This window comes from Peromyscus eremicus, chromosome 7 (assembly GCF_949786415.1).
Source record: "Peromyscus eremicus chromosome 7, PerEre_H2_v1, whole genome shotgun sequence".
Classification (NCBI taxonomy): domain Eukaryota; kingdom Metazoa; phylum Chordata; class Mammalia; order Rodentia; family Cricetidae; genus Peromyscus; species Peromyscus eremicus.
In genome coordinates, this window is record NC_081422.1 from 117,783,119 (window position 1) to 117,927,297 (window position 144,179).

The 144,179-nt window shown below is 41.9% G+C and overlaps 4 protein-coding genes across 4 annotated transcripts; 2 read left to right on the forward strand and 2 right to left on the reverse strand.

Moving 5' to 3' along the window:
- The first annotated feature begins 12,675 nt into the window (after positions 1-12,675).
- Positions 12,676-13,994, forward strand: Ccr9 (C-C motif chemokine receptor 9). Its single transcript, XM_059267194.1, has one exon. It carries the CDS (start codon positions 12,676-12,678, stop codon positions 13,750-13,752), a length of 1,077 nt encoding a protein of 358 aa, XP_059123177.1. The 3' UTR covers positions 13,753-13,994.
- An 11,455-nt stretch (positions 13,995-25,449) lies between these two features.
- On the reverse strand, positions 25,450-102,826 carry Fyco1 (FYVE and coiled-coil domain autophagy adaptor 1). The gene is made up of 18 exons (XM_059269019.1): positions 102,697-102,826; positions 86,994-87,144; positions 84,162-84,268; positions 82,454-82,579; positions 76,794-76,900; positions 75,289-75,432; positions 72,673-72,763; positions 69,228-71,594; positions 65,024-65,116; positions 64,460-64,578; positions 61,121-61,288; positions 58,861-59,010; positions 58,047-58,258; positions 55,006-55,150; positions 38,141-38,236; positions 32,935-33,145; positions 30,014-30,123; positions 25,450-26,254 (listed from the first exon to the last, which is right to left on the reverse strand). The coding sequence occupies exons 2-18, from the start codon at positions 87,046-87,048 to the stop codon at positions 26,179-26,181; spliced, it is 4,377 nt and encodes a 1,458-aa protein (XP_059125002.1). The 5' UTR covers positions 87,049-87,144; positions 102,697-102,826; the 3' UTR covers positions 25,450-26,178.
- On the forward strand, positions 43,335-48,632 carry Cxcr6 (C-X-C motif chemokine receptor 6). Its single transcript, XM_059269020.1, has 2 exons — positions 43,335-43,415; positions 46,838-48,632. Exon 2 carries the CDS (start codon positions 46,838-46,840, stop codon positions 47,885-47,887), a length of 1,050 nt encoding a protein of 349 aa, XP_059125003.1. The 5' UTR covers positions 43,335-43,415; the 3' UTR covers positions 47,888-48,632.
- Positions 102,827-105,746: 2,920 nt separating the features above from the next.
- On the reverse strand, positions 105,747-113,628 carry Xcr1 (X-C motif chemokine receptor 1). The gene is made up of 2 exons (XM_059267195.1): positions 113,529-113,628; positions 105,747-107,345 (listed from the first exon to the last, which is right to left on the reverse strand). Exons 1-2 carry the CDS (start codon positions 113,548-113,550, stop codon positions 106,312-106,314), a joined length of 1,056 nt encoding a protein of 351 aa, XP_059123178.1. The 5' UTR covers positions 113,551-113,628; the 3' UTR covers positions 105,747-106,311.
- Positions 113,629-144,179: the final 30,551 nt, after the last annotated feature.

The following is a 144,179-nucleotide window of genomic DNA, read 5'->3' on the forward strand; positions in this document are numbered from 1 at the left end:
CTCAGTCCACAGGAAGAGGAAATTAGCCTTCTTGAATGAGCTGTGATCTGTATATTTTAAATATAAAAAAGGAGTTTTTAAAAATAATGACAACAGGGAATCTTCATGATAGCTGTGGCCCTTTGAGAAGATATCATCTGTGAGCATCTATAAAAAAATGTAATATTTCATGCTGAGACTTCTCAGAACTTCACCAAAACACCTGTGATTCATAAAGACACAACTGTCAATGTTAACGTATATGATGTGTAAAACCATGTGTTTAAGGTGTTCCTGATCCTTCATACTCTGTTCCTAGCTGCCCATCATATACACAGCTTTCTAAGGTAATACCACTTGCAGAATGCTCTGCCATGTTAGACATGTTAGGTATCTGCATTATCCCCTGCGGCAGCTACTAGTGCATGTGTTGAGTGTCACTGAGGAACTACTTCCCATTGTGGTTTCCATTTCAGTGGGAACATTTGGCCAGTAGCTATAGCTGAGCAACACAGTTTATCAAGGCCTCAAAGGACACATCTTGATGGATGGCACTGAGGTGGCACCTCACATAAACCTGTGCAGGAAGTTTTACCCAAGGAAATCTTATAAATGTATGCCTCTGGCCAGGACTCCTCATGTCTCTTGCCCCTGTATCAGGGGCCTAGAAAGACAATCTGCTTTTAGACTCTGTATACACATTGTCTACAATGAAGATAGTTTTCCTTAATCCCAGTGGTTCTCAGCTTTGCATTTCTGTCTGCAAATGATTGATGTGTGTCGCTGGAAGTTGCAGCAGGTGGCTCCCCCCACCCTTCTGGGTTACTCCACCAGTGACAACACAGGCAGAGTTGGCCTGGCTTCCTTTTTGGTGTTTTGTAGCGGATAGCTGCCTGCTCAGAACCCACAGAAGCCTACTCCTCATCCCAGACAGCTGCAGTGGCCCTCTCCAAACAGACCCAAACCCAGGCTCTGCACTTCCCCTCTTGGTGAGTAGCATTCTTCCCTGCCTCTATGCTCTGGCTGTCATCTGTGTACTTGGCTATACGCTGCCACTGAGGAATCTGCATCCCATGCTTGTACTTATTTGTTCAGATGTCATGTGCACCATGTCCTTTTCTATAAACTTCCATATGGTCAGGCTTCTTGTAGGGTGAGTCATGAGGCTCCTGCCTGACACAGTGTGAAGGTCAGGTTCAAGGCCATTGTTTGTGATTTGTACCTTGAAGGAGGGAGAAACAGTGTTGGGACAGGTAGCAAGAGGGTTTCCAGAAGTCTGAGAGGGGTGACACTCTTGGGTCTGAGTGCTCATGGAAAGACTTATACTGCAGAGAAAACTTGGAAACAAAACTTGATACTAAGAAGTGAGTAGTGCAGTGGACTATGGCTCATCAGACAATGAAGTACTCAGTTGTTTAACCCCATGTCATGACTGTGCTTAGTGCATGAAGGAAAGACTGACTAAAAACATACATATAAAACTATGTGTAGGGTGATCACCTTTTCACTGAGAGTGTGTGTGGTGTTAAAGAGAAAAGTGAGAAGATATACCTCAGAAATTTATCATCGGCTAAACTGAAAAGTATACTTGATTTTTTAATTTTTAAATCATTTATCTATAAGGTGTGTGTGTATTTGTGATTTTGGATCTTTTTTGTGCATTGTGAAAATATCCCTCTATGATCAGAAGGGAAGCCAAGTAATTTTAAATGATGCATCTATAGAAAATTGATGTGTCCTTTATTTTTCAGTACATTCACCTTCTTCGGTTTTAAAAAAAATTAAAGATTTATTTTACTTTTAATTATGCATGTGCACATGTGAGGAGAACAGGTGTTTGAAGCATTGGCAGTTGGTTGTGAGCCACCTGACATGGCTGGAATCCATACTCAGATCTCTACAAGAGCAGTATCTGTTCTTAACTGCTGAGCCATCTCTCCATGACCCCCACTCCTCTGTTCTTCAGTTCTTAATTAGCCTGCTCTATAGTCAGCCAACAGGTCAGGGCAGCTGTTGCTGAGCTGATCTGGACCTATAGCTCACCATCATCTGGTGGAATCTGTCTCTTTATTCTCTTTGCCAAACAATCCAAAATAATGGCCATTCCAGCACCTGGAGTTTCAGAGCCCTCTTCTTCCAATTTCTGTCTACTCTTGCTTATACTCTAGGCTTGTGCTTACAGGTCCCAGGAAAATGAGCTCCTGACCCAAGCTTGGTGAATGGGTCCTATGGTAGATGGCTTGGAGTCCCTGATCCAATGAAGGAAGGGAAAAAAAAGCAGAGCTGTATGAGTGCACACACACACACACACACACACACACACACACACACACACACGTAAGAGATGATTCAACTCATAAGTAGCAAATAGGACAAAGGTCAAAGTATAGACCTGGGGTCCTAACTACTGTGAACGGCAGTAGCATTGGATGGGGGAGGTGACAAGGCACCTCCATCTGATTTTTCTGTCAGTTCCTTAAGGAAAACAGAGAATAGGAAAATAATGGCAGAGTAAGCATGATTTCAGACTGGTCTACCTCACAGGCATTTTCTACTTCTGTAGAAAGAGAAGCTTTCCTCTGACTCCTGAACACTATGTTTACAAGTTTTATGTCTTAGTTGATTTTTCCTGCCACAGAGCAATATTCCTATGCCTTATCCCATGACTCTATGCCCTTTAAACCTCCAGGGTCAGCAAGAGTCACCTCCTCAGTGAAGCCCTCCTGGTGCTGAAACCAGAATTCCCTTTTTCTCATTCCCACAACCTCTCAGGACATTACTATTGTGTCATTTTCAGCCTTAACTTACCCACTGATCTTGAAAGTGGGCTTCTTGAGAGTGTGAATTATTGCACATCTTGCATATGCCCAGCTAATGTCCAGCACACCTGGCCCTTGACTGTGAGATGAAAGTGATCTCAGCTCTCACAAAGCTAATGTCTGAACAGAGTGTTTGCATAGCTTGCTACTTGATTGTCTCCTAAGCCCTGGGATCAGGTAGGACTGTCATTGCCCTCATTCCTCAGGTGAGGAATCCAGACTCGGCGAGGGCATGTCCCTTGTAGCCAAGCCCCAGTGGCAGAAAGGATAAACCAAAGGCACAGGAGCTATCATTTCTGGTCCAGTGCTCTCCCTGTTGTTCAGTCCACTGTGTAGACTCAGCTGCTAGAGTTTCCACAAGAATGCCATAAGGAGAGTGAAGACAGGTCAGTGGTGAGTTGAAGTCTTCTAACTCCCAGGAGACAGCTGAGTTCCTTCCGTCTCTTTTCCATGTGTTTTTGTTATATATGGGCTCTTCTTCTTCTTCTTCTTCTTCTTCTTCTTCTTCTTCTTCTTCTTCTTCTTCTTCTTCTTCTTCTTCTTGTTCTTCTTCTCCTCCTCCTCCTCCTCCTCCTCCTCCTCCTCCTCCTCCTCCTCCTTCCTTCTCAAGGCAAGAAGAAAATGAAAGCAGGCTCCAAGACTGGCTGTATAGTAATGCATTTGACAAGTATCTGGACAAAGATAAAAAAAAAATCAATTTAAAGCTCCAAGGCTGCCTGTGGTTTTCACGCATGACTTCAGGGTGGAGTGTGTGTTTGTTTTCTCCTTTGGTTCTCTCCAAATTTTCCATGTGCCAGAAGCAGATTTATAATGAAAGAAAAATTAACCTTCTTGAGAAGTTGGTGCAGGATTTCAGTCCCAAATGGCGGCCCCTGGGTGTGGACTGGCAGGCATGGCTCTTGCGGAACCGCTGCTTTCCACCACAGCTGGAGCAGGCTTGAAAGCAGGTGTCCTGAACAGAAGACCCATGACTGCTACTTCTTTTCCTTTCTTTCTCCATCTCCCGTTAAAAAAGCTAACAAGTTATTTTTTACGATAGCTTTTACAATTTCACACACTTGGTAAATATTCTAGTGTATCACAAAATTTAAAAGAAAAGAAAAAATCCAGTCTAATTTTTCACTAGTGATCATGGGTCAGGCTTTTGCAGGAGAGCTTCTGTTCCAACCAGCAGCAAAGGGTATGAGCTCTTGTATATATATTTTAAAAGATAATAAAGCAGTCTTGTACATTTTACATTTTAATCTAATTATTTTAATGGCCTCTTTTTTTTTTTAATTAACTTGAAGCATCTCTTCCTCTTTTTAACTGGCTATGTGTAGTTTTTGGAGTAGGCGGATCACAATGTGACCAGTTGCTGTATATTTGTTTCCAGACTTTTGTTCTGCAAGAAAATGTTCCAGCATTGAGAGAACAGGGCAGGTTCTCAGCAGAGCTCTGAGAACTCTTCATACAAAGACAAGTCAAGTGACATAAGCCACTAGTACTAGAAATATATATGGAATGATTTCTGACTCACGTCTCCAAGTCCGTCTCTGCTTCCCAAAGCCATTTGCTTAGTTAGGGGTACTTTTCATTTAGTGGGAAAGTAATTTTTAATCCCCCAAAGGTTTGTAGTTTGAATTTCCTATCTTAACAGGGGCTTAGTGATGTATTAATGACAACTGGGATATGACTGAACAGAAATCTATCAACCCCAAAGAGCCAATGACCCCAGAATAATTTAGAAATGCAACTTGGGGAGAATTTGTGGTTCTCAAACTTAGGAAGAAAAGAGAAGAGTATAATTTTTCTGAAGAAAAGGCATGTCCCATTTCTATTCATCCAGAAGTATTTAAAAGTAATTATAGCCAGGCGGTGGTGGCGCACGCCTTTAATCCCAGCACTCGGGAGGAAGAGCCAGGCGGATCTCTGTGAGTTCGAGGCCAGCCTGGGCTACCAAGTGAGTCCCAGGAAAGGCGCAAAGCTACACAGAGAAACCCTGTCTCGAAAAACCAAAAAAAAAAAAAAAAAAAAAAAGTAATTATAAACAGAAATTGGAAACAAGTTACCAGACTCCCAGAGGGAGTGTTTAAGTAACATATGGGCCAGCCTCCGTTAGAAGGTCGGGGAAGAATACTTAGTGATGGAGAAAATGCCATAATTTGTTTGATGTAAAAAAAGAGAAAAAATAGAAAGTGCATACATGCCTAGAAACAAGGGAGGAAAGTAAGACATTGATATCAGTTATTTGGAGATGTAAATGTTTTTTCTCTCAACTTTTGTATATTTGGCAATTATTTAAAAATTTTAAAAGATTTATCTTTTGGTGTGTTTGTATATGTGTGGGAGTATGTGCATGTGAGTGCAGATTCCTATGGAAGCCTGGAGCTGGAGTTATTAATGGTTGTGAGCTCCCTGATGTGGTGGTCGCTGGAAACTAAACTTGGGTCCTCTGTAAGAGCATTATACACTCTTAACTATTGAACTATTTCTCTAGCCCCATAAAATGTTTTTTTTTAAGTAAAAAAACAAAAACAAAAACTATGTTTAAAGACAATACAAGGATTTCCCCAGCTACCACCAGGTACAGTGAAATTCAGTGAGGCTGTGGCCAAGGCCACACTGACTCAGATTTAGCCCCAATCCAAGCTTCCTTCTGTCTTGGAATCAATGTCTAAGGCATTTTCCCCCTATATTTTTTGGGTAACTTTTTAAGATCTAATTTCAAACATACAGAAGACACAGAGGCTGTGTGTATTTATTTGTTTATCTTCAGTACATCTATCATTTACCTATGTAATAGAATTTTACTTTTTAGATATGGTTTTGCTATGTAGACTGAGCTTGTCTGGAACTCTTTTTTTTTTTTTTTTTTTTTTTGGTTTTTCGAGACAGGGTTTCTCTGTGTAGCTTTGCGCCTCTCCTGGAACTCACTTGGTAGCCCAGGCTGGCCTTGAACTCACGGAGATCCGCCTGGCTCTGCCTCCCGAGTGCTGGGATTAAAGGCGTGCGCCACCACCGCCCGGCTTGTCTGGAACTCTTAATTCTGTTCTTTTTCCCAAGTGCTGGGATTACAGTATGGCATCACCACACCCACCCTCTACTCTAATACTTCAAACCCTTGAGTTTGTGTGGCTCCCTCATTCCAAAGCACAGCACAAGGCGCTAAGGTGCTTGGGAGAGCTTCTGTAGGAAGGGCATGAAAGGGAGCTCTGGCAGCTTCTTGTGGGCTTATTGATAATGGAGATGACTGATTACTGAAAGAAAGAAAAACCCCACCTTATCTTCCTCTTTATTTTGAAACTTCTTTGAGTCTTAGTAACAATAGCCACAAACATGTAAAGTGAAGAACTTGTTCTTGTACACCTTCCTACCCCTGTGAAACTATCAAACATGTAAAGTGAAGAACTTGTTCTTGTACACCTTCCTACCCCTGTGAAACTATCAAAATCACAGGTCTCTCCCCTTCTCTCACTCAGACTTCCTCACTCACCTTTGCATCCAGACCGCCCTCTTCCTCGCCTCCACTGCCTCTTTCCAGGAAATCTCTGATCTGCCTTTGCTACTGGAGGCTAGTCTGCATTATCTTGAGTTTTATGTAAGTGAAAGCAAACAGTATATACTTTTCAATTCACCTTCCTTACTCAGCATAAAATTATTTTGGCCAGGCGGTGGTGACACATGCCTTTAATCCCAGCACTTGGGAGGCAGAGCCAGGTGGATCTCTGTGAGTTTGAGGCCAGCCTGGTCTATAGAGTGAGATTCAGGCACCAAAACTACACGGAGAAACCCTGTCTCAAAAAACCAAAAAAAAAAAAAAAAAAAAAAAAAAAAAAATTGAGACCAGTTTGTGTGAAGTGGCAATCCATTCCTTCTCCTGTCATGTGAACAGTTTGGCTGTCACCAACAAAGCTGGTGTGAAGATTCATGTGCAAGCTTCTGTGGGGACACAGGGTTGCATTTTTCCTATGTAATTACTTAGGCGTAGCATAGTTGGGTGTATGGTAAACATATGTTTTGACTTTTTCTGAAGCTGCACACTGTTCTCCAGTGGGCTGGGAGATGGCTCTGTTGTTAAAGTGCTTGCTGTACAAGCACGAGGACACATTTGGATTCTCAGCACCAATAGAAGTCAACTGTAGTGGTGACATCTACAACCCCAGCTCTGAGGAGGCATCCAGTATAGCTGAAACAGTGAGCCCCAGGCTTAGTGGGAGGTGTTGCCATAACGAAATAAAGCAAAACGAACAACAAACAAAAGGTAAAGAAAAAGGGTAGGTGCTAGAGAGATGGCTCAGCAGGTGAGAGTAGTGGTGGCTGCTCTTCCGAGGATTTAGGTCTGCCTCCCAGAACCCACGTGGTGGCTTACAAACATCCGTAACTCCAGCTCCAGGGGATCTGATGCCCCCTTCTGGCCTCATCTGGCACTAGGCCTGCTTCTGGTGCACAGTCATACATGCAGGCAAAACACCCATATGCATTAAAAAAAAAAAAGCTAGAGAGTGAAGACACCCGATGTTGATCTCTGGCCTTCCCAGGAACAGGTATTTACACACATATGCTTACACACACACACACACACACACACACACACACACACACACACACACACCCCAAACTGACAAACTGTTTTTTAGAATGGCTGCACCTTATTTTGTGTAGTGAAATCCATAGTACTTTGAGACAGGCAGAGTGAAAAGAAAAGCCACAGGAAAGGAGTCAGCAGAGCACACTGGATCTAGCACCAAGATGTGTGGTACTAATGGAGAGTCGAGGTGGAGCTGCTATCTATAAACTGCACAGACCCCTCCACAAAGGAGACCAACTCTGGTTACACAAATATGGGTTTCTCTCCCCAGCTGGGTGCCTTGGACACCCTTCTTCAGGGATCTCTGACCTGGTATTGCTAGCTCATGCCTAGGCAATATAATAAGGTAAGGGTGGGGAAGGGAGGAGCAGTTCCCAGACTCTACAGGAGTTGAGCCAGGAGGGAATGAACTACCAGGTAAGGATGGACTGGAGACTACCTAAGAGCCCCTGTGGTTTCCCATTCACACATACAAGTTTTGCTAGTTATCTAAGTTGAAAGAAATTAAGCATTAAACCCTGGAACTACAGAGTAAAGAAGTAAGCAGTAACTCTAGAACTGTTGCTTTCATTATGTATTTTCAATAATATTCTGATATGCTGCTCTAGTCTGAGAAGGGACATGAATTCTAATGCCTTTTTGTGACTTTTTTCACAAGCACAAACAAGTTTAATGTTGAATCTCCACCTTTGGTGTTTGGTTCCCAGAGTGCATTTGTAAGTCTGTCTTCTTCCTGACTTTTGCCCTTTCTTTCTAGAAGCTGGCTGGCATCTGACCCACCATGACACCCACAGAACTCACAGTGAGTATAGCCATGACCTCAGGTGCCTCAGAAACACCTACTCATACTTTTCAGTCTTCCCTGCATGGGGAAGGAATCCTGTGTGGTGCTCTAGGGTAAGATCTCTGTCAGCAGTGCCCATCACTATGTGGGGTATTCCTGGTCACATCCATCATTCTCTTTGTGGACGCAGAGTCAGCGTTGGGAGAGGCATGCTGTGAAGACATTAAATTTTAGATTTTATTAATAGCTGAGGGGTTTTGTGCTCTTTGACTAGGATGGGCTTTGTCCCATGTGTGTTCTGAAGCTCACACAAAAGAAAGCAAACGAGAACCTACTTGATTTGTTAATAGAAGCCCTGTGGTGGGTTCTCCTTCATTCATAAAATCACACAGCCCTTTCCAAAGCATACAAAGGTATTTCTCTGAGAGGCCAAGAACTGAACCAAGTTTAGCAGGTCAAATCATTATCTAGATTTAAAAAAATTAGCACAAAATGTAATTAAGTATAGGATGAATTAATTATAGAATCAAATCTATTCAAAGCACCTTATACAACATTTTTCTTCCATAAAGGGAAAATGTAAATTTTATATATAGATAATTGAAACCAAGCTTCCTTAGTGGGGCTAACAAATTTTCCTTCAAAATACCTTGTAGGTTTTCAAGGCTTACAGAATGGGGCAGGTGAATTAGGTTGTCAACAAAATTATCTATAACACACCAATATGTCCTTAGCATTGTCTGGGAATATTTATATGGTTGCACATATTGTTAATTTGATCCCAGTAAGGTGAGGAGGCAACCCTAATTTTAATCCTCAGTAGTAGAATTTGGCTCCTGGGCTCTGAGGCTGAGGGACCAATGCTGAGGAGGTTGCTTCTGATATATCCATCACTTGGTTTTCTCATTTGGGATTTTGGAAAATAGCAAAATCTATTGAAAAGGCAGCCCAGATAAAAGAAGTGCCTCTCCACAGTGATGACCCTCCATGGTTAGAGAAGTCCTGATGGACCACAGGAGCCAGGTGGATTTCACTGAGACTGGGGTTCCCACACTGAAATCCTGATCTTACCTCTCTGAGGACATTACCACTCAGGTGCCACATATGCTGCAAGCCCCTATTACTGACCAGCAAGCTGAGACTGAGAGTTGATGGAGGATTCGAGATCTCAAGCAAACTGGAGGAGCAGATGAGAGACGTAGGCATTTTAATCCTAGCCCAACAAAGGCCTGGCTCCCTATGCCTCTTCCGAACACGCTGTCCTCTTCAGGAGTGCTGGGGAAATCTGGATGGCCTAGAGACCCAGGTTGTTGGTCATTCCTCTTTGTATTCTAGCATCTGCAGGAGGCTTCCAGCTCTTTCTCTGTGTTTGCTCAGGGACCCACCTTTCCCATCTTACTCAACTTCATGGATCCTCCAGGGCACCAGTTCCTTCCCCATGCTTCTCACCAGAAACCAGACCACCTCTTGAGCTCATGTACCTTTCCTCCTTCTTCCTTCCTTCTTTTGACCCCTTACGCATTCTGCCATTAATATTTGCCTCTGTCCTGGGATACTGCATTTGTGAACCTGTGTGCCCTGGAGAAATTTCCTCCTCCATGGCCTATGTGGAGGGGTTTGCTATTTGCTTCCAAGCTTTGGGACAATTTAAGAGTCTAATAAAGCTATTTTAAAACACCAAAACAAACAAACAAACAAACAAAACCAAAACAAGTAAGAAAACTAAAATCCTAAACATCAAAACTCTACAAAAACATTTCACATCATTCTGTGTGGACTATCAACTATCCTTACTCATCTTCATAACTGACATTCTTCTAAAATGTTATCCTCCCACCTGCTCTCATAGTTTAATTTCATCCCCAAAGCTCTTCTTTCTCTCAAAGTCCACTCAGGAACTTCATCTGGCTTTCCCAGGGAGCTGAGATTTTTTACCTAGCCCCATGCCCAGTGTTGGCAAGGACATTTCTGGCACTAGAGACAGGTCCTTTTGATGCTCGGTTTTCAGATGACTGCATGGAGACAAGCCTTTAAATTTAAATTAAGAATTTGTGTCCCAGACATGGGGACCAGTATATATAAAACAGAGAGAGGAGCTTTGCTCAGCTTTTCACAAGGAGCTCTTAAGAGGACACCTATGAAGTTCTCCTGCTATTTCCTGCCAGCCAGGGTCCAAGTAAGTTGGACTTAGCAGTGTGAGCTTCATAATTCTGCATCAACCTCCTCTTATCAACTGCTTTTAATCAGCTGATTTAGTATGTCCTGGTATCTAATAAGAACCAAATATACATGTGTGCATATGTGTGCATGCACACATACACAGAGATTATTACTCCATATTCAAATATTCAAGGAAACATTGCTAAGGAAAAATTTAAAGGACATCTCAAGAGCCTTTTATTGTGCAATTAAAATGAAAAAAAAGTTCTGTAGGACTTTTTCAGAGATTAATTGGGATAATTGTGACTTTCAAAGATGAAAATGCAATATTCAGATTCTCCAATATTTAACAACTGCATAGTTTAGGAAAGGCTGATTGGCCATCAGAAGCATATGTGAGTTATACAGACAAAGGTAACACAGAAAGCAGAGGAATTTTACTATTCAATATGAGTATTTAAGTACATAAAACCCAATTGTACTTACATATTTACTAATATTAACTACCTAAAGCAAAACAAAACCCTCACAGAGATTATGTCTATTTCAATACAGACAAATGACTTGAAAAATTATTACACTTATCTCAAGGAAAAGGAATGCTGTGAGATTGTCCTCTCACAAGAGAAATGCAGAGAATGTCCCTCAGGGCAAGACACTGATGACTAAGAGTCTCTGTGAAATTATAAAGCCTAATGGGAGCCCCAAAGAGAGGCTGGTAGGAGGTGAGATCATGTGGGTGTGGAATGGAGGCTTCAACAATTCAACAGTTATCATGCTTTGGACCTGTCACTCTCCTATACCTGCTATCTGCCTGTCCAGATTTCATTCATCCCCCTCCTTTAGCAGTTGTACCTACAGGAAGTACAATGACACGTAAACATATATGTATAGATATGTTTATGCATGTGTACTTGTGTGCATGAGTGTGTAGATGTTCCTGTGGGCAGGAGGGTGGGCCTGTTTATGCATATGAGAGTGAGCAAGTACATGTGTGCCCCCTGTGTGTGACTGTGTGTGCCTGTCAGAACCAGTGCCTTGAGTGTGTGACCCTTGTGGTCACACAGGGGTCATGGATTTAAGAATGTCCAAACTTGGGGCTGGAGAGATGGTTCAGAGGTTAAGAGCACTGGCTGCTTAATCTTCCAGGGGTCCTGAGTTCATTTCCCAACAACCACATGGTGGTTCGCTAGCATCTATAATGAGCCATCTTATGGCATGCAGGCAGAACACTGTATACATAATAAATAATAAATAAATCTAAACAAACAAACAAAAGAATGTTCATACTTGACTTAATGCTCACTATCTTGAAATTTTTAATATTTTTTTTCAGCAAGGGTCCTTGGAAATTCTATAGCATTCACATTTATGTATGTAGTTGAGAGTGTCACCATGTGTATGTGCAAATGCATGTGTACAGGTAAGTGCTGTGTTGCATGTTTACTTCTGGGGCTGTCAGGAAACTCAGAGGTGCCATGACTCCAGTAGGTTTAAGAGCTCCTGGTGATTTTTATATTTGCAGATGTTGAACAGTTGGGGAAAAGGACTGTTACATGTCACAGTCACTCATACAGTTCAAGTAAGTGCCCATTTGTGGTCCCAAAGTTCTCTTTTCCATCATATCAGAATACTTGTCATCCACACTACAAGTGTTCATTTGCTTCTCTGTATCCTTCATTAATAAGTTAAGTTCTATGAAAGTAGAAACCAGACTCATTTACCTGGTATCTTTAGCAGTTAGCACAGTAACCAACTTAGAGATGGACAGTAAACATTTATTAAATAAACATTTTTTTCACTGGTAAATTTCTATTGTTTTAACAATATACCTTACACTGGTTTATATATAAAGAAATTCTTCAGTTTACAGTTTAGGAGGCTGGAGGTCTCCCAGATTGGGCAGCTTCATCTGGTCAACCTCTGGTGCAGGTCTCCTTGTTATATCACAGTATGGCAGAAGGCAACATAAAAAGAGGAATACACAGTCATATGGCAAGACAGGGAGTCAGAGAGATTCGAGGGCAAGGATCCCCCTCTTTTATGACAACCTGCTATTGCAGGAACTGGGGTCCAAAAAGAACTCATTAATGTCTTCCATGGTAGGGCCCCATTGCATAACCACCGGTAGGCCCCACCTCAAACCATGATAGTAGGTGATCAGTATTCCATAAACTGTACACACTCAAACCAAATGAAATCATAGCACAGTCTTCCTTTCAACACATACACTCTTTTTGCTTTATCACAGAGCTTTGGCACTTGGCATTGGATCAGGTTATTCTATACCATCAGATCAGACCACTCAAAAGTTATCCTTGATTGAGCACAATCTATATTCTTTACAGAGCCGTATTCCTGGTATGTTTGATGACTACAGCTATGACTCCACTGCTTCCACAGATGACTACATGAATTTCAACTTCAGTAGTAGCTTCTTCTGTAAGAAAAACAGTGTCAGGCAGTTTGCAAGCCATTTCCTTCCACCTCTGTACTGGCTTGTGTTCATTGTGGGTACCCTGGGCAATAGCCTGGTTATCCTTGTCTACTGGTATTGTACAAGAGTGAAGACCATGACTGACATGTTCCTTTTGAATTTGGCAATTGCTGATCTGCTCTTTCTTGCTACTCTTCCCTTTTGGGCTATTGCTGCTGCTGGCCAGTGGACATTCCAGACCTTCCTGTGCAAGGTTGTGAACAGCATGTACAAGATGAACTTCTACAGCTGTGTGCTACTCATCATGTGTATCAGTGTGGACAGATACATTGCCATTGTACAGGCCATGAAGGCTCAGATCTGGAGGCAGAAAAGGCTGCTGTACAGCAAGATGGTCTGTATTACTATCTGGGTGATGGCAGCTGTGCTCTGCACCCCAGAAATCCTGTACAGCCAAGTCAGTGGGGAATCTGGCATTGCCATCTGTACCATGGTCTACCCTAAGGATAAGAATGCCAAGCTGAAATCAGCTGTCTTGATCTTGAAGGTCACCTTGGGGTTTTTCCTTCCCTTTATGGTCATGGCCTTCTGCTACACTATCATCATTCATACCCTGGTACAGGCCAAGAAGTCATCCAAGCACAAAGCCCTAAAGGTGACCATCACTGTCCTCACTGTCTTCATTATGTCTCAGTTCCCCTACAACTCCATTCTTGTAGTGCAGGCTGTTGATGCCTACACCATGTTTATCTCCAATTGCACTATTTCCACCAATATTGACATCTGCTTCCAGGTCACTCAGACCATTGCATTCTTCCACAGTTGCCTGAACCCAGTTCTCTATGTTTTTGTGGGTGAGAGATTCCGCCGGGATCTCATGAAGACCCTGAAGAACTTGGGATGCATTAGCCAGGCCCAGTGGGTTTCATTCACAAGAAGAGAGGGTAGTTTGAAGCTTTCTTCCATGCTACTGGAGACAACTTCGGGGGCTCTCTCCCTCTGAAAGAACTTCTTACTGAGGCTGATGGTCCTTTTGGAAATAATGAGATACATAGACACAACATAGTCTCCTCACTGATAAGACTAAACAGAAAGCAAATAATAAGTAAATGAGAAAACAAACAAAAAAAATTGGATGAGCCTAAACAGCTTTATCAAACTCAGTCAGGATATGCCAAACAAAGTTTTCAAAACTGACCACACCAGAAGGGCACCAGCTGGTTTTTGGTTGTAGTAACTGCAATTCTTAGGAGGCTACTTGAGCAGCAGTGAGGGCACCCGAGCCATACACATTCCGACCATCAGTGCAGCTGGGTTCTTGAGTTTCTACAGTGCTCCACATTTCTGTTACTTCAGATCTGATGCTACTCCTCCCCAGAGGTGGCAGAGCATTGGCCACTGCCATAGTCCATAAAAGCAAGGCTTAGTGACATTTCCCACCTTGGGATATTTTCTCATTAGTCCCATTGGTGGGAAGATTGTGTTTGTGTATCTTATTACTTACAGATTTTTAAATCTAGAATACACCCAAATAATCTGAGGTTGAATACCCTTCTGATTTCCTTGGTCTCTTCTGGGCCAAGGAGAACCATTGTTCCTATTTTGGAGCCATTTGTAAGACAGGTTGGTTGGCCCATGCACAGCTGACCACATCACAACATCAACTGGAGTCTGTTGCTCTCAGCCTACTTCTGTGTCTTGCTGGAGATGCCATGTCCAAACCTAAGCTGCAGGCTCGATCTAGGAAGGGATCTAGCCTGTTCCCTGGTGTGATAAAGTGGCCCTCATAGACTAAGTCTGAGAATATATTTGGATGATGGGGACCTAGCATTGGCTCTGTTGGGACTTCTTCAGGGGAGAGGCACTTGCTGCAGGTTCTCCCATTTTCTCCTTGTCAGTGATATGCCCTTTCCTTCTGAGGCTTCCAGAAGGGTGTCTGCCTCCCTGCTGCCTTTCCTTACTCTGTAGCGCCAACAGCTTACAAAATTTTAACTTTAGAGAGATTAAGAAAAATATGTAATATAATTCACTTTCCACCTATGTTTTTAACTACTTGTCAAATTTCTCACATTGGAAAAAACCATTGCATATCCTGGAAAAGTGCTTTATAATGTATATTTTAAAATGTCTATCACTTGCCATTTGTTTATACCCTTTCTTAATATTATATTTGTGGGCAATTAAATATCAGACAGAAATACAGTAATTGTAAAGGGTAAGACTGTGGTAAACCTTTACTTGTTTGGATTGCCCATGTAACCAACTTTTACAACATAATGCAGAGCTATAATCTCAAGCTTTATATTCTTCTATACCCCTGACCTGAGTAATGCATGTATGATTGCATGTTTGCAATAATAATCATTTGCTGAAAACAACAAAAATAGAATATCCGCCATAAATTCTGAATACAACATATGGACTGTTAAACAATGATGTTTGCTGTATACTGTTTGTTATCTGGGTCAGTTGGAGTCTATGACTTCCCTTATAAAACTCTGTTATAGCTGGGCAGTGGTGGTGCATGCCTTTAATCCCAACTTGAGAGGCAAAGCCAGGCAGATCTCTGTGACTTTGAGGCCAGCCTTGTCTACAGAGTGAGATCCAGGATAGGCACCAAAACTACACAGAGAAACCCTGTCTCGAAAAAAACAAAACAAAACAAAACAAAAATAAATAAAATAAAATAAAATAAAATAAAATAAAATAAAATAAAACTCTGTTAAAAATTCCTGTAAAGTATCCCTCATTACTTCCCCAGATGATGCTTTCTGTGCTGTTTAATAAATACAGAGCAAAATCCTTTACTGGGGACAGACAGACACACCACACCACACACACACACACACACACACACACACACACATACACACACAGGGTGGGTGAGGGAGGGAGGTTCAAAAGATAGTCTTCAGGCAGGCACAGATTCAGACTCATATCAGGGACAGGAGCGAAGAGAAAGGGAGAACAAAGTAGAGAATTAAAATCTGAGCCTGCTCTTGGTAAAATGACACCAAGAGGAAGGGCTTTGATTTCTTTCCTTAATGCACTGAAACATTGGTGACTCCGAGTTTATTACAAATGCAATCAAACCAATGACACTGATGCATAATCAAAGAAGATTGTGGTTGGTTACGGTACATACAAATAAGACACAAGGCTGTGGAAAGAGCATGTAGACAAAACTAAGCCAGGAGTCTCAATTATTGTTGCACTAAATTTAGTGGCATAAACAACAGCCCTTTCCCTTTGCTGTTTTGTAGGTAAGGAATTTAGGAAAGGACTCACTTGCATAGATCTAGCTTGGGGTATCTCATGCAGCTACAGTCAAATAAAGGTTAGGGCTTTGGCCACTTGAGGCTTGAATGGGAGGGCCAATCTAAAGTCAAAGGGAAGAACCTCTTACGAAAAGTGGGTCAAGTAAAACCACATTATTGCCATGTTTCTTAAAAAAAATTATTAATTCTTTGGGAATTTCGTACAACATATTTTGATCACATCATCTCCACTCCTCCAACTCCTCCCAGATCCACTCCCACCTCTATACCCCCAGCTTCATACTGTCTTTTTAAAAAAATAAACCACGGAGTCCAACTTGTGCTGCCCGTTTGCTCTAGGTGTGGGGTCACCCACTCGAGCATTACTGACAACTAGGAGCCACATCCTTAAGGAAAACAGACTCTCCCTCCCCCAGAAGTCACCAATTGCCCATCTTCTTAGTTGGGGTGGGGTCCTAAGTCATGAATCCTTTCCCACTCTATGCTAGAATGTTGCTTGTTGATTCTGTGCAGGCCTTACGCAGACAATTACAGCTGCTATGAGTTCATGAGTGCACTGGTTCTGTCATATCCAGAAGACACTGTTTTGCTTTGGTCATCTGCAATCTCTGACTCTTACAGCCTTTCCTCTATATCTTCTGAGATGATCCCTGTGTGATATTGTGTCCCCCAACAGAACAGCCACTAGATAGACATAGAGGCCAGAAAATGGTGGCACACACACCTTTAATTCTAGCCTTCTGGAGGCAGAGATCCATCTGGATCTCTGTGAGTTCAAAGTCACACTGGAAACAACCAGGCATGGTGACACACACCTTTAATCCCAGCACTTGAGATCTCATGTCTTGCTTGGGAAAGACACATGCCTTTAATCTCAGGAAGTTATGGCAGGAAGCAGAAGACCAGGAACTAGAAGCTTTTAAGCTTTTAGGCTTTTAGCAGCAGTTCAGCTGAGATCCATTCAGTTGAGGACTCATGAGGCTTTCAGTCTGAGGAAACAAGATCAGCTGAGGAATTGGCAAGGTGAGGTTGGATATGGCTTGTTCTGTTTCTCTGATTTTTCAGCATTCACCCCAATATCTGGCTCCCATTTTTTTTTTATTAATAAGAACCTTTAAGATTCATGTTACATCCCTGAGCCTTGAGGGAGGGGGGTGATATAGATACCCCTTTTATGGTGGAGCACTCCACTGATACTCTGTATTTTGACCAGTCGTTTCTGCATTAACCACCATCCAATGCACAGAGAAATTTTTCTGATGAAGTCTGAGAGCTGCACTAGTCCATGGGTAGGGAGACATGAATTTAGAGGCCAGTTTGAAACTGTCCATTTAGCAGAATAATAGTGATAGGCTCACCCCTGAGGCCTGTGAGCTCCCAAAATATGGGTCCTTGGCCAGACTTACAGGACCAGACATATGCTTCTTCTTGTAAAGTGGGCCTTAAATCTAATCAGAAAGTAGTTGGTTACTCCCATAGTATTTGTGCTACTACTGCATTTACAGAAATATATTGTCATTATTGCAGTTCATAAGGTTCACAGATGGGTAAGACTTGATGGCTCTCTGTCCCTGGTTCCCCTCTCCTACTCTGCATAACCTCCAAAGAACCTTTCAATACTATGAGAAGTAATGGACATATTTTAAAATTATCACATGCTAACTTACTCACTGACTTCAATACTTGTGTTTCCCAATTGTTCATCCACTAATGCAAAGAAAGAGACAGAAGCAAGGAGAGGGGGCTAGTAGGTGTAGTTTTTTTTTAATAAAGTAATAATATCTGTCATATTTCAGCACAGAGTGGCTCAGTTACTTATCCCAAGACATAGTGAGTACCAGAAGATCAATTTATGCCTTTGTGATACTTGACCTTGTGGAGACTCTATTGCACTTTCTCTATCCTGGAAGAAGTGCTTTTAAAAAGCACTTAGCTCTTCTGGTCAGTTTACAGTATACCCATCAGTGGGGTGTAGCTCTCTTACTATACAGGCCCTGAGTCAGAAGAACAGGATGGCTCTATGTGGACTATTCCATAAGAAAGAGAGCAGGAACCTTACTGAATTTCTTCATGCTGTCAAGCTTGCTGAGTAAGTAACCCCCTTGGGAATGTAGAGACATTAATAGCTGGGTCTTGCATTTAAGTCCTTATTCCCTTTTGAACTGATTTTGTATATGTAAGAGATGATTTTTGCTGGTGGCCATGTCAGAGGAACAGCAGGTGGCAATTGAAGTTCAAGGTGTCAGCCCACCAGGAGGCAAATTCCTGATGGGTGACTCTTAGATAGGCAAGGTCCTGAGACTACAGACCCCAGAATGACTTTTGCTTCTGCTGTGCCTTTACATGTTTGCTGCTACCATTTTTTTCTGGTATCTGGCATGGTGTCAATGGGTGTGGGGAGATCCCCACTGCCTGTAATGTAGTGTCTTTATCTCAAGGAAATATCCCATTCTACTGGGCATTTTTACCTGTGAATTATTATGAAGATGATTTCTTCCTAAACTGTACTGTTTAACTGAAACAATGATTTTATACAATAATGTTAGTTTAAATGGGATTTTGATGATTGAGGAATCTTAATAAATATAGTAAGGGATTATGATAGAGGTTAGTTTAGTGGAAAAATTAGCATAGGTAAAGGTAGGGTAAAATGTTGGCCTTGCCTCTGATAAAGTGGAGGCTGCAGAGGATAAAAAATGAAACAAGAAAGTGTCACACAGCTAGAACACATGAGTTTCTACTGAGGAGCCATAAAGACTGTGGCTTAGGTTAATGATTAAGGAAAACAATTGAGTCCTAGTAGCCCAGCTAGTTCAAATTCTTTTTTTTTTTTTTTTTTTTTTTTTTGGTTTTTCGAGACAGGGTTTCTCTGTGTAGCTTTGCGCCTTTCCTGGAACTCACTTTGGAGACCAGGCTGGCCTTGAACTCACAGAGATCCGCCTGGCTCTGCCTCCCAAGTGCTGGGATTAAAGGCATGCGCCACCACCGCCCGGCTAGTTCAAATTCTTTTAATCTTAATGTTGGGTGGTGTATTCACAGGTTTCAGAGTGCACCATAGCTGAAACAAAGCTTTGAAAATAACTTAAAGTTAGATCAAGATGTTTTTGTCAAATAGCTGTGAGGTGAAAAACCCAAGAAGACAATCTAAAGCTTTAGAAAGGCATATAGTTGAATGAGGAACTCATTAAGGTCAGGGAACAAGAACAAAGCAGCCCGATTATTATTAGCTGATGTACCTTTCTTGCTAGGATTGGTTGATGACCAAAGGTGATGATTAATTCCTTCTGCCCTCAATCTTCTGATATAAAAAACAACTGATGAGTGGGTATGTCCCCTAAAGATTTAAAGTAGAGCTGACTGATTATTTTTCATGCATAAAAGTTTAGGTTTGTGATACCTTTAAAATTCCTTATAAGATTACCTTTTAAGATAAAAAATAAAGTGATTGGTTCTTTCTTTGCAACCACAAAACGCAGCACGCCAGTAAAAGAACTGGCTGAGAAGAATACCTTGCTTGCTTACACTGTTAATCTATAACAAGTTGCTTGGATATGAATGTACATGGGTTCTTGAGACAACTTGTTTTTCACCTGTAATATGTAAAATGTTTAATCATGTAAGGGATATACTTACATACTGTTTTTAAATTGTGTGCATTCTAACAATTCACTTGAAAAATTCAATGTAACCACACTGTAATTTTTATATTGCCTGAAAGATTTTGCTGGGGTATATAAGCTGTAAGGGAAAGAAAAAAGATACTTAGAGTTAGAAGGAAAACATCAAAAATAGTTAGAAGGAAAACATCAAGAATAAGAGAAGGCAATCACAAGGCAAATAAAGAATAGAGAATGCAAAAGAAGAATAAAGAAAAGTCTGAAGGAAACCATCAAGAGTGTGTGTGTGTGTCTTTTTCCCTTACCCCCTCAGATAAAAACATTGTAGTATGACGACTCTGAGGATTTCCTTTGAGCCCTATGTTGCTGGAGGCTGGCCCCTGGGCAGCAGCAGTTTTCCTTCTTCCACATGTCATTATCTAAGTTTCCTGGATATTTACAGATATTGTCCGTTCCTAAATTTGTATGCCCAGTTTACAGTTCAGAACAAATTTTGTTGAAAACCATTTGGATGTAAATACACTGGTTTATTTCTAGGTTCTCTACTCTGTGCCATTGTATCTATACTTTTTACATTAGTACCATGCTCTTGGATTACTATTTCTTTGTAGTACTTTTGTTTGTGTTTTGGTTAAGAGAGGATGTCTTGCTACGTTGTCTAGGTTGTTCCCAAACTCCTGGACTCAAGTGATCCTTCTGCCTTAGCTTCCTAAGTGGTTGGGTCTGCAGATATGCACAGAGTGAGCCCTGCTTGGAATAGGCTTTGAAGTTGGATAATGTGATGACTTCAGCTTTGTTCTGTATATTCTGCTGTGGACATATGCACTCTTTTGCAGTTCCATATACATTTAAGACTGCTTTCTGTTTTTATGAAGGAGTCATTGACACTGAGATTGGGATCATATTAATACTACAGATTACTTTGGGTAGTATCAACATTTCAACAATAGTCATTCTCCCAGTTTATGAACATTTACTTGTGCTCTCAATTTCTCCCATTAATATTTTTATTGTGAGAGCTTTTATCTGTTTGGTTAACTTTTATTACTAGGCTCTTTTGTTGGGTAATTAGTGTAAAAAGATTTACTTTCTTGATTTTCTTTTCAGATAATTCATTATTTGCATATAAAAATACTACTTTTTAAAGAGAGACAGGTTCTCAATATGTAGTCCTGGGTGGCCTTAAATTTATGGAGATCTACCTGCCTCTGCCTCCAGATTAAAGGGATTAAAGGCATGTGCTACTCCACCCAAAATACTAATTTTTATGTTGATTTAAGAAAATAATATAAAAATATACTTAAGGATCTGATTGTCTGTATGCATGTACATGTACCCTGTGTATGGTTTTCACGGAGGTCAGAAGAGGACCTTAGATTCCCTAGAACTGGATTTGTAGATAGTTGTGAGCCACCATATTGGTGCTGGAATTGAACATGTGTCCTCTGAAAGAGCAGCAAGTGCTTTTTACCATTGAGTCATCTCTCAAGTCCCATATGCTGATTAAAAAAAAAAAACCTGCAACTTTAACTGTTTAATATATTTGTTTTAATAGCCTAACTAGATATATATCTAATGGAGTTGAAATTACCATTTGAAAGAGTTATCTTCTCTTCTGTGTTTATTGAAGCAGGATTCATAATGGCTAAGATACATATTCAACCTAGGTATCCACAAACACATGCATGGATAGAGAAAATGTGGTAAATTTACATAATGAAATAAAAAGAGCTGTGGTTGTACTGGGTAGCTGTTCCAGCTTTGTCCTGGAAGTACTACCCCCATTGAGGCTTCCGGTAACTGTCACGCCTAAGAGGCAGGGCAGAGACAGGAGTGCTTAAGACCTGAGATCCAGAAGTGCTGGCTCTCTTGGTTCCTGGATCCTGGACGCTGGAGGCAGACCGAGCAGAGTTCTCCAGAGAACACTGCAGGACTGCGCTTCACCTTTCCTGGACCCTGTAACCTATCCCTTTACTTGTAAGTTACCCCACAAAATAAACCTCCCTTTTAACTCTGCGGAGTTGCCTTAATATTTCAACCAATATGTGGTAACTCGGATGAGTCTGTAGGACACTATGACAACTGAAAAGAACTAAACACAGAAAGACAACTACTGAATAATTTAATAGGCAAGACTCTGGCCACTGTAGTTATTCAGCTGTGTTGTGGGTAGGATGAGCATTTTGACCTGAACATCTCAGATACAGCATGCAAGACTGGGTGCCTTGTGTGGTCCATGTTCTAGTCCCCACCCCAGAGTCCAAGTCACTGTTCTATTAGCCAAGGAATGTCTCTGCTGTCTCATTTGAGACACCTATATAAACCTGCCTTCCACTTCACACAGTCACTACAGTTAGAGATGTGGTTTGAAGGCATCTTCAATGTAAGAGTCTTCAGTGAAGCTAGGTATGATGGTATATAACTACATCCCAGCACTTGGGAGTTTCAGGCAAGCTTTGGTTACACATTGAGACCCTGTCATCACACACAAACACACAAATGAGTAAGTGACAATACCATGCTCACTCTTCCTACAACTCTGCCCACAGTCTTTCTTCAGTTGTCTCCAGCAGAGTTGGTTGGCCAGTGTGATTGTTGAAAACCTTTTTGCTAACCTAAGGCATTGGGACTAACTAGGATCTTTGTTGGTGCAGTGTTTTTTTAGACCCTTTTTGGAGCTTATTGCTTCAGATGGTGGGGGATAATAAAGGTAAATGGGACAGAGTTCCTTGCCCTCAAGGGAGAACCAGAGAGTTATAGAAAACGTCAATGAGGGCTGGAGAGATGGCTCAGAGGTTAAGAACACTGACTGTTCTTCCAGAGGTCCCGAGTTCAATTCCCAGCAACCCATGGTGGCCCACAACCATCCATAATGAGATCTTGTGCCCTCTTCTGCAGACATACATACAAACAGAACACTGTATACATAATAAATAAATAAATCTTTAAAAAGAAAACATCAATGATTCAAGTAGCAGCCAGAGGAAATCTAGGGGAGGGGAAGATCAGAGGGAGGGACTGAGACAGGCACTTGACAGTGTTCTTTGAGGCATGGGATTCTCAAGAGATGGGGTCTCTGGTCATCTCAAGAGTTAAGGTGCTGAGCACCAGTTCAGGAACAGTGCAGGAGTGAGCAGCTCTCACTCTCTCGGCCTGTCTCTAGCCTCCTTGCTGTTGAGCAAATGTAGCACACACACTGGTGGGGGTGCTATTCTTTCTCTGCAAGGCATCAGTGCCACATGCTTACTGACAATAAGCTAAAAGCTATCCGTGGCCTTTTTTACTTCATTATTTTGGCAGGTTAAAAAGTTTGTTCTTTGAGTACTCTGATACCATTAGAGAGGAGCTGGAGCCATATGAATGGCAGAGGAGGGTAGGTGGAAGGAATTGCAGGTTTAGGCAGGTCTCAGTACCATTCCCAGAGAGGACTAGGGAGTATCAAATGCCAGAAGACATCTGCTACTTACACTCTCTTCTGCAGGGTCCTTGTGAGATGTTCTGCTTCCTGCTGGGTAGCTCTGTCACTCATTTTATGATTTATTCTTGTCAGAGGAATGAAAGACAATGTTACTCCAAAGGCCATAGTGTTTGCTTTATTTAAAACCTGAGGTTAAAAAACATTTCCAAATGGCATAGCAGATATTATTAAAGGAGTATATTCAATGATACCAAAGTCTCATCCCTTTGTGCAGATGAAGTGCTGGTGTTTGATGTGCTTCTGAGTAACTCTTTGGCAGATAAGAATAAAATGGGTTCCCTGACCCATTATCTCATAAGGCCACACAAAGTGAGGATTAATGAATTAAAGTGCACTCCAATTGTTAAGCCTTCCCAGAGAGGCTCAGTGTCACTGCAGTCACCAAAAGCAGAACACCTAGATTAAACACACATCAAAAAGCTCTAAAAACGCCCCTTGATCAGAGAGGTCTCCTGAAATTTAAAAAGTGCTTGAGAATGAAAAAGAAATTTTGAATTAACTTTCCTGTTTTGTTAGAAGATTTAGGTGAGATGAGAAAATTGTGCTAAGAGTCTACCAAGTAGTGTTTGTTTTTGTAAATGTGAACAGCATTCAATGGTCTTTGTATTGCATTCCCTGGTTCTGAGCACCAAAGATGGCTCCTCTCTGACTCCTTTTCCAAAATCTCTGAGCTAAGAATGTTTTCTCAGTATAAAGAATTCTCACAGATAGAACCACTGAGTCTGAGTTTAAAAACAAAACCCCATGAACATCAAACCATATCTGCAAGATTTCTTTTTGGGCCAGGAGTGGCTTGAGACCTGGGGAACAACTGAAACTGTTATTCAGAAATAACACCTTTATTTATATATGGCTCTTCACTTCTACTTCCCAAACCATATGGAGATTTTCAGTTCTAGATTTCTGCTTGAGAATCCCTTTGCCTTCTTGGTCCAGGGCTAGTTGGAATCCAGGGTGCTTATGTCAGCAATGCTCTCCAAGTCCACTCAGACATGGAGGGCCACTCTGTCTTAGACATGCTTCCCTGTATCTGGGTGGCTAGTTTATTTTTTGAGTGAAGTCTAGTAGTGGCTTCAGTGGCACTGGTAAACAGGCAGCTGGTAACACTAACATGACTGTTATGAGGGAGCTGAGTTATTAGAAAAAGGATGACCCAGGATCTCAAGGGTGTTTCCTTATGATTTTTAGTGTAATTAAGTCCAGCTGGGCTACCATCTTCCTCAGAGATCCTTCAATTGTCACTTGCATTTTAAAAAAGTTACTCTAATGACTAAACCTCATTAAAATTGGGAACTACTTAAAATAATAAAGCTATGTGTGAAAGGCACACTTACACAGGGCCAAATGTTCTCTGGTGACCTAGTGCTCAGGAGCATTAACAGTGAACTAATAGAGAATACAGTACAAAAATAAATATACTATCAAAGATAAAGAGTTTGTAAGCGTCTACTGGAGCACTAGGCAGTCGGCACTGAAGCCTCTCACCTCAGTTCTGACTTGGCTTCATAAGAGCCATGTGGGTCTCCTGGTAAGTGACAGAGGTTCAGGATAAACTCAGATGGAAGGCCTCAGGCCCCTTCCAGGCCACCAATACAACAGCAACTCAGTGAAGGGTGGCTCTTGATACAGATGGTGTCAGTGACACCAGCATAAGGCCATGAGCTTGGCCAGTGTCTCCAACAAACCCTGGAAAAGCCAAGTAATAAAAATGAGATCCTAGTTGGTGGCTGGATGCTATTGGCCTAGTGAACAAGCTGGCTTCAGTATTCCATCTGCAAGAGGGTAGAAGGTTCAAAGGCAAGACGATTTGGTCTTCAGCAATCTCAGGCCACATACAGACCTACAAGGACCCATGTCAATCTTCAAAGACTCGGCTGCATATGCTGGCCTCACATCAAAAAAAGTCGCCAACAAAGGTAAATTGGTAGTGGGAGTAAAAAAGGGCCACAGACAACAGAAAGCTATCTAAGCTATCTGTCCTAGAAAAGGAAAGAGTAAGCTGTCTGCAGTATCAGATATGAGATCATGAGCAGGATGTAGGCAAATGGGGAGGGAGTGACTAGCAGATGGAGGCCAAAAAGAAGTTATACCTTGTTCTTCTGCTACGTTGCTTCTTATGTTACCAAAGACTTTTTTTAGAAAGGTTCCAGGTATTGAAAGTGGTTCTTAACTGGCTCCACTCACTAGTAAACACCTGTCAGCAGGTGGGGCAGAAACTCTAGTGTATACAAAGATGGGCTATGGGCTGACACATGAGCTCTGAGGCCAACCTGAGTTCACTATAGGGAACTTGGCCCGTTTTTCTACTCCTGCCTTCAGGTAGTGGCTGCTCTTTCCTAGACCTCTAGTTGGTTCCTGTGTGTGTGTGTGTGTGTGTGTGTGTGTGTGTGTGTGTGTGTGAGAGAGAGAGAGAGAGAGAGAGAGAGAGAGAGAGAGAGAGAGAGAGAGAGAGAGAGAATTTAGAGCTGCTGAGTGGCCAGGCTGAGCAAAGGCCCAGAACAAAGGCTCAGAAAGACAGCACAGCTCAGGCCTCCCCAAAATTGCTGAGTGGGAGAAGCAGCCTCTACTTATGGATAAATTAAGGGAAAGGGGCATCTCTCACATGATGGCCCTATGGCCTCCTTCTCTCCTGGGACTACCAAAGGATTCACAAAGTGAATCTTGGCCTGAAAAATACCACAGCAGATTGTTACCAACTGTGATCCCAAGTGAGGCCAATGGTATCCCTAGAGTATAAACACTTGGCAAGGTGTCCCTTTGAGTGAGAAGATAGCTGAGTCTCATATCTGGCCCTCAGGAGCCCTGGGAACAGAGAGTGATGACTGCATGGAACCAAGTACCCTGTGAGACTTGGCAGAGCGGTTTCTGAGGTGCAGCCCAAGGCCTCTGCCAGAGCTGGTGAGCTGGGGTACAGCTGCTTTTCTTTCCTTTGTTTCTAATTTTTCAATTTTTAAAATTTTGTGTGTGTGTGTGAGTATATATGTTTAATGAGATGGGTGAGGAGTAGTAGTGTTTCCTGTGGATGTTGAAGAGCTATCAAAGTTCAGGTACTGATGTTATGGGAAATCGCTGCCATCGTAGATCACAGGCCGGTCAACAGTCAGGTGGTAAAACACCTTTTTGGAGATAAATCTGAAGAAACAAAAATGGAAAATGAAGGTGTTACTTTTAGTGAAGACCAAGGGTGGCAGCTGCTACTGTGGCCTCATGTCACTGATTGGGCTTGGCAGGATGTAGAAGCCGAAGTCTCCAGAGAAACAGCTTTTGGGAACTAGGCAACTCATGGACCGTTTTAGTGTTCCTTGGTTCCCTATCCCCATCTTCTGCCTGTCTAGTCTAGCAAAGTTCTCTCCCTTCAGGAGGTCCACGTACTGTCATTATGGGCTTCCTAGGGCTTGAGTGAAGAGTGGGGCTATAAGTCTTTGTCCTCCCTAGCTGCTCTGAGGTGCCAGTGGTCAGAACAGCATGGGAAGATGGACTGGGTGCCATAGGAGGTCACAGCAAAAGCCAAAATGTACGTCAAACCCACTGGATGTTTGTATCAGTTCTGATTTTCATATGCCATAGACAGAGATCATTCTCCAGAGCCTTATACTACTCCAGGTTTTCCAGGAGCCTTCTAGAGACTGCATGAGGCCTTTGTCACACCTCTCTCTGGACCCACAGCCAGGCTCAGTGATGCACTGATAGTTCTTAGGGACATTACAGAAAAAGAAATGGTTAACTAGAGCTACATCAGGAAGAACAGGGCTTGGCTACATAGGCACTGACCCTCTCCTAACCCTGTCCCCTACTGCTAGTGCTGCTCACCCAGATGAAGACTCCACAGACAGCTTCCTGGAAAGGCTGAGCATACTCTAAAGTCCTACAGATTTAGGCACAGTTCTATTACCCAGGGCAACACAGAACAAGTGGGAAGATTACTTCCAGCCTCTTGGGTTGTATACAACCCTATCCATAGGCCTGAGAGCTCAGGACCTGAGGAGCTGGGGTACAATATGAGAACACCTTTGCCTAGAGTATCCTATCAAGTCACTCTATTAAAAGCCAAATGACTATGAGGGATAAGGTAGTCATAGCCTAGACAGGTCTATTTCAAGAAAGGTGCTATGGGATAATGCATTTGTACACTGGTTTAATAAAATGCTGTTTGGCCAATGGGGAGGCAGAATAGGGTTAGGCAGGACATTCTAACTAGAGAGGAGGAAGGAGAAAGGCAGAAGAGAGGACACTGCCAACCGCTGCCATGAGAAGCAAGATGTAAAGATACCGGTAAGCCATGAGCCATATGAATTTATAGAAATGGGTTAATTTAAGATGTAAGATCTAGTTATCAAGAAGCCTGAGCCAGTAGGCCATACAGTTTGTAATTAATATAAGCCTCTGTGTGTTCATTTGGGTCTGAGCAGCTGCAGGACCATGAGGCACAGGAACTGGGCGGGCAAAGGAAAACTTTCAGTTACAAGCCCCTGTGAAGAAGCTATCTGGAAACCAGAAGCCATTCCTAGGGACAGATGTCTCGACTTGTGCACATGACAGATGCTGTCTGTATGGCTGCTCTGTCCTGTTCCCTTTTCTAGCCATCTGCTTACCATTCCTTTTTATATTCTCATGATGACTACTCCTGAGATCAGATCCCCTTGAGCCTTCAGCTGACCCTCAGTACTGCCTGAAGTAACTGAGGAGCTCAAGATGGCAAAGGTTGCTCCTGTGATATACAACATGGCTGTTGTGACATATTAGTTTAAGATGTGTTACATTCACTTATGTTTGTGGAATATTTGCCTAATAATGCAAAGATGTGTTTCATTCTTTTATGTTGCAATTGTTTAACTCTGTAAAGCTGTGTTACTTTGCTTGCCTAAAACACTTGATTGGTCTAATAAAGAGCTGAATGGCCAATAGCTAGTCAGGAGCGAGAAACAGGTGGAGCTGGCATGCAGAGAGAATAAACAGAAGGAGAACAGAAGAAGGAGGAGTGAAAAAAGGAAGAGAGGATAACGCCAGGGGCCAGCCACCCAGCCACACAGCAAGCACAGAGTAAGAAGGAAAGAAAGTTATATAGAATAAAGAAAGGTAAAAGCCCAGAGGCAAAATGTACTAAAAGAGAAACAGGATAATGCTGTGGGATGTTCTGTATGTCAAATGTGTTGCTGATTGGTCAATAAATAAATCACTGATTGGCCAGTGGCCAGGCAGGAAGTATAGGCGGGACAAGGAGGAGAGTAAAGCTGGGAAGTGGAAGGCTGAGTCAGAGAGACACTGCCAGCCACCACGATGACAAACAGCATGTGAAGATGCTGGTAAGCCACGAGCCACGTGGCAAGGTATAGATTTATGGAAATGGATTAATTTAAGCTATAAGAACAGTTAGCAAGAAGCCTGCCATGGTCATACAGTTTGTAAGCAATATAAGTCTCTGTGTTTACTTGGTTGGGTCTGATGGCTGTAGGACTGGCGGGTGACAAAGATTTGTCCTGACTGTGGGCAAGGCAGGAAAACTCTAGCTACAGGATAATTTAAGTTAGAAAAGCTGGCTAGAAATAAGCCAAGCTAAGGTTGGGCATTCTTAAGTAAGAATAAGTCTCCATGTACTTATTTGGGTGCTGGGTAGCAGGCCCCCAAAGAATTAAAAAAAAAATAAACCAGCTGTTATGTGATATTTTGTTTGTATTCTGACAAATAAAGCTAGCCTGGAGATCAGAGGGTGGAGCTAGCTACTAGTTAACCATAGAGGCCAGGTGGTAGAGGCTCACTCCTTTGATCCCAGCACCTGGAAGGCTCATGCCTTTGATCCCAGCATTTAGGAGGCTCATGCTTTTGATCCAAGTACTTGGGAGGCTCACGTCTTTAATCCTAGCACCTGGGAGGTGGAGATAGGAATATAAGGAGGGTAGAGACAGGCTCTCACCCCCTTTTTGGTCAGAGGATTCATAGAGGTAAGAATTCTCTAGTGGCTGCTACTCTGCTTCTCTGATCTTTCAGCATTTACCCCATATCTGACTCCTAGTTTTTATTGATAAGATCATGCTTCATCCAACGACACATGGCCTAGAGGTGTTGTCTTTTTTTTGTCTCATTTTTCACTCATGCACTCTTAGCCTTTCCTCTGGATTTATCAGGGTCCTTTTATGGCTTGGCAGTGGGAACTAACCTGAGAGAGGTGAGCACAACTGGGGTGAGTCTAGCCTAGAGCTGGGTGCCTGGTTCAGGTCTGCACCTCCCACCCCCCCTAGTTGGCCATATGACCTGGAGTGTCACTATTCCACACACCAGTCCTTAGCCCTGTAGAAAAGGAGGAAGTTGTATGGCAATAGTTGAGTGGTTTGTATATGGTAAGAACCTCTAAGTGTTGGCCTATGGCTGCAGTTTGAATGAGAAATGCCCCCCATAGGCTCACATATTTGAATACTTGGTCCCTGGTTGGTGGTGCTGTTTAGGGAGGTTGAGGAACTTTCAGGAAGTGAGGCTTTGCTGAAAGAAGTATGTCAGTGGGGTGAGTTTTGAGAATGTGTAGCCTTGCTCTACTTCCAGTTTGCTCTCTTTGTTTCCTGCATGTGAATAAAGATGTGATCTGTCAACTTCCTGTCCTGGCTGCCTGCTGCCATTATGGACTCTCCCTCTGAAACTAAAAGTCCAGTTAAATGCCTTCTTTCTTTAGTTGCCTTTAATCATGGTGTTTTATCCTGCAACAGGAAAGTAACTGACAGACCTGCTTTATAAAACTTACCATGAGCGGTGAAAACAGCAGGAGTCTAAATTATAGAATCACTAACAAAAAACTTTGACAACTAAGTCTTGATATTGAGTGTCTGCCTCAGTGCTAGAGAATAGGAGCAATGATGCATAGAGATAGGTAGACCCATGAGATGCCATGACTGAGGTACCTACCTGGAAAAGGTGTTGTCAAAGATAAGCAAGTAGATGCCAGGGGTTCGGACCTTTAGCTGGCCCCGGATACTCTCCTTGTGGGAATTGCACCGAGTGGTGGGAATGAGGACCTGGCAGGGAGAGCAATAAGAAGGTATCACAGAAGCTGAGGGCCTGTGAGTCTTCTATGCAAGCTGAATGAGGTCATAGCTGTAGAGGGCTGGGACTAAAACTTGGCCCCAGCAAGGATGGGGTGTCACCTATCCCACTCACTGTGGGGAGATGGTGGGTATGTGTTTCTTCCAGAATCATGAACCAGTCCCCAGCATCCCTGACCACACTAGTGCCAAGCTATTCCAGCATTTGGAGAAGTTGAGAACTTTCATGCTTTTAGGAAGACATTCTAAATGTCCATTTGACCAGTTGCCTTGTGTAGGTCCTAGTGCTGTCCTTAGGACACTGAGTCCTCTTTCCAATGATGACAGTCAGGCTCTCTATAAAGCTCCTGGGCTCACCCTCCTCCAGGAAAGACAGCCCCAAATCTACCCATGATCTCTCACATGGCATCACCACAGGCCCTTCTCTTGGATGGGTCCTGGCTGTTCCATGTGATTTTTATCTTTCCAAGCCCAATTCTTAGCCTCCTGTGTATTCTCTCAAAAATCACAAATTTATCCCCTAAGGGCAAATCTGGGCATACAGTTTATGGACCAGGGCTAGTCCTTGGATGGTCAACATCATCCCCATGGAGGCAAAGTCTTCTACCTGATTATCAGCTAAAGCACAGGCCTAAAACTTAAAACTGAAGTTATATGGGCTAGCAAAATGGCTTGGTAGGTAAAAGAGCTTGACTTACAAGTCTGACAACTTGGAAACCATGTAAAAAGGTGAAAGGAGGGAACTGACTCTATAAAGGTTTCTTCTGATCTCCATGTACAAGCCATGAATGCATTCCCCCTCCCCCTCAATAATGAAGTGAAACAAAACAAAACTGAAGATGTGACAGGAACAGATGACCAGCAGTCTAGTTTGTTTCCTTCCTTCTTTCTTCCATCTTAGAGGGTGTCTCCCTCAGTGCCCTACACTGTTCACTTAGCAAAGCCTACACATAAAGTGTTATACAGACCATCAGCTCTATATAGACCACTTTGAGCTCCTAATATTGGCAAATGACATCAGAAGTGGCTATTTTTATTCACCCCTTTTACTCTACAATAAGACAGTCTCACTCAGTGTGGCCTTCACTATAGACACAGGGGTCCCTTTCCAGTTGTACCTATAATGCCTACCTACCCACATTGTGATTTCTAGCTGGAATCATAGGTGTTTATTTTTTCAGGTCTCTCTCTGTTTATACCTTAAAATGCTTCAAGAACAGATCTGGGTGTCATCCTATATATCTTTGTCCCTAGTAGACTCTACAGAATGTGGGACATAGCAAGAGCTCAACTATTAGTTGTCCAAGGATCCAGCAAGGTTCCTATGTGTTGTTATAAGACCTATATATGGCCATCTGTTTTCTGAAAGACACAGGCTGGTCAAGAGCATGTGAGAAGTCCCGTGACTAGGTACTAAAGATGTAGACCTAGAAATAGGCTATTTAGGTTCATGACTTTTCAGGGAACCACAGGCAGAGAAAATAGCATCCTTTATAGCTGACTGGTGACCTGGGCTTGGAAGGGCAGAGGAGCAGCTAAATATCCTAGACATGAGCTTTTTCTGCCCCTCTGTTCATTGTGGGAAAAGACAGTGGTGGTCATTAAACCCAGGAAGGAAACCTTGTAAGTCTAAGACAAGGCTGGCTGAACCAGGTCCCTAAGCTCCATGCATCATGAGGATTGGTGGGTAGCAAGGGAGAAGCCCACAGCTCAGAGACTCTCATAGAATTAAGGGCCTAGCACCCGAGGTTTGCAGGAGGACTCTGACAGTAGAGGATTTCAATTGCTGATGCTTCATCTGGCCTACTGGTGCCAAACACAGACATGAAAGCTGCTGAAAATAAGCACTGAAGAGCCGCTTGCCTACCCATGACTGATTTCTATCGAGGTAGAGCAAATAATCCTCTGCCAGTTGACGGCCATTAACTGCCTAAAATTCACTTTTTGTTCCAACCTACTGTGTCTGACAGGTTTACCACTCCTTTCTCTCAGAATTCAAATACAACTTGGATTTCTACCCTTCATTATTCTCTTCTGCCTTAAAACATGGGAACTCAGATGCTGGGCATGGGAATTCTCTTTCTCACCTCACAGTGAATCAGTACCCTCCGAACTCTAGTCAGCCCTTGTCTTATGACTTGTATTCTACCCAGCCCCTTTGTGGCTCTGAACTACTCAATTTGGGCTGCTCAATGGAGTTGCTGAGGGTGCTTGCATTGTATTCCTGATACCTTGATTTGGTGGTCTGAGCTTTGGCCTAAGGATTTTGATTTAAAGTCTCTCCCTGGGTTTCTAGTATATAACCACATGATTGAGAACTGCAGTTCTGTACTGCCAACATTTTACACCTAGAATAGCCTGGATTTTATAAAGCTCAATTGCCCAAGTCATACTGGGGCCATCTTTGCTGTTGTCTTTGTAGGTAACATATGGAACATTCATATTGAATAATTGGAGATGGAGTCCCAAACTCCAAAGGTATCCTTATCCTGCTCTGCAGAGCTCTGTGAGAATCTTTTTTCTCTCTCTCATTTTTTTTCCCTCTGTGATAATCTTATCTCTTACATGTCTCTGAGATTTACCTATAGCTCTATCCCATGATCAAATGGAACATGTGAAGCATAGAAGTAACCTTCAGCCATGTGAAGACAGTTCTCTTGAACTTGACTTCTGGGTCTTGTTTACCCAAGCTAATCAAGTCTTAGGTGCTTTGCCTGCTCTGGGGAAGGTCTGCTCAGGCACCTGGAGTGTGTGTTAAGGACCCTGGTAGGGAGCCTGGCCTACCTTGCACTGGTCAAGTGGTGTGTCTTCTGTCTCTTGGAAGACCACACTGAAGGAGATGCTCTTGGGGTCAGAAGAGAATACCCAGCTGATAGTGAGGCCAGGCTCTGCTACAGTGATGGGGATCAGGCTGTAGGTACTGGATCTCACAAACAGCTCCCTGTTACCCTCTCCAAAGCTGGTGATCTCATCCACTGTGAGGGGTAATTTGATCCTAAAACAAAAATGCAAAGAGAAACCTGGTTCAGTGGATTGTCTGAGACTTTAAGGTAACTGGAGATTTGAGACTCTTGGTAGGATAAGCATGGGCACCTGTGACTAACATATTTATGAGATGAAGCTTTGGTTTGAGTGCTTACCACATGGCTGGAATAGTTCTTGGTAGCGAGTCACAGCTGTCAAAGATACAGGAAGTCCTTGCCCACATGGAAACTATGGGGACAGTCTGACTTACTCTGAGTCTCTTATGGGTAGGATGTGAGTGCGATGATTTAATCTTATCACACCTATGAGGCTGGTCCACAGCTCAGCCACCGTCTTCTTCCCCTTTTTGCTCTGCCTCCTCCTTTTACCCAATTTAGATACACCTCCCACAGTCTCTCTGCAGATTTATATGAGAGGGGTTGGAGGGGTTGAAAAGTCAGACCTGAGAGAACCTGGGTGAGATTTCACAATTGTCTTGAGTTTTGTTTTTCAAATCTGTAGAATGGGAACAGCCACATTTTCCTCACATGTCCATTGTGGTAACACTGAAGATTGTGGAGCTGAGGGGAAGCCTCTGACCTCTATAAGCAAGCATCCTTGGATCCACTTTTCAGGGGGCAGTGCTGTGACAGTCTGAGGCTGAGCCACAAATACTGCATGAGATGACATCAGAGAATGAGCTTGACTAGATGGGAATCCTTGCCACTAATCCCAGGTGCCGACCAGCTGAGTAGACTTCCTCTTCTTAGTCACTCAAAGGCAGCAAGCTTAACTCAGGATTATGGGAACAGGGCCTTCAAGTGGAGCTGAGTACCCTGGCTCAGTTCCTTAACCTTTGCAAGGCTTCCCCTCAACTCCACAATCTTCAGTGTTATCACAATGGACATGTGAGGAAAGCATGGTTGTTCCCATTCTACAGATTTGAAAAACAAAACTCAAGATAATTGTGAAATCTGACTTAGGTTCTCTCAGGTCTGACCTAAACTATTATTACCTTTTTATTTGCAGAGGACCTGAGTTCAGTTCTCAGAGTTCATGTAGAGTAGCTCACAATTGCCTGTAATTCCAGCTCCTGGGGGAACTTTGGTCTCTATAGGCACTGGCACACAGACAGACAGACACACACACACGTACACTGACACACACACTTACAAAATTAAAATAAACCTTAAAAACAAAACAAAATAAACTAGTGTGAATAAAGTTTGCCTTGTCCAGACACTTCAACTGGAGTGGTAGTCTCTTTCTTTGCATCCCTGAACTTACTTCTAACACCTTGAACTTGTTAGGGACTATCCTGTCTTAAGGCCTTGTCCTGGCTATTCCTTCTGCCTGAAATATTATTCTTTCAGATGGCTATCTAGCAACTTCTTCACTTCCTTCAAGTCTTACCACCACAGTGTCAGTCTATATGAAATTGCGAATTTCCCTCTCCTCTAATCTTACTCTTCAGTTACATTTTTCTATTTCAAGCACCACTTTGTATTCTCTTATTTGCTCATTTTCCTTGTTCATTGTCTGTCATTACTCAGTATAACATAAAATCTGCCCCCAGGAGGGGTCTTTTGTCTTCTTTGTGGCCGAATGAGCTTGATGTAGTAATGAATAAATGTTAGCAAATGAGTGAATGGTTCTTTCAGCAATGGCAATGCAGCCACTGGAATCCACACTAGAAAAACTAACTCTATGGTATCAAGTTATACTAAAGCTAGAAAAACTTGAAAACTTTAAGTGCTATAACCCACACTTGGAGGCAGAGGCAGGAGGATCAGTAGGTTAAGGCCAGCCCAGGCTACATACCAAGTTTTAGGACAGAGCTATATGAGATCCTGTCTCAAAAGAAAAAAAAAACTAAAACAAAGAAACAAATAACATAAGAGAAAACTTAGAATATTCATGTAAAAAAAAAAACTACCAGTATATATTCATATAAAAGTAAACAGACAGCTCTGGTGAAAGCAGTGAGAATAAGAACTGAGTCAACTCTCTCAATCCACTGTAATTAGCATTCTACAGCTAAAGCCTGCTAGACTCCTGCCTCTCCCACCCACTGCAGAATCCTGATAATGGCTGTCCACAAGAGATATTTATCTTTCACTTCTTATTCTTTTACTCACCATTCTTTGTCCATTTTAGCAACTTAATTCTCCTACCCCAACCCCTTCTGCCCTATAACTATCCCAGCTTATAAATAGAGGGTGTGATCTAATTTTGATTCTTACAGAGACTCCAACCCTTTGCAGGTTTTTCTCTCCCAAATAAAAGCATGTATTGCCTTAAAATAAATAAATAAATAAATAAATAAATAAATAAATAAATAAATAAATAAATAAAAGAGTTACCTTTGCCAAAACTTAAAAAAAAAAAAAAAGCAGCAGGTTGTAATGGAGGGAATCTCATTCTTATGATGCCTGTTCATAAGAGCTAACACAAAAGTCTTCCAGAACTACAAACTTTCACAAAGGGCTCTGAAATTGCACATAACATATCTGCAAGGATATGTGTCCAATGGTGGACTGATAACACCATTTTTATGGATCATGGTAGCTAAGGATTCAAAACAGTAGTCTTCCTCTTGTCTTTTTAACAACATTCCTTTGTCATACAGCTTACTAGGTATTTCATTCCCATTGCAGTGTTACTCCCAAATAAATTTAATAATCTTTGGAGACTGCTTCTGTTTGGTATTTAGGTAGACCAAAATAGTTTGATTATTTCTATTTTCTACAACAAAAATTCATTGCTCTTATAATAAAAACAACAACAATAACAAAAGGGGCTAGAGAGATGGCTCAGCAGGATTCTATCTATTCCCAGCAACTACATGGCAGCTCACAACTGTCTGTAGCTTTAATTCCAGGGGATCTGATGCTTTCTTTTGGCCTCTGTGGGCACTAACCAGGCTTGTGCATGGTGCACAGATAAGCATGTAGGTAAAACACCCATACAAAACAAGCAAAAAAACCACCATTAACAATAACAAAACTAACATTAAAAAAAAAAAAAGGAACAGGGCAGGGAAGAAAGACTATAAAGAAACACAGGGAACTTTCCAGTGACAGACTGATTTTGTAGTTATGTTGTTTATGATACCATATTATTTGTTAAAATCTAAGCAATATACACTTTAAAAGTATTTTTTTTTTTTTTTTTTTTTTCCGAGACAGGGTTTCTCTGTGTAGCTTTGCGCCTCTCCTGGAACTCGCTTGGTAGCCCAGGCTGGCCTCGAACTCACAGAGATCCGCCTGCCTCTGCCTCCCGAGTGCTGGGATTAAAGGCGTGCGCCACCACCGCCCGGCTTTTTTTCTGTTTTTTTGAGACAGAGTTTCTCTGTGTAGCACTGGCTGTCCTGGAACTCGCACTGTAGATCAGGCTGGCCTCAAACTCACAGAGATTCAGTGCTGGGACTAGAGGCATGTGCCACCACCGCTCGGCTAAAAGACAAATCTTAATGTATATAAATTGTGCTTTAAAAGTAGAAAGTACAAATTGAAGCCCCTGACGCAGTTAAAATAGACATCAGTGTTCAAATAGAGAGGCCTGAAACACCTAGGAAGGGGGAAAAAAGAGCTTACAGCCGGGTATAAGATAGCCAAAGTGACCAAATAAGAGGTAGGACAGGGCTCCGGGCAAAAAAGCCAGTGTCTGTATGCTCTGGCTGGTTCCCACTTCCACAATGGCTTGCTGAAGGATATACACAAGGCACTAGCTGGTTCCTTCTCCACAACAGCCCTATTGAGGGACATATATAAGTCTTTGGCTGGTTCCCACTTCCACAATGGCTTGTTGAAGGACATACACAAGGCACTAGCTGGTTTCTTCTCCACAACATCCCTACTGAGCGACATATATAAGTCTCTGGCTGGTTCCCACTTCCATAATGGCTCTACTGAGAGACACAATACAAAGCACTGTTACCCTTTCACATATTCTTGCTTCTAATTCAGCTAGCTGCAACAGACTGAATTGTGGGTAAGAATAGCTCCTAACACGATTCTTCCACCTAGTCCAAAGAGGAGACCACCCCAGGTCACCCTGTAAACAAAGAGCTGGATATGAGGCAACACAGAAAAACTACAGCTAGATCTTAGTAGGTGTGACAGAGTTAGTGTTACCTCTCCACAAACAAGTACACCACAAGCCAGTGGGGTTGCGATGTAGCTCAGTGGTAAAGAACCTGTCTATTATGCATGAGACTCTGAGTTCAATTCCAAGCACTGCCTACAACAAAACAACAAAATGAAACAAGCTCTACAAACTGGCCACATATAAGTAAGAACAAAGAGAATAATTTAATGAACTACCAACAGACTCCACCCAGTTCTGAGACCAGCAACACCTGTAAAAATCAACAACTAGAGGGCTAGTAGCCAGCAGACAGTCAAGACCAAACAGTTAACAAAGCTAGTCAGAGATGAACAGAACACTTCAAAATGTGATTATTGCCCTGTGTAAGCAGCATGTGAAAAGCATACAATTATCTCTTCAGTTGGGTGAAGAATATGCAGAGTATGGGATTCTTCAATTGGCTTGGCCTGTGATATGCTCAGAGAATTAGCCTATGTCAACAGAAATCACCTCAGTCTTTGTCTAGTTCCCTGCTACAAGTCTTGCCCCCAGAAAACAGCTCAATGTTTTTTCCTTTCTTAGTACTCTTCTCACTTTCTTTAAATTTTCTTACTTTTTGTTAACTTTTCTGAACAATGCCTGCTTTTGCTTTACTTACTCCTATATGTGTGTCTTTAATCATTGCCCATTTGGCTGGATGTATGTCCTTTGGTTATGACTGATTGGCATCTGCGTCTTTGAATCACATACATCTAGGCTGAGAAAGGCCCCGTTGCACTCAAAGATCTGCATCATTCCACTGGTGGTAAAATAGAGCACTGGGTGGGGCCAGCTCTTGCTCTGATAGGACCAGTGTCCCTCCTCCATACTCTATTCTCCTGGGACTTCTTTCCACTGGCACAAGAGGTCCACTTAGCAGCTTGCCACTTACATCAGCATCAGCTCTCCTGACTTCAGCAAGCAGATTTCAGCATCCTGCCCCATTGGCATGTCTTCAGTGTCTTCAGGGGTTAGTGAGTTTGATGTGGTGTCTCTGAAACATCACAAAGGAGAACAAGCCATTAGCTATTAGCACACAAAATCATGTAGCCTGAAGTCTATAATGGAGTCATGTAAGGACTTCAGTGGGGACAGCAGAGGGAAGACAACAGGGCTGTAAGAGATTGCCAGGAAGGAGTGTGCGTGAGTATAATCACACCAATGAGTCACTCTCCTCTTCCACATCAGCAAATCCTTCTCCCCCTCCCCCCCCCTCTCTCTCTCTCTCTGTCTCTGTCTCTCATTTATTTATCTATACAGTGTTCTGCCTGCATGTATCCCTGCATGCCAGAAGAGGGCACCAGATCTCATTATTATACATAGGGGAGGCAGGCATGATACCAGCACCATTGTCTCCTTCTTCCTTTGTACTGGCCATGGGGCACAAGAACTAGAGCCCTTGCAAAGTTGGTTCCAGAATCAGATACCCTGACTGCAGCCCAGTCAGTACAAGAATAGGTCTAGGCAGAGATGGGACAGGGCCATATACAAAGAGGACAGGGTGAATACCTACCTCTTCTTTCCTTCCTAATGCACCATCAGGAGTACAGAAGGAGCTGCATTAGCACTGGGGCTGTCCCAGTTTCCAAAGTGTGCTCTGTGGACCACCAATACACAGGGAGCAAGTGTCACATATAACATCTGTCTCTTAAAAAGTCAGTGAATTTAGGCAGTTGTCTAGCTTTTTCTTCCTCATTCAAACATTCCCTTCTGGACGGAGGAGAGAGCTCTTAAGACTCAGTAAGCTAATGACAGAAGTGCATAAAAGTTATAGAACTCAGTTTGCCTGACATGGTGGCACATGCCTTTAGCACTTGGGAGGCCGAGGCTAGTGGATCTCCATGAGTTCCAGGCTAGCCTAGTCTACAGAGTATTCTAGGACAACCAGGACTAGCTACATAGATAGACCCTGTCTCAAAGGATAAAAAAGGAAGGAAGGAAGGAAAGAAGGAAGGAAGGAAGGAAAGAAGAAGAAAGGTACAAGATTCACAAGTCCCATCCCCCTACTCCTCTACTCCCACTTTTAAAGCAGCAAATAATTGGCGGAGAGAGGAGACTCTTTTCATCTGAAAGCTGTACAGAGAACTCCAGAGATGCAGCTATTATGAGTTCTCACCTATTCTAGATTGTGCTTTTTGGTGTGTCAGTTCCCCATGTTACCCATACACCTGTAAGTAACACCATTAAATTCACTGATTCAAGCTAGATTTGGATGGAAGTTTCTTTGCTTGTTAGTGCCCTTATCTTGTGTTCTTGTATTTATCTGACCATAGAACATTGTGAACACCTGAAAAATTACTGACTGTCTAAACACATTGGCAGATAAAAGTTCCTGGATGGGTACTCAAGCCCTAACTATTTCTCCAAGGCAGAATAGACGGCAGCTTAGTGTGTTCCCATCCAGGACTCTATGTTCAGCTTGGCTAGTAGCTCTCAGGGGTCTCATAATCTAACAAACTTCAGCTGACAATTATGCCCCAAAAGAAAACAGTCTGCTCTCACGTGAAGGCCTTAGTTAGGAAGGTCTCCTGCCCAGCATGACTTTCCCCAAATGTTGTAAACTAGTCTCAAGAGTTCTGGAGGACTCTTTTGAAATGCTCCATGGATATGGTCAGTATGTTTCAAACTCTCCTCTCACCAAAGGCTCCTGTCTGCCTGGATCTCAGGCACGTTTACTTCAGCTTCAAAAGCCTTGCAGCATTTTTGGGAACTTCGGTCTCTCCTAGGTAGTCATGTAAATGCATTAAGGGATAAAGCAAATTTGACAATGGCAGGAAACACAAGCAGGACCACTAGAGGGCAACCTATCTCCTTCTATAGCCATGTCCTTTCTTTATTACTGAAGCAGTTTTCTCAGAAGTCCATAAAATCGGTGTTCTCAAGTGACCTTTCTCCCTTCCTTGCTTCAGCAGTAGGGCCTACTATTAGCTTCTCTGGCTTCTTAGAGTGACATGCCCACCAGTCCATTGATATGTTCTTCCCTCTAAGGCAGTGGTTCTCACCCTTCCTAATGCTGTGATCCTTTAATACAGTTCTTCATTTTTGGTGACACCCAACCATAAAGATTATTTCATTGCTACTACACAACTGTAATTTTGCTACTGTTATGAACTACAATGTAAGTATCTGATATGCAGGATATCTGATATGTGACCCCCAAAGCGGTTGCAACCCACAGGTTGAGAAACATTGCTCTAAGGTGATGATTCAAGTGTTCCCTAGGAATATCATTGCATACACAGTCTATGCTTAACAAATATATGTATTATAAGCCTCAGTGTAAGGGACTTTCCTATCCCAAATGCCATCAAAGGTGGATGTAACAATACTCCAATTTACTAAAGAATAAAGAATGGCTCAAGGATTAGGAGTACTTGCTAATCATTGACCCACATTCAGTTTCCAGCACCCATGTTAGGTGGCTCACAACTGCCTGCAACTTTAGCTCCAGGAGATCCAACACTCTGCCTTCTTTTGGCCTCTTTAGGCATGAGCACTCACATGCGCATACATACACAGTTGTACCTAAATAATAAATCTTTGAAGCCAGAGAGATGGTTCAGCTGTTACGAGTACTTGCTGCTCTTCCAGAAGATCCAGGTTTGGATACCAGTACTCACATGGTGGTTTACAACTATATGTAACTTCAGTTCCAGGGGATCTGACACTCTCTTCTGGCTTCCACAGACACTATATGCACATGGTACACATACATACATGCAGGCAAAATACCTACACACATAAAAATCTTAAGAAGTAAAAAGGAATTGAGAGGTGCAGAAACGAGGCAGAGGCTAAGGGCCCTACCCCCAAAGCGATCAAAAGCTCATACCTCTCTGGGCAAGCAGTCATCTGGGTACTTCCAGTTAGACCTCTAGCATTTCTTTTCCACAAGTCTAAATATTTTAACTTGCTTTTCATTTTATTATTAGACAACAATTCTGCCAAGAACAGAAGCTTCACCTGAGGAATGCCTAGCAGCCTGTGATGTCTTGCTTATTATGGTCTTCCTTGGAGGTCTCTCTCCATTTTGTCACTTGTTTCACTGAATCCCAGGCTCCAGCAGGGGACTGGGAGTCTTCAGTTCAGACTGCACTGTCCAAACTTACATTAATCAAAATCAAATAAACTAGAATTTCAGATCCAAGTTTGCACTAGTTATACTTCAGGGGTTCAGTCACCACACAGGCTGGTGTTACACAGTGTGGCATAGGACACATGCACCATAGTAACTGACTTCCTTTCTATGTAACAACCAAGCCAACAAGAGTACTTCTAAGTTCTTGGCTTCTGAAGACTTAGTTCCTATAGTCTGATCACAACACACAAACCTGCAGCCCCACCCTTGTGACCAGTAACAGTTGCTGATAAATAAGCCATTCCTGGCTCACTTGCAAATGGCTGTCTATTTCCTCAGGGATATTCAGCCATGAATTTGTCCTCCACAGCTCTGCCACTCACTAGTGCCCTGTGCTAACCTCTCCCCCATATAGCAGGAAATGTAAAAAAACCTTGGGTTCTGACATTCTAACAGTTCTGACATGAGAATGCCAGGTTTCTCTAAAAGGTGACAGGTTAGCACAACTTCTAAAATAAGACTGCATCAAGAGTGCCTACCACTTTCCCTCCATTCTCTTCTCAATTCTATTTTAGATCGTCAAATATTCCAGAGGAAATGCAAGACACAAACAACTGGGTACTCACTCTTGAGAAGTTTAGATCTTTGATTCAAAGGAACTTAAGGACCTTGGAACAATTATACTACAAATATAAATAGTAAACGGCTTTTTTTTTTTTTTTTTGTAAAGTGGTCCCAAATGAACTAGTTCCTTGAATTTAGTTGCAAATCTTTTGTTTTATACAGAACTTTTCCTTACAGTGTAGCTATGACAAAAGTACCACACACTCTCAACTACACACATCCAATCTCCTACATTTACCCGTGCATGTTCCTATAGATGTTCATGCACAATCACAAAGGGTTGAGATAGGACTCTGTTCTCACTGGGGGAGACAAATGATTCCTGAGAAGAATATAGCAAAGCTTGACAAAGCTCAGGCCATTCTAGTGCTACTCTGTAAATGCAAATCTGGGTCTTTTGCAAGAACAAGAAGTGCTCTTTAACTGCTGAGGCATCTTTCCAGCTCCCAAAGGGTTCTTTTAAGAGAGGTGCTTCAACTATGTTCCTCTCAGTATTTGGTGCAGCCTATGCATTTATTCATCCGTTGTTCATTTTTCACTGCATCCATGAGGAAGTGAGCAAAACCCAACAGTTGTACATGGAATCCTTTGGCACACCTGTCTTACAGCAAAATTGAATATTAGTTTCTAGATTCTGGTCCTACTCCCAGTTCCTGACTTCCAGGGTAATCTCCCAGAGAAGTCAGCAATGTTAGCTCATGGAAATTAATAACCAGACTGCATTAAGATCATGTCTACTACACGGAGAAGGTCCAGGAGGGCAACCCCAGGCAGTTCTAGACAAGACAAGCCTGGTAGGTGGGCACTGCCTGCCAGGGACCTGTGGGGCTGACTGCAGAGCTACACCAGGCCCTCCAGCACAGCCAGACACCTATAAGCAACCTGGTCCACTGGTCTGGGAATGACCAGAAACCTGAGCTTATAGCTCTGAATTCACTAGTTATTTTAACTCTGGTTAAAATACGTTCTCATCTATAAATGGAGCCCTCACGGTTGCTGTGAGACATCTGTGGTACATGTTGGATATTTACACACAGCCTAGTTCATAGCATGGACTTTGTGTTGGCCTAGACCCAAAGTGTTCCAAAGATATGTGTGACCAATAAACAAAGTAATTTCAATGGACAAAGTCCACCATCTTCAGTGGACAAAAGTCAAATCTACTTACTGCTCCCTTTTAGTTAACAAATGGAAACCTATCAGGTTTTAACATCAGAATATGTGCCAAGCCAAGAAAAAGGGAGTATGAAGCATCAGAATCATGCTTCATTTTTGACTCTCAAATTAAGTGGGCGGGCTTGTCAAGACTGTCATGTAGATTCTGCCTGTGGGATAGAGAAAGGGGTAGGTCACTAGCTGAAAGCTCTTAAATATTTGACGGAAACACAGATCACACATCATAGAGAAGCAGAGGCAGACCTTGAGTGAGCATACTTCACTCTGGAACAAAGCTACTGGGGCTTCCCGATTGGTGAGTCATTTGTTTTTATTGGTTCTCTTAGATTCCTCCCTGCAGCATGACCTGTATACACCATGTAAGCTCCTGAATTCAGCCACACATGGCTTCCACCCCCCACTCCCATGGTTGCTGTAAGGGTTAGAGAAATATGAAAACTTTATTGGTTCTGGCATACAGCAAGTGCTTATAAAAGGATGAGAAAGGTAGTAATGGAGTAACCAGTTCCACCCAGGAACATAAAGCAGTCTGGTTGCTGGTCTCCTATTTTTATCAATAATTTTTCTATTTTCTGTTCTTTTGTATCTTACAAAACAAGCTATAATCCTCAATTACCATTCACTTCTTTTTCAGTATGAATCACTGTGAAACTACAGACACTGTAGACTACAGAAAAATAAAAAGGAGATGAATTATGTAATTTGAAATTCTGCCAGCCAAAGGCCAATGCTAACAGAGTTTGGTCCTTTAAGACTGTAGTCAAAATTATAAAATTCTTAAACAAGAGTCTATAGAATATGTGGTTCATGAAGTCCTAGAATTATAGACCTTTACTTATTTCTCAGTGAAGATCTACAGCTTTAATGAGATTCTCAAAAAGGTTTGTGATCACAGAAAGAAGCTAGGTGTGGCAGCAATCCCAGCACTTGGGAGGTGGAAGCAGGAAGATTAGGGGGTGCCATCTATTTGTTATAACCATAATAGCTCATGATTTTTTGCATGTTTTTCTATTTATTCTGTTTTCAGTAATTTAAATACAATGAAACTTCCAAAATAATTAAAAGTACTTTTTAAATATTTGAGTTACATTTTATGCTTCAGATACAATTATAGTTTATTATCATGCTTTTACATCATGTCCCAAGTTTACTACTTTTTCATTTTTATAAATCAACATTTTGATTATAGATAAAGAAATGTTCTTAACATTTTGTATAAGGGGCAGTGATTTTGTGTGTGTGCATGTATACTTGTGTATTTGTGGGTACACGTGCATATGTAAGCAAGTGTCTTCCTTCAGGTACTGTTCACCGTTTTTGTTGGGACAAGGTCTCTCATTGGCCTGGAACTCACCTTATAGGCTCATAAGATTGTCTGACCAGTGAGCCCCAGGAATATGTCTCTACCTCGTAGTGCTGGGATTACAAGTGTACACCAGCATGCTCACCTTTCTTTAAAATGTGAGTTTTAGGGCATTAACTCAGGTCCTCATGGTTGTAAAGCAAGCACTTTACTGATGTCCATCTCCCCAGTCCAATGATTTTCAATACTCTGTACGTTCTAGCCCCTATCTGTCAATATAACATTGAATATGAATCTATACATTTTCTGAAGAGTCATGCTAGGGTTGGATCCAGAAAAAACAGGGACAACAAAACGGCAAATACAAGTCAGGCAACAACAGAGAACTGGATGATATCCTTAGGAAAGTAAAGCTGTTTATTTCATATTATAAATGATGAAAAATAAATCGTCCCTATGTGAGTCAATAACATACACACCAATATCTGACCTTATTTTAGCACCTCAGAAAGCTGTGGAGCAGGATGCCTAACTCCAGCCTATCAAGACCAGATACCTAGCCTTGAGGTCTAGGCTTGGGGACTGTGAGTGGCCTTAAAGGCACAGTCTTTCCTTGACGGTGAGAAAAGGAATTATGGCTTTAGGGAAGGTAGAGGTTGCAGAACCATCAGAGTGGACACTGTTTCCTCCTAGGACTCAACTTCAGGGCAAAAAATGACCACATGGATTAAAAAAAGAGGATGTCTTCAACTTTCACATGCCCTCATTTGACCAGGGAATATTTTGTCTTGGTAAATCTTAGAGGTTCTATCCAAACACTTGCTCATCTTAAGACATCTTCTAGAACCCACACTAGTGGGATATGTATCCAGGACACTGGCAAGGTTAGCCTGGCCCCTACAGTCAGGCCACAGGTTACATTACCCTATGTCCTACTTGTGGTCCTTGGTAAAGTGAGAGGGCAGAGCAGGGTCACAGACATGACAGCCATGGAGGATGAAGTCCTGGGCAAGAAAGGCAGGCATGTGGTCTTTGCTACAAACCTATTTAGCAGCCACCCTACTTCATGCACCATTTTAATTCTCCAGGATCTGAGACTCCAGCATAGATGCCATAAACTGAAGAGATGATAAATGGAAAAGTTTGGTTTGGGGAGTCAGAAAAACACCTTTATTCCCTGGTAGTCAAAGTTCTGGGCACCTAGGGGTTTTCTTTCCCTTGTTGCTCCATCAATTGCCCTTTACACTATATAGTTGAAGAAGAGTACACAGGAAGAACTCCCCAGTCAGACACAGTTCTTGTCATCCCCCAAACCCTTGAGGATACCAGTAAGGAAGCTTCTTTGGAGGGGCATTTGATTTGGCTTTCATAATTTTTAACACCAAGTGTGGTTATCTTAGTTAGAGTTTCTGTTGCTGTGATAAAACATCATGACCAAATGAAACTTGGGAAAAAAGGGTTTATTTCATCTCACAGGTCCTGATCACAGTTCTGATCAGGAACTGAGAACAGGAACCTAGAGGCACAAACGGAGGAGTGCTGCTTACTGGCTTGTTCCTTCCTAGCTTGCCTGTCCTGTTTTCTTATAGCACACAAGACCACTAGACTAGGGGTGTCCCCACCCAAAATGTGCTGGGCCCTCACACATCAATCACTCATTAAGAAAATGCACTAAAAAAAAAATGCACTACAGACCTGCCTACAGGCCAATCTTATGGAGACATTTTCTCAAGTGAGAATCCTTCTCAAATGACTCTAGCTTGCATCAAATTGATATAAAATTGACCAGCACAGGGCAGAGAGTGGCAGGCACCTGCTATGAGACCCAAGAAGATGGAAGCAGGCCTCTCTGATAGACAGCAGCCTGTGTTTCCAAACAGTTGTGGGCCTGAAGAAACAGCTCAGCAGTTAAGACCAGACAGTTTCCAGAGGATCTGGACTTGAATTCCAGCATCACATGGCTGCTCACAACCATCTGTAACTCCAGTCCCAGGCAATCTAATGTCTTCTGGCCTTGGCAAGCACTGCACACACACAGAGCTCACAGGCATACATGCAGGCAAAACATCGATACACATAAAATACATAAACACATAAAATACAAAACAAAATAAAACCAAAAACCAAAGGGCTACTGTGTCCAATTGATTGTATGGTAACTTTTTTTAAAACAGTTGAGCATAGTGTTTTATGGGATATGCATGGGAGGAGTCTGAGACTTTTAGGGTTAATGAAGAGTACTGAGCAGTTTCCCATGGGAAATGGCTACCTTCAGCATACTGCTATCACTGAGCATGATAATGAGTGGGGTTAGAGACGATAATTTGTTTCCTAAATGCAATTAATAAGGACAGTGGGAAGAAAAAGCATCACTCAGACAGAACCAAATATAACTCTTGGGTTTTGACTCACAGATGTTTGCCACAACAGACGCCATGAATGATGACTACGAGGCAGATCCCTGGCTCTCCAACAATTCCAGTGATAACAGCCAGGAGCACAAATACTTCCTAAAGTTCAAGGAGATCTTTCTGCCCTGCATGTACCTGATGGTGTTTGTCCTTGGACTAGTAGGGAACTCCCTGGTTTTGATTATATACATTTTCTACCAGAAACTGAGGAGTCTGACAGATGTGTTCCTGGTGAACTTGCCCCTGGCTGACCTGGTATTTGTCTGTACTCTGCCCTTTTGGGCCTATGCAGGCACCTATGAGTGGGTCTTTGGCACAGTCATGTGCAAAACTCTTCGAGGCATGTATACAGTGAACTTCTACGTGTCCATGCTCACTCTTACCTGCATCACGGTGGATCGTTTCATTGTGGTGGTCCAGGCTACTAAGGTCTTTAACCAGCAGGCTAAGTGGAAGATCTGGGGCCAGGTCACTTGTTTGCTCATTTGGGTGGTCTCCCTGTTGGTCTCTTTGCCACAGATCATCTATGGTAATGTTGAACATTTTGATAAGCTTATCTGTCAGTACCACAATGAGGTGATTTCTACTGTGGTTCTTGCCACGCAGATGACTCTGGGGTTCTTCTTGCCACTGCTCACTATGATTATGTGCTACTCAGGCATTATCAAGACCTTGCTTCATGCTCGAGGCTTCCAGAAGCACAAATCTCTAAAGATCATCTTCGTTGTAGTGGCCGTGTTCCTGCTGACCCAGACACCCTTCAATCTTGCCATGTTAATCCAGAGCACAAGCTGGGAGCACTATATCATCACTAGCTTTCAGTACGCTATCCTAGTGACAGAGGCTATAGCATACTTTCGGGCTTGCCTCAATCCTGTGCTCTATGCCTTTGTTGGCTTAAAGTTCCGAAAGAACCTCTGGAAATTTGTGAAGGACATTGGCTGCCTCCCTCACTTGGGAGTCTCAAGTCAGTGGAAATCTTCTGAGGACAGTTCTAAGACTTGTTCTGCCTCCCACAATGTAGAGACCACCAGCATGTTCCAATTGCAGTAGGCCTGGCCAGACTTGGAGAAACTAGCATTGGAATTCTTAGGAGCATGGCTATGTCCTTTGGATGCAACAAGAAAGGCTTTGCTTATAGTATTCGGACTCTTGTGGAGAAGTCACTGAAAACTGTGGCTGGTATACAAAGCTTCTCAGATATAAACATATCCTGTTCCTAATATCTAAGCCTCAATGTTCAAAGGAGAAATATCTTATTATTTTTTAAGCACTTTCTCTCTTCCATCCCTAAGAATGCTAATTCTGGAGACCTCAGGTTCTCTTTTACCAAGTTTGGGGCTAAAAGTTGAAGAGGAGTTGCATCAACAAAGCTGTCGATGGCACGTGTCATGCAAGGTTCCTGATTTCAGAAGATTCTTCTATGGGCAAGCAGTGGAGAACTGAGAAACTCCCCACACAAGTGCTGGTCACCGGGCACCTAATAGGATGAGACCAAGCTCTGATTCATCCAGGGGTCTGACTTTTGTATTGGTGGGAATGCTTATATTTTCTTGGATTATTTTTTGAAAGTACAGCATAAGAGACTGAAATTAGGCCAGGATAAATAGCTGAATGCTATTTAATATAATGCTAGAAAAATGTGTAAAAAGGAGCTTAAGACTATAACAAACCTAAGCAGCATTATTAGAGGGACTCTGGTGGCTTTGTTCATCTTAAAACAAAAACAAAAACAGAACTTTCCAATGCCTGCCACACATAATAAATATGTACACACAAATATATCAAATATTATGAGTTTCATGGCTAAGAAATAAAACATTTTAAAAGTTTTCAAACTGCTTTCACCTTTAGGTACATTCTATTTTAATCTGGTATGCCTCGGACACAAAACAAAATAAACCCTCACAAACAACACAAAAACAACCCAGCTAGAATAAAGGAAATAAGTTAAAATTAAACTTGGGGGCAGTGGTCTATGAAAGAAATAGACTATACCAGTGGTAACAACCTTGCTTTCATGGTGGTTTCCTGCTCCTGCCCAAGATGTGGGGTGCATTTATTTTAACTCTATAATACTGCTCCAGGATGAGGTAATTTTATATGCCAGACTAGACTGATACTGACTAGACCTTGACAACCTATAGGTGCTTGCTGGGTACTTGTATCACCAAATCATTTACCTAAAAATCAACATCTACCTAAAAAGGCTGACCAGAATGCATAGGAGGTTAGCTAATCCTGGGCTCAGGGGCTGGAGAGAGCAGCCTAGGGCTGCCTCCATGCCCTTCGCTAGGTAAGACCTGGAACAAATGCATCTCAACCTCTGTCAACATGCTTGCACTCATGATGTAGCCCCTTCCCTTTGTCTCGTCTCTTTCCTTTCTCCCTCTTCTCCTTCCCTCCTCCCTTACTATAAGCCTTGACCAATCTGGAACTTGCTGTATAGACCAGCCTGGCCTCAAAGTCACAGAAATCTACTTGTCTCCACTCTCAAGTGCTGGGTTAAAGCCAGGCCAGCATACCTGACCTGAACAAATCTCTTAACCTTTGGCCATTTCTTTTTAGTGAGACGGCACATGTCTCTCAGTTGATTTGAGGAGGACTTGAGATAACACATATGAAACACCTAGCACAATGGGCTGGGGAAGTAGTTCAGTTGGTAGATGCTTGCCCAGCATGCATGGAGTCCTGGATTTGGACTCCAGCACTACATTAAAATTGGGTGTGGTGAAACACACCTATAATCCCAGCGTTTGAGTGTGAAGGAAGGAGGGTCAAAAGTTTTAAGGTTATTCTCATCTAGAGAAAGTTTGAGGCCAACTCAGGCTACATGAGACTGTCTCAAAACAAAATCAAATCAAATCAAATCACCCCACAGCACAATCTATTTGTAGGTAAAAGGTCTCCAAACTGGCAGCAGTTATTTCTTAGAAGATCTAGTAGAGGTTCCTTATGCCATCCCCATGAGTGGGTGGAGTGACTAGACTGTTGTGTACTTTTTTCTGGACGTGCAGGGCATGCCACATGAATTTCAGCTCATCAAAATGTGACTACCCCTGGAAGTACCCACATGGTCCCATGTACTGTTTTATCAAACATACACGTAAGGGCTATAGTACACTTCCTTGCTATGTACAAGTGACATGTAAGACCAAGCAAGTGCTTACTCAAACAACTAGCCTGCTCTATACAGGGTGATAAGGCTAACCTTCCGTGCATTCATCTTTATTTGTAACACTGCTGATGGCCAGGATGCTATGGTGGAGTTGGGGGAAGAGCTGGATGAACATGGACCCTGCTTGAATTCAGACTGTCCTAGATATGTTTCAGAGCCTGACAGCAAAGGCTATGTGCTCCCCTCCCACTGGGCTCCCTATTTCTGAGGATGGTGGAAGTGCTTATGGGCTCTGGCTTCAGTTAGACATATGAAGGCCACAGATAGCTATGTCTTCTGAGAAGTGAATGCATGGTGACTCTCTTCTAGAGGCATCTGATCATCCAGGAATTCTTGGTGTCTTGGATGAGGAGATAGTGCCATAAAAAGGCAGAAAAGGGAACACAGAATCCAGAAGCTGTCAGCCACTCTGGCTTCCACAGAGCTTTCAAAGTAGCACCTTGGCCAGCTGCTTGGTTCTTCAGGTCCATAGTCACTAGTGATGTTTTACAGGCAGCTTGGTACTGTCATCTCCACTTCTCAGAGGAAAATTGAGTGAGGGCTGGTCCTTGTTAGCAGCCTCTCTGCCCCTAAACACTGGCCACAGAGCTTTCAGGCAGGTGTTATACCACAGAGGGCCTGCCTGCTCTGTACTCCTCTGTAGTCAAAGGTCGTGGGTTAATGCAGGCATAAGGTGGCTTTTGAACTTTAACCATGATCACCATATCCTGTCCTTGTTTCGTTTCTGAGATAGCAGGTATCAGATCTCTTGGCTGGTGACCACAGTTCCCCCACTAAGCACTCTGGCCGGAAAGCCCTGGTTTTGAAGCAATTGCTGGCATGCAGGCTCTGAGAGTAGGTTTCAGATCATTTCATGTAATCTGGGTACCTGAAGGCCTTTATTTATTTATTTTTTTTAAATGAGGCTACAAGTTGAGATACGGAGAAGCATGTGTACACAGTAGACACGTACAGGCCAGGCTGACATCAAAACTCAGCATCAACATCAGGAAAATCACCTATCTCCACAGGAGTTTTCTGGCCCAGATCCTTTCTCCAATTGCTTTTCTTAGGGAGGGGTAGATGGTATTCTAGGCTCTCCTGAACAGCTAAAGGAGCTGCATTTAGAGGCTACACTGCCATGGCCATGGGGCCTGGAAGCTTGTTTGGGTCTGGAGCTTAAGCTCTTCACCCTGAATGGCCGGTATATCTGGTACCTAGAGAAGAGGCCAGGTTGTGGAGACTGGCTGTGTGTGAGCTGGGTACAGGCCAAGGGAGCTAACTACCTATCACCTCAGTTCTGAGAACAAGTGGAAATCTGGGTAGTGGTGTTTAGGACACTAAGAGAGAGGCTGCAGGAAAGTCTAAAAAGTTGTAAAGGACATCTATCTGCTACAGGTGAGGGCTGTGTTCCTGCTATGAATCACCAATCAAGATAAGCCAGGAATTGGGGAAAAGGCAGTTGTTACCAGGAAATCTTGTTATGTTTCCTTGTGAGAGTGAAGCTGGATTTGGAGACTTTTCCTTGTTCTATCATTTCCAGGAAGGGTCAGAGCTTAATTCCTCTTTCATTACTTTGTTCCTCAGATTGTGTTCCTCAATTACTTACCTTTCCCTCTAACTTTCCTGTGAGGGATGCTGGTGCAAGTCCAGGGCTCTCTTTCCCATACTTTCTCAGACTCTTGTGGTCTTTGATTGAGTTTTAAACATGGGAATGAAAGAAATGCTAAGGAAAAACTCTCATACATGCTAACACACAACCTATAGTGTAGAAAGGTGGCTCTTTGTTCACACAGGTGAGATATAAGGACCATGGGTTCCCACCAGCCAGTCCCAGATCTGTGCTGGTGGCTGCAGGCCAGCATGCTAGTAGTTTCCTTTCTCTGAAACAGTTCCTGATTTCCCATGACCAAAAACTACACATACAAGTCAGTAGTCTAGAAGCTTTCTGTTTCTGTTCCTACTAGGAAAGAGGAAGGTGAAAGGATGAGGGAGGAAGCTAGAGAACAGTCACCTTATGCAGGTTACAGGCGTTTGTGAGAAGACACTTTCAAATCAATAGCATCCTTCTGGGCTCTTAGCTCCTAGTCTATTCACCCTTCTGTCTATGCAGCTTGCCAGGTACCAAGGGCAGAATGTAGTTTACTGCTAAAGGAAGAGAAGATACCCTGGGGAACACTGGGTCATGGGGGTTAGGGTGAACACTGATGACTACTGACCAGTATGTGTCAGAGAGGTGTTTAAGGAAGGAGGGAATTGGTCCAAAGTCATAGAAGCAACAGTGAATAGGAGCTATCTTAGGTTTGGCAGTGAAGAGGTTTGTTCATGAGCTGAATTCAGTGACTTTAGTCAGAGAATACACAAGTGTGGAGATACACTGAAGCCTAAAATCTAGGCTAACAGCCTCATGAAGATTAAGTATAGCCCCTCCCATGTGGCAGAAATTGACATGATAAAGATGACAGGTAACTCCTGGCTCTATTTTGGATTCTGAGTAGGAGAGAGAGATCTCACTGTGAGTCAGCATGAGCTCACAGAAGTCTTTCACCAGAAGAAAAGGTGGCCAAGCAATTTTGAGATTATATTTGCTACTTTTTGCTTTTATAAAATATCTGACAGGAGCAACTTAAGGAAGGATTTATTCTGGCTCAGAGAGTATCAGTCCATCATAGCAGGGAAAGCATGGTAGAGCAGCTCCATCTAGACTTATTTACATGACATTGGGGTTGGACGCAGAGAACTCATGCTGGAACCAGGGGTAGGTAAAACTTTCATAGGCTCATCCTGAAACTTCTCTAACTTACTTCCACCAGTCAGGTCACACCTTCTAAATGATCCACAGCTTTCAAAGTAGTGCCACAAGCCTAGGACCAAACATTCAAAACAGACTTGCCAGGGACATTTCAGATTCAGAAGGTAACATTTAGCCCTTGACCTCCAATGGCTCACTGCCATCTCACAATACAAAATGTACTTAGTTCAGCTTCAAAGAAAGACCTGTAGTCTTAATAGCCTCAACACTGTCTGAAACTTCCAAGTTTGAAGTCCCCTTTGAGACTTAAGGCATCCTCAACTGTGAGATACTGTAAAAACAAAATTTAAACTATATTACATTCCTGCTATCTCCAATATATTGGGGTCTCCACTGCAATTTAAGCTTTCCCCTCAAATTTGCATGCATAGCCCACTAATAGACTACCAGAGAATCTGATCCTACTACACATTGCCTGGCCTCCCATTCTTTTCTCTAGATTCTTAGTGCAAATGTCCATGAATTGCAATTCTTACATTCTGCAATGCCTACAAAGCCAGCACCATGTGGTTAATGTCAAGTTCTGCTGCCAGCTTGATAAGTAGCTGGGTCTTCTTGGACCACAGCTGAAGTAGGAGTGTTTATGTAGTGAAACCTGGAAAAATACTTTCTAGGTGTGGCTCTGTCTTTTCAGACATTCTCTTTTTAAAGGAAAGTCAAAAGCATTTAGATTTTTATATTCTGAAGCCTTTGATGAAAGGGCTCTTTCCCTTAGGGTCCTTTTATTTCTTACTGACCCAATGCAAAGCAGTTGTTTCCTTTTAGTGGCATTAATCTCTTAGCAGTTTTATCTACTTTGTCCACAGTTACTTTGTATACAACTTCAGATACAATTGTGCTTCTTTCCTTGCCAAGCTAAATACTTTTATATCTTGCTGTTCTGCTTTTTTTCTCCAATGCTCATAAACTTGGCTAAAATTAGAGAATAGTAAGCCTGAATGCTATGCTTGGTAGGAGTGTAAAGTGAGAGAAAGATGCTTGTTCATATGACGTAGATCAGGAAACAAAGAGCACAGGCCAGAACATAAATAAATTAAAATTCATTTTTTAAATGTATATGTGTGGATACTACATGAGATTATGTGTATCATGTGTGTGTAGGTGCTCATGGTAGTCAGAGGGTGTCTTAACTCTTAGAACTGGAGTTACAAATGGTTATCTGATGTCTGATAAGTTTGAGTGCTGGGAATCTGGGTCCTCTACAAGAGCAGTCAGTGTTCTAAACTGCTGAGCCATCTCTCCAGTCCTTAGTCTATTATTTTTAAGTTCAGCATCACTCAAAGTTTCAGGGCACAAGTGACACATGGCTAATTTTTTAGCCAGAATGTAACACTAATGACCTCTACTCCAATTCCTGATAAAGTCCTTGTTCCCAACCAAAACTTTAATGGGCACAGTCTATATTGTACACATTTCTAGTGGCATTCTGGTCTTGTGAACAGTTCACTAAGCTCTGCTTACAGTGTTCTATGGCTTTGCTGGCTGGAATCTCCAAACCTTTCCACAGTCTTCCACAAAGGTCTTAGAACCATAGTCAGATTTAATCACAACGACCCCAATTTTCTGCAATAACTACCGTTTTCATCACAAAATACTTGACAGAAGTAATTTAAGGGTGGAAGGATGTATTTGGCTCATGGATTCATAGGGTCTCAGTATATCATAGATTTGATTTTAATTGCAAAAGGCCTTTAAGGAGGTGATTAAAAAATCTACCAGTGTCCTGGCATGAAATGGAGATTAAGGGACACAGGGGACTGTGTAAAGATGCTGCAAGAAGGTGGCCATCTGCAAACCAGGGAAGAAGAAATCTCTGCCAGTACTTTGATCTTTGGTATCTAGCCTCCAGAATAGCAATAAATTGCATTTCCATGGTTTAAGTCACTCAATCTGTGGTCTCTTGCTGTAGCAGCCTGAGCTAATACAGTTGTCCAAGCCAAAGACTGGCCTTAGTGAAGATGCTGAATTGGCACCACACATACACTTCCCAGGAAATTTCTGACACAGTTCCTTCCTGAATGTTTCCTGAACCCTGTCACTTTTTAAGAGCCGCCCTACTCTGAACACTGTGCTGGGGCATTTTCCCTTGCCAGAGACAGCTAATCCTGCTTCTACTATTTTATTTTCCTGGTCTTTTGATAAGAAAGTACAAGGAACAGGCATTTAATGAGTACTTAGGAAATGGAGGTGATATCTACTCACTGTTCAGCCATATTTGGGTCCATTGAATCAGTTTCAGTGGGTGTTTCAGGCAAGGAGGAGCCAGATTCTTGGATCTGGCACAATTCCTCATCAGTGATGATGTCAAACACAGCATCATCTGGTGGTCTGCAGACTGAATTTGCTCCTGGTTGGTGGAGGCAAAGCAGGAGAGAAAAAGACATACATACCATTATGCATAAGACTGAAGATAACATAGGGAAGTGAGCGGTGCTGTTATGGAGAACAAGCTGATGGAATACATTTTAAATGGTTTTTTAACTGACTACTCTTCTATGTAGGTATGAGACAAAGACTACTAGGACATTACAGAACAGAGAGACTACAGAAGATTTTGAATATACAGCCTTAAGACCTCTCTCAAAGGCAAAGTAGAAATTTCAGCTACTTCCACATTCTCTAGGACCCTTATTTAGAAGGAAAAAACAACTATCAAAACTATATCAGAAAAGAAACTAACAAAGAAAATATATGGATCCAATGAGACCTTGCTCCATAGACACAGTCAGAAATAATTTGAAGCAGGAAATTACCTGACTTGCATCCCCTTCCCCCTTCCAGTTCATTGTTGGGCAGAACAGAACTTCTCTCTATCCAGGGAGCTACAGGAGGCATTGGGTCTTGTGTTTGACCTTGACCACTCAATCTGAAGGCCACTGTGCCAGACAGCTACCCATAAACATGTATCGTGTTTAATATAAGGGTAAGTATGAGGCAGAAGAAAAAAAAAGAACAGACAGAAAATGAAAGAAATCAAAACAAGCGATCTCAGCACCCTAACATAGTATCACTTTGTCATTGCTGAATACCTACTGGTGAGATAGGGCAAGGGCATTTAGGCTACTAAGTAAGAACAGTTTAGCTGTCCTCTGCTTTAGAGGTAATGATTTTCCTCTCAAGTTTCTGTAACAGAGAACAAGAAGAACAAACTGACAAAAAGGACTCAGTTACACTCCTGAATTTGTTTTCTGAGGCTGACAAAGGAATGGGAAATAGGCAAGGGAAATACAAAAGAATGCTCACCAAGGGACTAACAAAGACCAGAGTAAACAGAAGCTATATCATGTTCATGGATTGAAATGGACATCACTTTATTAAGATGTCAAATCTCTCCAAATCCAATGAAATCCCAATGAAAACCTCATCATGATTTATTTTTAGAAACTGAGAAACTTATTCTAAAATTTATATGTTCAATAAAGAACAAAATTGGAGGGCTTTCTTTGCCTGTCAGTAAGATGCATTAAGAATCTATGGTAACCAGCTGGACATAGTATAAACATGCCTTTAATCACAGTACTTCAGAGGCAGGTGGATCTCTGTGAGTTTGAGGCTAGCCAGTCTACATAGTGAGTTCCAGGACAACCAGGGCTACATAGAAAAACCAATTCTGTCTCAAACAACTAAAAATACCAAAAACTAAACAACAAAAAAAACATAGACTCTATGGTGACCACAGAGTAAGGAATGAAAGAAAGTCTAGATACAGACTCAAATATATGAGGTCAGTTTTTGTTCTGTTGGTTGTTGTTTTCAATTGGCTTTTGGCAAATATACAAAAATGATGTGTGTGTGTGTGTGTGTGTGTGTGTGTGTGTGTGTGTGTGAGAGAGAGAGAGAGAGAGAGAGAGAGAGAGAGAGAGAGAGAGACTGGGGATTTAATCTAGTGCCTTGTGCATGCTAAGCAATCACTCTACCTCTATCCCCCATAGAAAGGTAATTCTGAAGAAAAAAAAAATAGACTTTTAACTAATGGTGTTCAAAGCAAAAGATAAAACCACCCCATACTCTACTTATATTATCATCTTACCCCCAAATTAACTCAAAACAGGTTACTGACATACACACACACACACATACACACACTCCTAAAATAATAAAAACTAGAAGAAGCCAGGTGTGGTGGCTTAACACTCAGGTACCAGAGGCAGGCAGATTTCTGAGTTTGAGTCCAGCTGAGACTACCTAGAGTAACAGGACAGCTGGGCTACGAAATGAGTCCCTGTCACGAACAAACTACTCACCCAACCACCCACTCACCCAACCAACCCCCCCAAAAAAACCCCAAACCCAAAATTTTTAAAAGAAAAAACCTTTTGAATACAGGGGTAAGCAAAATTAGATACAATCTTAGATACATAAAAAAAATTGATACATAAAACATGATATAAATATTACTTTATCAAAACTACAACTTCTACTCTTCAAAAAGAAAAGCTGTAAATTTGGAGAAAACATTTATAAAACATATCTGATAAAGAATGCATATACAGGATATGTAGGACTTGCAAACTTCAGTTTTTAAAAGACTGAGAAAGATTTGAAGACCCCAATGTTGTGTGTGAAAAATCCCATTCCTGAGTGGTAGGGCCCATTGATTCATTTAAACAAGAGAGGAACAGGATTCTGAAGGTTTCTTAGCCTGCATCCAAGCTGAGATCAAAGGAGAGTTCAGAAGGATTAACTGCAGCCAGCAGTGATGGCTGAACAGAGAGAAGTCCCATTTCTGCCATCTCAGCTCTGATCCTTGGCTAGTGTCTAGTAGACAGCCTGGGTCACCTATTAGGGTGATCTGGATGCAGAAGTAGCAGGAATTAAATCCTGTGTCTGTTTCCTGGCTGAGATGGAGGAAACAAAGAATACATTCTCCTTGGTCATTAAGAGAAAGGGAGAACGATACTAACTTTTGAAAAGGTATAATTACTGGTCTTACATTACCATAGGGTAGATAACGAATATCAGGAAGGAGGTCCTGGAGGACTGACTCTTCAATGTATGGAGTGTATTCCACTGGTAGTATGTGTGTAAACACACTCATATTTAAATCACACTCAAATCATGGCAGGAGAAAAGTTACTCGCTTATCGACCCCAGCAATATAAGAAAGTTTTAGGCTGGTGGTAGTATATATTTAGCATCTCTTAGACACCTCAGTTTGGGAAGTATTGAATGAAGTTTGCTCAAGTAAGAAAGCATAGTGAGAAAGCAGTGACATCTATGAACTCAGGAGGCAGAGGCCTGACCTGGGTTTCCTATGGCCTGGGGGCCTGCTTCAGCTGGTGAAACCATGGGGCTAGGCTCTTCCTGGCTTGTGCCAGAACCACTGCTATCAGGGGATCCAGGGCCTTCACCGAACTTCTGGAAGCAGGCTCGGCAGCAGCGTTCCTTCTTGCCACTGGGCTTAGTCATAGCATAGTTGTTACAGCAGTAGTAACAGAAGATTCGGCCACATATCCTGGGAATGAAACAAGCACAGGCTGTGAGGATGGTACACAAAGGATTGTGCACCACTGAGATCTGCTAAGCACCACAACAGGTCTCTGTGTTAGGCTCCTGATGGCCCATGACTCTCCAGACCTTTTTAAGCCCATTTCATAAGATTCCAACAAAACCATCATGATGAGCTTAGTAGAGAATGGCTTACTTCCATAGGTCCTCGAGGCAGGGAGAAAAGGTCTGACTAACATCAGGCTACAGGTATGCATTCCACATTTACTGTTGGGAGTGGTAAGTCTCTAAGAGAGCACTTACCTGTACCCAACTACCAATCTGCCCTTTCTCTTTACCTATCTTTCCTATGTGCTGATAACATCTGTGTTCTCTGGCACCATCTGCATTCCCACATTGGCTTAAGAATAGCTAAAGGGTTGCTGGTCTTTGAGTATATCATATGCCTGTGAGTCCTCTTAATCCCACTCACATTTCCTTTCGGGGGCCTTGAGTGTCCTGCTAGGAAGCAAAGTGCTTTTCCTAGATAGATGGTTATGGTGCCCACACTTATCTCAGATCCCTCACCAGAGCCATCTGTCCTGATCTGGTGAGTTGCTGGTAGCTAACCTGCAGTGGTGCCGCCGCACTATCCAGCTGAACTCCCGCTTGCAGTCATGGCAGTGGTTGGCCTCCATGTCCCCAAGACATTTCTCTTCAGCACTAAGCTTTTGCTGGAATTCCAGTGCATCAGACTTTTGCCAGAGTGCATCTTTGTCCCTGCAATAATACATTTTAAGAATCCATGAGAAGCAGAGAATGACCCCTGCTTCATTTCAGAAAGCTGATATCAAATGTTCCAGGCCATAGAAGCTAAATCACTTTCCTTGTAAAGGCTCCCTCCCCAAACACAGGAATCCAAAACACAGGCTCTCTGCTGACATCTCCAAAGGAGCCCCCAAACATTGGTTCTTTGACCCCATGTATGTGAGAGCATGTAAGAGGCACATGATATATACAAAAGGCTGTGTCATCCACAAGGAACTGCCAGCACTGATATATCATTCAGGTATCTAACACCAAAAACAAATTACTACTGGAAGTAGTATGCTATCAAGTTGATAATGGGCATACTATGAGTGTGCATGCAATAAGCAATTTGCCTGCATGTATGTCTGTGTACCATGTGTGTGTAGTGCCTGTGAAGTGTGAAGAGGGTATCTGATCCCCTAGGATTGTAAAGATAGCTGTGAGCTGCCTTGTGGATGCTGAAAATTGAACCCAGGTCCTCTGGAAGTGGGTAAGGGTTAGGAACATAGAGATGGCTGGCTTTTTTCACAGATACCTAAACTGTAAGAAGACAGGCTGACTCATCTTCTGGACCAGCTTGTTCTTCCAGCTAGTCCACAGCATCTGACCTCTATGTCCCTAGGAAGCCAGATACTCACACCCTCGAATGTGAGAATGCTACTTGGTTTCTCTACCACATTCCTCAAGAAAATACCTGGAATTCTAATGAGTGAGTAGGTCTAGGCATGGTATACTCATGACTGCTACCACAAGTGGAAGTGAGTGAAATCTTATCTGCCTTGGGTTTTATCAAGTGTCTCTTGACACATTCATTTTTCAAGGTATAGTTGTGTAAGAGCTCTTGTCTTGGAAGCTGGGTGTGGTAGTATACATTTTTAATCCCAGAACTCAGGAAGCAGATAGACAGGTAGATTTCTGTGAGTTTGAGGCCAGACTTAACTACATAGGGAGTCACAGGCTAGCCAAGACTACATAGTAAGACCCTGTCTTAACATAAAATACAGCAAAACAAAGCAAAAAGATTCCTTGTCTTGGAAAGTTTGATATGGAGTGTTCATAGATAAAGTAATATGTCTGGATTTTGCTTCAAAGCAATCTAGAGGTGGGAAAACAAAAGTGGTCATGGGTTGATTCCTGTTGAGGCTGAATGATGCAGAATTATTATAACTTGAGTTTGAAATAACCCCTCATGTGTTTGATCTCTTCGTCCCCCACCCCAAAGCTAGTGGTGCTATTTGAGGAGGCCATGGAACTTTTGGGATAGAAGGCATGGCTGGTGGAGGTGGGTTACTAGCAGTCTCTACTTTCTCATCTGCTAAGACATGGACTGAACCAATCCCACTGTCATGCCTTGCCTGCCAAGACTGACTGAAACTGTCTGGACTCCGAGCCAAAATAAATCTTTCCTCTCTTAAGTTGATTTTGTCAATGTTTTGTCACAGAAAGGAAGAAAGGAAGGAACAAAGAAAGGAAGGAAAGAAGGAAGGAAGATACAGTTATAGTATTTTATCTTGCATTTTTAATTCCTTTAAGAAAAAGTTAAAAGTTGTGAGTGACTTGTTAGCATTTAACAACCAGGACATTTCACATAAAAATCCAGCTTCCCACATCTGTCTTGGGAAGTAAGGCACCATGGCTACTTTTGAGTGGCAAGAGTGGAACAGGCTGGGTCCCTCAGAGTCCCTTCTAGTTTGGTTCCCACATAGACACTGCTGCTAGATCGCTACAGGGAGCCCCAATCTTAGGAAAGTGGGACAGTACAAGAGGAGAAGGTTCACTGGAGATGGGGAAATGACCAAAGTTACTAACTGTCATTTTATTGTCATTCTTTGCCAGGCATCCAGAGTTTGAACATAATCCTGCATCCACATGAAAACCCAAACCACTGGTGCGATCAGGGAGATCCAGCCTTCAAGACTGCCAAAGCCTAGCTGGATCCTGCAGACATGGCTCTCGGACAGCACACCATTGGGCAGAACTTGAGGAGAAGGGCCCATTTCCATTGAACTGTCATTTTCAGAAATGTTTTTTTCTAAGAAAAGCCAATCCTAGACAGGGTCCCCAACTGCCTCACACTCACCTGAGCAGCTCTATCAGCCGTTCCTCAAGGTATTTCTTGGTTCTGTTCAGGTCGTCTAGGTCTGCAAGCAACTTCTGGTCATTCCTTTCCCTGTTCGTTACCTCCTGGCAGAGTTTGTTGTAATATTCTTGGATTTTTGATGTGGCTTTTTCAAGTTCCTTCTGAGTTCTTGGAGAGGAGAAATAATTTTTCCTGGTTAGCTCTGATATTCAGCTTCCTGGAATCTCTGGGCTCTCCTGGTCTTCAATAAGAGGTTCTGCAGTCCAGTCGGCCTTTCCCTCTCATGGTGAGGCATGACCTGCTCACTGGTTATGCATTATGCTATAATCTGAGACTCTCCCTACCTCCCCCTCAAACATGAAGGGGTATTCTGAGATGGCAGAGACATTCCAGGATGCTAACATATTTAGTGAGTGAGACATGACACTCCTGTAGGGATTTCTAGATAAGAGTTAGGTTGGCAGGAGCCAGATGGGAAAAGGCTTATGGGGTGGTGATGGAGAATGAGCAGGGGTGAAGAGTCAGGACATAAAGGAGAGGTGTGGTCTCTCAAAGGTGGTTATAAAGAAGGACCTTGCTCTCAGGTGTTTTTAGGACTCTGCCTTGAGGAGGGTGCTGCGCCTTTAGTAGGTCTTCTACCCAATAAGTCCTCCAATCCCCTGAAATTCTGTCTTAGGCCTGTGGAATCTTAGCATACAGCAGAGGGGGCTGGTGGAGCTGTCTGTCTGTCCAACCCCATGCATTCCACATGTAGTTTAACTATCCCCTTATGTGGCAATTTCTAAGGATGTTAAAAAAAACCCAAGACCCAGTAAAGTATTTGTAAGAACTCCATTAAACAGAGGTTCTATGAAAAGTCTACACTGTTTGCATACTTTCCAGTCAAGGCTAATACATAGCTATCAGAGGTTATTTGTTATTTAATGTCCACAAAATGATTTTAGGGTATATAACACAAAACATCAAGGGAGGTCTAATCCTAGGCAGATGAACTGTGCAATTCTGAGCAGCTAAAACAAATCTTCTGAGATCTTCCATATAACCATTCTTACAGCATTTTGTTTTTTGAAATAGGGTCTCATTATGTAGCTCTGGCTGGCTTGGAACTTGCTATTTAGACTAGGCTGGCCTCAAACTCAAAGAAATCCACCTGCTTTTTGCTCCCCCGAATGCTGGGATTAAAAGCATTTACCACAGTAGAGCTGACCCTGTTGACAGGCCTGCAGGTAATCCCCCTTCCCCCTTCCTACCCTGTGAAAGTGCATAGGAGGTCTGGGACCACCCCTCCTCTGCCATATGGTGGAGTGAGTAAGGGAGAGAATACCTCCCCTCCCCCCTTACCACCTGTGGTGGGTGGGAGAGCTGGCCCTGGGGTCATGAGAACAGGAGACTCGGCATTGTACCTCACCCATACACTACTGGTAGAGCTGACTCTACTGGAGTGGGGTGAGGTGAGAGGGTGTGGCACAGGTGAGTTGGCCTGGAGGGCATGAGAGCAGGAGACCTGACACTTCCATCAGCCATGTGGAGGCATGGATGAGGGAAAAATATCCCCCATCACCCCTTGCCACCTAGCCTCAGGGCATGAGAGCCGGAGAGCTGGCCCTGCCCCTCACTGGCTGCAGCACATAAGGGAGCAGGCCCTAAAACTCACCTGAGGAGCACACTAGAGCTGACCCTGGTGGGGATGCAGGTGAGCCAGTTCTATGGATGTACGAGCAGGACAGCTGCACCTGTCCCTCTCTCATATGCCATGTGGTAATGTGGATGGGGGAAATAGTGCCAATTGCAGCAGGCAAGAGAGCTGGGCAAGAGAACGGAGGAGCTGGTCCCATCTCTCACCAACTGCAGCAATTGGGACATATAATTGGCCTAGGCAAAACAGTAGAGTTGGCCCTGGTGATGTGAGTGCAGGTGAGCAAGGCATGAGAGCAGGAGAACTGGCCCTGCTGCCTGCTGCTTTGGGTGAACTAGCTGGGGCAGTGCTGGAGCTGCCCAGGTGGTGATAACGAGAGAAACCTAGTGGGCTGACCAACCCAGTTATCATGCAGGCCCAGAAACAGGGCTATGAAGTAGCCCACCCCAACATCTACCTCATCTATGAACTGCTGGAAGGGCTGGATCTGCAGATCCAAAGCTGTAGGATGCTCATGACACAAGACAACAGGATATTCAGGGGGAGTCCCAGTGAGGGCCCAGTATCCATAGAGTAGTAGAAGCCAGAGGTCTTGAATCAGACCAATGATCCACTGCAAACACTTACATGTAAAGATGTATGGACTAATGGGTATACTGTGTGACTCACTGGGCCACACTACAGCTTCCACACCAAAATTTTTTCTTTTCCTTCTTCTTTTTTGTTTTGAGGCTATACTTTTACATTTTACCACACCGGGGGGGAGGGGGCAAGAGTCACAAGGGCAGAAAACGGAGTTGAGGGGATGGGGAGATGAGTGAGATTGGATGCATGATGTAAAATCCACAAAGAATCAATAAAGTTTTAAAAAATATGCCAGCGTACCTGGCTTTCATTCTTACAGCATTTAAAAATACCAGTTCAAATGTGTCCTCTGTTTAAATCACATGAACAAGACCTGGCTAGGAGCTGTCACTGGGCTTCTTCACTGAATCCAGACCTAAGCAGGAAGGCAGGCGGCAGGAGAAAAGGCATGCGTACAGGCTCAGGACAATCTGATATATTTACTTTTGCTGGTGGCACCCAAGGGATCCTCTTCCTGATCAACTGTTCTTAGCAGGTCCTAGCTACACCACCTTGGCCCCATCTCCAGAAGCAGGCTCAGGTTTACAACTCTACATGGCCTCAAGCTGAAAGTGATAAACTAACTGAAAAGAAACTAAACCCTCTCACAGGACTGTTGGGAAGACTAAATAGTTAATTATAGGTTAAACATCCCTAATTTGAAAATCTGAAATCCAAACTGCTCTAAAATATGAAAACAATGCCCTTCTGCTCCCAAGCCTTTCAGCTAAAGATGCTCAGCCTGCGCAAGCAGCATTTAGAACAAGCCACACTGCAAGCAGGACTCAGTGATGGTTGTTATTCCCATTATTCTCATGCTCTAACTGTGCTTGCTTTCAGTTTTTTGGAAACATGCAGTTAGTGTGTACCTTGTTGGAAGTAAAAAGCTGCAGCAGATGAAAGGCATGTTGCCTCCTGTGAACTATGGCAGAAAGATAGCTGACTTTTCTCAGCTTCTTGCCCTGCATGACTTTTGCACGATTTCCCCATCTAGTACAAGTGGTTGACTTTCTAAAATGAGTGCACCTACCTACTCCCTGAAGATCACCAGTGGCTGTGTGGGTGACCCAGTGACTGACCTTTCTAGGCTTATTTGAAGAGTAGTGCTTTCTTCGTTTTTGTGCCGCAAAGTGGCCTGGCACTCTGCAAGGTGGCTGCTGGTACAGTTCAGTTTCTCCTCCATGGCTGCCTTGGTGACCTGGTATAAGATATGCAGGAGAAGACACAAAACTTACAAAGCTTACTGTCCATGGAAGAAGAGACTGGTATGCTACTCACACTTCCTGACAGGGCCACTTGTAAGGGGAAGGTTTTTGTGCTCATGAGGTCAGAAACCTGTGTTCTCTATTTGTGGGGCATGATCTGATCTTCAGTGGGGTGCTAGCGTGCAATGGCATGAAGTGAGGTTACCAGTGGGACCAGTGACACTTCACTGGCACTAGAGAATGTCAACAGAGGTGACTAAGAACAATTTCCTTTTAGCCCAAAGTCTAGGGAGGGAAAAGAGTCATGACATAGACTTGGGATATTATCTGAACTAATGACAGTCTCAGTTTGAGAACTGGCAGCATTTTGAGGAGCATCTGACAACAATGTAGTAAAAGCACACCAGATCCCCTTGATAGCAACCCTGCCAGGCCTACCTTCAGCTCCTGCATAGCCTCCTGAGTCATTTGCAGCTGCTGGCTTTGCTCTTCTAGCTGGGCCCTGAGGCGCCCACACTCTTCATTGGCTGTCTGGAAAGAATGAGAAAGACATCATGCTGTGGGATAATGCTCTTGTACACTGTAAAGATTTGTCACTTGAATTAGTTTAATAGAATGCTGACTGGCCAGTAGCCAGGCAAGAAGTATAGGCAGGGTGACCAGACTAGGGGAATTCTGGGAAGAGGAAGGGTGGAGTCAGGAGTCACCAGCCAGACACAGAGGAAGCAAGATGAGAATGTCGCACTGAGAAAAGGTACCAAGCCACATGGCTAAACAAAGATAAAAATTATGGGTCAAGTAGAAGAGCTAGTTAGTAATAAGCCTGAGCTACTGGCTGTGCATTTATAAGTAACAATAAGCCTCAGAGTCAATTATTTAAGAAGCAGCTGCCAGGTATTTGGGAACAGGCAGGTGAGAGAGAAACTTCTGCCTACATATGGCTGGCAAGAATTTCCAAATAAAACCTGAGAAAGCTTAAAAAAGGATTCAAAGCACACAAAAACAGTCAAACTCGGCTTCTTGGTAACCACTTTTTCTCTGGTGGGCTCTGTTTGCTGGTGGCGAGCAGAGGCATGGCTCCTTTAAGAGATGGCTTCCTGACTCAGTGTTAGTGGCAAACACTGCACAGCTCTTTTAGAGGCCCTGCTGCCAAACACTTGTGTGTTTATGAGCAGCTGGTGGCTGCTACTCAGTGGTGGTGATGTGGACCTAAAACCTCCCCAGAGTTGGGGGCGATACACGTGTGTGGCTCCCGCCAGTACCTCTGCCATGAAGCTAGACTCTCAGGAAGCCAAGGGATGGGGTGGAACCAGCCACTTTAGTCCTAGTCACGCCTGCTTAGAAGATAAACGCTCATGTGATCAAAAAAGACAGAGATATGCAGTAAGGACAGAATCAGACAAAACAAAAAACAAAAACAAAACAAAAAAAAACAACCTCTAAACAGTTCACAGTTTAAAATATACATAAGCTTGAGAGAGAAAAGAGAAGGTGTAGACAGTCATAAAAAAGAAATATATAGTTTTAAAATAATAAAGTCTTTAAAAAAGAAGTAAAATAATATTTAAAAAAATCCACATAAAGATGGAAGATACACAGAGAGTCTGAATACTGTATGTTATTGTGTTGTCTTTGAATTGTTTGACTGCTGTATGACCAACAGCTGATAAGAGACATTTGATTATAAATGTTGCTGGATTAATCCAACCTATATATTTTGAAAATGTCTTGACTTCAAAATTTAAGTCAAGAGATATGTTACTTTGGAGAAGAGGTTATGCTTTTATTTCCACAGAAAATGAGATGCTGTGGATTCATTCTGTGTTTAAAAAAAAAAAATCAGATTTGATTAAGGAAGACTCCCTGAAAAAATCTCCAATGGGAACAGATGGCCCAGATGATCCAACCTTTTGGGGTGCCTCTGTTGCAGTTTCCTCTGAGTTCTGAATCCAGAAAGGCTTCAAGGTAGCTGGCTGAGATGATCCAGCCTCACAGACTACTCCAGCTAAGACTTAACCATTACCCTAAATTTTCTCAGGGTTCCCCAGAGGTTACCAGCACCACTGCCACTCCCCATCCTTCCCCCCCCCCCCCCCGCAAGCAGCAGGAAATAGTCTAGAGAACTACACCGACATTCCCAAAAACAAATTATGAATGTTTGTCATCATTTAGGGGGGTTGGTTACAAGTAGTTATAGATAATGGTCAGGAAAAAAGCTAAACAAAGATTAGATTCAGGGATCTTGTTCTGAAAAGGAGAGATGGGATACAGAAATGGTAGGATAAAAGAGTAGAACTTTAATCCAAAAAAACAACTATTAATCTTACATATTTTACATTGGTATGGATTTTAGTTTATTGATATAAATTTAAAGTTAATCTTGTTATACTGTATGTATATTTCTGATCTTGTTTAGGGTATTGTGTTTATGTAGCTCATTTAAAAATGTAATATATAATTAAGAAATACAGATTAATAGTCATCTATAATAGCAAAATTATAGTCGTTAGGTATGTTTTCAAGTTCATATAGCGATATATTTCAGATAGATAGGCAATCTTCAAACACTTCAAAGACCTATAGAATATGGCATTTAAAATGTTTTAAGAACTTAGACTTTTCTTGACAGTGAGACACATCTGTTCCTAGCAGCACCAATTACTTCAAAGAGGATGATGGGCACCAAAGAAACTCCATATGGACTTTGTTTTCTTTATGGCGAAAGCTAGTCATGTAGGCAAAGAAAGTGCCCTTGCCTCAACTGCTGACAGTATGTTGTACAAATTGGACAAGCAGGGCACAAAAGAAAGTGACTGCAGAACTTTGCCAAGACAAGGTGGGACAGTCCTTCAAAAATTCTGCTTCAAAGATAAGGCTGTCAGATATGCTAGGCCTATAGGCTAAAGATGGATGCTCCAATGTTACAGAGAAACTTTGGGTGACTGTCTAGGCAGATGTCCCAGGTAACATTACATCCTTCTGGGGTCTTTGATGGAGTTGAGGACTAAATAGTTATAACTATTGTTTTCCTTAGTTATAATAGAAAGTAAATTAGATACAAAACTTTAGGCTCACCAAGATAAGAAACGTAATTAAGTACTTTCTCGAATTTTGTCAAATGCAAATGGACTGGAATATTGTTACTATAATTCTTACTTAATAACTGTTTTTGTTTTACTGTATTAAGGTTAAAACTTTCCTTTTTAATTAGACAAAAAAGGGGAAATGCTGTGGGATAATGCTCTTGTACACTGTAAAGATTTGTCACTCAAACTGCTTTAATAAAACATTGTTTGGCCATTAGCCAGGTAGGAAGTATAGGTGGGGTGACCAGACTAGGAGAATGCTGGGAGGAGGAAGGGCGGAGTCAGGAGTCACTGGCCAGACACAGAGGAAGCAAGATGAGAATGTCACACTGAGAAAAGGTACCAAGCCATGTGGTTACATATAGATAAGAATTAAGGGTTAATTTAAGTGTAAGAGATAGATAGTAATAATCCTGAGCTACTGGCCCAGCATTTATGAATAATAATAAGCCTCAGAGTCAATTATTTAAGAAGCAGCTGCTGGGTATTTGGGAACAGGCAACTGGGAGAGAAACTTTCACCTACAGCATCATAAGAGAGAGGTTCTTACTCTGAGACTCCTTCACCTTTATCAACCAAATGGTTTCCAGAAACACAACTGCACTGTTTCCCAAAGTGGCTCTTCAACAAGCTTCTTCTCTACTGGTAACAAAATACTTGCAAGTTTACAAGGGAAAGAGTCTCACCTTGTTCCTCAAACAGAATTAATTTCTGCAAGTGAAAAAAGTGGCCCATGAGCCTCATGGGGCTTCATGGGGTGGGGAGGGCACTCTTAGGAAAGGGCAGGAAAGAGTGCAGAGTGGCCTGAGAGCACAGAGGCCTAAGTACGGGCCCACTAGGATACATACTGGAAATCAAAGTACTGTGGCTACTTGTCCATGTTCTTATCTACCATTCTTTAGCCTCTTTTCTTCATGCAGTATCAAAGACTCATGGTCTACTGGGTCTCAGATTTGTCTGCTTTAAGGGCCTTGTTTTTCTAAACTGAACCAGTTCCATACACCCTGTCAGCCATCAGAATAGGATCCACAGAAGCTGATTATTTAGTAAGGACTAGAGTCAGGACTCAAGATGTCATAGACTGGTGACCCTATGAAGGATGGGCTCCAAAAGATAAGGCAGGGCTAGAGGCTGAAACTTATGTGTGGAAGGGGCTGTACACAAACACACAAAAGGGGAAGCAGCAGAAGGGTGTGTGCACTCTTTGAGCTGTTGCTGCCTGCTACCTTGTGGAGATATGGAAATGGGCTATTAGATCTGCTGAGAATTCAAACAAAGTCACAAAACTGAATTTGTGTACATCTGTTCTGTCAATGTTGGCTACAAATTTTAAAAAAGTTCTGTGTGGTCAACATCTGCCATGGCCAAAGTGGAGGCTCCTAAGTGAAGTTATTACTCTCCAATGCTCTGCCTGATGTGTTTCTGCAAAGAAATGTGAGCTACCAAAGTTGAATGGAACCAGATCATTCTCTGGTCTTCACCTTTTTCTTGCTGTAGGGCCATCTAATTGTGGAGCCACCAGGTATACCTTGAGAGATGGCTAAAGCTGGGCTTACCTTCAATCTGTTCTGGTGGTCCATGATCTCAGCACTTAACTGGAACTTGAGGGCATCTCGCTCCTGGTGTGCAGCTTCTTGGAGGCTCTGAGTCAGCTGCTCAGCCTGAGCCAGCTGTGCCTGTAGACCAGAGAATGAACTAGCTGCCTCCTCAGCTGCCTTTAGCTTTTCCTGCAAGCTCTCCTTCTCTTGCTGTAGTCCCATCACTTGAAGCTCCAAGCCCTTTTGTTCCCGTAGTGCTGCCTCTTTGGAGTCCTGGAGCTCCTGGGTCAAGCTGGCCAGGGCCCCCTCCATCCGATCCTTTTCGGCTGTCAGGGCACAGACCTGTATGCCAAGCTCAGCTGTGTCTGTGTTGGCTCGGTGCAGCTGGTCCTGTAGCTCTGCATGCTCCAGGTGGGCTCCCTCAGAGCTGCACCTCACCCGTGACAGCTCTGCCTGCAGGGCTCGTAGCTCTTGCTCCTGCTTCTGGGCCTTGTAGATGCTCTCCTCCTGCAGTATCCCTTCTCGCTCTGAGCACTGTAGCAGTTCCTGAACATGGGCCCTGTTGAGGGCTTCATTCTGCTCTTTCAGTTGTTGCACCAGGGTCTTGTGCTCCCTCAGGACTGCCTCAGCCACACCCAGCTGGCTCTGTAACTTGTCTCGGTCACCTAAGGCCACTTGGAGCTTGGCCTGGAGGTCCACCACCTCATTCTGTAACCGCTGGGCCTCCCCCTGGTGAACTTCTAGCTGTGCTTGAGACAGGGCCAGTTGGGCTGTGTTGAGTTGTGGTAGGCTGAGTCCCTGGTGGCCTTTTTCTGCAGAGAGGGCCTCAATCAGCTGAATCTGCTGCTGGCACTGGTTCTCAAGAGCCCTGAGCTCCTGGTCCTGGGCCTCTGTCCGAAGCCGGCACTGATCTGCCTCTTCCTGCAGCCGCCGGCACTCACCCTCCTTACTCTGCAGGGCAGCCTCCTTCTCTGCCACCTGGGCCTTCATAGTCTCTTTGGCTTTCCTCACAGCCAAGAGGCTTGCTTCCATTTGGTCTCCCAGGTGCCGGATGCTGGCCTGCTCAGCTTCCAGGGAGGCTAAGGAGCCCTGGATGGCTGTCTCTCGCTGCTGCAGTGCCTTGTAATCTGTTTGCAAGGCTTGAAGTTTTCCTTCTAGGAGCTGGTTGCGCACAGCCATGTTCTGCAGCTCCTTCTGTAGTTCCTGGTTGACCTTTTGCAATTCCTCCTGATCTCCCCCTGGCACTGTGGTATTGTTTAGCTGTTCTTCCTGGAGGTATTGCTGCCCCTCTTCTGGCATCTCCCCAGTCTGTGGTGGGACAGAGCTTAGGGAGGCCAGAGCCTCCCTATTCTTGTTGGCCCCATGCACCTCAGCTAGCTGCTCCAGTGTGCCCACTTTCTGGCTGAGATGGTCTCTGTCCTGCATAAGGTGCTTCTTCTGCTCCTCCAGGTCGCTCACAAGCTGACTCACCTGTGCTAATTGGGTCTCTAGAAGTTGCAGGTGCCATGTCAGAGACTTGGCCTCCTGTTCCAGCAGCTGCTTTTCTTCTCGATGCTGCTTTTCTTGCTGCCTGGCTTCTGCCAGCTCCTCCTCCACAGAGCTCAAGTGGCCCAGGGATTCCTGTAGCTGTCGCCGGAGCTGAGCTGACTCTTGCTTCTTCCCAGCTAGCTCTTCCTGAAGTGGGGCCACATCCTTCACTAAGTGCTCTAGGCCAGCCCGGGCCTCCTCCTTCAGCTGTAGTTCCTTGGCCAGCTGCTCTAGCTTGATATTCTGCTGCCTATTTAGTTCCTGGGCCTTGGTGTTTTCTCCTTCTAGGGCTTCAAGTTTTCCCTTCAGTTCCTGGAACTTCAGGGCCATGTTGGCAGGAACTGGCTCTTGAAGAAACTTTGTGTCCAGAGCTGGATTTGCTGCTTTCTCAGTCCTGGCTAGGCAATCTGAAAGGCTGGCTAGAAGCTGGTTATTCCTACCCAGAGAGTTTCTCACAGCCTCAAGTTCCTGTGCCATGGTCTCAAGCTGCAGGGCTAAGTGACTGTTCTCTTTCTTGTCTACGTTCAGCTCCGAGGCCTGCAGACATTTCTGTAGCTTCTTCACTGTAGCCACGGTGACTTCCCCCTGCTTCTGGAGCTCTGCCACCAGGCCCAGGAGGCCAATGCTATCCTCCACTGTAGGGTACCCCTTCTTCTTTTCTACCTGAAGCTGCTCCCCTTGCCTGTTGATCATCACTCGAAGTGCTTGGTTCTCCCTGTCTAGCTGCTGTACACGGTCTTGTAGCTGTTTCTCCCGAACCTCCAACTGGTCCACCTCCAGTCGCATCTCATCAAAACCTTCTAGTGCTTCATTGTTTAGAGAACTGTTTAGGTCAAAACTGGAGGCCATCTCTTGAGTCTAAGGAGAAGTAAAGGACAGGAGGCTTTTTAGAATGAAGCTGCCCAACTATTTGGATAAGTTTTTTTATTCGATGAAAATAGAAGTAAAAACAAAGGGATTACCTAACCTAAGGTAAGCTTTTAGAGCCATTCCAAAGACTAGAACTCTCACGTTCAAAGCATCTGCCACAAGGTCTGAGCACACTCAGGGTTCCACAAACCCCACTGATAAGCAGACTCACATCTCTATCCAGCCTCCATCAGCTTTATGAATTTAAAGGACATTGGTTCTTAGAAAATCTAAACTCAGTTACACTGAAATTATGGTTAACCCACTGTATTATACCCATAGCACCATATCATGACAAAAATCACAAAAAGGTCAAAGAGTAGTCCTATCTATCTATCTATCTATCTATCTATCTATCTATCTATCTATCTATCTATCTATCTATCTATTGGTTTTTAGAGACAGTGTTTCTCTGTGTAACAGCCCTGGCTGTCTTGGAACTCAATATGTAGACCAGGCAGGCCTCATAGAGATCTGCCTGCCTCTGCCTCCTGAGTGCTGTGATTAAAGGCATGCACCACCATGCCCAGCTCATCTTTTCTATTTTGAATGCTCTTTATACATAATGAGCATTTTTGTACTGCAAATAAATTTCTATTATACAGTTATAATAGGTTCACATTTTTAGTACTTCCTGATCCCTTGTTCTTAAGCACCCTTTCACTTGCTCCTCCACTTAGGACCAGGATGATTTCATTACCTCCTCTTAAGAAGAAAGTGTTGAAGCTTCTAAGTAATTTCCCCTCAGTTGGATGCTGGTAGGTGGCAGGGTCAATTCTAACCTCAGTTCTAACCTATATCTTGTAAGATACTTTAAAAAATATTTTAAGAGTTCAGTTTTAAAAGGATCTAAATTTTATCTGGCTGTAAAAATCTAAATTCTAGGGCATAGAGGATATAGTTTGAGGGGTTATATCACTCTGCTTAGAACAACAAGTATTTGAAAGGATTATCCTTGAATTGCTAGGGAAAAAGACATACCCTGGTCACCCTAACAGTCTGCTAACTCCAGCCTTCCTGATATTACCTGCAAGTAGTTGCTCACTAAACTGCTCATGCTGGAGCTTCGGCTGGGGGGTTTCCACATGTAAGCAGAAGAGCTGGTGGCCAGTGTCCTCCTGTGGGGCCACAGAACAGACACAGTTGTATTCAGATGAGAAAACAAACTCAAGTACACACACACACACACACACACACACACACACACACACACACACAGAGGCAGTGGTGCTGACAGTTACTAGGCAACCAGGGGCAGTAGGATAGGGTCTGTATACCATTTGAGTATGTCTACTAAAGGGTTCATATGTTGGTCCTTAGAATGGTGGTACTGAGAAATGGTGGAACCTTTAAAAAGTGTGGCCAATATAAGCCTTTAGATCAACTGGGGATATGCTGTTTGAAGGCACTATGGTACTCTAACCTCTGCCTTACTATTTGGGACATGTGTGTGATCTCTTACTTCTGCATAAAATACACCCCATCTCCTCTCCACATGCTCTAAAATGATAGTCAAGGGGATCCCTTGCTAGAGCCTGGGCCATCAGGCCTTCAGCCTCTAAAACTGTGAACTAAACAAGCCACCCTCTTTTTTTTTTCCTTCTAAAAGGAAGACTTTCAGACTCTTTCTTTAAATTTAAAGATTTATTTTTATGTGTGGTGTATGTGTGAGGGGGAGGCCAGAGGAGGATACCATATTCTTTGAAGCTGGAATGGTTGTGAGCTGCCTGACATGGGTTCTGGAATTTGAACGTGGGTCTTCTGGAAAAGAAGGAAGCATTCTTAATTGTTGAGCCATGTCCTCAGACTAGAAATGTCTTTTACTTACAAAGTTAGTCTGCTTCGGGTTTTGCATTACAGTAAACAATGAATGAATGCAGGAGTACTCTTTCCTTGATGGAGCATAAAGAGGAAAACATAACACTTCTCTCCAAGAGCAGATCTCCATGGGCTTGTGGCAGGTACTCCATTGCTGTAGTTTAAACATCATGGTGTGGGGTTAGAGATGGCCTAGCAGTTAAGAATGCTTGTTGTGCTGGCTTTTGCATTCCAGCACCTATGTAACTAACCAGGTGTCCCAGATACCCTTGAAATCCCATCTCCAAGGGAGGTGAAGACAGGGGGATCACTGGGGTTTTCTGGCTTCTAGCTTAGAGGAGAAAACTTGAGTCTCAGCTTCAGGGAGATACCTTGCCTCAAAAGAATAGAGTAATAGAGTGGTGCCCTCCTCTGACATCTATGCATATGCACATACACACACGCATGCACTCACATATACACACATATAAACAACTGAATCTAAATGCTTTCTCCTACTGTCTGAAAAAAAAATCCCAAGTAGATACATTTTCCAATTTTTGGTTGTTTCTTTGAGTTTTAGGTGCCTGTCACAGACTATTTGCCAATGAGGAAAAAGCAACATTCAACCTAGTTTTTAAAAAAAGTCCCACTGTGCTGAGAGGTTCATCTACAATGTGGTTAAAGGTGTGATTGCAGTTCATGTGGACATACTGGACAGGGCAACTATATACAAAGTCTCCTTTACTGAATAAAGTTCTACTGCATGGTGTGGGTCTGAAATATAGAGGCTTATACGATAACTCTCAATTCACAGGAACATTGTGATCTAATCTCACTTTTACCCTACCAGAATCAACCTATAGTTATTGAACTGTCAAACCTATTAGTCCTCTCAACCTAGCAAGGACCTTAGTCAAGAGTGCCGCACAACCACACATGTGTGTGTAGTGTGAGGATGGAGGAAGGAAACTCTTGGTACATTATCACTGTGGAAAGGTGGAATAAGCCTAACTCCACCAGAGGGTGTCACACCTGGTTATGGTTAGTCATGCAGTAGAATATTCTACACTGTGGATGTTCTAAATATTTTGAGCTTGTGAAATAAATAGTCTATATCACAACTACTCCTGCATGAAATATGTCATAGAATACAAAAAGAGATGGGCAAAGTTGCTTCACTTAGTGCTTTGGTTTGCTTCTATCCTACAGCCATAGAACCACAAGTGTAAACATAAGTAAAACTAAACAATATTAAATGAAAAAGGCAAGTATGAAATAATAGCTTTTTCATGATTCATTGTGCATAACATTTTGAAAATATATAACATTATCATAAAGCATTTATGGTTACATATACATATAGTGAAAATAAAGTCTTGCTATTGACATGCCTCAACCATGGTGCTATGTTTACTTCTGGAAAGGAAGAAGGAAAAAGACAGCAGAAAGGTGGGGCCTTAGTTAGATCTACAGTATTTTATTTCTTAAAAAAAAGAATGTATCATATAGAAGAAAGAAACCCTACAAGTATTAGCCCGAAAGGTCTCCCACCGGACAAATATGGGTAAGTTAAGGTCATAAATAACTGCAGAATGTAATCTACCAAACAACAACAAAAAAATCCCCTCAAAACAAAAACAAAAACCCATCAACAACAACCCCCTCACCAGAGTCAATACTGAGATAAATGAATAAATAAATGGGGAAGGCAGAAAAAAATAACTGTGAAGCTATATGTAATTTCCTGAGCAAGCAAAATGGCTAGGCAGATGGGTAGCTGTCTTCAAAACATTGAACATCTCTTTCCTTTACTTTTTAAAAAAAAAGCAATTTCCCAAAGTACCTGGCAAATGTCGGCCAGGCGGCATCCAGGTCATAGCCCCTTGATGCTAGATCAAACTGAACCTCAGTCAGCTCATATAGTTGTCCCACAATGTCAGAGCTCAGCTTTGGCTTCAGAAAGGGGCTTCTTGCATAATACCAGTCACTGCAGAAAACATACACTATGTGAATTGAGGAGAAACAAGAATAAGCAAAGAATGAATCTATTCAAGACTGTCCTGTGTGGTTCTACCTCATCAAATCCAGTAACTCATGTTACTAAATCAAAAAACAAGCAAACCATTTTATCTTTCACTGCTGGACCATGGGTTCTCAAATAAGCTTTCTTTGCTTCAAAGAAACTGTTGCAATGATCTGGATGTTTATTATTTATATAATATCTCTTTTCCTCCAAAGAATTTGAGATACTTAAATCTTAGTGACTTGCCAAGAAAGGGCAACTGTAGGAGACAGGGCAGTTCCTTTGGAGAAGATAACCTCAGCTTTTATTCCTTTCACAGAATCTAACAAGACACACTGGGCTCACTTTTAACTCCTGTTCAGACATTAAAAGCCAAGGAACAAATGTCTATCCAGAAATATTATACACACACTGTTATTGTGGTTTATCCATTTCACATGAAGCAATAAGAAGTTAAAAAGATAGTACTAATGGATTTAAAGAATTACTTGGCTCATATTTGTGGTCTGTGATGCTGAACTGTTTACTGCAGTCTTTACCAAATACCTACAACAATATATTCTTCAAATCAAATGTGCAAATGTTTTTAACTCATAAGCTTGTCACATGTGTAAGAATGTGAATCAGCCTTAAAAGTGACAAAATAAAGATAAACATCTGCCCGTTATTTTTTATTTCAAAAGTCCTTTCTTTCATTAACTCAAATACCTAGGGAGAGGCAGAGCAGAAATAGAAAAAGAATGCTGGGCAATCCAATGAGGTTCAGCTGGTGGGCTCCAGATCTGCAGCTCCTAATCTGATGCTCCCTTACCTTCACTCACTCAAGGCCCGCCTCTCTCCTTCCCTGTTTCCTGGTGAGGCTGTAGCATTTACGAGATACAAAGGCTGACTTATGGGCAACCTGGATTCACAGCAGTTGCCCTTCAGTCTCCAAGGAGCCATGATATGCTTGCTGATGGGTACTGGCTCTGTGGCAGGTGGGGGCCCAGGCTGAGTAAAGGAGAACCACACAGGCAATTCTTCTGGCAAGCAAAGGAACACTGGCTCCAATGAACCACCACTCATCAGGGAAAGACATGGCATCAGGAGTTAAGAGATCTGGCTCAGCTCTAGTATCACAGTTGAGCACATGAGAGAACTAGAGAAAAGCAGTGTTTCCCCCTCTTTACCACATTTACTCTACATGCTCAAAGACTGGTAGGAAGTACAATGAATAATGGCTGTAAAAGAAACTGAAGGCACCTGCCACTGACATTCTGGTTTGGCTGACATAATTTCTGTTCATCGGTGGTATGGGATTAAGCCCAGCACAGTTCTGCAATTACCTGGTCACTTTAGTGTTCATGAAGCACTGCTGCAAAGTGTCTGCCAACCTCTGGTGCACCAAAGAGTAGCGAATGAAAGCTCTGCCTTTTCCCAGAGATGTTCGGAGCTGAAAACAAATTACATCAACATAAACACCTGCCTCATGGAGGATTAGCAAAGGCCACGTATAGGACAGAACATGCCATCCGACCCTACTCTGACACTGGCAGCCCTTATACCCATCAAAGGACACAAAACATCTGGCACTGTCACTCTAGGGTGAAACCTGAAGTGGGTGGGCTTATCTCAGGCCTCTATCTGAGAACCCTCTGCAAACATGAGAAGAAAGATATATGAATAGGACTCAAACACCTGTACATTGAATGGAGTCACCCTTGCTCTTCTTCCTACTAGAATCTCTGAGTCAGACAAGAAACTCCTTGATTTAATTTGGAGTAAGGTGTGAAACCTGGAGGTAACTGAATGGCTTCTCACATAGAAGCTACAGGAAGAAGGGATAGTAAACTTGGTTGGTGCTGGGCCCAAGGTACTAGGGGGTAGGGAGAGAGAGGCCTCAGTGGCTTTGTTGGAACATGTGTAGAAAGGGGAAGAGTAGAAAGAGTGGAGTTGTGTAAGTGGAGCTGTGCAAAGGTTTTGCCAGATGTATAACAGTCTCCTTTGTCTCCATAAAACCATCAAACCCCCATGTATCTGTTCATGCATTCCTAATTGGGCTGGTTTCTTTTCAGATAAGCCAACTCATTGCATTTAGTCAATGTGCTATGGGTGAGAATAGGGCTTTTCAGGAAATCTTGTCACCTGGAAGTACATGTCATAGAAAAGCCCAGGTGTCTACAACTCTACAATGATGATGATGACAAAACTATTTAAAAGCATAAAGGGATCCATCTGAGGTTTAGTCATTTACAGCATACTTACAGTAAGCTGGGTAGACTCTGTAATGAGGCTGCAATACAGGGCCCTACTAGCTGTGGGCACATGGCAGCCAAGACAAGTGGATTAAAGGGAACTGCAATAGAGGACACTTGAGACTGGTTTGAAAATTAAGATTCATAATCTTAATATATTAGTCCCAGAAGCAGTCAGGCATTCAAAACACACTGAATCTACCCTAGGTATCTACTGGCACAAGCTCTGGATCTGTGTAGAGAAGGCAGGGCCAACACTCTCTTACCCCCTTAAAGGTTAGAATGTGGTAGGAGAGGGATGACAGTAGTTTTGTCAAAAAAGAGTCTTACTATTAAGATGCCCTGGAATGAGACAGGAAGTAAGGGGCATGCCACCAAGGCACCAATTATGCTGTAAACATTCCAGTAGCAGTTCACACCTTTAACTCAGATATTTCTTACTTTGAGTCATTCTTACTGATGACTCAGAGAAATAATATAATACAAGGTGATTTTAAAAGACATGAAACCTCATGAACTATATGGAAGCCATAAGACATTTCTCCATGCATAGTCACAACAGTTGAAATGGAGGTGGGCAGAAGACTGATTTGATATAAAGCACTACGGTATGCTTACAAAATAGTTATCTCAAGAGATGCACAAACACTTTCTCCTCTGATGAATGAGATGAGAACAAAGTGCTCAGTGGGGACAACAGGGACATCTGAGCAGCCAAGAAAAGCTAGGCAAGGTACCCATCCACATACCCTAAAACTGGAGTAATAGTGGAATTTAATCAGACCTCTGCCCACAAAACCACTCTTTTTTTATATAATTTATTTTTATTTTATGTTCATTGGTATTTCACATGCATGTATGACTGTGTGAGGGTGTCAGAAGGCCTGGAACTGGAGTCATAGACAGTTGTGAGCTGCCATGTGGGTGCTGGGAATTGAACCTGGGTCCTCTGGAAGAGCAACCAGTGCTCTCAACCACCTGAGCCATCTTTCCAGCCCCCGCAAACCACTCTTGTCTGCAAGCTCTAAGAGCAGGAGCGAGTCCTTATTCCTCCTACATGACAGTAAAACTTCTTAAATGGTAACATTTGAGCTCATTAGCTGAACAAATGATAATATATAAAGGGAGCTAGCTGCATACTTCAAAGGGATTTGTAAATGTCTTTCAGGAAAAGAAATATTTCCTTTGTACTACAAATGAAAGTAACTACAAATCTCCTTTAAAAATGTTTTAGCATCACCCTTTACAATAGCCACAAATAATATAAAATACCTCAGGATAACACTAACTAAACAAGTGAAGGACCTGTTTGATAAGAACTTTAAATCTCTAAAGAAAGAAATTGAAGAAGATATCAGAAAATGGAAGGATCTCCCACGCTCATGGATAGGTAGGATCAACATAGTAAAAATGGCAATCTTACCAAAAGCAATCTACAGATTCAATGCAATCCCCATCAAAATCCCAACACAATTCCTCACAGACTTGAAAAGAAAAATACTCAACTTCATATGGAAAAACAAAAGACCCAGGATAGCTAAAAGAATCCTGTATAATAAAGCAACCTCTGCAGGCATAACCATCCCTGACCTCAAGCTCTACTATAGAGCTATAGTAATAAAAACAGCTTGGTACTGGCATAAAAACCGACATACAGGCCAATGGAATCGAATTGAAGACCCTGACATTAATCCACGCACATATGAACACCTGATTTTTGACAAAGAAGCCAAAATTGTACCATGGAAAAAAGAAAATATCTTTGCTGTGGGATGTATGGCAAATGTGTTGCTGATTAATCAATAAAACACTGATTGGTCGTTGGCTAGGCAGGGAGTATAGGCGGGGCAAGGAGGAGAATAAAGCTGGGAAGTGGAAGGCTGAGTCAGAGAGACACTGCCAGCCGCCACGATGAGAAACAGCTTGTGAAGATGCCGGTAAGCCACGAGCCATGTGGCAAGGTATAGATTAAAGGAAATGGATTAATTTAAGCTGTAAGAACAGTTAGCAAGAAGCCTGCCACGGCCATACAGTTTGAAAGCAACATAAGTCTCTGTGTTTACTTGGTCGGGTCTGAGTGGCTGTGGGACTGGCAGGTGAGAGAGATTTGCCCTGACTGTGGGCCAGGCAGGAAAACTCTAGCTACATATCTTCAACAAATGGTGCTAGTATAACTGGATGCCAACATGCAGAAGATTACAAATAGATCCATATCTGTCACCATGCACAAAACTCAAGTCCAAGTGGATCAAAGACCTCAACATAAATCCAGTTACACTAAACTTAATAGAAGAGAAAGTAGGAAGTAGTCTTGAACACATTGGCACAGGAGACCACTTCCTAAATATAACACCAGCAGCACAGACACTGAGCAAAACAATTAATAAATGGAACTTGAAACTGAGAAGTTTTTGTAGGGTAAAAGACACGGTCAATAAGACAAAAAGACAGCCAACAGAATGGGAAAAGACTTTCACCAACCCCACATCTGACAGAGGACTGATCTCCAAAGTATATAAAGAACTCAAGAAACTAGACATCAAAATACTGAACAATCCAATTAAAAAATGGGCTAAAGAGCTAAACAGAGAATTCTCAAAAGAAGAATAACAAATGGCTGAAAGACATTTAAAGAAATGCTCAACATCCTTAATCATCAGAGAAATGCAAATCAAAATGACTCTGAGATACCACCTTACACCTGTCAGAATGGCCATGATCAAAAACACTAATGACAGCCTATGTTGGAGAGGATGCGGAGCAAAGGGAACACTCCTCCACTGTTGGTAGGAATGCAAACTTACCACTGTGGAAATCAGTATGGCGGTTTCTCAGAAAACTAGGAATCGATCTACCTCAAGACCCAGCCATACCACTCTTGGGCATATACCCAAGGAATGCTCAATCATCCCACAAAGATACATGCTCAACTATGTTCATAGTAGCACTATTCGCAATAGCCAGAACCTGGAAACAACCTAGATGCCTGTCAACTGAAGAATGGATTGAAAAAATGTGGTACATATATACAATGGAGTATTTCTTACACAGCAGAGAAAAACAATGACAGCATAAAATTTGCAGGCAAATGGATGGAACTAGAAAATATCATCCTGAGTGAGATAACCCAAACCCAGAAGGACAAACATGGTATGTACTCACTCATAAGTGGATACTAGATATAAAGCAAAGAATAATCAGACTGCAACCCACAGAACCGGAGAGGCTATATAGAAGGGGGGACACTAGGATGACTGTGGCTTATAATATGTTTTGATTTGGGCAAGCCTCTATGAAACATTTCACTATCACTATTAGGATAAGAATTTATACTGTATCAAGCTGATAATAGAAAAATAAATAAATAAATAAATAAATAAATAAATAAATGAAAGAAAAAAAGAAGAAGCTGAAGCCATAGGTCATACAGTTTGTAATTAAAAAAAAAAAAAAAGCTCTCTGTCCCCTCTCCTTTCCGCTCCTTCCCCCTGTCGGTCCCCCTCTCTCCCTCTCCCCCCCCCCCATGTCTCTCTCTCTCTCTCTCTCTCTCTCTCTCTCTCTCTCTCTGTGTGTCTTTTTCTGTCTCTCTCCCCCCCAATAAAGCTTTAAAAAGGTAAAAAAAAAAAAAAAAGTGTTTTAGATCATAGGTCAGCTTTCACTACTCAATTCCCGGTTTTCTTAGCATCCCATATACACCACGTTAAAAAGGCACACAACAGCAGCACAGGACAGGAGACCTGCAAGGAACATGGGCTGCCTCTGCTTTAAATCTGACTAATGTGCCATGAGCCTAGAGCAGAGCTGGCCTCCACATGCTTCAGGGAAACACAGTCCCAGAAGATCCCATTTTGAGCCTCTAGAAGTGGTTTACTAGCATGCTCACATACATTAGCCCAAATGGCTATCTCCTTTCCAAAAGGCCCTGAGGATTCCTAGAAATGCTATGAACCATTAAATTCTAGTCACACTTGAAGACCCAAAGAACACCCGAATACTAGGGTAACTGAATAGAAGTTTTCCCACCTAGTGACATTCCAAGACAGAGAACAGAGCTTTCAACCATAGTTAAACAACTGGGCCCCACGGGAAATCACCTACAATGCCACTAAAACCTGGAGGAGCAAGCCAGAAGTCGGCACACTTCCTCCCACAAGGTGTGCACCCCTTGAATCCCCTCTTTCTCTCTGTCTCTCTCTTTTCTATCTTTCTCTTCATCTCTCTATTAGAATAAACTCTCCATGTGCATACAGCGTCTGGGTTGTGAATTGCTGGCTGCTGCCACCGCCATACCTCCATGGCGTGCATCTGCCCAGCCTGCAGCTGCATCTGCGCAGCATGCCAGCATGGCTCCCAGCACGAGTGGGATACCCTTTCCCACATGTGAATAATTCATAACAAAGCCCCCCAAACTAGCAACTAAAGAAAATGATTTTTTTTTTTTAAAAAAAAAGAGGGAGGCAGTGTTACACACTTCCAAAGAGTGCCATGAACAGAGACTTTCCAGTGTGGATAGCCCAGTTGGGAAGTAACATTTAGAACCCTGACCATTTCTGCTTAGTCTAAACTCAGGTAGTTTCCATGAGCTTGAATCATATAATAGGTGCCCAATGTGCCTGGACTGGATTTCTTGGGTTCTTGGTCACCCATAGACTTCATGCTATATCTAGCTATTTGTAGAAGAGGTGTTCACAAAGAAACTTTAGGCAGGCCAATGGAAGACAGGTGGTCCTTCCCTTCATGGCTTGGCTTACCTCAGAGATGGACCTGACAAATCGGATCCCATCATTTGCTCCCTTCACCTTGGCTAGGCACGCACAGAAGTAATCCCAATAGTCCTTCTTGCTACCCAGGAGGCTAGCCTTCTCCTTCTGATCAAACTGAGCAAAGAAAGGAACAGAGAGGAAGTCTGAGCCCACTGTTGTTCATGCTCCATTAACACAATAAACATTACTAGCTTCTTGGGGACAGGCACTGAGGGAGGCCTCTTGCTGTTCTTACTTTAATTTATTGGCAAACCAGAGTATCTTAATCTCAAAACAAGAATGTGTTTTAATTCACAAACTTTTAGATGTGAAACTGAGGCTAGTAAATACCAGTTCAAGGTCATATTAACTAGTAAGATTTAGGAATAATAGTTATCATAAAAGATTTATCTCTTGGTACTTGCCTAGCATATACAAAGCCTGAGTTGTAGTTCTAGTATAGCAAACTAGAGTGACTGACTGATAAAAAAAAGAAAAGAAGGGAGGTAGAAAGGAGGAAGAAAGGAAGGGAAGAATGACAAAAGGAAAGTGATAAAAAGAAAAAAAGAAGAAGAGAAAGATTTATTTTAAGGGTTACTACCATAGTTTGGTGGAAAACCTCCAATGTGATAAGGAAAGTCAAGTGAAGAGTCTTATGTCAACATTCAGAGTATTAACTGTGCTGTAACTTAGGGAACTGAGGTAATGACATTTTATCCATTACTCAACTCTCAAGAGTTAATACTATGTTAAAATACATGAAAAATTTAAATGAATGTCAGTATTGAGTACTTTCAAATTCAAAACCAAAATGGGCTTAATTGGAAAAGGTAAAACAAAACAAAAAATCCAAACAAACAAAGCAAACCCTCATAACCACCTGGTGTCAAAGAACCAGCTGGAGGCGTAAGGTAAGTCCTTCCATGCCTGTCTTTATTTCTAAGAGCTCTCACCCTATGTTCTCTGGTGGGATGTGATACTGTAAAAAGTATGGTAGGTATCTTTCTATACCATTTAGAGAATTTCTCCCTGGTTATGGAACAAGATTCAAATGTGCTATTTTCAAATCTAGGTACCACAAAACAAAACCCAGGAGAACAGTAATGCCTCATACAATTGTGGTAAAATGACTGCAGGTCATTTCCTGCCTATTTCAAAAGTATGGGATTCCCAAATCAGCAGAGTTGTCTGAGTCAAATTAAGCAGACACAAAAGTTACACCATGAAAATGTTAAAAGAATGTTTGCTTGACTAACCCTGATTTATAAATAGCCATATACACAGTAACCATGCTTGAGCAAGGCTCTGAAATTGGCCTTGATGATCTTCCAGAGTCTGCTCTCTTGGAAACCGCCTTTATACCTGGCTTATGTACATATAGTGTGTCTGTAAGGGTGAGATACCAAACTACAGGGTTCAAAAAGTTCTCAAAGGGTGTAAGTAACTACCCTAACCTACAGTTAAGAGCTTTGTTGGACAGGCCTGTGACTTGCCTTAAGATGGCTTAAATCTTAGAGGAATGTTTTCAGTTCCCAGAACGTCCTGACTCATACGGGAGGACTGAGCTCTTGGGACTGTTCTGACTCTTAGTCTCACCACAAGGGCTTGATTGTTCCATTGTGCTTTCTGAACCACATCCTGGAAACTGATAAAAGTCACTCAAATGGGGAACAAGAGACAACTGTGACAAAACCAACACACAACAGGGGCCACTTACTTGCAGAAGATACTCAAGCTTATAAGAAAACTTGTGCAAGCTGGTGCTGTCATCTGTGATTGGTTCTCCTCCTTCTTTAAATTCATTGCTTAGTTCTGTCACTGCATCTTTAAGACAAACAAACAGGAACATAGGACTAGAGAGACATATCTGTCTATTTTACATTTTAACAGCCCTTAAATTAGCACGCATCTTAGATGTACTGAAAAGTAAGTCTGAGAAAGCAGAAATAACAACAGGAAGCACAAGGATAGGTGGTCAGTGATGGTCACCTTAGAAACACACAAGACTTGTAAATATTCGGGTGATATAACTTCAGGTAGGTGAGTCAAAACTAAGATCCCATAGATACTGCAACAGCTTGCTGACTGGGCACACTTTTTAAAATTCATCCCTGTGTATCCACCATCAAGCTAGCACTATGTATACACAGCCAGTCAACAAATGGTTACTATGTGGATTAATCATGCAGTGTTACAAAACAAAACACCCAATACTGGGTATTCACAAAGTAAAAATATTTATTTAACATTTTAGCAGCCCTGGGATTAGGATTCATGTTAGATGTGATGAAAAATAAGGCAATACTTTCTCTGCAATGGTACATTAAACAAGAAACACACCTAAAAACAAGGCATCAATTCTGGAGGCCCCAAATGGTGGTCTCTGGTATTTAATAGTGTGAAGTTCCCTTTTATAATTTGTCCCCACAGGAATTAAACCATACCTAAAAGATGACTCTGTGAAACCAGCATTGAGTTTTTTTCAGGGTGGTCATGACCCAATCACCTGTCACTAGACTCTAAAGAGGTTCCATTTCTCTCTAACAGTGGGAGCCAAGCTTCTAGCACAAACCATATCATTCACTTACAACCCTATCAGCACAGGTTGAATACAGGTTTCAGAGCATCAGTAAGTACAAGTAACAGTAACAATGATAACAATATCTGTTTTTGTTAATTGGATTCCCAAGAGGGGTCAGACCTTTACATGTATTTTTCATTAATGGAGTATCTGCCTTATTTCAATAAGCCTGAAATGTTATGTAATATGCACTCTAGTTTTAGCATTGAGAAAAGATGAAAAAATTAAATACGATATAGAATCCAAGAAATCTCTTATTATCATCCCTATTTTACATTTAAAGGATACAGGGGCCAGAGACTCAGCTTAAGATCCTGTTGGCAAACAGCAGAGCTCTAAGCAGACATTGGTCCCTTCACCTCTCCGGAGAGCAGTTTGCTCTCCTTGTTTGTCGGTTGGGTTTGGTGACAGGATGTAGGTTTCAAGACTGTGAATCAACTGTGAGATTTCTGTGAGGCTAATATAGATTCATAAGGCTTTCTTTGAAAACTAGCCACTGTGACATAGAAAAGACTATCTTGTGGTGAAACTTCTAAAGGCCAATGGCAAACACAGATTTGCCTAAATTGTCATTTATTTTCTCTACATGTCTGTATAGATTAAACAAAACAAAAAACACTAAACACTTTAGCTGAAAGTCTAATGTGGTCACGAGCTAAGACTGATGATGTATAACCCCAAGCTTTGTTCCGTACTGCTTCTGTGATAGTAAGAAAGGCAAATACTCCGCTGTGTCTATTTTCTTCACTGCAAAAACAGTAGTAGCAATGGCATCTACCTCATAGGACCAAACAAGAAGATTCCATAGGTCACTATCGGTAACATGTATATGCAGCAGTGTCTTATGTACATGAAACACCATACAAAATATGAGGCCCCAAAGGACTATAAAAAGCAAATCTGAGAAAATGGTTTGGACCTTGTTGGCTTTGGATCTCAGATGCAGACTGTGGACTGCACTGAGGGTATCCCAGACTAAAGGCCTTTACTATAAGATTTGTACTTGTGCCGGGTGGTGGTGGCGCACGCCTTTAATCCCAGCACTTGGGAGGCAGAGGCAGGTGGATCTCTGTGAGTTCGAGGCCAGCCTGGGCTACCAAGCGAGTTCCAGGAAAGGCGCAAAGCTACACAGAAAAACCCTGTCTCGAAAACAAAACAAAACAAAACAAAAAAAAAGATTTGTACTTGTTTGTCTAGTCTAAACAGTCAGGAATCTGGATTTCTAGGCTGTCAGGGAAGTGTCACTGTGACCTCTGCAGGCACAGCTCAGTGGCAAATGTGCTTGCACTCCAGAGGATTATAAAAATCAAGCCAGGCAGAGTTGAGGGTGACAGATCTACTAAAATCTGGTCCTTGGGAAGTCATCTAAAAGGGTAAAACTTGGACTCTGCAGTCCACAGAAATGCTGTTATTCTGTCAAGGTCTAGCTGTAGTTTTGTCTGTTTCCATTCTCCTGCCTTTCTCCAATGGGGAAGGACTACAAACCCAAGTGACTTCCTCAGGAAGCCTGGAGGTAGTAGGCCTGGTACTAAAATGCGTGGGACAATTTTAATGGCTGGGGGCTGGTGTGGGGAAGTGCAACATGAAACCTCCAAGTACCTCACCTGCCTTGGTGCTTGAAGACAGGAGAACGTTCCTCCCCCTAAAGTCAAGCTCACCAAAGTCCAACAAGGGGTGGGGGTGACTACCAAAGGCAACTAGGCAGCCTAAAGCACAAAGAGCTGAAACTAGCCCCAGTCCTCTCACTGGTATTTGATTTTGTTCACAAACTAGCTGTGTTGCTATGAGAGGAGTATAAAGTAAGGCCTCCCATTGCACAGAGGCTGGCTATCTGAGAACCAAATATTTTAATATGATGCGTACTATGTGTGAACAAAGAGGAAAGGGCTGGATTCTGACAATCAACAGCCAAGGCACAGGCCCAAGTTCCTCAAAACCAAGCCCAATTCACCAGCCACTCAAGCAGACCTTGTAGATCACGGATGATCCTCTGGAGCTGGGTCTCAGCGCTGTTAGAAGCCATGGTGTCCCCCTTTCTGGGATGTGTAGGTCCAAGACAGACTATCACCTCAGTGCTGTGTGGCTGCCAGTCAGCAGTGGTCAGACTTCATGGTGGCACCTGTACAGGGAAGAGACCACAGTTTAAAGAGTGTAGAGGACCTCCACTCTAGGCACTTTCTTTGAAGAGACGGATTGACCTTTTCTGTGTGAATCTTGTTAGCAGGTACCCTCAAGTTTGCTTCTGATGTACTTATACTCTGACACTATGACATGCTTCTACACTGTTTTTTGGTTTGTCAACTTGACACAAGATACGTTTTGTTTAGTTTTGTTTGTCAACTTGATACAGCTAGAGTTATCAAAGAGGGAACCACAAGTGAAAAAATGTCTCTATGACTGGCTTGTGGACAAGCCTCTAGAGCATTTCTTTTTTTTTTTTTTTTTTTTTTTGGTTTTTCGAGACAGGGTTTCTCCGTGTAGCTTTGCGCCTTTCCTGGAACTCACTTGGTAGCCCAGGCCGGCCTCGAACTCACAGAGATCCGCCTGGCTCTGCCTCCCGAGTGCTGGGATTAAAGGCGTGCGCCACCACCGCCCGGCGAGCATTTCTTTATTTAGTGATTGATGTGGGAAGGCCCAGCCCATTGTGGTTGGTGCCACTATTGGGCAGGTGGTCCTGGATGGTGTAAGAAAGCAGGCTGAGCAAGTCATGAGGAACAATTCAGTCAGCAGCACTCTTCCATGACTTCTACTCCAGTTCCTGCCTTGGTGTCCCTCAGTAATGGGAATGTGACTGGAGAGTTTTAAGATAAAATATACTATTTCTTCCCCAAGTTGCTTTTGGTCAGTCTTTATCACAGTAACAGAAACCCTAACTAAAATACAGACTTAGCAAGAAGTAAGATCAACTTAATAGCATAACTGGTTATTTCTGAGCTGCCCATCCTGTCTCTTGGGACAGAAGTGCCTCATATTTCATCCTCAGAAAAGTCTTCAGTGGCTCCCTTACCATTTTTCACAGAGGTCAAACCTGCTTATTTCAAATTTTGACATCCCTAAACCTTGAGGAGCCAGCTCTGTTCAGAGCCATTTTTCTCATATTCCTTTCTAAGGAATAGTCAGAAACTTCTAGCTAGGCAGTGTTGGGGGGTGGGGGTGGGGGCAAGAGGCAGGGGATACATACCCTGCTTCTGACAGGGATAGCATGGCCTGTCTAGTAGAAAGTGGCTCCTCCATTGTCAGTGGTTTGAGCCTCTTCTGCCCTGTGTTCTGCTAAACCCGAGGGTGAAAATACTCCCTGACCAGCCACCCAGGAGCCTACATAGCCCTCCCTCCAGCCCAGGATAAGGTACTATTTTAAGCTCAGTCATAGTTTTCTCCAGCTTGGAGAGTCCCCTACTTGGGCAGCTGTTAATGTCATTTAAGGACATAGTAGTGTTTGAAGACCAACAAAAAGGAATGTGAGCACCTGGAAGGGAGTTATGACTATGCATTTGGACTCAAGACCTTTCAGATGCTTTAATTTACCCTTTAAGTATCTTGTGTGAAGGTGCAATGTCTGCTATAAGGACAGTAGCAGCCACATTACTAACAGCCTGCTCAGGACTCTGGTCTATATTTTACACAGAGCACTTACTTTTCACAATCATCATGGTAAGGTAAACACCTTCCTGTTTACAAAGGAAAATCTGATGTTCTGTAACCTAAGGCCCAAGGCCAATGAGTAGAGCTGACTTGATTACTGTTCTATGTGATTTCAAACCTGGGGTTTTCCCAGTAAATCCTGCTGAACCTTTAGGACAGCACAATCATCACTACACAAAATGACTTAACTCTTCTACTGGCTCCTAAGAACTACCTTCAACTTCAGTGGTTCCCAATAACATGCCACACTGAGTCTATCTAACATGTGCCAGCTCTTACTCATTCAGTGCTGGGCTTCCTTCAAGCTTCAGGAGATGGGGCAGGGAAGCCCTGGAAAGGAAATGGCTTTAGCCATAAACAACTCCAAATATTTATAAGCATTCTAGTGACCAGTCAGGTGACTGGTCAGGTCAGCACAGGCTTGTCTATTTTTAACTCACAAGCCAACACAGTTGTGACTCAGTGGAAACATAGAGGACTTCTCAAGCCCAGGAAGAAAGAGCCAGGCACTCAGCTAGACCACAGTCCGTCCCACTAATGCATGACACAGAACTTCACAGAGTCAAGGTTCAGGAGTTCTTGAAACACTCTATAAAGGCCCCCAACAACTACTGGTACCATTCATCAAGTATAATAGACTGGGGACAGGAGTGGTTCATGAGAAGCCTGCTTCTCATCCCAGTGTTTCTCCTAGGTCACATGCTGAACACAGAGACCAGGCAGAGTCTAGTCATAGCTCTAGAGAGGGCCAAAGCCTATGCTCAGTTAACCTTTTTTTCCCCCCTTAATTTTAAAAAAATATTTATTTATTTATTTTATGTACACAAGTGCTCTATCTGCATATATGCCTGCACCCCAGAAAAGGGCATCTGATCTCACTACATATAGTTGTGAGCCACCATGTAGTTGCTGGGAATTGAACTCGGGACCTCTGGAAAAGCAGCCAATGCTCTTAACCACTGAGCCATCTCTTCAGCCCCTAGCCTCTTCTCACAAGGCCCAGGCAGACAGTCTCTGTCTTAGTTTGCTTTCTATTACTGAGATAAAACACCATGATCAAGCTGGGTGGTGGTGGCTCATGCCTTTAATCCCAGCCTTCAGAAGGTAGAGGCATGTGGATCTCTGAGTTCAAGGCCAGCCTGGTCTGTAGAGCAAGTTCCATGACAGCTAGGGCTACACAGAGAAACCCTGTCTTGAAAAACCAAAAGCCAAACCAAATCAAAACAAAAACCCCTTGATGACTAAAAGCAACGAGGAGGAAAAGGTTTACTTCAGTTTACAGTTATAGTCTGTCATGAAAGGAAGTCAGGGCAGGAACTTGTGACAGAAACCCAGGGGCAGGAACTGAAGGAGAGGTCATAGAGGCACACTGCTTACTAGCTTGTTCTTCATGGCTTACTTAGCCTGCTTTCTTATCCAAACCAAGACCATCTGCCCAGGGGAGGTACTGCCTGCAGGAGGCTGGGCCCTTCCCATAGCATTCATTAAGAAAATGCCCCCAAAACCTGCCTCTGGGCCAATCTGATGTCTCTATTGAAGTTCCTTCTCCCCATATAACCCTGGCTTGTGTCAAGCTGACAAAACAAACAACAAACAATCATGAAATCTATCCAGTACAGCCCCTATTGGTGAGGTAGGAATGACTCTGTATCCTCACTATCTACATGTGGCCCTATCATCACCCTTTATTAGATGTTTTGTGCAGGCAGAGAGGCTCATAAGGTGCAGTCCAGCTTTGCTGAAGCTGAGCGACAATGCTGGCTAGTTTTATGTCAATTTGATACAAGTTAACCTCATCTGAGAGGAGGGAGTCTGAATTGAGAAAATGCTTCCATACAAGCCTGTAGGACATTTTCTTAATTAGTGACTGATGTGAGATGGTCCAGCTCATTGTGGGTGGGGCTACCCATGAATTACTAGTCCTGGGTTCTATAGGAAAACTGTCGAGCAAGTCAAGAGGAGCAAGACAGTAAGCAGCACTTCTCCATTGCTTCTGCATAATTTCCTGCCTTCAGTTTCTTGCTCTGCTGGAGTTCCTGTCCTGACTTCCTTCAATGATGAACAGTGATGTGGAAGAATAAGTCAAATAAACCCTTTCCTCCCCAAGTTGCTTTTGGTGATGGTATTTCATTACAGCAATACTAATCCTAACTAAGACAGAAACTGATACCAGAAGTGGGGTTATTGTTGTGCCCATGCTGTTTTGGAGAAGATTATGGAAGAACTTTGGAACTTTGGGCTAAAAATGCCATTGAGTGTTGAGACTTCAGTGGGCTGTTCTGTAGGCGCTTGGAAGACAACATTGAGAACAATGCTGATGATAGAGGCCTGGTGAGAGTTCCTTAAAGACTCTACTAATGTTGTTTGCTACTTTGGACTAAGAACCTGTGGTTCTAGACAGCTGGGCTGAATGCTGTGGATATCACTCTATATAAATAAAGCACTGATTGGCCAGTGACCAGGCAGGAAGTATAGGTGGGACAAGGAGAGAGGAGAATTGAGAAAGGAGGAAGGAAAGAGAGACCGGCTGGAGCCACCGCCAAGACAAGGAAGATGTAAAGTACCGGTAAGCCACGAGCCACGTGGCAAAGTAAAGATTAATAGAAATGGGCTGAATATAAGAGTGAGAGCTAGACAACGATAGGCCTGAGCTAATGGCCAAGCAGTTTAAATAATGTAAGAGTCTGTGTGTTTATTTTATAAGTGGGCTCTGGGACTGGCAGGACTTGGCGGTGGGAGCTGGAGAAAAATTCTCCAGCTACAGCTGGTCTGTAATTAACAAGAGATCAGAAACACTAAAGTGAAACCTTTGCTTTGCTGGGACAATGGATGCTGGTCAGCTGAGGCTGAAGAATCAGCTGTGATTAAGAGACCAGCATCATCAAGGTAAAGTCCTCTAGAAAGTGTTTCCTTAGGGTCAGCAGACAGAAACTGTGTTCCAGGAGAGGCCAAGGTTCTACCTCATGCTGGTGCTGAACTTAGCTGTGTAAGAGTCACCCAAGTGGTATAGGCTGAAGACATGAAAGGGTCATAGAGAGTAGCTCTATGTGTTGAGAGAGCCCTGCCACATAGAGAGTTGGCTCTATGTGGCAGGGCTGGAGTCCCTGAAGAGAGCACAGGAGAGGATATTGGTCAAAGTATAGCTCAGCTGCAACAAGAGACCCCAGCATTTTGGATATGCCAGTACCATGGGTTGACTGCCAAGAACAGCAACAGCCACGGAATGGAGTCTGCCTGAGCTTAGGAGACAAGCTATGTGTGCTGAAGAGAGTGGAACAGAAGTGACCCAGGCCCTGTGGAGGAGCCCAGAAGACTATGAGTGGATTCCAGACCTTGGACACTGAGTTATTTACAAAGTTGGAGTTTGGCTTTGCTTTGTTTAGATTTTGACTATGCTCTGGTTCTTTGCTCTTGAAGTAAGAAAGTATCTAATTTATTTTTGATTTTATAGGAGTCTGCAGTTGGGAAACTTCAATTTTTTTTTAGAGACTGAACTTTTTTAAAGTATTGACAGTTGTAAGACTATTAGACTTCTTAAGTTTGTAAAATGTTTTATGTTGTGATGTTAATATTAATGTGTGACCATGGGGATGAACAAGAAAGGAAAGGTTGTAGCTTAACAATGGTGTGTTTGTTTGTCAAGCTGACAAGGGGTCAATTGTGCTGGCTAGTTTTATGTCAACCTGACACAAACTATAGTCATCCGAGAGGAGAGAACCTCAATTTAGAAAATGCTTTCATAAGATCAGTTTGTAGGCAAGTTTGTAGGGTATTTTTTTAATTAATGATTGATGTGGGAGGGCCTCAACCATTGTGGATGGGGCCACTTATGGGCTGGGGTTTTAGGTTCTAAAAGAAAACAGGGTGAGCAAGCCATGAGGAGCAAACCAATAAGCAGTACCCTTCTGTGGCCTCTGCATCAGCTCTAGCTTCCTGCCCTGTTTGAGCTCCTGCCATGATTTCCTTCAGTAATGGACTATGATGTGGAAGTATAAGCCAAATAAACCCTTTCTTCCTCAAGTGGCTTTTAGTCATGGTGAAATATCATAGCAACAGTAACTATCTAAGAAGCTATCTATCAAGGAGAACAAGAGAAAAACATCTGGTATCCAGATAGAATACAAGTGGCCCACGCAGGGCTATAGATAACAACTCCTAGGTACTTGGCAATAAAGAGAAATGACTCATAGAAATTACAACCAGGCATTGAGCCTTCAAGGTGTTGTTTTGAGTTTAAAGAAACCCCTGGAAAGGTTATATATTTTAAGCTTATGTTAATACAATGTTTTTTCAAAGGGAAACCAGAATACTTGTTGCAGAAAATGGGGAACAGATGGGTATAACTGCAAAAGGGCATGTGGTGATAGAGGAAATGGAACAACTATGCTCTATATCTTGTTTATGGTGGCATGTGTCAAAATTCACACAATGAGCTGGACTTGGTAGTATACCCATAATCCTAGCAATTGAGAGGCTGAGACAAGAGGACTGCTGTGAGTTCAAATCTAGCCTGTTCTATATAAACAGCTGGGGTATGTAGTAAGACTCTATCTCAAAACAAAAACCAGAGGGCTAGGGTTGTAGCCCTACTGGTAGAGCTTGCCTAGGGATACTCAAAGCATGGGTTCAAGCCCCAGTACTCAAAAACCAAAAACAAAACAAAAACAACAAAAATAACCAAAATCCCTAAACAACAACAAATCAGAAAAAAACCAAACACAAACCCCAATAATAATAAATAAAAACTCACCTAACTGTGAATTATATTTCCCCTTAAAGCAGAAGTGTGATAATTTTTTTAAACATGATAGGAGCTCACAAAGGGACAATTTACTTCTGTATGCTGAAAGGAAAGAGTGATAGATTCCCTGTGATGACCACTGAGTTGCCAGGATGTCCCTGAAAAGAAGCAGGTAGAAGAGAGGCCAGATGGAGGTCTAGTGAAGATGAAGTCTACAGCTTTCCTGCACTACTCATTCCATTGTAACCAACCTAGGGCATGTGGCTTCCAGATGCAATCATGAAGGAAGATGACTGCACCCTTATTCCATGAAACCCATGGCTGTATACATAGGCAACATAAGTGTTAAAATGAGGCTGAGGTGCATGCTCCTGGGGGAGGGGAGCTTGGAAAAGAGGTTAGAACAAGCAACTGTGGCTAACATCCAGGCTGAGGATGGGAGCATGTGTGTATCATACAACCCACTGAATTTTCAAGATTCTAACTATTTGGAGTCTGGCCTTAAGGAAAAGATGTATGCCAATTAAACCAAGATCTTGGCACAAGGAAGCTGGATACACACAAAATGGATTCTTTTATGATTTTGTAGCTGAGCTCCCAGCATTCAAGAGGCAGAGATAAGTATATTTCTGTGAGTTAGAATCAAACCTAGTCTACATAGCGAATTCCAGGCCATCCAGGGCTACACAGTGAGATCTAGTTTTATTTTATTTATTTATTTAGGTTTTTTCGAGACAGTGTTTCTCTGTATAGTTTTGGTGCCTATCCTGGATTTCACTCTGTAGACCAGGCTGGCCTTGAACTCACAGAGATCCGCCTGGTTCTGCCTCCCAAGTGCTGGGATTAAAGGCATGCACCACGACTGCCCAGCTGAGGCCCAGTATTAAACACACACACACACACACACACACACCAACTAAATTTTGTGGTGCTTGAGAACTGCTGCTCATTGTTCATGGCACAATAACATGTCCATGGCACTCTCTATGGGACCTTATTTTGGTTGTACTTGGCTGGTATCAAGTTCCCAGGTCACAGGGTGAACTGTTCCCCATTACTGATTTCACATGCTGATTTTCCAGAGTCTATGACAGTGGTTTTCAGCTTTCCTAATGCCACAACACTTTAATACCACTGGTTCTCAACCTTCCTAATGCTATGACCCTTTAATACAGTTCCTCATGTTGACCTCCAACCATAAAATTATTTTTGTTGCCACTTCATAACTGTAATTTTGCTACTGTTATGTATCATAATGTAAATATCTGTGTTTTCTGATGGTCTTAGGCAACTCCAGTGAAAGAGTCGTTTGACGCCCTCCCCAAAGGGGTTTCGACCCATAGGTTAAGAACCATTGTTCCCGTTGTGGTGATCCCAACCATAAAATTATCACATTGTTACTTCATAATTGTAATTTTGCTACTCTTATGAGTCATAATGTAAATATTTAATATGCAGAATATCTGACATATGACCCCTATGGGGGTCACAACCCACATGTTGAGAACCACTGGTCAATGAGCTTAAAACAACAACAACAACAACAACAACAAAACAGGCTACACTCTGGGCAGTCACCTCACAGTGACTCAGGAAGAACATCAAAACTCCCTGAGAAGAACATTGCTATCCCGACAATACCGTTTCCATGGAATTCCTTGGAATATTGTATCCTTGATCTGGAGACTTATTAACAAGGGAAGACACAGAAGAGGGCAATCTCCACACCATGGTCAACTTCCTTCTTGTGTCTCTACGCAACTTCTAGAATGATGAAGTCTACTGTGATGTCTACAACTCTTGAGCAGACTGTTCCCCTAAATCAGAAAATACCAGAGCTTCCACACATGTAGTTATAGTCTTTCTTGTCAACAACTCAATATTATGTTTAAGCTTATCCAAACACTTTAAACCATTCAACTTCCTGGCAAAGAAGAAGAGACTAAATATGTTGTTTAAAAAAATCATTACTTTTACCTAGGACCAAGTACTGAGTTTCTACTCATGACCAAGGTATTCTTTTAGAGGTGAAGGATGTTCTCTGATTTCCAAATTAACTCTACATTTGCCCAGATGCCCTACATGCTATACACATCACATACAGTATATTAATTCCAAACTAAGAAACAAAGACACTCAGCCTAAAGCTTACTAACACCATTGTTCAAATGACTAGTATTCACAATGTTGCCTGCAAACTGGCTCAGGCATGAACAACACAGTGTCTGAGGAGCCACACCAGGAAGAATCATAAGGGGAGGCAGCTAGGATGTGGAAATCAACCTTGCTATGCTTTCCTAAGACAACAACTAAGAAGTGACCCAGAGAGAACATAGTATATCTGGATTCCTCCCTAGTCCCAAACAAAGTGAAACAACTGTAAATTCCACTTTAATCAAAACAAATACATGATATCAAAAGGCAGATGGCCTTTCTGGAAGAGTAAATAGCCTTGACCTGGGTCAACACACCCAGCAGTGTATACCTGGTCACAAACAGAGATGGGTGCCTTTGATTGGTACTTTTTACCTTAGAAGACCGGGAAGTCCCATTGGCTTGAACTGGAAACTGTTGCTGAACAGGCAGGCCACCCTCACTAGAACTTCACTAAGAGACTATGGTACTCCGTAGGGGCTTCCAGAGCCCAGCACAGAGGCAGGCATTTCAGCCCATGTGAACAAAGGCTCATTAGGTGATCCAACTCCTTGGACCTATAATTAAAGTACTTCCAAGCTGCATGTCTGGGTCACCTTTCTGAACCCTCCCTCTTGCAATCATCTTTTAAAGGGAATGAGGATTTATGACATTGCCATTGTTTCTTGAACCTTCTCTTGGCCCCTTCCCTCTCAACAATTATGAGGTTCCTTAGTCATTTCCCTAGATCACAAACCAACCAACCACAATTTGGCCCATGGATTCAGAACAGGGTAAGAAAGATCTGAGGGTAAGAAAGATCTGAGCCCAGGGCAGTTGCCCTGAACTTGAGAGAATCCACGTGTCTTATTTACTTTTAGTGCATTGGTGTATTTGCCTGCACATATGTCTGTAGGAGGGTGCCAGATTCCTTAGAATTGGTGTTACAGACAGCTGTGAGCTGCCATGTGAGTGCTGGGAATTGAACCTGGGTACTTTGGGAGAGCAGCCAGTGCTCTTAACTACTGAGCCATCTCTCTAGTTCCTCTAGGTGTCTCTTAAAGAAAATAACAGTGGCTCCAAGGAAAAGGCTACATGTCTATCTTTGTGGCTGGAACCATAGTTCCACTGCTGGAAAGCCCAAAGAAAACATCTAGGAGGTAAAGATGAGGCATGTTTCCAGAACAACTATTTCAACAATGAACTGCCCCCAACAAAGATACATGCCACCAAGGTGAGGAAATGGCAGATGGCAAAGGCATAACCTCCAGGGTCTTTGCTGGACCAGAATGTCAATGAGTCAGAGTAGTTGACTGTAATTTAAAAACTAAGTCTTTGATAGTATATGACACAGTCCCTCATAGTTACTTTCCTCATTGCTACTAGATGGCACTTCACCAAATCAACTTAAGAGAGGATTTATTCTGGCTTACAATTCAAGTAGATATATTCCATTATAGCAAGAAAGGCATGGCAGTATGACCTGAAGGCTGGCCAGTCAGCATTTAGAAAGCAAAGTGAACAAGAAGTGGGTACCTCAAGTTCTGCCTTAAGTAATCTACTTCCTCCAGTGAGGTTCCACCTCCCAAAGGACTCACAACCTTCCTAAACAGCCCTGTGAAGTAGGGGTTATAGGTTCAAATACCTGAGGTTATGGGGGTACATTTCACACCCAAACCTCAACAGCCACTAAGCATGGCCTTGAGGAAGCTCGAGTAACCTCTGGTGCTAACAAGCTGATAGCCAGACAAAAGGTATTTTGGGCACCATTATAAAGGAAGAAGGTCTCATTCAGGAATAGGGATGTTGTAACTGTGAACAACAGTGGTGGTGGGGAGCCTTGGCTTCTAGGAACTTAGCACAACGGGAAAAACACACATGTCTCCAATATATTTATAAATGAGAAAAATCATTTGAGGCCTGATAAATACTTTGATGAAAACAAACTGTCCAGTACTCATTATTCTAAGCCTTTGTTCCAGAGTCTCACATTCTCCTTCTATGGTTCTTGGTACTATTTATATCACAGTACTTTATCTGTTAATCATTATTCTTTCTACTTGTCCTAATAACTCCATTACTGTTCCTATTTCCCCATTTCTTAGTACAGTTCAAGTATATGAAGAATCCTCAGTAAGTCACTTGCCAAATGAATGAGACAATATAGATACTCAGTACATAAACCAAACAAAACCTTGAGGAATTAAAATATGTCAAAAAGTAAATAATAAAAATATTTCAAATATTTTTTGGAAACATGGGCAAACTTTCAAGAACTTGTCCTTATACACAAGGGTAAGTGCAGTCTTGATCTCTCATCAAGGGAACTTCTCTTTACAACAGATGGAGACCACTACAGAAAACCACAACCAATCAAAATGCAAAGTTGTAGAGCCTAGTCCTAACAGACACATCTACAAAACAACTCCTGAACATTGGCTCAGGGTACACTGCAGAAGAGGGGTAGAAAGATTATAAGAGGCAGGGAATCTGGGAGTATTCTGTGAGACTGTGTCTCCTAGTGATGTAGAAGCTACACCAACAGTTTTTCACCAATAGTCTAATCTGCCTAAATGTGAGCTGAAAAGGGACAACAAAAAACATGTCAAAGTGGACCAAGACCATGGGGCCTCAATTGTACACAAAGAACTACAGGCAACTAGAGAATGCTGAGAATGGGAAAAACAGTCCTTCCCAGGGAAGAGCACACCAACTGGTTATTCAATATCAAGTGGTCAGCCCTGAAAACATTATGAGTAATGTTATTCAAACTGAGCAGGTTATATTTAGGAACATATGCCATGTAACAACAATTATTGAAAAAAGAGGCCATGAATTTAAAATACAGCAAAGAGGGATATAGGAGAGAGTTTGTAGGGAGTATATGGAAGGGGAAAATGTTGTGATTATATTATAATCTCAAAATAAAATAAAAAATAGGGAAAATTCTATTTCTTCAATTTTAAAATGTTTCTTTATTGAGCACAAATTATGTGCATAAATAATCTACCATGTAATTGTGGAGATTATATTGTCCTTATTGTGAGACTCTTCCAGAACTACTATTCCAAGAATGAGTGGAATAACATAATTCAGGGATGGACGAGGAGTATGTCCTCTATCCTAGCCAGTATAAACAGACCCACAGTGTTCTGGGTTCTTAGGGGATTTCTCTAGGACCTGTTGTTCACATCTTAGTCTGGGACATAAGGTCCCATTTTCTGGGGTGACAGGACTGTCCACTAATCCTTTCTTAGCTGTGTTGGCCTGGACTATCCAATGCCAAGGCTCTGGCTCCAGGTTTCAATGTTCTGTGCCCTTTATCAAGGCTGAGCTCTGCCTCATGCTCCCTAAACCTTCTCCAACCAACTCCTCTAGTCTTTCTGATCTTACTTTGGACAGAAAGAATTGTACATCAGTTTGTTCTCTAAAGAAGTCTTCCTCAGAAATCATTACTTGATCCAGAACAAGAATTAGTACACCCACCATTAGTCCCCAGTAACCTAACTTTCTTGTTAGTGGCAATGCTGTATTTACTACCTGGTCTTAGGTTGAGTTCTTAACCTCCATATCTTAGAACATGATTGTATTTGAAGACAGAGTCTTTAGAAAAAAGATATCTGAGATTAAATGAAGTTTTGATGATAGGTCCTGATTCAATCTGATTTGTGTTTTTGTAAGGGGAACTATGAGCACACAAAACACTACAGATACATGAATATAGTGAGAAAGTGGCCAGATGCAAATGAAAAGAGGCCTCAGGACCAGGCAAGCCTTTATCTAGGACCTCAGAGATGTGGGAAAAGAAGTTGCTGTTACTTAAGCCTAATTTGTGGCATTTTGTCATGGTGGCCTAACAGGCAACACATTTCCCCAGAGCCATTTTCCATTCCCAGATGTGTGGATCTGACAATATCAACTAGGCAAACTGGGGTGGGGTGGTGTCTGGAGTCTAGGTTCTGGTGTGCCCCTGGGACATGACAGGAAAAGAATAAAACTAAGACCCAGGGTGGCTGAAGCTTGAGCTAGGAGCAATGGACACAACACTTTCTCTTAGCAGGAGTAGGTAAGTTCTGTCAATTTGTACCTTGTTCAGACTTTTAGACTATTTATGTGAACTTTATTATTCAATAAATAATGTGATGAAGATCACAGCACGGTTAGATGAGACTCAATGTACATTTAGCTTACTTGAAGTTATCTGACCACTTTCTATCTTGTTTTTCAGATGCAGTGTGTGTGTGTGTGGGGGGGGAGCGTGGTGAACCTTTATCTTCTTTCACATGAAGATTAAGAATTAAGATTAAGAAAATAGGAAAGGGGAAGAACAGATGTTCTCAATGGCTAACTTTAGTTAAGATTTAAAGTATCTTCTCCATGTTCCTGACCAAGTCTTCAGTTGTCCTGGAAAAAACATCCAGGTCTAGCCAGTGTGATAGCACACACCTTTGATCCCAGCACTTGGGAGGCTGAAGCAGAAGAATCTCCGTGAGTTCAAGATCAACCTGGTCTACAAAGCGAGTTCCACAACAGAGGAATCCCTGTCTCAAAAAACCAAAACCAAAACACATCCAGGGCTAGAGCTTCAGCAAATTCCTTACAGCTTCATTTCAACTGTCCATCTCTAGTTCAACTGTCCAGACTTACACTGAATCTCTGTGGGAATTTTGCTCTTGGCCTAGCTCCAAGCACATGAAAACTTTGCTTGACGGCTCTTTTGGACCAAGTTTTTTGGATGCTAAGAAATCCCTGAATGTGATGTCCCCGCTCAGGCCAAAAGTGCAGTACCTCAGGCTACTGTGTAGGCCAGCCCATAGGTACTGAAACTAAACTAGGCCACAGTATTGGTAATGAAACCACAGATTCTCCTACACTTTCCCTCTGAACCACAGTGTGCATATGTCCTTATCCCTACCACTGCGATCTGAACCAAATTAAAATGGCCCCTTGGTGCTTTTCAAATGCCAGAGAGCCTCATGAACAAAAAGACCTTCGGTGGCCACTATAACCACCAAGCTAAGTGGCTCCAATTTTGGAGAATGGGAGTTGAATGAGCTATGTTCTTAGGATAATATAGATACTTCAGTTAATTCTAGTGACTCATCAAAAAGTAACTAGAAAGTAGGTAGTATTTTTCCAAGTGTAGACCCACAGAAACATCCCAATTTCTACCCCACAGTAACTGCTCAAATTGAGGTTCAAATGCTGCTTGAGAGAAGCAGGAACACAATAGCCACCTAGGTGACCAGATGTCAACATGGCCACAGACGACTGTCTTCTGCTTATAGGTACCTCTGAGTTTACAGACTCTAGATACGACCCTTTCTGCTGCCAGGAATGCTTGCAGAGAATGTGACTCCTAACTCTTGAGTTCTACCAGTGGTTTCCAACATAAGATCATAGGTAGTCAACATACTTCCTCTAGCTCAGGTTGATACACTCCAGTCTTGAGTTATCAATTATCTTGCTTTTGGAATCTCCAAAAATCAGAGGTAACCTATCATCCAATCCTCCCCTATAAAGAAAGGGAAGCCAGGAATAGAGACTGACATTTCTTGAGTACTCTGTATTCTGAAGGCAGCAGGCCTCCAGGCTCAAGAACCAACATAGGTCAAGGCCACCAATGTTATTGATGATCTTGCTAATACAAGCAGTATCTTTTATCTCACCCCAAAGAACTAGGCTAAACACTTGGCTCTTAGCCATTCTGGTATGCTAGCCCCAACCCTAAGAAGCAAAGGAACCTGAGACCATTTCCAAATGCAAAAATAAAGTAAAAAAAATATATATATATATTCTCTTATTATATATATATATATATATACACACACACACACACACACACACACACACACACACAAACACATATGGATGACACTGCAGGACTGTATACTTTACCTATTTTCTTATAGAATAAACAATTTTCAAAGTAAACAAAGTGGTATATAGAGATAAACACTAAACAATAGCAGATAAACCCTGTTTCCCAAAGCTATAGTCTTTTCAGATCCTTTTAGTGAAAGGAGGCTGAGAATCAGCACTGTGCTTATTTCCAGGATGCTAACAATCCTGCCCCATAACTAGTATTCTGCATTTCAACACAGCAGAACTGGTTGTCACAGAATGAGAGGGTCAGGGGGCAGCAATTCGATCAAGAAAGTCACAACACTAAAAGCACAAACCTGTAGCTCAACATCCTTCCCCTGCATCCAGCAGCAGCAGGCAGATGGCAGAGGAATTAACTTTGCCTCACACCACAAGGCCCACTGCTGAGAGAGGCTGTAAGTAGATTAAGCCATGATCCTCTGCCCCTAAAAGCCCCTGACCCATTTCTCTGTCTGAAAAGAAAACCACTGTGGTAAGTCAGGCAAGCAGATGCACAGAGAGATTCTGGTCAACATAGGCAATATCAACAAGTGCTGTTTTTCTGCAGGAGGCAGCAGTGGGGACACTGAAGAGTGACACAAGGTATCCTAAGTGCATTAATAGGGAGCTACGTGGCTTAAGTGTCAACCACATGTTCTCTTCTTTTGTGAAAATAGGATATCGCCCCGCCCCCTCCCCACCCCCAGCCTAGGTGCCAACAGGACAAATTCTCACTGCCTAGTGCTACCATCATACCCGATATACTAAGTTGTCCTACAGGTGTTTCCAGAAACTTCACCTTGAGATCTTGCACCTGGGCACAAAGGAAGTGGGTAAGGTCAGCGAGGACACAGAATGGAACAAACTACCCTTCCTGGATCGAAGGGGCATCAGGAGTCTTGCAAAGAGGAGGAGTTGGCTTCCTGAAGACTAAGGCCCAATGCCCTCGAGAACTCTAGGGTTTAGCTCCTGTGCCAGGGGTTTCTGGTGTACTGCCAAAGCTCCGCCTTACAGGGCGGCTTCACCAGGAGGTTCCACAGGGTGGCCCCTCTTTCTGCCGGCTCAGGTCTTGGAACAGTGTTGAAGGTCTTTCTAGCCGACCCCATCGACAGCGTGAGTACTGGAGCCAGTTCCTCTGGCCAGAGGGTTCTCCCGAGGCGGCAGGCGCCCTGGGTTGGAGGGGACAGCCTCGGCAACAGGTGACTACCCATGGCCCCGAGAAGCCTCCGCGCCGGGGTCCAGAACGGCCCCAGTGTCCCCGAAGTCTCGCCGGCCGCCCGCGGCACTTACACACGCTCGTGGGTCCACCGCCGGGCAGAAACGAAACTTTCTAAGGCCGAGCGGAAGAGTAGGAGAGCGTATTGCCAGCGGCCATGAACCGCACAGTACACCAAGGGCGCGCGCGGACTACGACTCCCGGCATGCTCCACAGATGGCCTACAACTCCCATCGGGTGCCACGGGCCGATGGACACGAACTACAACTCCCGGCATGCTCCACGAGGTGGCGTTCCTTTGGGATAACCTGAAGAAGCTTTGCATACCCAGTGCAGGGCGGGAAGTCGTCTGTGTTGACTCCTGAGCTAGGGTTGTTGGCTACAATTGTTAAGCACTTGCAATGCGGCTGATTGGCTTTGAATTGTGCGTGAGCCATAAATATAAAATAATGTATCTGATCCAAAAATCCCCCAAACAATGTAAAAATAGCTCATTAATATTTTGTGCTATTAATTTTTAGTTACTGAACTAAAAGAATGAACCTATTACGTATTGCTGGACCTAAATTCTTAGTTTTTTGGTTCTCCTCATTAACAGAGACATAAATTAGTGTTTGAAATTATGTGCTAATGAACTACCTACCATGCTTATCTTCCTCAGCCCTGTGTTTTTGCTTGTTGTTGCATTGAAAAGCATCCTGAAGCCTGATGCAATAGAACACTGCATTCCAAGACCAGTATCGATGAACATGCTAAAGAAAAGGGAGAGTACATAAGATGTCAGCCTGTGACTAGGTTCTGTTCCTTGGCTCTGGCTGGCCACTACTTACTCTGCCTTACTTTTGTACCATTTTAGCTAGATATGCCTGTCTGCCTCACAGAACTTAGCTAATTAGTGGTATATGCCAGGCCTCAGCATTTCATGTTTTCAGGATAGAGTCACACAGGAAGGACAAAGATTTCTTAATTAATTTCATGTTTTACGTGAGATGTATATGGATAACATATTAACTTGATGGAGTTGGCAGTTTGTGGATGAGAATAAAAAGGATCCTCCTGACAGAAATGATTCCCTTTTCTGTTAACAAAGGAAAACAAAAAAGAAAAGGGAGATGTGGGAGAAGATGACAATGCAAATGAAGAATTATCAACATAGTGGAGTAAGAAAAAATTGCTCCAACCACAGTCTGAACAGCTTTGGGATATTAAGGATGAGAGAGATTTCAAGCACCGTTATTTGAAACTTAGACCCTAAATAAGTTTATAGAGAAGAAGAAGACAGGCCTTGAACAGTGGTGTTTTATATAAGGGTAATGGTACATTTTGAGAACTTCACAGTTAGGCATTTCATCTGGGGTATAGTTACACAAATTAGGATGACTATGACATCACTAGACCACTTAGTCTTAAGGGATCACAGTTATATTTGGTTCAACATTGACCAAAATGCTGTGCAGCAGATAATTGTAAGAACCTAATATGTCATACCCTAACCAAAAATCGATATAGCATTATGTTTAAAACTCAACACAGCTCTATGATGTAGGTAGGATTCACTTCTGTACTTCAAAACTGAGGAGACTGAGGCTCAGAGAAGTAAAGGAATACCAAACTCACTTGTCTAATGGACAGTGCTGTAAACTAGGATGGAGTGGAAGGTCCCCGAGGCATCTCTACCCAAGACATTGTCGGGTATACGAAATACTCAGCTTTGTCTACAAAGGAAAGGAAGCCAGAAGAGGGCAACAGATTCCCCTGGAGTATAACTGGTCTTTCTTCAGACCATCAGCTCCCAAAAATAATGACAGGGAGACTTTTTATTAATTATGAAAACTTGGCCTTAGCTTAGGCTTGTTCCCAACTAGCTCTTAAAATGTAAATTGACCTCTTTATATTAATTTATGTGCTGCTACATGGCTCGTTAACCTCTCCTCAGTAGCTTATGTCCTACTTCCTCTGGGCCTGCTGAAGAATCCCCCTCATCAGATTCTTTCCCAGAGTTCCTTTCTCTCCCTGGAAGTCCTGCCTATCTTCTCCTGCCTAGCTATTGGCCATTCAGCTCTTTATTTTAAATCAATCAGAAGGTGACTATCTCAGGCAGATGAGGAAGGACAGAGACACATCTTCACACAGTGTACAAAAAGATTATCCCAACACTGGAGCTGAGGTTAAAAATGGTTGTGAGTCACCATGTGAGTTCTGGGGACTGAACCTGGGCCCTCTGGAAGAGTAGTCAGTGCTTTTAACTGCTGAACCATCTCTCTATCCTCTTGAAAGTTGCTTTTTTCCTGATAAATCATGGCTATTTTTATTGCTTTATTTTTATTTTTCATTAATTCTTTAAAATCTACTGTGATGTGATTTTATTTATTTATTTTTGATTGAAAAATGAGATCTGAGTTCTACCTCTGGCAGACATGACAATCTAAACTGCCCCAAAGGGGCATTCTGGTGGAGTCACCTCATATTACCAGGGAAATCTGGGTCTTCTCTTGGGGTTCTTAGTTTCATTAATAAAAGAATTTAAGAGGGGTTGGAGATTTAGCTCAGTGGTAGAATGCTTGCCTAGCAAGTACAAGGCCCTGGGTTTGGTCCTTAGCTCCAGAAAAAAAAATTAAGAAATAACTCAGAAGGAGGCTTGATGACAATTTTATTAAAGCTTTAAAGAAAAACACCAGGCAAACAAGCTGTAAATCAAAGAAAAATCCCAGACAGGTAGCTTTCTGGAGGAGGAAGATAGAACAGAGAATAAAAAGAAGCAACAGGAAGACACTGTGGAGTAGAGGCCATTATAGAGATAAAGTCATGGGTATGTGATCATGAGAATAAGCTAGAGAGATGCTGGAAAGGCAGAATCCACAGGACCTGGCTCTGTGAGCTTAGGGAAAGGGAATGCAGTGCTTGAGGAGGATTCAGTTTGGACAATGGTTGAAGGGGGAATGCTGGCACTATCATCCAGATGGTAGGAAATCAGCTTTCTCTCAATCTAGAAGAGAAAAAATGACAAAGGAATCTTCAACATGCCTCTGTTAAATGGACTTTGCTTATCTGAACCTTCATGGATGTATTGGTGTCACCTAGAAATTAGCAACAATGTCTTATTCATCTTTGTATTGTCTAGCACATATTGCATTCAATTATAGGGTAAATATTTAAAAGCTAGTTTGTGTGTTAGCAGCTGTTGCCACAATACTGAACTATCTTCAGTTTAGTGGGATTTTTATGGTCTAGACTTCATTGTGGCTATACTTATTTGAGGATGTAATTATTCTTGTCCTGAAGACATTTTCTCCAATAGCTGCAAAGAAGCACAGAACTAGCCACCACCAAAGTGAAAAAGATCAGTTGGGACAATCCTATGTGCCAGAAACCTCATTGCACAATTAGCACATACTGAGAGCTTTGAGCTCTCCCAAAGTCTGGAAATTCTTCCATTTAGGATCTTCTGACCGACCACTGATAAACAATCTATGTCTAAGTGAGAGAATGAATGATGAGCTGAGTCCAGGAAGTACTGCTTTGGATTGCCCATCTGGAAGCCACTTTCCCACAGCTGTCATTTCTTTCCTCCACACCCCTGCAGTAGTTGCTGGCATCTCCACTCTTGTGTCATATGCAGTGTTCTTCCTGATCCACTTCTTGCCTTCATCCAACTCCCTTAGTCACCTCTGTGTGGCTGCCCTCTCCTCTCAGTAGAAGGAGGGGCCCTCATACATGAAGGCACCAGGGGAGTAGGAGGATGAGACAGGGCTAGATGTCTTCTGCCTGCACAGCCAGACCTGCTGGAGGAGACGTTTTAGGTGTCTACGGAACTTGACCCCAACAAAGACATAAAGCACTGGGTTGAAGCAGCAGTGGGAGAAGGCCAGCTTGCGGCAGATGATCATAGCCATGTCCAGCTGCTGCCTGATCTCACAGGTCTGCTGTATGATTCCAGTTTCCTGCAGTGTCCTTAGGAAAAGGATGAGGTTGTAGGGAGCCCAGCTGAGGAAGTATGCCACCACAATGGTGAAGATGAGCCTGACTGTCCGGTGCCTCTGTCTGGACCTTGAGCGAAACAAGGTCCTCAGAATCTGTATATAACAGAATAGGATGATCCCCATGGAGAGGAGGAAGAAGATGTTGTGCTGATAGACTGAGGCCAAGAATCCACGGAGTTCAAAATAATCACATTTTGGGGAAATCACTTTGTGGAAGATAGCATCAGGGATGGAAGACAGGATGCTGGCTGTCCACACAGATATGGTCACCAGCACACGGCAGCGGAGGGTATGGATACCCAGAGTAGAGATGGGGCTCACTACAGACAGGTAGCGGTGGATGGTCATAATGGTGAGAAAGAAGATGCTGCTGTAGAGGCTGATGGAGAATATCAGGTTGAGGAGCTTGCAGAGGAAATCACCTAGCAACCAACCCCAACGTTGTGCTGAGGCCCACACAGGTAGCAGGCAGGAGAACATAAGGTCTGAGAGACACAGGTTGAGGATGAAGATATTGGTGAGTGACTCTAGATTCTCATACTTCACCAAGACCCAGAAAACCAGGCTGTTACCCACCAGGCTGAGGAGAAATACCAGAGAGTACAGGACAATGGTGGAGAAGGTGGCAAAGATAGTCTTGTTCTCACATAGACGACTTGGTGTATCATCATAATAAAAGGTGATATTCTCAAAGGCTGTAGAGGACTCCATTTGGACCCAGGAGGCAGAGATACTGAGAGCATCTGAAATGATAGACGTGTGGGGTTTAAATCCATATGGTTTGAATAGAGATCATTAGGACCCATGTTACAAAAAAGTAAGGTCCATGGGCCAGATTCTATTGGTGAACTATTTATAACAAGATTGAGGATTGGACCACTACATAAAGTCATTAAAGAATGTTTTTCTCTTCCATAGAGAGACTTTTTAGACCAAGGACACATAACATTGATTTATATTCTGTCATAATCTCCATTCTCCTGGTAGACTGGCAACTGAGAAGTCTTAAGGCAGCTCAGGTTCACAGTAGATGTAGTTGAAAAGAGAAGTGGAACTGGACTGAAAGACTTGAAACCAAAGTGGGCTCCACTATTGTGCCCTTGTGCCATTTTTTTTTAACCTTTCTGAGACTTAGTTTCTCATTTACAAAAGGGCTCATGTTCCTAGAGTCATTCATTCAGTTGTTCAGTATATGGCTAGAGAGCATTTATTCAATGTCATTATTCAATAAATGGCTAGAGAGTGTTGTATCTGTCTTCCCTGTCTTTCTCTCTTCCCCTTTCTGTCTCCTTTCATTTTCTCCATTCTCTCTTATTTTCTGTTCACAAACTGCATAGATCTTGACATAAGGCTTGCGTTGAAAAATTTTCTCTTTCTTGGGATAGCCTGAAAAAGCAAGAGCACAGACAAAGCAAAATAATGCCAGGGCTACAGATAAAAAAATCCTTGCTAACACAGAAGATTAATTCTCAGGGAAGAAAGCTTATTCAGTCGAGAGTTTAGTTTACAGGTATTATAGAGGTAAGCAAGTGTCAGAAGCAGGGAAGGAGGAAAGCAGCTAAGAAAACTGTTGTGGGCCAAACTTATTCAACCTCCCTTTTAACTGGGTATTAGAAACAGTGAGATGAGAAGGCTGAATAAATGACTGGAAGGGCTGGAATTTTCGTTTCGATAGGTCATGGAAGCTTCTGGGCCATATGAAGAGGATGGAAAGCTTGAAACAGCAGCTATCTGAGTCAGATATGTGAGTTCTCGTCACCTGCTGTGTGTAGGATACTGTGCCTGTATACCATAGCAATTCTCTGTGATCCTGAAACTTTCTATAAGATATATCTACCTCCATTTCATAGGATAAGAAAGTGGTCCAAGCCTGGTGAAAACACTTTCTCAGCATTATAAAACCAGGAAGCTGGAGCAGCTAAGACTGCAACTCAAACTCCTATGTTCTTGTATTTTGAGAAAGATAATTGGAGAAATAGTCTGAGCTTCTCAATTGAAATTAAAATTGAAATAAGCTGGGCATGGTAGTACATGCCTATAGTTTGGCTACTCTAGGACTAAGGTGGGAAGATTATGAATTAGAAGTCAGCCAGGGCTATCTAGTGGAACGATTTTTTTTTTAAATTTAAAAAGTGTGTCGTGTCATAATAAAGCAGCATGGTTGTGGCAAAAACAAAAAACAAACAAACAAACAAACAAAAAACCCCAAGTCACGTAGATCAGTGGAATAAATGGAAAAGTTGAGGAATATTACTTTAAGGTGTGTTACTTTTGTTTATGTTGCATTTGTTTAACTCTGTGAAGCTGTGTTACTTTCTCAGTCTAAAACACCTGATGGTCTAATACAGAGCTGAACGGCCAATAGCGAGACAGGAGAGAGAAATAGGCAGGATTGGCAGGAAGAGAGAATAAATAGGAGAAATCTGGGAGAGAAAAGGAGAGGTAGCTAGAGAAGGAAGAGGACTCCAGGGGCCAGCCACCCAGCTACATAGCAAGCCACAGAGTAAGTGTAAGATTTACAGAAGTAAGAGAACGGGAAAAGCCCAGAAGCAAAAGGTAGACGGGATAATTTAAAGTTTTAAGGAAAGCTGGCAAGAAACAAGCCAAGCTAAGGCTGAGCATTTATAAGTAAAAATAAGCCTCTATGTGTGATTTATTTTGGAGCTGGGTGTCAGGCCCCCCAAAGAGTAAAAAACAACCAATACACACAGCTATAGCTACCTACCAGATTTTTGACAAAAATATAAAAATCATACATTGGAGAAAAGTTAGTCTTTTCAACAAATTGTGTTGGGAAAGCTGGTTATCTACATGTAGAAAAAAAAAACTAGATCCCAATAAAAAAAAATTCAAAGTGGATTAAAGACTTTAAGACCTGAACTTTCTGAAACTGCTAGAGGAAAACAGAAAACACTTTAGGATTTGTCATAGGATTCCTTTTAGAAAAGGACTCCAATAGCTCAGAAAATAATATAAGAATAGATAAATGGGATTGCATGAAATTAAAAAGCTTCTGCATAGCAAAAGAAACAATCAGAGGAAGAGATGGCCTATAGAATGGGATACATTTGACAGATTAGTGTGTAGAATATATAAAGAACTTTTAAGAACTGAATACTAAAAACCCAAACAACTCAATCAATAAATAGGCTAATGAAATGAGCAGACAGTTCTCAAAAGATGAAGTAAAAATGGCCCAAAACATATTTAATATCATTAGGGATCAGAGAAATGTAAATTAAAACATACTGATATTTTATCCCCCCAGTCAGAATGCCTATCATTATGCAAACACAAATGGTGGTGAAGGTGTAGGGAAAAAGGAACCCTTATTCACTGCTGCTGGTGGTGGGGATGTAAAATGATATAGCACTATAGTAATCATTATGGAGGTGTGGGGATATTTTATTTGTGCTGAAATGTGGTAATGTTTTATTTGTATATTAATAAAGTTTGCCTGGAGATCAGAGGAAATAGCAAGCCAGTAAACACAAAAGTCAGGCAGTGGTAGCACACGCCCTTAATCCGATTACATGGCAGGTAGAGTCTCTATGTGTTCAAGGACACACTAGGGAACAGCCAAGCGTGGTGACACATGCCTTTAATTCCAGTACCAACCATAGAGACCTGGAAGTCTGCACAGACAGGCAGTGACAAGGAAGAGAGGTAGCTAGGCTAAGAGCCAATGAAATGGTAGAAAAGCAAGGCAATAAAGGTGCGGGTAGATAGGAAGTAACACACTTTTGGTAGCTGCAGAGCTGGAGAGGTAAGATTGGTGGTTCCTCAAAACCTAAAGGTAGAACTACCACATGATTCATTCTTGAGTATATATCTAAAGATCTCTAAGTCTGTACAACACAGAGATACCTGCAGATCCATGTTTCTTGTAACACTATTCAGAATCAGCCAAAGGTCATCTGTTAACCGATGAACTGGTAAAGAAAAATGTGTTAATGTTGTGGTTTGAAAGAGAATGGCCCCATAGGCTCATATATTTGAATGCTTAGACACCAGTTAGTGGAAGATTTTGGGAAGAATTAGGAGGTTTGACCTTATTGGAGTTGATGTGCCACTGAGAGTAGGATTTGAGTTTTCAAAAGTGCAAGCCAGGTCCAGTCTCTCTCTCTCTCTCTCTCTCTCTCTCTCTCTCTCTCTCTCTCTCTCTCTCTCTCTCCTCTGCCTGCTGTAGGTGGATCAGAATGTAAAGCTCTTACCTATTATTATAGTATCATGCCTTTTTGCTTCCCATAATGATGATCATGGCCTAGCTCTCTAAAACTATTAAGCAGGTCCCTAATTAAATGCTTTCTTTTACAAGAGTTGCCTCCATCATGGTTTCTTTTCACAGCAATAGAACAGTAACTAAGATATAACACAATGGAGCTTTATTCACCCATAAAGAAAAATTATATTAAGTCATTTGATGGAAAATGGTTGCAATTGGAGATCATTGTGTTAAATGAAATAAGCTGTACAAATATTGTTTATTTTTTCCCTGTCTTGAAGAACCAGATAGCCAGGTTTGGGGCAACTAAAAATACTGAAAAGTGGGAGTATAAATCACAGAAGAAAAAAAAGATAGGAAGTTCCATATTTTGTCCATATACTCTGCTCAAATGGTTATCTTTTAACCGTAAGTGTGCTAGTAGTACCTGAAAGAACTGAATTGATATTTGAAGTGCTGCCCCCTGCAGGGGAGTCAGAGCTTAGTGTTAGTTTCAAATATTTGAGGAAGAAACAACACTAACCTTGGACAAATATCTGAAATAGAAGATAGATCCCCTTCAACTTGCTTTATGAGGCAAATATAACTATGATACCAAAATCAGACAGAAAATTTACAATACACAAAAACTACAGACTAATAGTCTTCATAAACACAGACACGAAAATTCTCCTTTTACTTTTTGAAAGAGACTGGTCTTAAACTCATTATATAGCCAAGGCTCTTGAACTTCTGATCCTCCTGGATCTATTTTGAGACTGATAGGATTCAAGGCCTGTAACACCATACCAGGTTTATGCAGTGCTGGAGACGAAATCCGGAGCTTTGTCCATGCTAGGCAAATATTCTACCAACTGAGCTACATCTGTACCTCAACACAAAAATTCTTTCCAAAATGTAAGTTGAGTCAAGTTCAATAATACACTTAAAATATTTATTACATTTATTTACTTATTTGTGTTTATGAGTGTATGCATCACATACTTGCCATGGTATGCATTTGGAAGTCAGAGGACAACATGTGAAAGTTGGCTTTCTCCTTCTACCAGGTGTATCCCTGGGATAGAACTCAGGTCATGAGGCTTGGTGCAAGCATCTTTGTCTACTGGGCCATCTCTCTGGCCCCAGTAATGCCCCCCCCCCCCGTTTTTCGAGACAGGTTTTCTTTGTGTAGCTTTGAAGCCTTTCCTAGAACTCACTTTGTAGCCCAGGCTGGCCTCAAACTCACAGAGATCCGCCTGTCTCTGCCTTTTGAGTGCTGGGATTAAAGGCGTGCACCACCATCACCCAGCCCAGTAATGTACTTTAAAAGGTAATATAACATAACCAAGTGTATTTCTCCTAGAAATTTGAGGTTACATAAATATTTGAATGTTAAACAATTTAGGCCACCATATTAACAGAACAGAAATAAAACCTATCTCATCTTTGTTGTTAAATGTACAAAAGTATTTGACCAAGTTTAATGTCCATTTTCAAAACAAGCTCTCAACAAGTTAGAAACAAAAATGATATTGAGCATCTGCAAGACCACTCAATTTTCTTGGAAAATTTGGAAGCAATCCTGTTCTGTACTAGGAAAAGTTGAGATTCCAAGGAGAAGGGTGGCAAATTCCAAGTTTTCCTGAGTAGCATCTGTGAACTGAAGTTCTCTAAAGAAGTTGCTGCATATTGGAGCCTAAAGACACTTTGTCCTTAGCTTACTAGGCTTTTGTGATTGTGGAGAGATGGAATGTTGCAAATAAAGAGCCAAAGTTATCTGAAGTCTTATAATATCCAGTTTCTATCAGCTTCTGTATTTGGTGTAATATCCCAACTCCTACCAGCACTAAAGCTAAGAAGGCCACACACACTATCTCAGTCAGACCTGTATAGGAAATCCTTATGTCATGTGTAGCTGCCTACCTGAGGACACAGCCATATACTTAGTTAAGGCTTTAATTTATAACTTTCTTTTGTTCTGTGACTGTAAAAGTTCATGTAAAAGCTTGATGTGTTGGTGTATGCCTGTAATCCCAGCATTCAGGAGGTAAAGGCAGGAAAATTAAGAGCTTAAGGCCATTCTCAGCAATGCAGCAGATTTGAGGTCAGTCTGTGCTATATGAGACTCTGTCTCAAAAAACAAAGTATCGTGTAACCTTGTCCCCAGTACACCAGGTCTCTGAAGATAACTTAACTCCATGTTCTGGGTCATGGTCACTCATATTTGGCATAAAGTAAACTGCTATATTCTTTAAAATGAAGTTGTTATTTTTATGTTAACATATTCTAGGAATTTGGCTTCCATTTTTCTATTGTCCCTCCTCCTTACCATCCCCATGATTTAACTCTAAAGGAGTGAATTTAGTTTTTGCCCCATGGGATAATATAGATTGAGAAACAGTTCTGAGTTATCCAGCCATCAAAAATAATAAGAATTTACATGGCAACTTAGAGTCAAACAAACCCCTCCACTTTTTCAGCAAGGAAAACATTATATATCTGTTCTATTCAAGGAAAGATTCATAGATTGCCTTCTTTGAAAGCACAGATTCTTTGGAAAGCCCATATGAAAGGAATCTGAGTCTCAGAGGCAAGCCTCAGAACTCTTAAAGTTTATTAGCCTGCTAAGTGGTTCTGATGATCACCAAACTTCAGCACCCCTGGTGCAGGCTATTAAAAGAAGAAAATGTAAGATTCAAATGTATGCAAAGGAACTCACCTGAGTCTGCATCACTTTCCATGTCACTTTTTCAAGTCTGTATGCTTTGTGCTTCCTTTGTTTTCCTCTTCAAGTGCTAGAGTCTCACATATGCTAGGTGATAACCTGTGATTGATATAGCTTCCATTAAATTGTCTAGACTTCCTCTTCATTAAGGATGACGTTTCAGAATTAATTTTTTAATGTTTCCTTATGCAGGTTTCAGTATGAACAGCACACAGTTTCTTTAGTCGAAAATATAAAGCTCTAAAACACTGTTTAGACATGCATTGGGAGTCTTTTTGTCTAATTGTCCAGCCAATCAACTCTGTTTATGCTGCAATCCCATGCAAAATGAGACCAGACGTGGACATATTGTCAGAAAGCACTGCTGCCTTCTAGGTGTGATGGTACATTCCCAGTAATCACAGAACTTTAGAGATGGAGGTAAGAGGATCAAACTTTAGATAAAGCTACCTATATAGTAAGTTGAAGGCCAGCTTGAGCTATAATAAGACCCTGTCTGAACATCCAAACAAATGACCACAAAATAAAAGGTACTGCTGCTGCATTGAGACCTCTCGGAATAGCATCTGGGCCTGACTTTTTGGTGTATTCACAGGGGTCTCTGGTTTCCAGGTGAGTCCACATGGTATGCAGGAACTTAACAAAATTTGTCAGCTCCAGTGCTACAACTTCTTTCTGGGCCGCTACCAAAGGACAGTGGTGAAGGGAACTGGTATTAGTGGGGAAGAACATTAGGCATTGCACCTGATGGTTCATTCTTTGTGAAAAAATAAATGAATATCCCAACTCTCAGCTGTGTTGTTTATGAGTTCAAGCCTCCAGATTTCAATTTATACTCATTGAATTTGCTGGTTGATTTAAGAAAGTCTCCGCTCTCAATTTCCAGGATCAGGGATAGTTAGGTAAAGGACTTTTTACAATGACTTCTATATAGCATAGTATGCAGTGCAAACGTACCATTTCGCACTTTTTATGGCAAAAAGAGGAAAGAGTCCCTAGCTTCTTTTCACTTCCCTCTGAACATTCTCACTCTTTCTAAAGATTCCCCTATCCTACCCTGCAGCTTCTTGCCAACTTCTATTGGTGAGGCTGCCTGTTTTCCTGATCTCCACCACAAATACCATGGCCTTTTGTCTTCCTTTTATGTATCTTCCCAGGAAGCTACCAAAATATACAGGTTACCTGCCATGTTGTTTTTCTTCTCAAACCCTAAAATTGTTCTCAAGTTTTCTTAAGTTCTTTTATCTATGAGACTAAGAACCAGCAAAGGGGGACCTGCATTCTCTGCTAACACAGTCTCTATCTCCTACATGCTGGTATTATAGATAATGCCACTGTTTTAGGGTTATCATTGCTGTGATGAAACACCATGACCAAAAGCAAGTTGAGAGGAAAGGGTTTATTTGGCTTACACTTGCAAATTGCAGTCCATCATTGAAGGAAGTTATGACAAGTAGTCAAACAGGGCAGGAACCAAGAGGCAGGAGCTGATGCAGAGGCCATTGAGAGGTGCTGTTTACTGGCTTGCTTCCTCTGACTTGCTCAGCCTGCTTTCTTATAGGACCCAGGACTCCAGCCTCGGGGTGGCACCACCCACAAGGGGCTGGGTCTTCTCCCATTAATCAGTAATTAAGAGAATGTCCTACGGGCCTGCCTATAGCCGGATTTTATGGAGGCATTTTCTCAATGGAGGTTCTTTCATCTTAGATGACTTAGCTTGTGTAAAGTTGACATAAAACGAGACATCAAAGCCACCTGCTGGGCTTATGACAAAGTTTGTATACAAATTATAGACAACATTTTTTTTGAGTTCTCATCATATGCCAGGCACAGTGTAACTATTTTTAAAAATTTATTTATTTTTATTTTATGTGCATTAGTTTTTGCCTGCATGTGTGTCTGTGTGAGGGTGTCAGATCTTGCAGTTACAGACAGTTGTTAGCTGCCATGTGGGTCTGGGAATTGAACCCAGGTCCTCTGAAAAAATAGTCAGTTCTCTTAACCTCTGAGCCATCTCTCTACCCCTCAGTGTAACTATTCTTTTAGCCTATTCTAGTCTATACTTTCTATGAACTTTCTAATAGCTATACTGTTCATGAAATTGTCTTACTAATTTCTCTCTCTGGTTATGTGTGTGTATGTATCTTTATTGCATAGGGCCACGGGTAGCCTGTATCCTCAAGAACTCAACACAAATGTGTAGAGTAAAAAATCCCACAGTATGACTGACATACCTTCCTAGCTATGTGGGAAATTCAACATGATGAGATTAAAAAAAAAACAACTTTGTGATTGTGTGTGTGTGTATGTGTGTCCCATGACATATGTATAAAAATCAAATCAAAGGACAACTTTCAGAAGTCCATTCTCTCCTTCTGCCTTGTAGGACCAAAGGATTGATCATCAGACTCGGTAGTAAACACCTTTACCTACTGGGCCCTCTTGTTGTCCCATGGTTGGAAATTCTTTAACACCTCTCCATTGAGATACAAGGTTTAATTCTACTTTCTTGGAATATAGGCTATGCAAATGGACTTTTCTTTCCCTCCTGCCAGTTCCCAAATAACTGACATGGAGACTTAATATTAATTATAAATGTTCAGCCAATAGCTCAGGCTTGTTACTAGCTAATTCTTAAATTTTAAATTAACCCATACTTCTTATCTACCCTCTGCCACGTGGTGGTACCTTCTTTTAACACAGCATGTTCATCTTGCTTCTCTCTGCATCTCTTGAGACTCTTTTGACTCTGCTCTTCTTCGCAGCATTCTCCCTGCCCGAAAATTCTGCCTAGCTATTGGCCAATCAGCTTTTTATTAACAATGAGAGCAATGCATATTTACAGTGTTCAAAGATTGTTCCACAACATTCACCCCTTTTTGTCTAATTAAAAAGGAAGGTTTTTGGGCGGTGGTGGCACACGCCTTTAACCCCAGCACTGGGGAGGCAGAAGCAGGCGGATCTCTGTGAGTTTGAGGCCAGCCTGGTCTACAGAGTGAGTTCCAGGAAAGGCACAAAGCTACACAGAGAAACCCTGTCTCGAAAAACCAAAAAAAAAAAAAAAAAAAGGAAGGTTTTACTTTAACATAGTAAAATTATGTAAAACAAAAATAGTTATTAAGTAAGAATTACAGTTAACAATATCCAGTCCATTTGTATTAGGCAAAAGTAGAGAAAATACTCTATTATTTAATGTTTTATTCTTAATTTACCTTTTATCACAACTAAGGAAAACTAACTATGACTGTCTAGTCTTCAACTGTTGTATGATATTTTGTTTGTGTTCTGACAAATAAAACTTGCCTGGAGATCAGAGGGTAGAGCTAGCCACTAGTTAACCATAGAGGCCAGTCAGTGGTGGTATACACCTTTAATACTAGCACTTGGGAGGAGGAAGTAGGAAGATTAGGAGTTCAAGGTCACCCTGAACTAAGAGAGATTGAAACATTCTTAAAGAGAAACAGAGCCAGGAGGTGGTGGCTCATACCTTTAATGCCAGCACTAGGGAGGTGGAGACAGGAATATAAATAAGGCAGGTAGAGACAGGATCTTGGCCCATTCAGTCTGAGGATTTGTAGAGACAGGACCACCCCTCCTCAGTTTGGTCTGAGATTTCATGGAGGTAAGAGTCTCTGGTGGATGGCTGCTGTGATTCTCTGACCTTTCAGCTTTCACCCTAATATCTGACACCAGGTTTTTATTTAATTAAGACTAATTAGGATCACACTTTATTCATCTCCATCAATGACTGCAGAAGGATAAAATGTTACCTAATGACAGGGACATCTGGCTGACTGGACAGCTACCCAAAGTTTTTCTGTAATTTTGGGGCATCCAACTTTGGCCTATAGCTCTAGTATATCTGACAGACATTTCTGAGAAGCAGGGAATTTTGAAGGACTTGTTTGGCAAATTTTGTTTGCCTTGTTTGGCAAAGTTTGGCAGTCACTTTTTTTTTGCATCCTGCAGGTCCAATTTGGACAGTATACTGTCAGCAATTGAGACAAGAGCAGTTTTTTGCCCAAATGGCTAGCTTTTGCCATGGAGAAAGCAAACTCCACATGTAGATTCTTCCATGTCCATCATCTTCTCTGAAGTAAACTGGTGCTGCCAGGAGCAGATGTGTCTCACTGTCAGGAAAAGCTTTGGTTATTAAACATATTAAATGCCATATTCTGCAGGTTTTCAAAGTGTTTAAAGACCATCTATTTATCTAAATATATCTGCTTATCCTTGAAAATATACCTAATATGACAAGTTTGGTTATTATAGATGACTAACTACTACTAACCTGTATTTCTTAGTTATATATTACATTTTAAATGAGCTGAATAAACACAATTCCCTAAACAAGAGTAGAAATATACATATAGTATGACAAAATTAACTTTAAATGTGTATCAATAAACCAAAATCTATATCAATATAAAACATTTTAAGATTAATAGTTGTTTTTTGGATTTAAAGTAGATTCAATAATCTACCCTATTATCTCATCATTTCTATATCATATCCTTTTTTTCCTTTAGAAAGAGATCTTTGAATTTAACTCTTTCATTTAGCTTTTATTTTTTCTGACTATGACCAATAACAACTTGTAACTGACCGCCCTTAAATAATAATAAACTTCCATAACACATCTTTTGGGAATGTAGATGTCTTTCTGTAGACTACTTCCTGTTGTTTGGGGGTGTTGGAATATGGAGAGACTGAGAAAATTAAGGATAATGATTAAGTCTTTACTGGAGTAGTTTGTAAGGCTAAACCATCTCAGCCAGCAGCCTTGAAGCTGTTCTGGATGCAGAACTCCAAGAAAACTGCAACAGAGGCATTTTGAGATGCTGTATCACTTTTGCCATTTGTTTTCATTGGTGTCTTGTCCCCTTGCTCAGAAAACACATAAACTTTTAAAGGTAATGTACATATCTGTATAAGTACAAATATAGACTGTGTGTTGTACATGAGTTAGCCAAAGATAATTTTTTTGTTTTATGTTTGAGCAGGTAAAATATATGTTATGTGTTTCTGTAGGTTTTTTTTTTTAGGTTTATTTCTTTATGTCTATAGTCAGAATTTTCAAGGGATCTTCTTCAATCAAACCGGATCATCTTTAACTTGGAATAAATCCACAGCCTCTCATTTCCTGCAGAAATAAAAGCATAACCTCTCTCCCAAAGTAACACACCTTTTGACTTCCATTTTGAATTCAAGATATTTTTAAAATATATAGGGTGATTTAATCTAGCAGTTTCCATAATCCAATATTTCTTAGCAGTTATTACTCATTCATTAGCAGTCAAAAATTTAAAGACAACACAAGAACACAGGATCCAGACTCTCTGTGAATTTCCCATCTTTATGTGGCCTTTTTCTGTTATATTACATTACTCCCTTTTTAAGGACTTTACTTTATTATTTAAAATATATATATATATATATATATATATATATATATATATATGTCTATGACCCTTTTTTTTTCTCTCCCAAGCCTTTGTACATTTTTAAACACACTGTAACCTATTGAGAGTTTTTTTTTCCTGTCTGGATCTGCCTTTACTGAGCATCTGTAACCTTTTCTGTCTACATGAGCAAAGCCCCAAACCTGCCATGCAGCATGTTGGCAGAGCTTGCACTGGCAGCTCAAGCACTCAGGCAGCAGCTGTGAGATACCGTTCTGTACCATAGCTCATGTGAGAGACTGTGGGAACCCACCATGCGGCTTAGCTCATGGTGTGCTGGCAGCTGCCTGGAGAAATGTCCTGTACTGTGGCCAGCATGAGAGACACAAGATGAGGAAGCCACGTTTGGCTCTGTTTCTGTGTGTTTAGAACCTTTTTCAAGCTTTCTCAGGTCTTATGTAGATGTAGGTGTCAGACGTTTGGGCACCATTTGTAGGCAGACTTTTTTCCTCCAAATGCCAGTTTCCAAATAACCAACATGGAGACTTAATTTTCATTATAAATGATTAGCTGATAGCTCAGGCTTGCTACTAACTCTTAAATTTTAAATTAACCCATATTTCTTATCTACCCTCTGCTGCATGGCAGTACCTTTTTTAACATGGCACATTCATCTTGCTTCTCTCTGCATCTCTGGAGACTCCTCTGACTCTGCCTTTCTTCCCATCATTCTCTCTGTCCACAAAATCCTGCCCAGCTATCAATCAATAAGCTTTTTATAAATGATGAGAGCAATACATATTTATAGTGTACAAAGATTGTTCCCCAGCAAGACTGTTTACAGTGTTTGCTATATTAATAGAATGTATTTAAAAGGACATTATAAGACTTCTAGGTTATAAGAAGCCTTACAGCTTCTATCCAGATTCCCCAGAACATTATCTCTAGGTGCTCTAAGCCATCACTTATGAAGTCATCTACCTGATGCCACTATGCTGGTGAGGACACTGTTGATACAAAACAAAGCTCTCACCTCAAAGGGAATGAAAGATATTTTATTCTGGATATGGATGACTGTGGACTGGAAACACAGACATGAGGTTACTCCAAATACCAATGTGATAATAGTTTCATGAAGTTTTCATAGTAAGAGAATAAAGAACAGCATAAATCAAGACTCCTTTCAAATAAGTTGGTGAAAATAACAAAGTAGAAAAGTTTCTACTATAGGCTTCAGATGCTATCTTATGGCATTCTTAGCTTTTGGGTTGCTGGAAGCTAGGGGTCTGTCAGTACATTCCAAAAAGATTTATCTAATAGTCGGAAGGACAGCTGTTAGGCCAAACACAAAGCAAGGCAATGAATGACATATTAAGAGGAGTAAAGATAGCTTAAGATAATTTGGATCTAGACTTGTAATTTTCCTCCCTAATTACAGATGTTCTAATCAATCAATCAATCAATCAATCAATCAATCAATCAACCAACCAACCAGTTCACTCAACCTTGAGGAGTCTTTACAGAGGTGTGGCTCCCCCCACCCCTGCAAACTTCAGTTCACAGTGCTGTGCTGATAAGGCCATGCATAGGGTTGGCTGAGAGTCTGAGTCTGGATCTCCATCCTTCTCTGCTGAACCAGACACAAGAAGGAAGCTGCTTTTGACTATCTCATTTGCCATCTCAATGGAACCAAGGAATTTCTGATGTTGACACACAGAAAAGTTACCCAGACAAATTCTGCTCAAGTTTGTAAGTTATACAATAATGACATACAATCAAACAATTATTTTCAAACCTCTGTATATTGGAATACTTGTTACATAACAATAGATAAAACAATAAATGTCAGTTAGGGAAATATTCCCAATCTGTGTGCCTACCCTTCTCACCTCTCATCTCAGTCCCCCCACCCCAGGCCACCCCATCAAGACCTCCATCAAGCCTTGATGACTTCAGAAATTTGCCTTCGGTGTGGCTGTAAGAGAGGTGACTTTTCTTAGTTGGGCTTCTATTAGAGTAAGCCTGCCTGCTCTATAGAAAAGGTCTTGCAACTTTGGGTCATCAACCAGAGCTCCACAGGGTAACCCGTCAATCTTGGTTGACAGCAAAATTTCTGTATCTTGGGTAGAGGCTCTCTCCTTTGAAGCCTGTCCTCTTACCCTACCTGTGCAGCATAGTAAGATACAATTACTCTAGTCTTGAGGAGACTCAGCTGCCTATTTATGGCTGTTGCAGCTCCACTTGCTTTCCATGTTATGCCTGTCTCTGTTAGCCAACTACCCATATTCTAGAATCAGGTTCCTTTCTGCCTTTAATGACTCAATGCCAATGGTCCAACTAAGGTAACACATTCCACATTGTGAATTTTCCCTATATGCATGCTCCATATCCCCTATAAAGCCTACTGTCATGATCTGGTCTATTGCTATGTGTTTCCATCTGCGTTCAGGGGCGGCCATTTTTTGTTCACCCTTCCCCAGTAAGTTTTTTGTGTGAGGTCTGTTGTATGGTGTGATTTTTGTGACATTCCTTGGTCCCCATTCCAAGATACTCTTTTGCAAAAAAACAAAAACAAAACAAAACAAAAAACAAACAAACAAACAAAACAACCTCCTGGAATTCACTGAACTCTATGGGTGCTCTGGATAGAGTCTTCGTGTTTTCTGATAGCAGCAAAACTAAACATATATTTGAGAAGCAGGAGGCCTCTTTTGATGCAGGAACTCTGGAAAGGATAATGTAAACTCTGCCAAAACTGTTCTGAGAGGATGGTCCTGTTGTGCCCAGATCGTGACCCCCAGAGAGACCACCAAAGACGAGCATGCCGGAATGCAAAAGCAAGGTTTAATTCTGGATATCCAAAAGCAATACAAGCCTAGGCAGGGACTTCGTCCAATACATCCAACACAGTGGAGGCTGGAGGAAGTGCCCACCTATCTGCAAGCTCAGCTTTTAAAGGGAAAAGTCACAAGGTTACATCGTTTAGGGGTGCTAGTACGGGTACAATTCTGATTGGCTCGCTTCTAGGGGCTTCTAGAAATTACTTCTAAGGGAGTGGTTGCCCGCCACCATTTCTCATTGGCTGCCCTCAGGTGGGGGCATTTTTATGGTCAGTTACCCTGGAAACCAGGGAGAGGACATTCCATAGTCTGGCAGGCATTACCTTGTGACTATCTTGTGACTCTGTACTTTTACACTTCCTGGTTTCTGGAATCTGAACTGACTTGTTTCAGTTACTATTGGCCTATTCCTAGAAGGGGAAATCTTAGGCCTTAGTTTTAGGGTGAAAGCATTTTGGTCTTATTTCTAAGATGGCTCATTTTGGTCTCACAGTCCAATGGCAATAGTTCACCCTTTCTTACTTCTGCCATTGCTCCTCAAACATATAGAAAGGATGAATGAAAGATGGTGACAGGATTCCTGGAAGAGGAGTGAGTTGGAGTCAAGTATATGGCATGTCTGTGATACAAAGAAATAGGTCCATTGAGATAGAAAATGGAGAGAGCTGTAGCCACACTTGGATTCTCTCGTGAAAGATTCACTTAGCCAGGCCCAACCCAGACCCAAGAGAAGAGGAGCTTGGTGTGGGAGAAGGAAGCCAAACAAAATCGAGTTAATGCCATATCTCTAGAGTTAATTTATCAAGGTTTAAGCTCAGACTCCAGGACTCTGTACTTATATAATTTTGACAATTCAGTTTCCATGAACTACAGATTGTGGAGGCCCAAATTACTCAGAGTCAGAGAATCTGAGCTCGCTTTACCCAGCAGGGCTGCGTAAGGGGGATGATTTGACCATGGGCATGGTTACCAGGTATTTGGAAGAGTCTAAACTTGACTGTGCTGTGTGCTTTGATCAGGGAGGTCTTTTGCCCCACCCCTTGGCATTGTTATAAAAGGCTCTTTTGAATAAACGGAAAAGGCTGTTAGGTATTGACCCAGGTCCTCCTGAAGCTATCCTGTGTTTCTGTCTTTCTCTTCTCCCTATCTTTCTATCTAATATTTTCTTATCCCTCTCTCCTTCTCATAGGAACCCTGGAAAAGGTGGGAGCTGGCCTCCCACAACTGAGTGACAGCACCAACCTCACTGAGTTGTGGGGATTAAATGAATTAATATGTCAAATAACTGGAAAAGTGCCTAGTGAATGCACAGCCCTACTAGTCCCAGACACCTGGATTAACATGGTAGATGCAATGCAGGAAGTTGTGGGTGGAGAGTAGGACAAAGACTGAGGTCAAAATTAACAGGCACCCCCCCCAAAAAAAAAGACAGAAAGACTAGATCCTCTCTAACAAGGCTGATACATATGGTGATACTTTAATTGTACTGAAATGTGATTTTATTTGTATGTTAATAGATAAAGTTGCCTAGGGGTCAGAGCTAATAGCAAACCATAGCAGAAACTGGGCGGTGGTGGTGCATGCCTTTAATCCCAGCTCTTGGGAGGCAGAGCTAGGTGGATCTCTGTGTGTTCAAGGATACAGCCAGCATGGAGACACACGCCTTTAATCTCAATACCAACCATAGAGGACCTGGAGGTCTGTACAGACAGGCAGTGACAAGGAGGTCATGTGGTTGGGTTTACAACCAATGAGAAGGCAGAATAGAAAGTCTATAAAAAAGACAAACAGACAGGAAGTAGGTCTCTTGCTGAAGAGGACAACAGCAGCAGACAAGGGTAAGGTTTTTAGCTCTGACCTCTTGGGCTTTCATCTTTGCATTGGCTCTGTGTTTCTTATTTAACAAGACAATTCATCTACAGATACATAACAGTATGCCCAGGAAAAAAAATCACACCATGTGAATGATCTGAAAGCTAATGATATTGGGATGTAAACTTGCCAATTCTTTGGACAGCAATTGCCATTGGGCCTCTGACCTTTTCCCCAGCTCTGGCAAACTTTCTTCATTGGAAGTTCTCTCTTTGTTAATAATTAGTCTCTGCTTCTACCACTATCCATGTGTCCTTGGTTTAATTCCTTGTTCTGACACAGAAGAGCCTGGAAATCCCAGCAGGTGTCACTGGACCCTGATATACACCTATAACAAAGCTGTATACCTCTGGTATGTTTGTTGGATGGAGGCCAAGAGTTTTGTCATTGGATGGTATTTTATAAAACCCATCTTCACATCTGAGCCTGGCATTACTCTATGTCATGGTGGTTCACAATAAATAAATAAAGCATGGACCCTTATGATGTTCATAGGCTCACAGGGTCACAGGTGTGAAAGTGGAACGTTCAAAGCCAGTGTGCTAAGTGCTCTAAGAGGCCTTGGAGAAGCAGAGTAGGCTTCTTGGGGAGGATATATCAAAGGACAATCAGAAGATGAGTAAGAGTTATCCAGGAAGAGGGGGCTGAATGCTAGATGTGGAGGTAACTTTTGTCTGAGGGTTTTCTCTGGGCCACAGTGTGGTTCTGATTGGGTCAAGTGTGGGGGTATAAAAGGCACAGGCACCAGGGCTGTGGCTAGAAAGAGAAGCAGCATCTGCTGACTTAGGAGAGTTGGGCTAGTTCAATCCTGGACAGCTTAACACTTAGCACTGTAATGGTTCAGAATAGCACTCCTTCCTAGATTAGTTAATCATGGACTGCTTTGATTCCCAGAACTATGAAATGTCACAGAGGCCTACATTCCTAATTGAGGAGTATATGACCACTCTTGATGGAGTATTTTCCAATTTGGGTACTGCCACATGGACACTTAGAGAAAACTTGCTGGAAGTGATGGAATGGACTGTTTTGAAAGGCATGTAGTAGGAACAGAGAAGGAAGAGGAGGAAGAATGTGACATTGAGGGGATCAACAAATGAAAAAAAATCAAGGCTATTTGAAAGGACTCTGTGGTTCAAAGTTTTTCTGAATGGTAGTAGGGAATAAAGCAGGGTTCTGCTAAACTGGAAAAATGACAAAAGAAAATTACCAAAATGTCAACATCCCTGAGATTGAGGAATCCTGGAATAAACTGATCTAGTGCTCTTAGCTTAAATGGGGGAAATCAAGTTGGAGCCCAAAGATCTAGTATCCCATTTCAACTACTGCTAAGAGACATAAGACACAACCAGATAAGTAAATGTTTTGCAAAACTATAGCTCTGTGATGCTCCAGATTATGATGGTTAGCCTTGATTGTCAACTTGACTGGTTTTGGAATTGCTTTGGAGACACACCTTTATAAGAAAGCAAGATGAGTTCCAGCATTCATCTCTGTACTTCCTTGACTGTGGATGTTACTAGTTGTCTAACGCTTCTGCTGGCATGCCTTCCCTGCCATGGTGGACTACATCTCTTTTTAAACCATGAGATAAAATAAACCCTACCTTCCTTAAATAACCAACACACAGCTAGATAAAACAAAACCAGGAGACATTAATAATTAGCAGATGAAAGAAGATGTAGTTTATATGTTCATATATGTTGCATGTAGCATCTGAGAAGAGCAATGCTATTATCAGCCACTGAATTACTATGCAAGATCCAGTTTTCTTTCTTTAATTTTTTTCCCTCTCCTCCTTGGCTTTGTTTTCTTCTTAATACATCATTTGTTCCTGGACTTTTCACTTTACTGTTGTATTAAATGTGGGATCTTTTTTCCTTTTCGGGCTTTAAAAGTAGAATTAGTTTTTTTAACTTTGTTAAGATGAGGTGGTGATGATAGCAAGTGGTTACAAGATTGGCTTAAAAGATAAATGCTGTCAACTTAAATGCAGTGTATCTGCTAACCCAGACTCTGACACACTGTCTCTGATATTTCCGCTGCAAATTTTGGTTTGGCCTAATTCTTTTAAAGATGAGGAGCTGACTTGGTGCTTTCCCTACCAAACAACTTCCTTTTCCTGTTTCTCATTTACCATAATGTTTGCTAGCAACTTTGTGTTTGAGAGATGAGTATTTGAGTTCTGCTTATTATGTGTGAGTATAAGCGTACTATGGGCATATATGTGTGCATGTGCACATGTATGGGTATATGTATGTGCTTGTGTGTGTGCAAATGACTGCACAGTTCATAATGCTTTCATGACAACACAAGTTAAGTAACAAAGTTCTAGTCTCCTTGAGTAGTAAAGGTATGTGTTGTGGAATATTCCTTAACACTGTGTGTTTTGGAAGTGGCTTGTTATGCACTTCTGTTTACTCAGGTAATAGTATATCCTTCTGGGGTCTTTGATGGAGTTGAAGTTGAGGAAGTTATAGTTGCAGTTTTCTTTAGTTATGATAGAAGGCAAATTAGGTACAGAGCTTTGGACTCATCAAGATAAAAAAAATGGAGTATTTTCTCCAAATATGCAAATACAAATGGACTGGACATTGTAAATGTAATTCTTACCTGTTGTATATAGTTTTATTGTGTTAGAGTTAAAAATCTTTCTTTTTTTATATAGACCAAAAGGGGGAAATGTTGTGGAGTATTCTGTTACACTGTGTGAAGATATGTCACTGTGATTGGTTTAATAAGAAGCTGAATGGCCAATAGCTAGGCAGGATTTCCAGGCATCGAGGACACTGGGAAGAAGAAGAGCAGAGCAGCCAGACAGACATGGAATGAGTTGGACACACAAAATGGGATAGATGTAAAAGCTACATGGTAAAACATAGACGAATAGAAATTGGTTAATTTAAGTTATAAGAGCTAGCTAAAAACAAGCCTAAGCTATTGGCCAAGCTTTCCTAATTAATAAGAAATCTCCATGTCATGATTTGGGAGCTGACTGGTGGGACAGAAAAATCCATCTACAGGTGTGGTTCTCCTTCCAACACTACAAAATTATCAGACGAAAAGAAGGATATCTCTATATCTATATATGGACATGTATAGAAGGACACACACACACACATATATGGAGAGAGAGAGAGAGAGAGAGAGAGAGAGAGAGAGAGAGAGAGAGAGAGAGAGAGAGAGATACAAACTAAATGTTCTTGAAAATCTGCATCAAGTCTTACTGGTAAACAGGCCTATAAAGAATCTAAGATTATGGGAGTCTTATGTGGGGATAAAAAGGACAGCAAATGGAATAAAACTGAGAGTCTGGATATTAAGTTCTGTGGGATATAGGTAAGTCATATTGGTAGGGAAAGTCACACCACTAAAGTCTTACATTAGAAAAGAGACTGTGTTTTACTTGAAATCCAAAGTCTTATCTGAAACATTTAGAATAAAGAAGAACAAAGTAAAGTAAGCTAAGTAGAAAAAAGGAAAAAAAGAAAGGATTGAATTAACATAAAAGCAAAAGAAACAAAACAAAAAATTTGTTCCTTAAACATGAGACAATGTGATAAACCTGTAGAAAGACTGACAAAAAAGAAGGAACAGAAAAATGCTCAGTAAAAGGCATGAAATGTATTATTACTCCAGAGCCCTTAGAAATCAAAGGATATTTATCAAATATTGTGAACAAGTCTATACATAAAACTCAACAACTTAGATAAGACCAATGAATTCATCAAAACACACAGACTACAACAACTTACCTAGACTTGTACCATTAAGGGAATTGACTTCATAATTGAAATCTCCCAAAAAAGGCTTTTCCAGGTCAGCATAGCTCAGCTAGAAGGTTCTTCCAAATGTTTAAATAGATGATGCCAATTTTCACACATTCCTTCCAGACAATATGAGACAACAGTTCCACACTCATTTTAAAAGACTAGTATTATATTAGTGCCCAGATTACACAAAGACAGTACAAAAAGTTAATAAATACAACTAAAAACCAATTTTCCTGGTGAATAAGGATGAAAAGTTTCTAACAAAATTTCAGTGATAGATAATGGTTGTCCCCTCCCCCCAATGACACAAGGCTGGTTCAATAACTGAGGTGAATCAACACAGTCTGCTAATCTAAAGAAGAAAAATCACACAATCATATCATCTGATAAAGAATAGATATTTAACAAAAAACCTGTTCATGATAAAACTCTAAGGAACAAAATGGAGATATACAGGAACTTCACAACAATCTTACAGCTGTCACTGTACAATGAGAGATGGATTGTTTCTATGTAAGATAAACAGAGCAAAAGAGAAGTGATTTCTCTCTCTACTCTTACTCAATGTGGACTGGAAGTCCTAGCCAGCACAATAAGGAGAGAAGAGGCAATTAAGGTACATAGATTAGAATGGAAGTGTAAAACTACCAGTTTTCAGATGATATGAGTGTCTACACAGAAAATGCCAAGGAATCTCCAAAAACAGCAAAAGTGGAACAACCCTTATAATAAATAACTGTGCAAAGTTTCAAGATACAAGTTCAACAGATAAAAATTAGCTCTCTAAGTTTGAAATAAGTATTGATAATCACATTAAATATACCACTTATAATCCTCAAAAAAGAAATATGTAGGTATGAGTCTTCAAACTACACGCAAATCATGTGTACTGCCACCTACAAAATTCTGAATTAAACCAGAGAAGTTCGAAATGAATGGTGAGATACCATGTTCGTGAGTTGTAAGATCACCATATTAAAAATCTGTTTTCTCCCAAATCAGATTACAGCTTCTATTAACATCTTTCAAGAATGTTTACAGATCTAAACAAGCGTGTTCTAAAATTAACACATGAAGGCAAAAATCACTAAAGTATTTTGAGAAAGAAGAGTGAAGAAGAAAGAATCATTCAACCTGATTTTAAAACTTTTTTTATTGCTTGTGCAGGCTGATAGGACAGACATAGAGATTAATGGAAGAAATTTGAAAACCCAGATGTCATCCCACACAAGGGTGTTAGGCATTTGAGGTTGCTATGCTAGTACATTTAGCTGTGACCTAAGGTATAGATAAACAATTTCAGAAACTGGTTGTTTTGTACTTAGTACTATACAATTCAGCTTTCTTGTTAGACAAAATCAAATAATCAAGTTAGATGTTAATAGTTTGAAAGATACTAAATTATTTGTACTAGGTTTGTCCTATGCAATATCATTGCTTTTTTAAAATGTCACTTGCAGTATGTTAATAATAATGAAATAAATTTGATTTTATATTAAAAATGGTACTAGAGCAATTTCATATTCATAGGCTAAAAACCACAAACAAGAACCTCAACCCAAACCTTTGATCTTGTACAAACAGTAACTTAAAATGATACAGTAACTTAAAATAGATACAAATGCAGCACATACAACTATAAAACTTTCCAGAAATAACTTTGCACTGGAATCTTGAAGGGTTCTTTGTTACAACACCAAAAAATAGAACATGTGAAATAAAGAACAGATGAATGATAGTTAATCCAAACGAAAAACTTTTGGTCTGCTCTGTTAGGATGGCCTTAACCCTCAACCATTTGGATGGTATCTACCCATGTTGGGTGAAGGCCAAGCTTCCTTCCTCTGTCTGCAGATTTAAACCCTAGTCTCTTCAGAGCATCCTTCAACACATCCAGAAATAATGCCTGACTAGCCATTCGAGTAAACCTTTATCTAGCTATACTTAAAATGAAAGTGTCTATCACACAGATCCAGGAATCATGCCCTAGGAAAATGGTTCTCAACCTGTGTGGGTTTTGACCCCTTTGGGGTCAAATAACCCTTTCATGGGGGTCACATAAGACCATCAGAAAACACAGATGTTTACATTACAATTCATAATAGTAGCAAAATTACAGTTATGAAGTAGCAACAAAAATAGTTTTGTGATTGGGGATGACCACACATGAGGAACTGCATTAAAGGGTCACATCGTTAGGAAGGGTGAGAACTACTGCCCTAGGACATTTATCCCAGGACTGAAAACTTAGTCTTACATACACACTTAAGTTTTATAACAGATTTATTCTTAATAGCCTTGAGATAGAAACAACAAAAAATCTCTAAACAGATGAAGAGTCAAATGAGATATTGCTTATCAATAAAAAAGAATAAATTTTTGATAAAAGTGATATTTTGGATGGATGTCAAGGGTTTTATTATTAACAAAAAAACTTCACAAAGTCATACTCTGATTTTTTTTACATAACATTCTTGAGATTACAAAATTTATAGAGCCAGGAAATAAATTCATGTTTTCTGATTGACAAAATGTTAGTTGATTTTTAATTATTATAACAAATACCTGAGATAATTAACTTAGAAAGAGAAAAGGTTTGTTTTGGTTTTTGTTGTTGTTGCTTTTGTTGAGATAGGATCTTATGTAGCTCAGGCTGGTCTTGAACTTGTTATGTGGGTAAGGATGACTTTGAATTTTCATTTCTCCTGACTATAGCTCCCAAGTTTTGGGTGTTGTATTATGCATCACCACATCCGATATTTTGGCTCATTTAAAAAGATTTCTGTCCAAGATCCATTGGCCCATTTGTCTGGGGCTTGGCAGGAGTGCCTGGTGGAGAAAAATTATCCACCTTTCTTCAGTCTGGGACTTGAGAGAAGCCTCAGTTCAGTGATTAAAAACTTACCACTAGGCTCCACCTTCCAATACACTACACTGGGATAAAACTTTCACGTGGCCAGATTCAATTATATAGCAGCTGAAGTTAAAAGTGTTGCAGGCTGGATGACGATGAAGGTGTGGGTGGCCTGAGGGTGCAGTTTGTGATAGTGGAGTAGCTCTCTATTTGGATTGTTACAGATTATTGAACTCCATACATGGGATAGAATGACACTGAACTATACACAGCAATGTCCCATTTCTGATATGGTCATGGTATATAATTATGGAAGATATACCTATCAGAGGGAACTGGTTAAAGTTTGTTATTGTTATTTTCAAATTATTATTTTTGTGATTCTTGTTATATTTTATTTATTATTTATATGCAATAATTTTATTTATTTTCATATTTTATAGAACTATTTGCAAATTATACATTAATATATGTAAATTATATATTATTATTTATGTATCTTGGGCTGGTTTTGAACTGACTAAGAATGACCTTGTACTTCTGATCCTCTTGCCTCTCCCTTTCAAATGCTGGGATAAAAGGCAGTGCTGGGCATAGAACCCAGTGTTTCATGCATGTTGGGCAAGAATTTTACTAATTGAGCTACAACCTCAGCTAGAAACCAGGTAAAGTTTAGATGGAATTTATCTATATTTGTAGCTTCCTGTTAATCTACATTCATTTTTTAGTTGACTAAAAGGGCTTGATTCTGCAGTTATTAACTAAAAAAGCTTCAGCAGGAGCTGGAGAAATGGCTTAACAATTAAAAGTACTAGCTGCTTTTTCAGAGGACTAGGGATCAGCACCCACATGGTGGTTCACAATGGTCTGTAACACCAGTTCCAGAGGATCCAACACCTTCTTCTAAATGCTGTAGGCACAGGCACTAGAACAAACCGATGTCCAAATACTAGTGACTCAGATTGCTCTTGAACTTGAACTCTGAGTAAAAGCTGACCTCTCATGAGCACTCATAGAAAATACTGTTTTCTTAAGGGATTCCTGTGGTGGTATATAAGAGCCAAGAGCTGGGCTTCTCACTGTCTGTTCTAAGCATTTGGCATTTTATTTTTAAAGAACTAACTTTCACCACAAATGACTCATCACACTGCAAATGCAAGAAATGGGTGCTATTAAGATCTTTGCTGTACAGTGGAGGAAACTGAAGTACAAGAAGGCTAGATTCTTGCCCAAGTCACACAACCAGGTAGTGACAAAGCTAGCTGCAGGGTCAGTGGTCCTAAGCAGACCAAAACATACCTTAGTATTCTTCCTTGTGATCAAGACAACCATTCTATAGCCTATATTATTGTCTAAGCATTTTATTTTCTCCATTGGAATAATTTCAACAATACTAAGGAGACTGAGGCAAGAGGATTTTGGAGTTCACAAGCCACCTGGGCTACACAACAAGAGACTATTTTCAAAATGAACAAAGCTAACACACATGCACACATACCTCCCCAAACTGACCTGTGGGCTCTCCCTTCACAGCAAAGGAATTCCTTGAGGGAGAGTATCTGCTCACTCTCCTCATAACAGGGAGTCAGCCAGTTTTTGCTGCCAAATTCCCCTGTAGTCTGTCCTCTTATGTGCCACATATTGCCTTGTTGGCAAAGAGAAGCTCAATGTGGCAATAGAGGCGGCAGCAGTGACAGTGGTGGTGGTGGTGGGGTAGTAAAAGTATTCACCATGCCAGAATTGACACAAAAGTTTTAATAAAGTATAAATACTGTGGACAGAAACACAGTAGATGAATACTCAGATAGAATTCTACCCCTAAGGAGAAACCAGTTGAGGGAAGTTAAGGAAAGTTACCCAGGCTGTGTGTGTGGGGTTGTATTTTAATAGATAGGAAGTGGGCAGTTGATTATCTTGTTAGGTGGCACAGCCATATCTGATGGAAATGGCAAAAGTCAAAGCCAGCATGGCTGCTTGACAAAGATCCAGCAAATCTGAGCCACAGGATGGCTCCGTGTCACCTTTGGTTTTCATCTCCACCTGTTACATACTTGGGGAACTTTTAATATTTGTACAATTTGGGGATATTGGATTGATGGAAAATTTCTTATGAATCGTTTATGCCTTCTCCCAGGAGTATTGCTTCTGATTTTCCCCAGGAAAGTCCTGAAAATACTACCCATCCTGCTTTTAGGGAGATATCCTTATCTATTTGAAGGTCTTCCTTACACCTTGGAGGTTGTGACACATATAAAGAAGCCAGAAGTCTCTTTATGAGGCTATGAGACATTCTTGAAACATCTGTCCCTGTACTTACTCAGAAACAAGATAATCAAAACAAAGTAAACTTAAAAAGGTCAACAATATTCAGTGGTCTAGAGAGGAGTTGGCTACAGATCATATTGTAAGCCTCTTCCCACTATACACTCAGGCAATTATGTGGCATATACAACAGCAAATTTAGATTAGCTGAAGTTACCTCTGCCCTACACAGAGAATGGAGTAAAAAGATGGTAAAAGAATGAGATGTCAGGACCTTCCTTTCTTAGGCAAGTTAGCACATGCAGAGCCACTATGGTGTCATTTGATCAAAGAACAACAGAATATCAAGATTAGACATATAAACAAACTTTATAAAGATATAAAATATAAACATTGTATTATGCCAGAATTTAAATAATAACTGCAACAGCTTTGGTCTGAGGACTTTTCTTGGGTACTCTGACCATTAAGAGTTAATAATTCACTGCTTGGGACATGACAATATGCCTATGCTGGCATGAAGATTTTGTTTTGTCCTGGTATCCTTGAAGCCACAAAAGATACTAGCTTGAGAACAGGTTGTCATATGCCTCTAGATTCTTAAAAATTGAGTTATGGGTTTGGATTAATGAGTAAAAAGGATAACTCTATTTATCAATGATGGAAATACTTAAGGAAAAATGATTGGAAATGATAACTGTTCTGTCATAGTTTATTAATGATGACTAAAAGATGAGCAAGAGGAAGTGAAACACATGTCCAAAAACAAAATGATATGATGTATGTTTTGGAGCAACACCTTGTTTCTTCCTGCCCATCCACCTATACCTCCTCTAATCTAGAAATGGCTGGCACTTGCCCTTAAACTCTAGACTGTAGGTCTTATCTATTCCAGTTTATACTGGGTGCTCTATTGACATCGTTATGCTGTCCCATCTTGCACACCTTGGTCTGCAGAGTGCTATGTTTTGTGTCATTCTCCTACCAGAAGTTTCAAGGGGCTCCCCCGCTGTCATACTCAGTAGTATTTCTCAAATCTTATCACATGTCTACAGCCCTTCAATTTTCTATGAGAATCATGAAATTATGTTGTCCTTTGAATAACTAGAAATGAAATATCTTTTTTTAATATTTCTTTTTTTTAATTTTGCAATACAATTCAGTTCTACATATCAGCCACAGATTCCCTTGTTCTCCCCCCTCCCGCCCCCCTCACCTTCCCCCCAGCCCGCCCCCCATTCCCATCTCCTCCAGGGCAAAGCCTTCTGCTGTGGGATGTATGGCAAATGTGTTGCTAATTAATCAATAAAACACTGATTGGCCGTTGGCTAGGCAGGAAGTATAGGCGGGGCAAGGAGGAGAATAAAGCTGGGAAGTGGAAGGCTGAGTCAGAGAGACACTGCCAGCCGCCATGATGAGAAACAGCTTGTGAAGATGCCGGTAAGCCATGAGCCATGTGGCAAGATATAGATTAAAGGAAATGGATTAATTTAAGCTATAAGAACAGTTAGCAAGAAGCCTGCCATGGCCATACAGTTTGAAAGCAACATAAGTCTCTGTGTTTACTTGGTCGGGTCTGAGAGGCTGTGGGACTGGCAGGTGAAAGAGATATATCCTGACTGTGGGCCAGGCAGGAAAACTTAAGCTACAAATGGCGCCCAACGTGGGGCAAGAGTTTCCACCTAAAACCTGAAAAAAGATTCTAAAACGGAGCTAAAAACAGCTTCCTAATTGTCTCTCTCAAATGAGCGGCAGCTGCTGGTTTGAGCTATTGGCGGGTTCCTAGCGCGTGTGCTTGATCTGCAGTAGGGCGAAAATGAGGCCTCTGTAAATGGCACATTAAGCTGCATGATGGATTTAGACATTGCTAGTATAAAACAAAAAAAGAAGTTTCTGGACTACATGCTGCTTGGATAAAAGCATAGACCCATGATAGCTCCCAGAGCTGGTGGTAAACGTAGCCATGTTGAGAAGCTGTGGGCGGAGCCAGCAGCCACAGCTGCTGCAGGTTGAAGCAATAGATTCACAATAAGACAGATTCAGATATAATAGTTTACAATATATGTAAAAGATACGTAGGCTTGAAAAAGACAAAAAAGGTGATATATACAGTTATAGAAAAAAATACATAGTTTTAAAAAATAAAGTCTTTAAAGAGACAGTAAAATTAATATAAAAAATAAGCCATATGAAGATGACTATTACACAGAGAATCTGGATTATGTTGTCTTTGGGATTTTTAACTGCAGAAAAACATTTGATTGTAAAAGCTGTTGAGTTATGCCAAAATGTATATTTTAAAGGTACCTTGACTTCAAAATTTGGATATAAGGATATGTTGCTTTGGAAAGGAGTCTCTGCTTTTGTTCCCACAGAAAGCCAAAGGCTATGGAATTGTTCCAGATTAAGATACATCAGGTTTGACCAGCCAAGACCCCCTGAAGGTCTCCAATGACACCATGGCCCAGATGATCCAACATCCAGAATGGTTTGAAGGCATCTGGCTCAGACGATACAGCCTCATGGACTATTCCATAACTCTAAAATTTTCTTTGTGTCCCCATAAGATACAGCGCCCCCTTCCAGCAGGAAATAATAAGAGAAGCTACGCCCAAATTCCCAAATTATATATAATTTTACTTTGTTAAGGTTAAAACCTTCCTTTTTGAAAAAAAAAAAAGGGGGAAGTGCTGTGGGATGTATGGCAAATGTGTTGCTAATTAATCAATAAAACACTGATTGGCCGTTGGCTAGGCAGGAAGTATAGGCGGGGCAAGGAGGAGAATAAAGCTGGGAAGTGGAAGGCTGAGTCAGAGAGACACTGCCAGCCGCCATGATGAGAAACAGCTTGTGAAGATGCCAGTAAGCCATGAGCCATGTGGCAAGATATAGATTAAAGGAAATGGATTAATTTAAGCTATAAGAACAGTTAGCAAGAAGCCTGCCATGGCCATACAGTTTGAAAGCAACATAAGTCTCTGTGTTTACTTGGTCGGGTCTGAGAGGCTGTGGGACTGGCAGGTGAAAGAGATATATCCTGACTGTGGGCCAGGCAGGAAAACTTAAGCTACAGCCTTCCCCACAGACTGAGATCAACCTGGTAGACTCAGTCCAGGTAGGTCCAGTCCCCTCCTCCCAGGCGGAGCCAAGGGACCCTGCATAGGCCCCAGGTTTCAAACAGCCAACTCATGCAATGAGCACAGGACCCGGTCCCACTGCCTGGATGCCTCCCAAACAGATCAGGCCAATCAACTGTCTCACCCACTCTGAGGGCCTGATCCAGTTGGTGACCCCTCAGCCATTGGTTCATATTTCATGTGTTTCCGTTCGTTTGGCTATTTGTCTCTGTGCTTTACCCAACCTTGGTCTCAACAATTCTCGCTCATATAAACCCTCCTCATTCTCGCTAATTGGACTCCCAGAGATCCACCTGGGGCCTAGTCATGGATCTCTGCATCCAGATCCCTCAGTAGTTGGATGAGGTTTCTAGCACGACAATTAGGGTGTTTGGCCATCCCATCACCAGAGTAGGTCAGTTCGGACTGTCTCTCAACCATTGCCAGCAGTCTGTTGTGGAGGTATCTTTGTGGATTTCTGTGGGCCTCTCTAGCACTTTGCTTCTTCCTATTCTCATGTGGTCTTCATTTACCATGGTCTCCTATTCCTTGTTCTCCCTCTCTGTATTGGAAATCAATATGGCGCTTTCTTAGAAAATTGGGAATCCATCTCCCCCAAGATCCAGCTATACCACTCTTGGGCATATACCCATGGAATGCTCAACCACACCCACAAGAGCACTTGTTCAGCTATGTTCATATCAGCATTGTTTGTAATAGCCAGAACATGGAAACAACCTAGATGCCCTTCAACTGAAGAATGGATAAACAAAATGTGGTACATATACACAATGGAATACTACTCAGCAGAGAAAAACAATGACATCTTGAGGTTTGCAGAGAAATGGATGGATCTAGAAAAAAAATCATCCTGAGTAAGGTAACCCAGACTCAGAAAGACAAACATGGTAGGTACTCACTCATAGCAGGATACTAGATGTGGAACAAGGATGACTGGACTGCTACTCACATCACCAGGGAGGCTACCTGGAAAACAGGACCCCAAGAAAGACACGGGGATCGCCCAATTACAGAGAAATGGAATGAGAGCTACATGAACAGCCTGGACATGAGTGGGGGTAGTGAAGGGCGAGGGTCGAGGGAAAGAGAGCTTGGGTGAGTGGGAGATCCCAGCTGGATCGAAATGAAATATCTTAAGAACATGCTCATGTTGCCAGATGATCACAGTCACCACCTACTTTCAGTTCCCAGAGTTCTGATTATGATGTTCTTGGAATGAAATGACTATTGAAAGACACAGGTTTTAATTTGATGGACTTGTAGGTGAGTCTGGCTTATATGACTTAAGCATGTTCTATTATCAAGAGACAACGAATACCAAGTTCTGTACTCATCACCACCATAACAATAATATTTAATATTGAATGAGTGTTTATCGCAGACATTTTGATTCTCATACCTTTCTTTTTCATTTTTCATATAGCTGTGGGATAAATACTATTAAGATCACATATAGTTTGATTTTGTGTTACTGTCTAAGAAGCTCAACAACTGATCATTTCTCATAATTTTTCAAGGTAGGCCACCAAAGCTTTTCCAGGCTATTCTCTTCCCTTTCTCTTGGCTCTATCCACCCTGTGGCTTGCTTCACACTGGAGATTAAGAAGGATTTAGCCAGGTTTAGTGCCTTTAGCTTCTCATTTGACCCCCTTTTCTCCACAGTCTAGCTTCCTTTCAGCATGATACTGTAGAGGCCCAGGCTGAGTGTGGGGTAAAGCAGGATCACTTCATCACATTGTGTGGGTCAAGGCAAATGCCAAGGTCATCCTAGATTCAAGGGAGGGGAAATAAACTCCAGATCTTGGTTGGAAGACCAGCAGGCATATACAAAGAAGGGCGGGAAGTACTGCTCGACATGTACATATATATAGTTGTACAAATTGTATCAGCTTATCATAGAATGAATGGTAGATCTTGGACTAAGACCCAGCCAGTAAGCTCTACAGCCTCTGCTTTAGGGCACTAAGTGACTGTCATCTTTTTGATGATGGAATCTCTATAGGCCAGGCTGGCCTTAAATTCAATTTGTAGCCCAATCTGGCCTTGAACTTATGGTGAGCCTCCTTCTTCAGCCTATGGTGTGGTACTATCATGCATGGTTTTCTTTCATTTTATGCCCCAGGCTATAACAAGCCTGGCTGTATAGCAGAGTGCCTCTTGTATTTTAGTTTACCATCTGAGGATATTTGTAGAGAATTGATGTTACAAATGCCACATGAAGGCCAAGTGACTCTCAGTCTCCTGTCGATACACTCCTTTTCTTAACTCACTGGACTCAACTGTGTGAAAGACTTCTAGGTTTCCTTGCATTCCAGAATTTTGCTTTCTAGACTCCTTTGGTTCTTCCTGCACTTTCAGATTTTCCCACCAGGGGGAGACCATCTCCTTTTTTTAAAAAAAGGACAATTTCTCCTTCCTTATCACAGGTCAAGCACACAGTTCTGACTGAAGCTGTTGTGTATTGTTAGTGTGCTGATTTTAACTACAATGTGTTTAAGTACAAATGATACACCAGGTTTTGAAGATAGTACAATCAAAAAATGTAAAGTGTCTTATTAGTACATGTAGTAAACTAATTACATGGTAAAATGGTTTAGGTATGTTAAAGATATCATTAAATTAATTTCTCAACCCCTTTCAGGCCTAGCCCCCTGGTCCCCGGTCTCTCAGAGACTGAACCTAGAACCTTGCACATACTAGATAAATACTCTACATTCCTTATCTATTTTAGATTTTTTAAACAACAGTGTGGCTATAAAAAGATTTAAAAGTACGTATGTGACCAGTTTTATATTTCTATCAGACAGTGGGTTTTCCCAGTGTCAAACTCCAAAGTAACTCTGAAGAGTACCAGAGATCAAAAGATGCAGTCTGAAAAGGAGCAGGTTGAGGAGACTGGGACAGAGACTGGGTAGGAACACAATCCTACTTATCCCACTATAGACTATAGAGTTTACTTTAGAACCCAAATATCCTATACTTTGCTTGCTATTTCTTTCTCTTTTGTGCTTGAGTCCCTGAGTTCCACATGAAGAACTAGGCTTTTATTATTCTACTGTACCTTATCAGCAAGTTTCACCATCTCAGGTCTCTCTTGACTAGAGACCTTTGAAAACTGGCAGTGGGCTGCTCAGAACTTCTTGGCCTCCTTGTCTAAAACTCTTTGACTTGCTCAATTCAAGTTGTGTCTAGGGGCCACAGTAATGCTTGAAGGGATTTGTTCAAGGATGAAAAGACAGAACCAGCAGGACTTGCTGTTCACTTACTCAGTGACTATCACATTCTGCTCATGCCTGAGAGCTCAAGTAATCTATAGCCCTGCCTATACAGGGGTCATTGGGGTTCACATGATCAGGGAGTGATTCATGTGGATATCAAAAGCTTCCCTAGAAACTTCTCAAAAATGTCCCTATGAATCAATAATGGGGAATTGGGAAGCAAGGCCAGAGTTGTAGGCCAAAGTGATCCCAGGTGCAAGCCCTGCACCATAGCCCTCATTGGACGTAGCTGACAGAGCTATAGCCATGAGTCAGTGGTTGTTCCTTGTGTGGCACCAGTGGAGGTCCAGGCACAGAAGCATGAGTCAATTGGTCTGCCTAGGTGAGAAGAGCTCTGCCCATGGAGGTTCCAAACAAGGGGAGAAAAGAATCGGAGTCATCTTCTTTTACCTGGGATTGCCAGTTAAGGGATCTGATCTGGTGGCCCACCTTGCTTGGAAATGGCTTCAGTGTACCTCCAACCTTACCTCTCTCATCTGTAGTCAATGGGAGGGCTGCTGAACCATGGAAATTTGAGAGATCCTAAACTGATGTGTTCTGGGGTCACAGGATAAGGGTGCTCTCTATTGTGCAGCTTTGGTTACTGTCTTTGAGCTTACTCTTTCATTTGTAAGATGAATATATTACATATAGCTAGTAAAAATTACCATAAGACACCAGGACTTAAACAAGAAGCATGTATTGTGTCATACAGTTTTTGTGGGTTGGGAATTAGAGACAACTTAATGGGATAGTTTTGCCACAGTCTTTCTTTGATGATGAAAAAAAATGTCTATTCCGTCATTAGATGATTTGGCTGGAGGTGGAACTTGATTGCTTACAGGTGTTCATTCCTGCTGCTAGCAGAGATCTCAGTTCCTTATCTCATGATCCTCCCCAGCTACTGCCTCAGAGTCCTGTGACATGGCCTCAAGCAGCAGCAATGTAAGATAGCAAGGCAGAAAACTGTTCTTTCTGTACTCTCTTTGTTACAAAGGTCAGCCCAAGTCAAGGAAATGACTACCAGGAAGTGTAAGCTATCATGAAGTCTATTAACACAGTGAAGTAATACCACTTCTGCCTATTTCATGTCAGTGCTTTTTATTTATTTGTTTGTTTTGAGATAGGGTATCATGTAGCCTAGGCTGGCTTCACACTTTCTATATAGCCAAGGATGCCCTTGAATTCCTGATCCTTCTGCTACTACTTCCTGAGTGCTGGAATTACAGATGTCTAACACTATGCTTGGTTTATGCAGTGCTGGGGATGGGACTCAGGATTTTGTTGGTGATAAACAAACACCTTACCAACTGAATTATATCAACAGCCCCATTTTGAGGCTTTGTATACATACTCTGTATTAGATTTTTTTTCCCCACTGTGACAAATATCTGAGAGGAACAAATTAAAGAGAGAATTTATTTTGGCTTATAGTTTCAGATGATTAATGCCTGACCCTTTGCCTCGGTGTTTCTAGGCCTTCAGTGAGGTGGAACACCATGGTGGCAAGAGTGTGTGGCAGAGATTGTTCACCCCATAGTGGCCATAAGTCAAAGAAGACAAGAAGGCCACAAAGAGGAAGGGGGAGAGAAACGGTTTTCAAGACCACACCCTAAATGACCTGCTTCCTCTATCTGGGTGCCACTTCCTACTTTGGCTGCCTCCTGATAACGCTATCATATTATGAATCTACCAAGGGATGAGTCCATTGATCAGGCCAGAATTTGAAGGATACAATTACTTCTCAAATGTCTATCAGCTTGACACCTAAGACTCTAATACATGAGTCTGAGGAAGACATTTCATATTCAAACCTTAACAAAGCCACTGCAATAAAACCAACAATTGTGCAGAGGGTGCAATTGCTAACAACAGCTGCTAAGGGGACTGTTACATCTGGGCCCTGAGACATCAGAGGAAGTGCCACAAAGGGTTTGGAAGCTCAGGGATCTAGCTCTCTTTGTTGTCCTTGTGTGAAGACAACATGGAAAGAACTAAGATGGTTTAGAAAATCTGCCCATCACATTTGAGTGCTCACCCAAGGTTGGTTTTGATAATTCATTAGTCTTCTCTCTAAATTTCAGGCATTCTAAGAGAAAGTCTGATCCAAGGTGGAGATTGACTTATATATTAGCCCTTAGCTCTGAGACTCAGAGGGGATCACGTGCTCTTCATGAATGCCAACAAGTATAGTTCCATTATCAAGACTTGGCAAGACTCCATGTAATTTCCCAATATCTTCACTGATTCCTTAAAATAGTCACACAAAGAAGTTTTAGGTAACTTTTTTTTGCAATGATAAAATACTTTTTTTTTTAAAAAAAATACAGGGTCTCTCTTTGCAGCTCTGGATGTCCTGGAACTATGTATACCAGGCTAGACTATGCCTTAAAGTTGATTTTGAGTCTTTCCTGATAAATTTTTGCATACTCTTCTATAATAGTGTATTGATCATCCCAGTTGTGTAATAAATCACTCCATATCATAGGTAGATATTATAGCAGCCATTCCATTCTGCTTATGATTTTATGGAATAGGAATTCAGGAATGCTCAGCTGAGGTGTTCACCTGTTGGATTTCCCCCTGCTTTCAGTCCTTTCCCTTCCATTTCCTCTCCTTTTCTTCCCTTTTTCCTCTCTTTCTTTCTTCTCCCCTCTCCCTTTTCCCTCCCTCCTTCCCTCCCTCCCTTCCTCCTTCCTCCTTCCTTCCTTCCTTCCTTCCTTCCTTCCTTCCTTCCTTCCTTCCTTCCTTCCTTCTTTCCTTCTTGACAAAGGTCTCATTGTGTAGCCCAGGCTGGCATGGAACTTGTCATGTAGCTCAGGTTGGCCCTGAACCTATTGTAATCTTCCTGTTTCAGTCTCCCTGGTGCAGCGATAACAAGTGTGTCTCTGCCAAATTCATGGTCTGTGGGATTACTCACATGGTTACAGTAGGATGTCAACTTAGGCTTCATTATCTGCCAGTTAGACTGCATTGGATGTTCAAATTGGCATACTTCCATGCTATTAGGGAGATTCAAATTAAAATTCATCTCACCCTTGTCAGAATGGTTATCATTAAGAAAATGAATAACAACAGATACTGATAGATATGTCGGGAAAAGGGAATTCTTATATACTTTTAGTTGGAGTGTTATTAAGAAAACAAGGGGAAAGGGAACCCTTATACACTGTTAGTGGGAATGTAAATTAGTCTAGACACTACAAAAAAACAGAATGAAAGTTCCTCAGAAAACTAAAACCAGAACTACCATATGACCCTGCTATTTCATTTCTTAGAATATTTTCAAAAGTTTCTAGGCAGACATAGTATAAAAATGTGCACATCCATGTTTATTGCTGTACTATTCACAATAACCAAGTTATGGAAACAGCCTAATTACCCACCAACAGACAAATAAATAAAATGGAATATATACGCAATGGTCTTTTAGTCTGTCATGAATGAATGAAATTATGTCATTCGAAGGAAAATGGATGCAACTGGACAGATCATCATATTAAATGAAATAAGACTCAGAAAGACAAGTGTCATGTTTTCTCTCATTTTTGCACCCTATATTTGAAATAAATACATAAAATCACACACATTCACATATGTCATGAGATTAGAAGCATGACTGGGAGAATGAAGGAACCAGAGGAAGAGGGAAGAAAGGAAACGGCATGGGGCAAATATGATCAATATACATGACTTACTACTTACAATGAATATATATCAATAAAATTTTTTGGAAAAAGATAATCTTGTTCAGATATTCACTATACCTTGTGGCTTATGTATACTCAGTGTTGGTTAAACGGCTGCCATGCCAATGGAGGAGAGTGCTGGAGGAGAGTCATGAGCCATAGAAATCTTTTTAGAGATTTGTTGGGAGAGAGGTGGTGGGAGAGAAAGAGAGAGAGAGGGAGAGAGAGGGAGGGAGGGAGGGAGAGAGAGGGGGGGCAGACAGAAGGAAGGAGCAGAAAGGAAAGAGAGGGGCGCACAGAGGGCCCACCCACTTTTTAGGCTGGGACGCTGATGATGTAATTAAGGACCAAATCCTTACACTCAGGGACCCTGATGTGCAGATATATCCACACCCAAGGTCAGCACAGTGAATATCATTTGCTATTAACCTGCAGATGACTCCTTCGCTCAGCCATCTGGAGAGAGGCAGAGTCAAAGCAATCACTGAAAAACTGAGTTGGGGCAATTGGATGAAGCTAGCCACAGACCTATTTTGCCAAGTTCTCATTTTGTGACTCAATAATCACTTTACTGTTTAAGCTACTTGAAGTTAGTTTCCTGTAAATGCTAATGGAAATGCTCCTATTTCTGGGACTAATTCTGACTTTGAGAAGGGATGTTTAAGGAGACTTAGCTTAATATTCCAGGCCTAATCTTCAGGTATTATACATGTTCCCTGACTTGAATCTGGTTTCTGACACCTGGAATTTCCTCTCAGTCTCTCTATTCATATTTGAGAGTGGCTGAAGCTCCCCAGAACCTGCTGCTTTTATTCATATCATTCTCAATGGTTACTCATGGCTGGAGTCTTAATCTCTTCCAAAGTATCACCTCAGTGGTTACAGTCACACCACAAGCTATCTCTCAGATGTCTTCTTAGATGTGAGAGAATGGCTGCTTTCCTAGGAGCCTCCTTGTTGAATTATTTGATTTTTCATCCAAGGCTGGGTAGACCCCAGTGCCTGCTCACCTGGTTTTTTCCTGTTATTGTACTAAGAAGATTCCAGACACCTGGTCCTGTATACTACTAGATCATTATCTTTCTGATGCCTGCAGCTGGATGGATGAACCCTGCCTCACTTACAATTATCCCTATTCCTCCTTGAAGGTGTCTTGGTGCAGAGCTTCCTGGTAGAAACCTTACACACCTTGGATGGAAATGTTTGGTTTAGGAGACACAAAATGTACCTCCACTTGTAACGTTTACACTTTCACTGAAAAAGAGTCATCTCTATGTTTCTTACTGCATAAGTCTCCTTGGTATGCACTCAGGGATCAGACTTGATCCTATTTCTCTGCTTCTTTGGGTGAGTAGATTACACGGGGACTTTGAAAGCAAAAATAGTAGACCCCACTTCCTATGAGTATCTGACTAAAATACCAGTTGTATGTAAGTAAATATGTTTAAATCAGTTGTGTCATTTACTACTAACATGTACACACTTCTTTGCTTATGGTTTTTGTTTGAGTCCTCCCTTGTGCTTTAAGGCATTGTCTGCTTGTTCACAGCTATCTCTAT

Coding starts and splice junctions, on each gene's coding strand:
- Ccr9 (XM_059267194.1), top strand. CDS start 12,676: ATGTTTGATGACTACAGCTATGACTCCACTGCTTCCACAGATGACTAC.
- Cxcr6 (XM_059269020.1), top strand. CDS start 46,838: ATGTTTGCCACAACAGACGCCATGAATGATGACTACGAGGCAGATCCC.
- Fyco1 (XM_059269019.1), bottom strand. CDS start 87,048: ATGGCTTCTAACAGCGCTGAGACCCAGCTCCAGAGGATCATCCGTGAT. Junction 58,259..58,860: donor GTGCGGCGGCACCACTGCAG/GTTAGCTACCAG, acceptor TTTCATTCCCAG/GATATGTGGCCGAATCTTCT. Junction 26,255..30,013: donor TTTGACAACACCTTTTCCAG/GTAGGTACCTCA, acceptor TTGTTTCTTCAG/ATTTATCTCCAAAAAGGTGT.
- Xcr1 (XM_059267195.1), bottom strand. CDS start 113,550: ATGGAAAGTGATGCAGACTCAG. Junction 107,346..113,528: donor GGAAAGTGATGCAGACTCAG/GTGAGTTCCTTT, acceptor CTATCATTTCAG/ATGCTCTCAGTATCTCTGCC.